The 122708-nt window shown below is 32.3% G+C and overlaps 9 protein-coding genes across 10 annotated transcripts; 4 read left to right on the top strand and 5 right to left on the bottom strand.

The window, feature by feature from the left end:
- Nucleotides 1-10985: 10985 nt before the first annotated feature.
- Nucleotides 10986-20669, bottom strand: LOC131848003 (uncharacterized). The gene is made up of 8 exons (XM_059197739.1): nucleotides 20560-20669; nucleotides 20380-20477; nucleotides 16262-17735; nucleotides 15906-16134; nucleotides 15658-15816; nucleotides 14932-15270; nucleotides 14525-14668; nucleotides 10986-14089 (listed from the first exon to the last, which is right to left on the bottom strand). The coding sequence occupies exons 2-8, from the start codon at nucleotides 20412-20414 to the stop codon at nucleotides 13959-13961; spliced, it is 2511 nt and encodes an 836-aa protein (XP_059053722.1). The 5' UTR covers nucleotides 20415-20477; nucleotides 20560-20669; the 3' UTR covers nucleotides 10986-13958.
- A 678-nt stretch (nucleotides 20670-21347) lies between these two features.
- On the top strand, nucleotides 21348-32588 carry LOC131848243 (integral membrane protein GPR155). The gene is made up of 14 exons (XM_059198036.1): nucleotides 21348-21607; nucleotides 22179-22468; nucleotides 22983-23287; nucleotides 23768-23889; nucleotides 24495-24660; nucleotides 25324-25551; nucleotides 26095-26247; nucleotides 26678-26840; nucleotides 27067-27228; nucleotides 28465-28594; nucleotides 29261-29459; nucleotides 29809-29984; nucleotides 30126-30251; nucleotides 30650-32588. The coding sequence occupies exons 1-14, from the start codon at nucleotides 21531-21533 to the stop codon at nucleotides 30840-30842; spliced, it is 2490 nt and encodes an 829-aa protein (XP_059054019.1). The 5' UTR covers nucleotides 21348-21530; the 3' UTR covers nucleotides 30843-32588.
- Nucleotides 32589-32826: 238 nt separating this feature from the next.
- On the bottom strand, nucleotides 32827-34656 carry LOC131848249 (DNA-directed RNA polymerase III subunit RPC8). Its single transcript, XM_059198043.1, has 4 exons — nucleotides 34367-34656; nucleotides 33670-33853; nucleotides 33342-33479; nucleotides 32827-33043 (listed from the first exon to the last, which is right to left on the bottom strand). Exons 1-4 carry the CDS (start codon nucleotides 34475-34477, stop codon nucleotides 32832-32834), a joined length of 645 nt encoding a protein of 214 aa, XP_059054026.1. The 5' UTR covers nucleotides 34478-34656; the 3' UTR covers nucleotides 32827-32831.
- Nucleotides 34657-34771: 115 nt separating this feature from the next.
- Nucleotides 34772-44205, top strand: LOC131848010 (ecto-NOX disulfide-thiol exchanger 2-like). The gene is made up of 10 exons (XM_059197747.1): nucleotides 34772-35167; nucleotides 35932-36078; nucleotides 36679-37307; nucleotides 39931-40158; nucleotides 40302-40485; nucleotides 41776-41882; nucleotides 42266-42382; nucleotides 42559-42702; nucleotides 43013-43156; nucleotides 43855-44205. The coding sequence occupies exons 1-10, from the start codon at nucleotides 35161-35163 to the stop codon at nucleotides 44053-44055; spliced, it is 1908 nt and encodes a 635-aa protein (XP_059053730.1). The 5' UTR covers nucleotides 34772-35160; the 3' UTR covers nucleotides 44056-44205.
- Nucleotides 44206-44921: 716 nt separating this feature from the next.
- On the bottom strand, nucleotides 44922-49568 carry LOC131848235 (dynein intermediate chain 3, ciliary). Its single transcript, XM_059198027.1, has 11 exons — nucleotides 49354-49568; nucleotides 49116-49263; nucleotides 48532-48787; nucleotides 48329-48438; nucleotides 47923-48074; nucleotides 47708-47842; nucleotides 47380-47461; nucleotides 47015-47193; nucleotides 46491-46623; nucleotides 45837-45941; nucleotides 44922-45122 (listed from the first exon to the last, which is right to left on the bottom strand). Exons 1-11 carry the CDS (start codon nucleotides 49566-49568, stop codon nucleotides 44922-44924), a joined length of 1716 nt encoding a protein of 571 aa, XP_059054010.1.
- Nucleotides 49569-50146: 578 nt separating this feature from the next.
- On the bottom strand, nucleotides 50147-57821 carry LOC131848267 (meiosis-specific with OB domain-containing protein-like). Its single transcript, XM_059198070.1, has 9 exons — nucleotides 57575-57821; nucleotides 57431-57492; nucleotides 57156-57309; nucleotides 55070-55150; nucleotides 54288-54381; nucleotides 53341-53510; nucleotides 51999-52155; nucleotides 51027-51126; nucleotides 50147-50305 (listed from the first exon to the last, which is right to left on the bottom strand). Exons 1-9 carry the CDS (start codon nucleotides 57819-57821, stop codon nucleotides 50147-50149), a joined length of 1224 nt encoding a protein of 407 aa, XP_059054053.1.
- Nucleotides 57822-58497: 676 nt separating this feature from the next.
- LOC131848032 (DNA polymerase delta subunit 2) lies at nucleotides 58498-68465 on the top strand. 2 transcript variants are annotated; one of them, XM_059197784.1, is made up of 9 exons: nucleotides 58498-58964; nucleotides 59818-59939; nucleotides 60140-60233; nucleotides 60691-60842; nucleotides 60933-61109; nucleotides 61206-61277; nucleotides 61362-61598; nucleotides 67499-67614; nucleotides 68159-68465. In XM_059197784.1, exons 1-8 carry the CDS (start codon nucleotides 58603-58605, stop codon nucleotides 67609-67611), a joined length of 1329 nt encoding a protein of 442 aa, XP_059053767.1. In that variant the 5' UTR covers nucleotides 58498-58602; the 3' UTR covers nucleotides 67612-67614; nucleotides 68159-68465. The 2 variants fall into 2 exon arrangements, with proteins under 2 accessions (XP_059053767.1, XP_059053766.1); XM_059197783.1 differs by lacking the exon at nucleotides 68159-68465 and having other exon boundaries at nucleotides 67499-67841.
- A 1302-nt stretch (nucleotides 68466-69767) lies between these two features.
- Nucleotides 69768-90371, top strand: LOC131848149 (activating transcription factor of chaperone). The gene is made up of 5 exons (XM_059197914.1): nucleotides 69768-69913; nucleotides 73518-73623; nucleotides 74216-74343; nucleotides 83621-83791; nucleotides 89103-90371. Exons 3-5 carry the CDS (start codon nucleotides 74238-74240, stop codon nucleotides 89879-89881), a joined length of 1056 nt encoding a protein of 351 aa, XP_059053897.1. The 5' UTR covers nucleotides 69768-69913; nucleotides 73518-73623; nucleotides 74216-74237; the 3' UTR covers nucleotides 89882-90371.
- A 1189-nt stretch (nucleotides 90372-91560) lies between these two features.
- Nucleotides 91561-103480, bottom strand: LOC131848053 (uncharacterized). The gene is made up of 4 exons (XM_059197809.1): nucleotides 103442-103480; nucleotides 100976-101211; nucleotides 92481-93963; nucleotides 91561-91578 (listed from the first exon to the last, which is right to left on the bottom strand). Exons 1-4 carry the CDS (start codon nucleotides 103478-103480, stop codon nucleotides 91561-91563), a joined length of 1776 nt encoding a protein of 591 aa, XP_059053792.1.
- Nucleotides 103481-122708: the final 19228 nt, after the last annotated feature.

Below are 122708 nucleotides of genomic sequence, written 5' to 3'. Positions count from 1 at the left end.
ATATCTATGTTTAATTTACCCAGATACCTAAAATTTATGTTACACTAGTTTTTCAATTCAGCATGTCGCTGTCGTCTGCCTTTTTTAAGATAAATAGTCTGTTTTCGCAATAAAATCTATCCATTTTCCATGTAACATCAATTCAGACCTTTAGTATTGAAAAGGTAACAAACAGGCAGATCCACACTTTCATCTACACATGAATGAAATCGAAAATTTCATTATTACAAAATATTTTTTTTAATTCATGAAACTTGAATTGTTCTGCTCTGCCTATCCCTCTGGGGACCCTCTAAGGTCTCCATAAAAGTTTTGCCGGCGTAATAATTTTATATAAGTCTGATATCCCCACATTTGTAGGTACCGCTGACGTAACTGGTTTGCGCAACATGATGCAGGCGCAGGAATGCACCGCCGCCAAGCGCCGCCAGTGGCGACACCGTTACGCAAAGCTCACCAGAGGTATGCGCGCATTGCCTTGGCGTTCGCGATGCCAGTTAGATCAATACGAGGGACCCAAACAAACAGGCGCTGCGGCCGCGTGGGCAACTGACCTATTTACCGCCAACCTGCCAAACCGATGTTGCACCAAATATGAACTTCATGAATATCCAAGTTTATCACAAACTCTCTGGAATATGCTCTATTTTTATAGACTTGGAATTATATAAATAATACAAGTTAATGTATTGAAAAGATTATAATAATATGCTAATTAAACATTTTATTAGGAGGAGGAGGAAAATTACTCAAACAAGCTTAATGGCAGATTCCTGGAATCCATATCAACCGTGTTAAAATAAGGAAGAACGCATCAAGTACAATAAATTTTATGTACTTACATGGAAAATGCATGCATTTGATTTGTGATACACGATCGATGTCGGTGCGGTAATAAAATTAGAATACGCTTTCAGAGCGAGGTGGGCGGCGCGGGAGGAGTAGCAAGCAAAGGTTGTCGTATTATTAACACACTCTAATTCGGGGGGGACCCAAACAAACCATCACGAGCAGGTGACCTACATTCCGCGTGCGTCTGCGGGCAGCATAAGATACACGGTATGATTCATGCAGGCGCGACGCGACGAGTAAAGCCGTGCGCCGCCGCTCTGTGTGGCGTCGGTGCCACTGCTAGCCGCCCAACTCAAACAGCTTAAGCCCTTTTCATAGAAAATCAATAGTATATTTAGAGATAAGTTTATTACTGATTTACTTTATTTAAATACAGAATATAGTGTGTTATAAAAACTCAAATACTTTTAAGAAAGTCTTATTTCCATCTGTTCAACTATAGTGTTTCATTTTTGCACAATAGATTGCTTTTAGCAATAAGACCGCCTTACTGCAACGATACATATGTCCTTTGATATATTGTTTGTGCCTCTTCTTTACTGTAAGTTGCAAATAAAGTATGTCCTATTTATCTATCAATACTAACATTTGCATTCAAGGGTATCATTGCTTGGATTTGTTTTTAGTGTTTTCCATATTCTGTATATTATGTATGTAATTACAAAAACGCATTTAAGTTTTTCAGCTCTACTTAGTATGCAACTAATTGTACTAGGTTATTGTATTAAAATATAAGCACAATAAAGTTATTGTAACAATATAAGACGCCAGGAAACGGTGCTCATAAAGTCATACTGAATGGTCGCGGTTAAGTTTTACTTCCCTGACCTAGATCCGCAGGGCAGCCGCATTGTATGAAATTGCACAATCTCTCTTGCTTGAACACGTGCTACTATCTTAACTTAGCAATAAAATTAATATGCTAGTTTAATTTGTTCGTATTCCTACATTATTTACAAATAAATATTATTTTTCATATTTTAAATCAAATTTATTAGAGTCTGTAATAATCAGTCTATTATAATAAAAACTTGTAGATCGATAAAAATAAAAGATTCTGTTCTCCGGTGGTACGATTGTACCCTATCCGTAGCGGGTTTTTTAAAGCGATAATGGAATGGTGTCTCTACGCTAACGGATTATGCTGGCGGGGTACCAGTGGGGGATGATAAAATTGACATAAAGTCAGATCATTATGAGAAATACACGAAGAATTATGACGATGGCTTCCAAGAGGAACCGCGTGGAGGTTCAACTTGACATAGTACATTGCTAGCAATGGGGTCATTAGTTTCCATTAATAACAATCCTCAAAGGAAGGCTTCTTTTAGAAACATATTTGGCGTAATCTCCGACATGATGATGGACTAGGTAGAACGGAGTACCATATATGTTAGATATAAAAACATGAGAGGAGTATTTTGTAGGTAGGCGCCTTCCAGCAAACAACTATGGAAATTGTATACCATTCTAGATTTCGTCATCGTCATCAAAAATATATATATCCTTGGAAAGAATCGAAGTTTCCATGTACGATTATAATTTCTGTTACTCTTTCACATAAAGACTGGGCGCATTCGAATGATATTTGACACAGGCCTAGATTAACACATTAAATACTTTTCCCTTAATTGACGCGGATTGCAACATAGAAAACAGTAACGTATAGTAGAAAGTATCTATTTTTCTTAATCGCGAATGGACTAGAAACAGTAGATAAGTAAATGACAATTAGGGCATAGTCGTGGTAAGAATTATAAGATACGTGACGGTACATAATTTGCATGACCTTAGCCCAGTTGTGAGCAGGGCGTGAGTCCGCGACAGCGCCGGCGCCAACGGTGCGCCATTCGTATCCAATACCACAGCTGGTCATTTGAGAACACCGGTGTATAATAAACAGATTATGTCTGCAATTTTATGAATCAAATAAATGGCTTAAGTGAACTTAATCTACCGTAATTATGAACTATGTAACCATTCATGCGATTAGTTTAAGTTTAAGTTTCAAATGCGATCAAAATAAAGATCTAGTATCATTAAATGCAACCTTGACTCTAATTATTTTGTAGAGCTTGATTAGCTTTAGTCAAAATAATGAAAACAGAAAAAGAGCGATATTGAGGGCACCTTATTTGTTTATTGATTTGTCGCTTAAAAATTTCTGAGGTTACGCCCCTAAATTTAAAATTAATAATAATGGTGTAAACAGTAAGACCTGTAATTTTCGACGTAGCAAGTATTTGAACTGTAGCTGCGCTAATCAAGTATGGGAAGTATACTCGTTGTATATATTGTAAATTTTAAACACCTTACTTTACTTAAATTATCAAAATAAACTAGAATTAATTTATAACTCCATATTTAATGTAACATTTTTAAATTGAAAATTAATAAATATGAAAATTAATAAGTAATAAAATATATTATAAATGTGCTTTCTTAGCAAACGCTTACTTAATATAATACTATCTACTCGCCCCGGCATCGCACGGGTGTATGTATTATATTATATAAACCTTCCTCTTGAATCACTCTATCTATTAAAAAAAAGCTGTTCAAAATCCGTTGCGTAGTTTTAAAGATTTAAGCATACATAGGGATGGACAGACAGCAATAGCGACTTTTTTTATACTATGTAATGAAATCCATATTCTATTTTCCAGCTTTTTAAATAGAATAGTTTTACTCAAATATAGATGTACTTTTACAGGAAGTTTTAAAATATTTTTTTATACAAGGACCGTATTGTAAGCTTTTCATCAAGCATCCTATTCAACTCATTGTGATATTTTTTTATAAAGTTGTAAGAAACTTGTTACAATAATTTAATCACCCATAAAATTGTGGCGAAGCGAAAAACGCCTATTTGTAAATGTTTCTCGTTAAAAATAATAATACAAGCAATTACGATGAAATTTTCTTAGTATATGATGTTAAATATAGGTCAAAATAAGATAAATAAAATAATAAATCTTTATTTTTTTAAAGGGGCAATAATTCATTTCGTAAAAATTTTCACTACGCCATCTAGTATTTTATAGATTAATTTATTAATCAAATAATCGACAGCGTCGAAAATATGCTTTATTTATTGATATCATTTTATCAACGAAAATAGATGGCGCTCCACGCGTACGAAGTAGCAGGCACCACTAGTGGGTAATATTTTAAACGAGCGCAATGCAGTTAGTTAATTTAATTACCTATACTGGACATTAAAAGACAATATTTAACATTTCAAATTCTATGACTGTTCCTTTAAAGACATTCACGGTAAACTAAAAACGCTTCGTGCTACCTGCGACCTCGTGCCACAATTGCGCTTACGCATCAGTTGTTACGTTAATTGGTATATATAGTAGAAAACGTTTTGTAATTATTTTGCCATCACAGGTAACATAATGTGGTGACATAATTTCAATATACAATACTAACAGTAGGAAAAAAGCAGGTAGAGCATAGTACCGATCGGGATAGATTTACATCTAAAATAACAAAAAAAAAACAAACACAAAATTATTGCATTTCGAACAAGAAAGATCAACGATGACACTTAATAAAAAAAAAACTATACTACATGCCGACGCTAAACAGTATCGTTCAAATTACATAAATATCTTATAATTACCTTTAATAATGTTTGAAGCATATCAAAGGGCAATAATAAACTATGTTGACCCTTAAGCGAATTAGCCACGTGATTGACAGCGGCGACCTTGCCATGGCCGTTACAGGCGGCAGACGTAAGCGAGACTAAACAAAAACGTGCATTCTATATAATACTAAGTACCGATTGAAATGGACAGTTGAATATAAACAGGAAACCGAAACCGCAAGCCTTCGACAAGGATAAATTTAAAATAAAGTTAGTAGTTGCGACAGCATAAGTACTCGTAAATCACTAGCAGTCCCCCGTGCTAGCTTAGATAAAATTGTAAACGAAAGAAAGTAATTACGTTTACAATTGTAATTTGAACGAAAAATTAATTCAAATTAGCAAATATATTACGCAGGCGGTATTTATATCGAGGTTTCATTAATAATAATATCTTATAGAACATAACTTCATCTCGTGCATGTGCCGATTACGTACACAGTAGGTACATGATCTATTTGGGCACACAATAGATTATTCTTAAAAATATCAAATTTAAAAATAATTTAATCATTTTAGTTTATGAACGTCAAATTTTTTGTATTATAATTTTTTCTTAACGTCCAGTTCAGAATACAGATTTAATTGAGAAGAACTAGCAAGAAATTCAATTAAATTTCTTATTACATATATTTAAAATCCTTCTCTTTCGTAATGTAGACTTTACGTCACTCCCACTTTTGTCACTATTTCCAAAACGTAGTCCAAAACGTATATGCATGCATTAGTGAAATGATTGCTCAATATATACTTTCATTTTTTTTACTGTATGCGGAACCTCATAAATCTTTATTTCATTTGTTTACGACTTATGCAGAATTTACCCGATTTAAACACAAAAGGCAAGGTGAGTGGCGTTCGCAAGAACTGTCTTAAGGTCAAGATTGTTTTTACAGTTGGTGAAGCAATCGCTCAGAAAGGATGTCACAAGCGTTGTTTACCATTACTTTATACGGAAATGTATATTTCCTCATTTTCTGTGACACGAATCATCTTTTTTATTTTTTCTTGTTACTTTTAAGGTATACATGACATTACATGATGCTTACTATTTTTTAATTTGGAATCCATAACATGACAGATAGCTATGTAAACAGCCTAGCTCATAACGTATTGTCTCCAATTCTCGTGGTTATTTCCAAATCAGTTTTTAACAAGACCAAAATCATATATAGGTACAACATAATACAATAACCTATATTATCAACAATAAAATGCCAAGTTTTTAGTTCATTCCGCTTAGTCGTAGTCAGTGCTATTAAAGGTGTTTTTTTAAATATATAGAGTAGTATTACCATAGGCTAAGATTTCGAAGATTAGGTATATGAAATAAAATAGATGCCTATATTTTGATAAAACTATAATATTAAAAACTAAATCTGTAAAAGTAATAATTAAATGTTATTTAGAATTGACAAAGATATCTCTGAACATACAAATATACAGTCAAATAGAGATCCTCCTTCTTGATCATAGTCGAAAATGTGCTTTTATTATTATACTGCTAAATAGTACTTACACACCAATGGGCTTCCATTTACATTAAGTTGTTTTGGCATTAGGAAAGAGAGAGCACAACGTCGAGCGGTGATGTTGCAATGATGTTTGTTTTGCAAAAACATAGCCTCTGGCAAGGCTGTGTATACTACTGAAACTCGTGCCGGATCCTGTTTGCACACTGGTTAATAGCTACGTATCTACCGCTTCATAAATAAAAAAACACTACATACTGTATATGTAGAACCTTGTTTAGCGTTACAAATGTTAATTCTAATATCTTAAAAACATATACCTACATATTATAGATATATAAATTAGGGCATTGTATACGAAAACGTCCCAAAAATGTTTAAGTTATTAATTTGGAAGACCATCACTACCAATGCAGGCCACATTTATTTTTCTCCTTTTATTTTTTAGCATTGTTCAAATACATTTATTAAATTACAGAAATTATTCATTGTGTAGAAGAGATTTCTTGATCGACATTACTGCCTTTTGTACCTTAAATAACCTGTTAAGTATAATTCTTATTTACATATAAGTTAATTATTAAAGAAAGTTACCATCTAACCCTCATTTAACACACATAAGTTAATTTACTACTCAATTTGATATTTAATACGTCAAATTATATAAAACTTATGAAAGTAGATTCGTTATGTATCCAGGTGGCTAGGAAGAAAATTGCGAATTATTCTTATAATAATAAAAGGAGTTACAATTTACAGGTATTCTTCGAAACTGTTTTATTAACGGTACAATAGCTAAGTACACAGTTTAAATTGCTGGTCACGCGAGGCTAAACTCTGGGAATCTGTGTGCGTAAACAAATACTTCAAATGACGCCTTTTGTTTAAAATTGTTTACAGATATATCAATTTTTTTTAATGTGGAATGATTGACCTTCTATATAAACAGATATGTTTGTTTACCTTTCAACGGACTTCCAAAGGTTGTCCAAAACCCAAGAAAAAAATGTATTCTAATGTATGTAATATGTATGTATTCTAAGCAATATTTTCCTTATTTTGCATAAATTTAATGATATAAAATAATAAATAAATTATTTACTTTTTGATAGAGACTCTCATTTCAGTAACACAGTAACTTTGTTAGTTATTTTGAAGTTTTTTAGAAATATATGGTTCCAAAATAAAGTGGCAAAAGCAGTTTCCTTTTAATTTCGTTATTTTGGATACTTGATGAATATGACGTAACAACGTGCTATATTTTTTTATTTTGTTTCAAATACTAGAAAAGTCTAAACTTTTTAAATATTACAGATCTCTGTAGGTTTTTGTTTTTTTTTTAACATAGGTATTGTTCTTTTGTTGTGTAAAAATAAACATTAAATAAATAAAAACAAATTAACCAAGTCAATAAGCTTTAAATGAGTAGTTATTTATATCGTACAAAGGATTTTATATGTTTCATTATTTTAAAATGCTTACGTCAAAAACACAGATAAAACCACTGAAAAACAACAATAAAGCAATCGAATCATCGTCAACATTTGTTTGTATGAAGCACTGAAGCATTGAAGGTTGTATGTAACATTCTGCCTTTTACGTCTCGGTGCTCCGCCAGTCAAAACAAGTCGCGCAATGCCCTCGCATTCCATAGACGCTCCGATGTAACTCTCAACTTAGTTGCCACTACGTACACTTACGTGTACTAAAACATAGTAAATATGTACTATAGTTTTCAGTACCTACTTCAATGTTATACGGATTAATTGATATCAGTATTATAAATACTTAAGTCTATTTGTATGCTTGTTACGTATTCACTGCTGAACAGTCCCTAATGAAATTTAGTATGAAGATAGATTATATCACCAGGACGAACATAGGATATCTATTATTAAAAAAGAGTAGACCAAATTTGGTGTACAATAGGTATAAAAGATAGGTTATGTCCCTCCTAGTGGACCTCCATTTGTCATGAAAAACAAAACAGACAGATGGACACGACATACTTTCGCGTTTATGACATTAGTATGAACTATTGCGACTAGTCAAATAGAAGCATTACAAGATATTATCTATTTCAAAACAAATACCAAACAAATTACATAACAGAGAAAGTAATATATCAGAAAAATTATCTGTACAGACATAACGCATGTATACAAATTACCGCACTAATACACAACGTATTCATAAATCATTACTATTTATGAGGAACGGGAGTGCATAGTAGTACACCAGGCCTATCCAATGGGATAATGCAATGTACATTATTATTAGTACCTGGACTTCCTAGTTTAGCACGGCGCGACGTCTATGAGACAACTACTTGTATATAACGTATAGTATTTGTAATCTTTATTATTTATTGCAGTAAGTAGGTTTTTACGAATATGTTTAATAATGATTTATTACGTTAGACTGCATTATATAATTATTCAATTTTTTTTATTTATGTATATGGAATATGCAAACAATATGACGGAACTGCTGTTCCGTCATATGGTAACCGTCTGCTACTATATATACATGAATAGCAGTACGCCTCATACTCTGCCATTCCGACATCGTAATAAAATGTATTAATAATAATTAGAGCTATGACGTTAACAATATTCTTGACCAAAGAAATTAAAACAGAGTTAGGTACAGGAATGTACCATTAACAATTGAGGAAAGTCAGCTGCACAAATAACGTGATTCATCGCACTGTTTATATGGTACTTTTTAGATCGTTAACAAGTTACCGTAATAGGTGGTGGAGTTGCTCCTTACCTTATTCCGCAATCATGAGCAGGTCATGAGGCTTGGCTATGACGGCGCCGCCTCTAGCTAGTAGCTGTCAACCCTGTTGTGCAACATCGGACCACGTTCTATTGACATCTGTAAAATAAATTGTTCCAAATTGACAAATCATTATTTGGTTCTCACATAGGTCTACACTAATGTTATAAAGAGTGCCAATTTGTATTTATGATTAGTATCCGGAAACAATACAAAATTATTTCACTATTTATCTAGATACATAATACCAAATGTCATGGGCTATGATATTGTGTGTATAGTATATATAGTACTGTTGATGTATATAGATAGGGACGGTTACCACTTACCATCAAGTAGGCTAAGAGCTTGTTTGCCAAATAAATTGAGCACAAAAAAAACACCGCAGTGATGGCGGGAAAGGGATTGTTATAGTTAATCTTGACCCCTTTGCTAGTATCAGGTGAATGGGCCGTAATTGCCGGATGGGCAATGGGGCGTATCAAGTGGACCTCCACACGGACGCCTAAATTTATAATTTCTGGTGAATTCCACACGTTGGACTAACTCAGGAAAGTTATAATGCTATAAGTCAGCTTCATGCTCATTCTATGCCTCGTCGTCATATAGAGTTAGCGCAAGAAGGTGCATCATACATATTCATCAATTAAATATATTTCTGGTAATAAGTAATAAATACTCCACCTTTATAATAGATAGACATCTTACTCTAATCAGGGCGGATGAAATTTATTAGGATTTATTACAGTAATTTTGATATAACGGATTCATGAAAGCCTAGGCTTTATAGGTAGACAGGCATGTATTATAGAAGAATATTAAACGTAATCCAGTTTATTCATTCATAACAATACCCAATTGTGAATGGTAAGAATAGAGTTTCCGAATTAAAAGTATTAACCAGTATTTGTGGTGTACTAGAAATAAAATAAGTATGTAACTACTAGCTGGTCAACCAATCTAGACGAGATTATTGATAAACAAACGACATTGACTTGACAAGATTAGATTCAAGGCCGTCTAGTCTTATTACGCCAGTAAGCGAAAGTTTGGTTATGTGGCATCGCCTAATTTCTAAATATCTTAGTAATTTTAATTCTAATTGAGGTGGTATTTTTGTACACTTTAATTACATACAAGATTAACAGAAAATAGTAAACAGAATTACATACCATCAGACTTTTAGCCTCTCGAAATGACCTCCTTACTATTACCAGCCACACACGTATAAATTTTGTAAAATAAGATACAAATGTAATGTTCACTGAAAATAATCGTTCACTAGAAAATTAATATAATATAATGTTCTTCTCATGAAAAGATTGCACATTAACAAATAATCACAATTTTACAAAAAAAAAGAAATTGTTCATTATTCCACTATCAGCCATTCAACCCAGATGACAAGCGTTCAAACTGACTAGAAGTGACAATACACGCCATCTAACGGCGAATTGAATTACTTCAAGTACATACTTTAGAAGCATCGTGCTCTATGCATGACGCTTCTAAAATTTGTGCGAGTGCAGATGGAGTTACAGGTAACCATTATTACTATATTAAAATTTCCTAACAGATGGAGTTTTTTGTGTTACACTTGAAAAATTATCACAGACTAATAAATAAATGTATTTTAATAATAATCAATCGTCAGTTTTAGGATACGTATACTGTAGTTATACCAATATAAATAGAAATACAAGATGTAGAAATAAGTTGTATGTGATACGATAAATTAGTTACACAAAATTCATTTAAATACATACAATGGAATTTACATGCAAGAATCATACGTCCTAACATACTATCACGTTCATAATATTCATGATGAAGGGGAAAGGGGATTGTTAGTAATTTGCACTAATAACCCCATTGCTAACAATGTACCATGTCAGATTGACCTGCACGCGGTTCCCCCTGGAAACCATCGTGGCAAATTTCCCAATTGCCAATATGGGCTAACTAGGGAGGAAAGGGGATATTAGTAATGGGAAATAGTAATCATCCTGTCATACCCCATGTTGCGCCGTTACCGCAAGAGTATGCATCATTCCATTATCATCTATAAAAAATATTCATATACCAGTGTATCAACGGCATAAGGTTCTTTACTCCTACCACAGATGATATTACTACTCTCCTGTGTGCTGGAAATGTATTTATTATATATTATATTTATTATATTACCACCTAGAATGTAGAAAATAAAACCAAATAAATAATAATTATACATCCATTTATTAATCTGAATTTAATACTGTATTACATAGAAGAAATGCACTTCTCAGAAACATTCAGAAGACTTCCCTTTGGGACAGTTTTATAAGGAGCCTTTCTCCATTTTATGTTATAAATTGAATAAATACAAACTATGTCATTCATAGTAAGAATCAATGAAGATCTGCATTGCCACATACTTAAAATTCTATGTATATTTTTCACGACCATTTTTCATTTTTGAAAATAAACTCTTAAATAGTAAAGCACGAAAGTACGATTGCCTATGAGTTACCTACTGCTTGAATAAATAAAATTTTGCAAATAAACAACAAATTATAATATACTCTTTATAAGGTAGTGTTCAACTGGCGCTGCCACATAATTGTCAACAACATTTTCCATCACAAAGGAAAGTAGAAATTATTGTACAAATTAAACATAAAAGACCCTCATCAATTTGGTGACCGCATAGAAAGGCGTTTTGACACATATCCAACATAGTGAATACTCAATTTTTGAGAACACACAGCGATGAGACAAGAATACTACCAATATACAGACATCTTAATTCATTCAGTCAAAGTGGAACATGTATAAAATATTTATCAATAAGAAATAATCAGTCTTGTTTAGAGAAAACTTTAAGTTAAAACGTAACGACAAGAGGTCACGCCTGATATATTATCACAATACAGTATGTCAGATATGATGTCATCCCTTCTCTTGGACGTAACTAGTATAATAAATCGCCTGCTAAGCTACTTAGTGTTATTATCACAGTTGTTTTAGTAGAGGTGGGTGCAGTACTTTGTACATAATAATACAGGAGCTACCTGCTATCCGCGACCAGACCGGACACAACACACACTGGCCAATCTAATACGCACACAACTACATAGCCTGGTACGTCCTCTGACGTCACACACACATTTTAGACCGCAAACCATCTTCACCACAAACGGCACAGGTCCGCACACAGGCTAGTATATAGGAAATCATCTTCGAGATGAATTTATGCACATATACAAATCCCTTCATGGCAGTCTTTCTCTTATAATGTACATAAATAAAGCAAATCTCGCATTCCAATCAGTTACAAACACGAGATTCACAACACGTTGTTTCACCCCTTTAATCGGTTCGACTCCCGTTTTGACTATACACCATAATATCTTCAAGATGTACCACTTGTACGGGTTACTTATATAGATAATAACGTTTACGTCCCTTTGAACTGGTTCAATTTCGTCACCTATCAGTTAACTGAAAACTAAATTGAATAACAATAAATTATTAAATCTTACATCTATCAATTATTATATATTATATCTGTGAATGACTTGCGAACTTTTGTAGTCACAAACATTCATGAAATTCTTTCATATAGTCAAAAAATATATTTTTGTCTAGTAACACTCCACGGGAAGTGTCCTTATGTATCAACAATTGACCAACGCAACGATAGGTTACAGTAATGAAATATCACAGATTTTTCCAAATCTTTGGACAGTAACGGGAATCTAGATAATATAAAATGTGTTTCAGTAGATATAATTTGTACCTATTCATTCCTATCCTTACCCCTTAGAACCCGTTTACGTACAAAGAAAATAGTTCAAATATCTGAAACGACCATCCTATAAAAAAATAATCAAAAACACAATATGAAGAATACCTTATTTTGCTAAAAATAAAGTAAACGCTGTTAGATTATATTCATCGCATTCAAAATACTAATCGACCTAAGATAAATGCATGTATTTACAATCTTCTACATTTTTGAGTATGGTAAATAAGTTTGAACATGTTAAAGTACAACTGTTGTCCAAGTCCAATAGACATAGACTAATACTCCTAGACATAAATATTCAAGTATATCAAGATCTAATTTTTAATAAAAAAATAACCTCGAAATCAGTGACTTGAAATGTCATTGACATCACTTTACATAAGAAAAATATTCACATATTTATCTGGCAATACAGATTGTTATTATGGTGTATTTATATATATATACATATATATATCAAGAAGCATTTTTATTTAATGCGTTTTAAGTATTAATAATTTCTCTAAGTCTACGTTGTCCCACTCTTACACTGGATAAGATCAATCATTAACAATAAAAAATAATTTATATAAAATATGTCAGATAACATTTCTGTATTTCAAAACCCTCCCCATATAATTTCACTCATCTTCTACATGTTTCGTGCATTTCGTACATCATACAGACATTTAAAAAAAACGAAAGGCACCCAGGATTACACAAGAGGGTACCCACACCAACTACTCTAACAAATATAATGATTAAAAGCTAAAAGCAGAACTACAGTTGTTGTTCCACCATAATATTATTGTAATAATTTTCTTGTATTCTATATTGGTCATTTCGTCTGTATCAATATAGTATTTATCCCAGCAATTCTTAGGTTTACTGTTATTACTAGATACATTATGCTTTTATATATTTTATAATGTATAGAACGGCTAGAAGCGAAATCGACCCAACAAAGAATACATCATCTTATAAATCTAACACACTTATTACATTTGTTAATTTAAAAGGATCTGAAGAGAATTCACAGAGTTATGCATTAAACATTTGTTTATCGGATTCATTGACGATACAAAATCAATTCTGCAAGTAAAAAATAGAATTCGTCAATATACTTTATTATTAACGACAAATTATTTTGAAGTCTTCATTCAGATCTACAATGAAATATTCTAATCAAAATAAAAAAAAGTGCTCATAAGAAAAACAGGCCTCAACATTAATCTTGTTGGTGTAAGGATAATTTTTAAGCATAATGACATTAAAACACCAACTATTGAAGAATTTAAACATAAAAATCAACTTCCTCGTGAGGTACAGAGAGAAAAATTTATCACTAATAATTACGATAAAGCTTAGCGACACGGATTGAGGCCAATTTAGTATCGTACGGAAAATGTGGTCGATGCTGAAATTACTGCTGCACGGGTGCGGCATACAGCAGAGGTCCCGGAGCCATGTGCGCGTACGGAACGCTGGCCCCCATCCCCGCCTGGTAGCCGCACGGACCACCGCCGCCCACGCCGCCACCATAGAACTTGCCGCCTGAACATTCAATATCTTATTGAATTTTGTATTTCCCACGACTATTGAACGAGCGATATCATCTAGTTCTCGTTCCTATGGGAAATTTCGCGAAACTATTTTTAACTAGTTCCTAGACTCAGATAGAGGCAGCATTGATATACATAATCAGTTAATTATAAACTCTATATATCCTTAATTTATGCAACAGGTTGAATTGCATCCGATGAATTGGTTGACCGATTCTGATAAAATATAACAAAATTTTAATTGAGTACCATCTGGACAAGTATCAACCAATGATATTTCTGTATATTTTGCATTATTTGGGATAGATAATAATATAGTCAATAGATTTAGAATGAAGATAGGTAAGAAAAAATGTTAAACTAAAAGATCTAATTTCTGTGTTGGAATATTTCATCTATTAATATTTCTGTTACTTAATATACTGACCAAGCATTTCCTGATGAGTATGCATTGCTGTATAATGTTGTGGAGTGGCGAAATGAGGCGGAGGCGAACCGTAGGTCGACCCTGATCCTGCCGACTTGTTGCTGGTGTTATTATTACGGTATTGCTGGGCACCATTACGGGCATCTATACAAATAATTCACAAATTAATAAAATGTTAAAATTTATGCAATATCTCTGATTATAGAGATTTAGGAACATAAAATTTACAAAAACATTAACAGAATGAAATAATTTTGAGTTCAATAAAAAATTTTCTTATTCCTTAGAAAGGGGAGAACAGCTTCCCACCCACATCTTTTTCTTTCCTAATCTTTCAACATACAATTAAAAAAAGATATACAGCTGATGAAGAGAATTCTTATATAGTACCTCTTAAATATACTCACTGTTGTAGGGGCGCTGGTTATATCCATTCTGGTTATTGTATCCATTCTGATATCCATTGTTGTATCCACCTTGATAATTACCCATAGATTCAAATACATTTGGGCTTGGGAAAGGTACTGGTTTCTGATAGTTATTTTGCCTGAAACCCTGATGAGTCATTTGATTTTGATTAGAGAAACGCGGTGGTTGCTGATTTATATTACGGTTTTGATAAATGTTCTGATTATTGTCTTCATTGGTCGCTGTAGCCATTTTGTTGTTCCACTGATTATTATTTTGCTGACGTGGAGAGCTGGAGCCACTGTTGTTTTCTTTACGTTGTTGCCAGCGATTACGGCCTGTAGAGTTTTAAAGATAAAGTATGAACATTTTAAAATTTTGTTCTATGTAAATATTTAATCATAATGGTAAGTTTAGATAAATTTTGAGACACTGTGGAGTGGAAGGTCAAACTACACATACCCAGTGTTACTTTTCAGAGTCTATCTTTACTCCAGGCTGTATGGCTTATGGCTTAGTATGCGTACCCGCAATGCTGACGTGCCATGCCTTCGTACATTATAATTGCACTGCTATATTTCATCATTTAACAAAAAAATTGCTTACACTCTCTATTGTTATTATTACGTCTTACTTATTTTTGCCTCCAAATGGCTTGCTCGGCCATTTGGAGGCAAAAATAATATTATACATAATATATAATTGTTAAAGAAATAAAAACTTACCAGTGTTGTTGTTATTATTCCTTGCCATCTCATTTAGTCTGTTTGGCGGATTCTGCCCGGTTTCACGTAACACGGCAACAAGAGCACGGGACTGGCGAGAATCGCCACTGGTGAAGAATGTGTATGCTGTACCAGACTGTTGGCAGCGGCCAGTACGACCTAAGTTAAATTGAAATGTATATATTAATTGGAGGGTTACAGCAAAGGAAATATTCTATATTTTCAAGAACAAATACTTAAACACTCACCAATCCTGTGAATATAATCTTCTGAAGAATTTGGATAATCAAAGTTGACAACAAATTTTACGTCTTCTACATCAAGACCACGAGCAGCCACATCAGTAGCAATTAGAATGGTAGTTGCACCATTTCTAAATTCAGTTAATACAGCGTCACGTTCGGGTTGTGACTTATCTCCATGAATAGCCAAAGCCTTATGACCATTGCGACGTACAGCCCGTGCAATATCATCCACCTAAACAAAAATATAAGTTATTATTATTACTTATAGTTGTAAGTATAGATTTTATTTTTAAAAGAAAGATGTTTCTAATACTCATACACACAAATAATAAAATTTTAGATAATAATAAATGTCTGACCTTCTTTTTTGTTTCCACAAAAACAATAACTTTATTATCGCGTTCAGAAGCTATCTCTTTCAGTAAATTGGTAAGCTTCATTTCCTTTTCATGTTCTTCACAAACTTCAACTATTTGTTTGATATTGTTGTTAGCAGACAAATTTAATGACCCAATGTTAACCTTAACATAGTCATTGAGGAAGTCTTCAGCCAATGCCTGGATCTCTTTTGGCCAAGTGGCAGACCACATCAATACCTGTCGGTCTGGGCGTATTTGTTCAATGATCTTACGAATCTGGGGCTCAAATCCCATATCCAACATTCGGTCAGCCTCATCTAAGACCAAATATGTGCAGCGACGTAAGTTAGTGGTACCACGTTCTAAGAAATCAATTAAACGTCCAGGTGTTGCAATCACTATCTCTACACCACGCTCCAAATCTCTGGCCTGGGGACCTTTTGGAGAGCCTCCAAACAGGCATGTATTCCTGATACATCCGCGTGCACTGTATGCCTGAGCTACCGATTGTATTTGCTGAGCCAACTCCCTGGTCGGAGCAAGGATGAGGGCAACAGGGCCATCACCCCTTTGAATGCGCTGTTGATGCATAATATGAACAGCAGCTGGAAGCATGTATGCAAGTGTTTTGCCAGATCCTGTAGAAGCAATTCCAACCATATCTCGGCCAGATAAAGCTATTGGCCATCCCTGAGCCTGAATACCAGTAGGTTCTGACCAACCCTGCTCTTTGATAGTATTCATGACATGATCAGGAAAATTGCCTTCGTCAAACATTTGATTGGGGCGAGGAATATTATTGCCACTCACAGTAATCTCCTTAGCAGCACGGAATAGCTGTACTTCTTCATCAGATCGTGCATCAACATTAGGATGTGGTTTATAGAAATCCTTTTGAATGGGTTCAAGATTTGCCATATCCCATATCGGCTTTACCAAACTGTCCCCAGGGTGCTTAGCTTTCTGACTCTGCAATTTACGGCCTTTGAAATCACCAGATTGTTGTCTTTCATTATTATTAAATTGCTTTTTTGGAACAAAGTTTTGCTGGGTGTTGTTTGCTTGTTGTCCATTTTGGTTACTGAAAGTTTTCCCTCCAAAGTTATTTTTGTTATTATGAAAATTTTGTTGTTTAGGACCTCCAAAATCACCCTTATTAGCATTAAAAAATTGAATGCTGCCTCCCCTTTGCTGTTTGTCACCATCATTATCATTCTTCTTTTGTGAGTGATTGTTGAAGTTGTTTCTAGGCCTGAATTCTTTGGGTCCGCCAAAGTCACCTTGGTTGCCATGGTCATTCCTTTGATTGTTAAAATCGTTTCTTACACCATTAAATTCTGTTCTGGGGCGAAAATTGTTTTTGTTGCCCATATTGTTTCTGGGACCAAAATTCTTTGGTCCTCCAAAATCATGAATCCCATTAATAAATGGGACTTTAGCGAATTGTTCATTCCGGTCTGTTCGAGGTCTGAATCTAGAAAAATAAACACCTTCAAATAAAATTTTTTCCTCAAAATGTTATTGTTAGTAGATTTTTTTGCTAATTAATCAGTAGGCAAGTATCAACGAGGCCCTAATCGCTAGCAAATATACATTCATCAAAGTCAATTTAACATTGGCAAAGAAATTCTTCCATCTTCCTTCACCGATCACCACTGCATACTCATACAGAGTTCCGTAGTTAAACATTATAGTTTTTTTTGCAGCACTTTTATATATATATATAAATAAATAATAAATTATCTCCTTATAAAAATAAGGATTTATTGTATTATAGTACATATTAATACCTTTAAAATTATCCCTAACGAGACAGTTCCTAATAAAACTTATATAAAAGATGAAAAACATTGTATTCTCAAAAGTATACACATTGAATGGAAATAGTAAAACAGAGTGGAGCTGAATAGTTGTAGATACAGAATGACATAAGATTATAATATACATATATTTATAAAGACTTGGTTCTAGTTTTGTTTGTAAATCTAGTTATTTGTTTATAACTATATATACAAATATTACTTTTAGATATTTCCTAGCATATTAATAAAGTTCAAAATGAACAATACACTACATGCTCATCTGTGTAACCACCTGACCTGATATAGGATGACACTTGTAAATTAATAGTAAGTGATGAAATAAAATTTATATACTAGAATCATTGTTTAAATAGATGGTCACATTTATTTCGTTTAATAAGTTTAGCCATGTAATGAAACAAACTTTTTTTATTTCATTTTAAATTTTATCTATGATTTTTTTTTATTAATTGTTAAAACTTATACAGAAATCACTAGCATCTTCAAATCTACCAGAGCATTGTTGTCCATTAGTAAAAAATAAAAAAACAGTTTCTTTTACTTATAAAATTATTGAAAGGTAGGTCTCATCACTCTTGGTAATCTCTTTTATATTGTAATGGTTATTAAAGCACAGTTCTTTGATGTAATTTTGTTCTACATACTATATGTTACTATGTTAGCCAAAAATTAATACATTATTTTTTATGTAATTATAAATACAGGAGTAAATTTTTAAGTAATGTTAATTAAAAATCAAATATGCTCCTTTGCTCCTTCATAAAGGTATATGTATGTACTTTATAGAACAGAGATGTGCAGTTAGGGTAGGACCAGCTTGAATTGTATTTATGATCTTCCACTTATCATATATCATGGGAATGAGAACTGAATGACAGCAGTGATGGAGAATTTGATGTGATAGACATTAAACAAAAATTATAAAGAATATTAGCTACAAATCAATATTATGTAGATGCAGAAAGGTAGATCAAGTTTCATATTGTGACCTATAAACTCTTCAAAAACCCAACCTAATTTCATTATTCAATAGTGATATACATATATGTAAGTATCAGTTAAACTAATATTTACAGTGTGAGCCTCTTCAGATTCCCTGGTTTACTAATGCAAAATTGAATAGATGTAAATTGAAATTATTATTTAAAATCCGATCCGGTCACTATCAGGAAAGTATGGATATTTAATGAAAAAGGAGAATTCACCCGACTGTGTTGTGTGTCAAAGGGTCGAAGATGTCCAGCAGCTCTTGATGGAATGTGATAGGAATAGAGTAGAGAGGGAACTATTTATTAAGGATTTTAAAATCAACAAATTTGATGTGGGTACTATTCAGAGCATACCACATGCCCCTACTACGGATGTTGCTCTGCAGTTGTGTGTGCTGGTAAAGCTTAATAAATGGATCCCTCGCAGTTGGCAATTGTTTGTTATTTTTAAGAATTGTTCCGATTAGTTTGCAATAATGGGGTTGACATGTCAAAAACAAAAGCCCCAAAATAAATCTAGATTAAAAAAAAAACTAATATTTAAAGGAAAAATTTGGTGGTTTTCAGTAAAAAGTTAATATAGGTCTTAAATATTCAAAGTATTACAGTTACTTTCGACACCAGCAATTTATACTAAGCTAACTCGAATTTTCAGTAACTTCGTTATTTTTATATATTTCTTAATATTTTTTAATTATATATTAAAAAAACCATTTTAAGTAGTTTAGTATAAAAAACGAACTTACTGAAAATTCTAGTTAGCTTAGTATAAATTGCTGGTGTCGCTTTGTACTTACCGAGAGCGTTTTGGCCTCGCCCACCCATCTTTTACCATTTAATGTTATTAAATAAAGAATATCCTATATAGCATATTTAATATAAAAAATAAATTGACAAATCAGAAGTACTATTGCATAAAACAATATAATTTCCGAGACTCAGGTTTTTTACCGTGTGCCAGAAGTGTACTATAGGTACATCAGGTCAGGTAGGTGTAATTATGGCGACGGTACGCCGATGCGCAGCTGATCGATCGTTACCTTTGTCCTTGTAATTATTGTGCACATTATGATTTATGTAAATATTAATTTTCAAATTAGTCGTGTGTTATAACTTAATTGGGTTCAGTAAGTTAACAGTTCAAGGTAGTGATATTGTGAACCCCAATCAGCTGAGTAAAATACATTTCACAAAATGGCGGACACGAAGGCTGTTAAGAGTTTGTAAAAAAATAATAAATTGCACTCGAGAAAGCAAATAATTACATAAATTACATATCTACAAAATAAACGAATTTGATACTCACATAGGATGTTGATTATGGAAGCCGTTGTACTGCATCCTTTACTTTCTAGTTCCTATAGGAACTTACGTGGTGGTTGTAACGCTTGAATGGGTATGTATCTAGAACAAAAGAAAAACCAAGTTTAAGTACAATGAATGTTGTAAAGCTCAATTTGGATTTCAAGTAAAAATATATACGCACCTCTCTAAATAGAGAGAATTTGAAAATTAATTAGATTTTTCATTCACTTGAGACCTTTCACAGAACCGGTGAACGAACAAGTAGATATTGAAGATGGCTGCCGAAAACGGAAACGGATGCAAAAGTATACCCCACATCTAGTGTTGCTATCATAAATATTTAGTATTGATTTTATTAACTTTAAAGGTATACACATACTGACTTTACTTTATAGTTGTAATTAGTTCATATAATATAATTGAACTTCTATGGTTTGAATTATAACATAGTAGCACCATATTTTAAGCTTTAATTTGGTTATCTTACAAATTAATTAGTTGTACAATTATGTAAATAAATAATTATTACTCGTAGTTCGTTATCTTATAATATATCGTCCTCTTCGGTGTATGTGTTTAGCGGCGCTGACAATGGTCCTTCCTTCCACCTGAGGGGTTTGACACAACCGGTCGGACGTACCCGTTAAAAAAAAACATTTTAAAGAGTAGTATATATCATTTGAATATAGTATGTAACACAGTTTTAGTTCCTGCCAACGTGTAGCTATTAATCTGGTCCCCAGGGAGATTTTGCCCCCATTCCTTTGCCATGGCGTAAACTACGCCACGGCAAAGGAATTCGCTCCGAGCCCTAATGTAGGGTATGATACACATTTGGGGGGGTTCAAATGACTCGGTGCATTCTAAGAACGTCATTGTCAATGTCAAACGAATTCTGTAAAACGATATCTCGTTTTTATTTATTTCCTCTTACTGTAGAAGTTTAATAACAATTGTTTTAACGAAAACTAAATTATTTCATTAAATAATAATTATAATAAAAATATCTTGTTTGCAATAATGATACTCAATTCTTGTAATTAATATACCACAAATAATATGTATATCTTACAGAAACAAATATTACATTTAAGCACATTGCATTTATAAATATTATATTTAAAAATATACAGTAATAAACAATAATTTAATATGGAGCAGCTAAATGATGCCACTGCAGACAATTTATACCCAGCTCTATTTCAATGTTTCACTATAATTCTGTGCGGGTAAGTACTTTGGATGTGTTACAACTTTTTAATATTTCTGGATACTGTTTGGAACTAAATTCATATTATTCTGTCCTTATAAATACGCATCAAACGCCTTAACTTTGTATTTGGCAGACTTTCAATGCTATTTTAATATCAGTCTTAATGTTTAATGTGAAGGTTTTAGAATTAGTAAATCATAGTTCAGGGGTCTTCATTGAATCTTGTGATATATTTAGCTGTTGGAGATACATATTTTTATGGATTTGAACTACAGTATAAGTGGACCCATTATGGTGCTGTTTTGTTGATTTATTAGAGTACTGCATTGCAGAAAATATTAAAGCTGAAGTGGAGAATTCATAATAAAAACAGTTGATAAAGCAATCCATTGCTTACATGAAATATAGAAAAATTGATAAAAACATTTTTTTGCGATATTTTAAATAAATAATTATACATCTCTTACTACCTTCTCTATGTCAGTAAAAGCCTATTAGGGATATGAATTAAATTTGAAGTTGATGATTCATCAATTATGTGGTTTGCTTACATAATTACTATAATATATATAATATTTTTTTTATAGATATTTAGCAGGTCGTTTCAATGTGGTTTCATCTATTGAATCTAAGGGTATTGCCACATTTGTGGGCACATTTGCATTGCCTTCACTTATTTTTCTATCCTTGGCACGCTTGGACTTTACCACTGTAAACTGGACTTTTTTATTGGCAATACTAGTTGCCAAAGGATTAATCTTCTTTGCTGTTATCACTGTGACACTACTGGTGTCAAAACCTGTACATCTGGGACGAGCTGGAATTTTTGCAATCTTTTGCACACAAAGCAATGATTTTGCATTGGGATACCCAATAAGTATGGTCATTTTACTATATACCTACTTGTAATAGTTTGTAAGTAACATGGCTTTATTATTACTTATGTTTCTGACATTATTATTTAAAGTATATAAGTTTTTATATATGAATGTCTATATTGTAATTCAATCATGTTTAAAGTACATGATGAATTTAGATGGAGTAAATTATACAAATATTTATTTCTTAAGATTGTTTTATGCTTTCATATTAGGTTTTCTTTCTGTACAATACATTATTACAAATATATATATATATATATATCACATTTGTATATATATAGATCTTATATAGATAAGACAAACAGACAGACAAGACTACATTAAGACAGAATACTTTTAAATACTAATGCTATCGTAAGAAAACATAAGTAATATTCTTTATAATGTTAATGTAATTGCTGTATGTAGAATTTTTATATGAAGTTATTAAATAAAGCAACATTTTCCTAAAAAAATATTAATATGTCAGCCATTTATATGTTTGAATATGTTTTGTTTAATAATTTTCAGTTAATGCAATCTATGAGAAATCTCATCCAGAATATGCATTGTACCTGTACTTAATGGCTCCAATATCACTTGCAATTCTCAACCCAGTTGCTTTTGTTTTAATGGAAATCAACAAACAGAGAGAGAATGCTCAGGCCCTTGTCATCGAGAATGAATCTAAGAGTGATGTCTGCAAACTGAAATTATTAAAACAAATTATCAAAGGGATTGCTTTTAATCCAGTATTAGTCATGACTGTGTTGGGTATTATTGGAAATATTATATTCAAACATAAATTGTCTATATACATTGAGGGCCTATTGGAGGTTAGTTATTTAAAATAATATTAATTGTTCTGGTCATGTGCAGTCAGTATGAGTAGTCAAATGAATCACTTACATTTTATTTTTAATTACGATATTGTATTTTTTACAGTGACATATAATGCTTTGTCCTACTTGAATTGTTTCTAATATATAAAATTCGTGTGTCACAGGTTTTGTGTTTATACTCTTCCGAAACGGCTTGACTGATTTTGATGAAATTTTATTCATTCTAAGACTTTAATTATAAATTCTAAGAAGCCCTTAAAATCATGTAATCATGATACAATTAAGTAATAACTTATTTATTACTACCTGACCCCCGCAATTTATATAGCAACAATTTTTTGCCATATAAATTCAAGTATGAATACCACTATTAGAAAATAGAGGTTAAAAACAATCTAAATATTATATTAGTTAATATTTACTACCATTCTCAGTGGGACTGCAAATTATTTTTAATGTACCTTCTTATTTTAGGTATTTGGACAGGCATTCTCGGCATCTGCTCTCTTCTTATTGGGTTTACGTATGGTAGGACAAATTCATCGCCTAAGAGGACCAGCATTAGTGTTGCCTTGTGTCTTGATTGCAGTTAAGTTGTGAGTATATAGTGTTGATAGAATATATTATGATTTTTTTTAAATAATTATTTACCAGAGTTGATATTTATTAAGTATAGTCTTGCTTAATGTTAAAATAATGATTACAAATAATATTAAAGACAAACAACATTTTTTTAATGGATGATGATGGAATGGTGTTCCCGTCTGCATATGATTATGCTGGCAGAGCACCAGTGGAGGATGATAAAATAAGCATGAGGTCTTTTAGCCCATTGTGGCAAATTAAAAGGCACTTACTTTTAGGATGGTTTCCAAGGGTAACCATTATACTAACAATAATCACTAAAAATAACAAGAATCCATATTACTAACAATCCCATTCCCTCCCAACGAACAGAATGTTTTGCATAATTTTTAATTTGCGTACCAAATTTCATTTAAATCGGTTCAGTAGTTCTGGCGGGAAAGCGAGACAGACAGACAGACAGAGTTACTTTCGCATTTATAATATTAGTAAGGATAAGTGTACGAAATTTCATACTCCTCCGTCCCGCAAAATTTTCGTAAAATGGGGTAGGAAGTTTTTGCTTTATGTATTAATGTTAACATTTATTATTTTGATATAATTTTAACCATTTCAGAATAATACTACCCGTCATGATGAGAGAAAGTGTTAGTATATTTGGAGCAGGTGCAAATGAATCTGAAACTTTATCACTGGCCACCTATGCTTTCTTATATGGTACTATACCTACTGCTCCTGCAGTTTTTGTCTTCTCCAATCTATATCAACTAGAAATGGATTTGGTTAGTAGTTTCTTATACGAGGCATATAGACAACGGGAAAGACTTTTTTTTTTATCTTAGTAATAATATCTGTGGACAATTCACACACAGCGTCATCTAGTCCCAAGCTAAACAGAGCTTTTGTTATGAGTACTAGACAAATTATTGTAAATACTTAGATTTTTTTTATAAAACACTTACATAATATACAAAAAAACACCAAGACTGATACAACCAATCATACTCATGAAATGTTTGTGCGAGGAATCGAACCCACGATCATAAGAGGAAAAGCGGTGTGCCAAACTGTTACAGTGTGCCCCTGAGTTTGTCTTTATACAATGTAAAGATACAGTTTTTGTACATTTTTATAATGTATATATATGAGTGTCACAAAATATATTTATGCAATAACTTGTCACAAGATAACGTTTTATCCGTATATTTATTTAACCCTCGCCTATTCATGTATAATAGGCGACGGTTACCACTTACCATCAGGTGGGCCGTCAATTTTTTGATATTCCAATTACTTAAAAAATACTAAATCTTACTGATTGATACTAAATCTTACTGACTGCCATTTAGATAAAAATAAAAGGACAGAAGCTCAATATTGAAATATATGCCCTAGTATTTGAGATATTTGACCTTTTTATAAATAAATTTTCATCATTATTATAGATGGCGTCCTCTATGGTGATATGTACTTTCTTGTCGGCTCCAATGATGTTCATGTCTGCCCAAGTGATTTCAATAAATAAGGACTATGCAGATCAACTCAAGAAATTTGGATTTGATTTATCAATAGTAGCATTAGTTGCTGCTATTTGGATTTTGTTTGTATTTACAGTTACTAAGAAATACAAACGGATGCCGCATAGATTGACTTTATGTTTGATCACATCCCAGGTATTTATCCATTATGTCTGATATTATTTGTTTATTATTTATACTTCATTGCACATTATACATAAGATATATTACTCTATGTTTATAACTGACACAATAAAATGTATGATTCTCTATACACTTTTTCTACCACACCTTTTATATCACAGCTGAACTGTATGATATTTAAAATTGTTGGTATCAGCTATTAACAATATAATAGATGAGAATAGAAATATGTAGAAGCCGATGCCGGGATCTGGTCTTTTAAACAGATTGGGATATCAAACATTAAGTTTAAAAAATCTGCACCCAAGTGGGTTTAATCGTTGAGGTTAGACAAATAGGGAGAAATTATAACTATATTTTTTCAGTTTATATTATGTTGGTAAAGTCAATCAATAGAAGATTTGTTAATTATTATTATATATTAGATATATTAATTTTTAATATATGATAGAATAGTTTTTTTAAGAACATGTATGCCAATTAAATATAATAACAAGTAATAAACTTATATATTAATATATATATATATATACTAACTATTGATTATATTTTCAGTTATTATTAGCAATCAGTGTAATTTGGGGTGGTCCACTTCCCAACATGAAGTCAACATGGTATTCTACATTACAAGAATCACTACGAATATTTAGCATGTATTCATGTTTATTATGGACGTCAATGCTTTCCATCGGACTTCTGATGTTAGAGGTAATACACATTTTATATTTCTGAACCGCGAACTTCATATACAATACAATATATAAAATATTTTATTGTAAATATTGTTTGCGATAACGTATATTAGTATGTCTTCTTAGTGTTTTATTAAGTTTTTTCAAACAAAGCATGACAAAAATATTAACAATGAAATCCTAATTTGCCGAAAGGTAAACAATCTGATTTAACTATGTATGGTATTCAGTGTGAAAAAAATTTATGATTCTTTTATATTAAATTAAATGAATTACTTTCTAATTTTCTGTATTTTAATGTAGTGGTAATAGTATCCCTACATTACATTTAAACAAATGTAAATATCGTTGTCTGTCCTTTTTTGTCGGTCTCTCTCTCTCACACACACCGGTTTTTTATCCTTTTTGCACTTAATAACACATTAATAGAATTTAAAAAATAATAGAGTCGGGGACCATGCTTCGTAGTCACGCTGTGGCCAGTGTTGGGCTTCGTAGCGTGGGGGGCGCCTGGTGTAATGCTGGCCGCACTACTCTTAACCAAAGGCAGTCTGGACTCCAAGGCCACCGATGCCATACGATTATGTCTCCTTGTTTTCTGTCTCACAGGTATATATGTAATAATTATTGTCTTATATTGCCTGAAATAACGGACCCGGCTTTTATATATTTTCTTATAGAAAATAAGTTTAAAAAGTAGTATATTTGACAAATTATTATAATAAATAAATGAATAGAATATTAAATGTATTTAATACTCAAAATTATGCTTATTTGGTCAATATTGAAATTATGAACGATTAAATTATTTATAATTCTATATATGTTATTCTAGTCACCATTGGCTGTTTGATGGTGTACATAAGATTCCGTCGACGCAGTGCTCGTTTTGCGTCCCTTTCTGCTGAGGTATCAGGTTCAAGTCCACCGGACGAGTCTACTAGCCTCGTTGAGAATATTGAACCTACATCACACACGCAATCCCTTTCTGTAAACGGTAAATATATTACGTAATAACCATATGTTTTAGTGATTGCTCCATACAGCTATACCATAACACCCCATGCTCCTTCAGTAGATGGAGCGATAACCTGATGTATTGCCGAATTTTTGGTACATTTCTATACAATAAATAATAAAGTTAGTATACATATTATACTACATACCCGCACCCTGTAATTTGTCTACTTTGCTTGAGATAATTGATATTCACGTGATACAATCTTTTCGTCGCATTCAATTTCTTTAAAGTCCGTTCTTCTGTTCATTTGTAGTAATATAGAGACGGACACACTTTCACATTTATAATAATTTTGTATGGAACTAAGTATGCAATAATTAAATGAGTATAATAACTTGCCATTGTTCCTTGTGTTTTGTTGACTAATTATCCTCGGCTAGAAAGAGATAGTAGTTAAATATGAATACACTTTCGATTATGAAAGCAAATTGAAGCTTATAACCTATTGATAACATTTGTATTTTTTTATGCTTACGTTATAGATGAACCAGGTAAGATTCCATTAATATTACAATACTACTAGCCACCTAACATGACTTTGCACGGATATACAGTGTTATAAATCTTTTTGAATAAATTCTTTAATTAATAATAATCCCATCTATTCCTCAGATTTGCAGAACTTGTGTTATGGGTACTACAGAACTCACTATTTTCTTGTATGTAGATACATAAAATACGCCCAGACCTACACAAACACGAATACTCACGAATAAAAAAAATTGCATCGTGCTAGAAAATCCAACCTGCGGATTTAAAGCGAGGCGGTGTGCTAAACCACTACACCATTGCCCGACATTGCTATTTTAATATACGAAAAAACGTTTATATCCTTTATTTGGAAGATTTAGAAATCTTTATGAGAATCCCGTAGAGACTATAGTATCATTACGCTATCTATACATCTAGATATATAAATAAAATTGGAGTGTCTGTTTGTAATATTGAAATAACTGTTATATGCATATGAATATAAATACGGTACATACACCAAAATAACATTTTTTACAATTTTTGTCTGTCTGTTTGTTCCGCTAAATCTAAGAAATTGGTGGACCGATTTTGACGGGACTTTTTTTGGCAGGTAGCTGATGTAATAAGGAGTAACTTAGGCTACATTAATTTCAGAAAAAATCTTTTATTTTAGAAAAATTATTTAAAGTTGCGAGAACAGCTAGTAACAAATATAAATACAGATTGATTGGTTTGCAGGTTGTTATGGCACCATAACGGCTACGCCATCGCCCAGCAAAAATACAAACGACTGTTGTTCCAATGATCCTAATTGCGAAAACGCTACAACAAATTCCCATGACATTGAAGACATTGCTAATGATCTGAAGTGAGTAAATTTTTATTAGAAAACGTGACCACTATAATTAAATAACTAGCTATTGCACACGGCTTCGCACGCGTGGTACCGTTAAATATCTATCCGAGTCTAGATTGCAAATTTTAATTTCTCGTACGTTGTAGTTTTCGCTGTGAGTTGATAGTAACAATAAACAATTCTGTAAATTAAGTTAAGGTTCTTTCAATTGTGATTAAAACGTGTAATTCATAGTTAAACTGTTTTTTTGTAAGATATATAGATACAAGTACATAGTGCGTATTATATATTACTATATTGTATTGATAATTGTATTTTGGACATTATATATTTTTTTCGTTTTAATTATTTAGGACATTTTAATTAAATTATTACTTGCATATTTTGGCCCACCCAGAACTTCAGATTTCTTTTAGAGATTAGCCCTCCTTTGTTAACATTATTTCTAATGAACATACCTAAAAATGTATTTAATGTGAATATAATTATAATATATATATTAAGAATGTATATTTTCGCGTAGAGACAAGAGACACTTGCTCGTTAAAAAATCAAAGCTTTCCATATTAAGTGCCTAGTATTGGAGTTACAAAGTCGCGTTATGATTAATCTACGATAATTAAACTGAACCTAGTGTAACAAACACTATATATATATTAATTATAGTTCGTTTCACAGGGATTGCGCGTGTCCGTTGTCCCAACGGCACCGGTGTGGTTTGGCGGCGAATGCGAGCGAGCCGTGCTCGTATATGGGTGAGCTTGAACGTGCCGCCAGTCGTCTGGGGCTGCTTCCTCCAGAACAGGCGAGAGGCCGTGGCGGGCAGTTACTCAAGCATACTGTTCTTATCATCGTGTACAGTCTCAGCATGTTTATAGTAATTATTATTAAACTTTCAACATTTTTAAATATACAACATTCTTGTATTTGCAAACTTTATAACTGATATTGATTCTGGTCTTCCTAAAATATGGGGGACTTCTGCAAGTGCAGGTATGATGCAATAGGTCGGTGATATGGCATAAAGCAAGCGCTGAATTAAATGCAGTCCAATAGATGTCACAGTAATTTATTTTGCATAGTAAGATAGCACACAAAGATTGCATAGTAAGATAGCAAAAAAACACAAGTTCTTACAGAATAGTCTACAGAAAGTAGGAGTGAAAGGAGAATGTAACAAATATTGATATGATTAAGTGTGTTCACAGCCCTTTAAATATTTTCAGGGAATTACCTATACGACCTGGAGGATGATGCTAAAAGATGAAAGTGGTGTATTTGTGGAAATTGAGTTTTTGGATATAGCTACCAACTATGGACAAGTACTTATCGTATTTATACTATTTGGTCTTGATCCCGATGAAATATTAATACCCACTGTTCATTATTTCAGGAAGAAATGGTAATATACGTATTTTTATGACAGATCTATGTCTGTGAATTTATATCATGTCATCATACAATTTACAGAAGACTAAAATATACGTTACGTAAAATATAGTCATTACGACTACTATTATTTTAATATTTAAAAATATTTTAGGCATGGTGCAGACACAGTGGTACTGCCAGCTGTAGAAGATCTGAGTTTTGAAACTAAACATGTATGCGACCAATTTATAACGCATCACTTAGACAGATGCAAGGAAGCTATAGCAAAAGATACCAGGTAATTATACAGTCTACTGCATCATGGCTATCATATTGGATTACTACCCGCCTTATAGATTTCAGAGATGGTTAAATTTGGTCGAGTTTTTAATTTTTTTTAAGCGTGACCATTAGTCACGCTTACAGAGACAGTGCAGTCCATTCACGATAGTCATTGCGCATATTGTACGAATACCATAACTGCAACACTGACGTTTCATTGCAACCATAGCTAAAAAACATCAAAATAGGCGTGAATCCAATGTTTGTTATTTTTGTATAAAATCCTTTATTTTCCATTAGTAACCTGCCATCATATGTCATTAGCGTGATGGTGAAATCTCTACTGAAGATACAAAAAAAAATATTAAAAAACTATATCTCTCAGTTTCCCTCAAGATTGGTTGACTGATGCAGGTGGCGCATGCGTACGTACCGTGGCGCGTTTCGCGGTGTGTGCTTAGTGCGCTGGCTGCAGCGATGTGGGCTCGCACACGACGACCGTGATGCCGTATTGTACGGCCGACATTTGCTCGACGGTCGCCTCATCGCGCATGTGAACAACGCGCACCATTTCACCAACTCCGACCTCTTGTACACCTTCAAGTAAATGCACCACCAAATCACTACCATCTAAACTTGTTAGACCAACCCTCCGTCGTTTTTCTCCCATACCTACTCTTCCAATTTTTGTGTAGTAATCATCTATACAGGTATTATTTGATATCGTAACGGAAAACCGTACGCCCACCACGTATTCCTATACATCTATGGGCCACCAATTGTAGGACTATTTCATAATATGCTTAAATATTATGAGGTCATTTCAGTAAAAATAATGCATAACCAGTAACCGCGTAGTTTTGACTAAAGTGAATAATAATAATCTGAATTTGATAAAAGAGAAATGATATAGATTTATAAGAAAGCGCGATCATTTTATGAAATAGACGACGATGTAATAAATTGATTAAATTTATATTTTAATCAGGACAAACTTGCAACATTTTAATAAACTATTGTTACCTTCTACAACTACTTTCTTCAGACGTCAAGTAATAACTAAACTGATATAGAATATCCTAGCATTTGATTAAAATACATGTCAATGTACTATGACATGTAAATTTTTAGTAATATTTTGAATAAATTCCCCTTTAAATTACTGCGCGACTGTAAGAACTTTTTATCATTAAAAGTGAATGTGTACACTACGCTGTTGTAACATAATCACCATAGGTGCCTATGTGAATCAGTACTTTGCTTGAAATCTAAATATTAAAGCAATACAGTTAATATTAGATATGCATTAGGGATTGCGTCTTATAGGTACCTACATAGCTACATACCTTCTGAATGCAATTATGTGTGCGTTGTTTATAAATTATAATTAAATATCTTTGAAACACAACTTACATAGAAATAAATAACAATTAATTAGGGTAGCAAAGAGCACACTAATAGCAGCATACTCCAAAGTATATTATTACTTTAATAAAAATATATTGTACGATAAAGTACTACAGGAAGTAGGGAAAATACGAAACAAAGTATTCTACCAAATTAAAATTTGTGGATAGTAGTTCAGATAACATTGTAACTGAATGGAGGACGATGAGAATTGAAGATTAAAAACTATATGAGGCTCGATGATTAAACAAAATGACAAAATAAGGAAATTTTTCACTGGATAGTGTAATTGCATAACTTTTTATTAACATACCCTGCATAATGGGGATATGCTTACATAGTGATAAATTATAATATCTATCAATATGCCTATGAATGATCTCAGTAATATATTATTATCATATCAATATTAAGGAAAATGGCTGTCATTCAATATTTACCAATGTTGCAGCATATTTTTGCTATTAGGTAATAAGATCTACATATATTATTATTTATATTATAGTATATAGGAGTTATTGTGTTTTAGTTCCAGGTGCTAGTAAGTCGAATTGAACAAATTATATTATTGTGATTAATGTCTATTTCTTTGTACAGTTATTGTAACTCTAGTTAATTCAGTAGTGAGATCATAAATTTATTGTTTTAATTTATTATTATCAATATCAAACTTGGTCAGGTTTATAAATATATGAAATAAAATGATAAAGCCTTTATTATTAACATGAATAATTATATCAGTATAGAAAATGATACATATATGTAATGTATATGACAAAGGCCAAAATGTATGTGTATATGGTATACAAAATTATATTATCTATAATGACTGTATTTTGTGATCGAGCATAAAAAAATGTTAAAAAAAATATTAAACTATATTGTTGCAATGATAATTGTTGTTTTTATGAGTTTGAACTCTAATTGGTTTATTATTTTTAGCATGGTTTAATCTGTGTGTTACCACATGTATCCTCGAAAATTGTAGGAATTCCTTAGTCTAAATAAATATCTTACCCCAGAGCCCCGTCATAAAAAAAACTATATTCCAAATTACAATGTGCTAACACAAGCCAATTTTAAGATATATAATGATAGATCTGTTGACTGTTAGTCAGTAAAGCAATTGAGACAAGTATCTGATATTATTAACAATGAAAATAAAATTACAATGTTAAATTCCAACATTTTATTCATCATTTTCTTGTTCATCATCATTGTCATCACCATCATCCTGTTCCGGTGCTTCCCACCAAGTCAGAAGCCCTAGTCCAGGCTCATTAATTCCACCAATTAATTTATAAGGAGCAACAGTTTGCACTGCATGTTCAGTTCCTGGAGGTCCCATAGGCAAACTTTCCTCAAATGCCTCACTTGTTACTCTAAATCTTATATTTTCTCCTGTAAAACATATATAGACTACTTGTAGATAATCACAACTAGATACTTTGTATTAATAGGTATTTACACAATCCACTTAAGAGAGTTTAAGAGTCCAGTAAACATTTTTTTTTATATAATTGGAATGGCAGTTTCATTAATTAAGATGTAATTGTTTCAATATATAAACAAAACAAATTATAAACTAAACCAACAGATTTCATTTAAAAAGAATGTACTGTGTTAGTACACACACACACATTATTTTTAAATGAAATCTGTTTCTCTTCTCCATCTATTTTAGAAATGTATTAAGTACCTGAATCCATAAATAAGTCATGCTTTTCATCATCTTTAGGGTACTCCCACACCCAAGCCTGGTCATTTTCATCAAATCTAGATGGGTGTTGTAAAGCATTGACTGGTATTAAAATATCATCAAAAAAGCCTAATGTAACTGAAAATAAAAAAAATACATTGAGTTTGATTGTTGAGTAAGTAGCATATTATATAACTTAGAATATACTTGTGATATTAATGTTATTTAACATTATTCTAAGTTAAAGTATAAGTTCTGTACCTTTTGGTTACTAGTAATAATACAGTGAACAGTACAAATAGAATGGAATTAACATTGAATACTATACCATGAACTCCTTCTCTACTACAACTTCTAATTTTGCCTACGAGAATTTCTTCAACCACAGGGCGAAATACAATATATCTAAATTTTACTTCTGTGTGAGATGAACCATCGCCTGGGAATATATAGGAGTGGCCAATATGAGTAATATCAAAAAGAGCTATGCATAGACCAACATTTAATACCACCTGAAAAAAAGTGTGCAGTGTATTAAGAAACACTACAAATTAAAATTTCAAGATATGGATTACAAAAGGAGCATAAACAGAATATATACTTAAGGAATTAAATGAAAATTTTATTTCCGTATTATTCAGTTAGATATTCGGTAATATGTCCATGTAATAATATTATTGGCAACTCTTTAATTGCCCCGATTTACGGGCATGCAAATTTTGAGTATATTAAATTTGAATAATCTATAATATTATAATTTAAAATATCATAAACAATAGGCTTCAATTTCAGGTACTAATGACCATTATAACATCTGCATCTTTGGAGGTTGTCAGTGGTGTTGATACTTAACCATAGTAGAGGATTGCATTTAGAATCAAATATGCTAGTCAGAAGCTCACAAATTCATTAATTAGTTCAAACTGTTCTCTTTGTCAAATTGACTTAATTTAATTTATATTAATTTAATTTAATTTATATTAAAATATAGTTAACAAAATGGCGAATTATTTTGATTGAAATACCTTATTAGCTAATTTTCGGTTAAGTAATATTGTGATAGATTCCGTTAAACTTTGATGAAAATGCTCTGGAGTAACACGAATGACATCTTTCATTTCGGCTAAAACAAACATTTTAAAAAATACATATCACTGGTTGTTTTTGTTTGGCTGAAAGCTCAGAATAATGGCTGAAATTTCTGTGGTTAGCTAAGTGATGCAGAAATCAGTTCGTAATTAATAATTTAGAAAATTTCTTATAATTGAACAATAATTTTAGGTTATATTATTATGGTTAAATGTCCACAATACAATTATGACTTTGACATTGACGTTTATGTATTTTGACAGTCAGTGATGGTGATTACAATCTAGTCATCAAATACAGTTTATTTTATTAAGAGTAAAGTTGTTGGATTATATACTGTGTAACTCCATGCTACATAATTATTTTACCCAATATTGCTACTTACTTAAGGCACAACAGCAATAACCAAAGTTGCATTAAATTAAACAAAGTCTTTGTCTTATCAAGCTTGTAAACACAGTACAAAATGCATAAAATTAAAACGTCTGTGTCACAACACAAATTATATATACATATACACAGAGTACTTGTACTTGTATGGTCTGATCTGTGATTTATCTTGTGAATTTGTTATATTCCAAGTAATTTTAACTTAGCAATTAGCCATAAAACATTCAACGTGTATTAATAAATCCAAAATAATTTGCACCAATAATTCAGTTATTGAATATTTTGTAATTTATATTTTTAGAATTTGTAACAGAAATTGTGAAAAATATCAGAAAATAAAATGTCTGGTAAGTTTAAAATATAACGAAATAGTTCTTTAAAACTATAAGTATTTATCAGTACTTCACAAATCTCTTTAATAACATAAATCACAAATCTTGTTATTAAAAGATGAATAGAAACGAATTTCCTACATTTCATCCGTTTATGAACATGGAATCTTGCATTCTACTACAAATTGGCGACTTCATATAGCAATGTTTCCTAAACGTTTGTGTGCTTTGCGCTACCTTAGCTTTTCCATGTTCTTATGCCCCTTATATGAACTGGACGTGGGCCCCATGAAACACTGCTCTGTAGTCAATTATATACTATAACTTTTTATCATAAAAAATAGTAAACATAGGTAATAGTTATGATTGTTTTGTTGTTGATGGATGTTTGATAACTAATAATGTTAGTCATTGTGATATTAATGTTATTTAAAACAATAAGATCTTAAGTTAAGTTCCCCATTAATATGTATTAAATTTGTTCATTAAAGTTGAAATAAATAAATAAACATTTGTACAATATCTTAATTACATTGACTTTTACTCAAGCTATGGTTACATAGTAAAATTACATCACCACAACATTGTAATACTTATGTTAAATTTCATTATGATCTGTGCAGCCATTTAACTATTAAGAGAGAAGAGAAGCTGCTACAATTTCAGATATATAATATTAGTTGTTATCCACAATTTAGTCTTGTCCTAATGATACTTATATCTTCATATCAAATACTCCAAATTATAATTTATTAATATAGTTGTTTGTTTTTTTGCAGGAAATAGAAGAGATAGGTCTCGTTCACCAATGAGGGTGGATAGTAACAGCCGTAGAAGAGACACAAAGAATCATGATAGTAATAAAACTGGAAATGATATGTCTAATGTTATGAATCAGATGATGATGTCAAACATGTACTCACAAGGTAATGTAGGATGTTTTTGTTCTTAGTGATATTTGTTATTGATTCACTGTACAGTAAAAACTAACTATAGCTGTGAATGATTAAGAAGAATTGTGGAGTGGTGAAAATAATAGTTTATTCATGTTAAAGGAACAATAAGCTCCCCTTATTTTTCTATTATGGAATATAAGGATCTTTTTAATTATGAAACTATATAAACATAACAATGTTTTTTTGGGTTTAATTTAAAGACACTAAGGGGAAACTAATGAAGATAAGTAAATTTTAAAAATATGTTGTGGAAAAGTTTTCTGTTAAACTTTATAGCCATCTAAAGTAAAAAAAGACTTCAAGAAATCCTTGTATTAGGTACATTTTAAGTATTTTGAACTAGACGGTGTTATGTGAATTGTTTGGAGTAATTATGATTACAGTTTTTCCGCTTGTCAAAATAAAAGACAATAATATTGATAATTTGTTATTAAATAGTGTTAAATTCAAAGGTATACAAAGTGTAAATACTCATGTTTTATTTGTAATTACTATTAAGTATTGAGTTATGGTTTTCTGCACCTATATTTTGTGTCAGGATAGATATGATGTAGGACTTTAATATTTCAGGAAATATGATGATGTCTGGTGGGATGTATCCCAATATGATGATGTCTGGAATGATGGCTGGAGGCATGCTACCCTCTACTGTTGACATGATGTCAGGTACTGGAATGGAATTAATGTCTCCTTCAACAGTGGACATATCTTCAATGGCAGGACAAGCCATTCCAGCAACAGGCTCAACTCCCATTGATATAAGTATGATGGGAGGTATGGTGGTAGATCCTTCAATGATGGGAATGTATTCTAACATGGGCAGTGACATATCCGCAGTTCAGGAAAAGAAGGAAATTGTTTTTAAACATTGCAAACTAATTCCGCCAACAGCTGGCACACCACAGTCGCCGCGAAGAGCGAAACCTCCTGGTTGTCGTACTATTTTCGTCGGTGGTTTACCAGAAAAAATTAGAGAGAGTACAGTTAGAGATATTTTTGAACCGTATGGGAGGATTCATACTTTAAGACTCTCAAAAAAAGATTTTTGTCACATACGATTCGATCGTGAAAGCTCTGTACATGCAGCTATGCAGTTATCTGGTTATCGTATCAAATTGATAAGCAAAGATAAAGATGAAAAAGAAGAAGATGATGATTCTCATGCAACTTCAGGCTGGTTGCATGTAGACTATGCTTTGGTAAATATATTTCTTGATTCCTATTTTTACTATCTTTAACTGAAGTTACCTTCCTATATTGAAGTTGGTAATAATTCTCTCCAGACATGAACAATCCCTTGATGATCACAGAATGTAATTTTGTAGGCCTATTTTAGCTTCTACAACAGATCTTATTCTGGAATAAATTATCCCATCAAAAACATAAATGTGAAATGATAGCCGAGTTTAATATTATGATATATGCCTTGATTGTTGACTTCTACGACAAAAGAGATGAGATCTAAATGGGTGCCAAGTTCAATGGTCTGTCCTGAAATGTATTTATAACAATATAAAATATCATTTCTTCTTATAACTTAGGATAATATACTGTAGCCTAAGGTCTAACTTGGCCAGTTCTCATATACCAATTATTACTTTCGATTGCTAGTTACTATTAATATTAAAATAGGAACCGACAAGTAACATGTTTAGAACTTGCGAAGGCTACAGTATATTTCGTATATGAAAACTAGCCAAGTTAGACCTTAGGCTACAGTATATTATCCTAAGTTATAAGAAGAAATGATATTTTCTATTGTTATAAATACATTTCAGGACAGACCATTGAACTTGGCACTCATTTAGATCTCATCTCTTGTCGTAGAAGTCAACAATCAAGGCATATATCATAATATTAAACTCTGCTATCATTTCACATTTATGTTTTTGATGGGATATCATTACTTTTTGTACATAAATTATACTAGGTACATATTTATAACTAAATTAATACCAAATTATTTTTGATAAATTACTGTATTTTCGTATATTTACGGGGTATAATTGTCTTTTTTTTTGTGTTATTTTCTATATTTTCTTGTAACTTTTAAATGTTGAAGTCCAAAGCCAATTCAGTATCAGGAATTTTTGGGCAAATCGGGGCGGTATAACGTCCACAGATGGTTGTACTCTCTCTACAATAGAGCTCTCGTGACTTGGATCTAAATTGTTAAGACGTACCCTATCTAAGGTTTTAACTCTGGAGAGTCCAACGTAAACCTGCCCTTTATTAAATATGGAGGAGCCTATGTTGAGAAGAGGACTGCCAAAACTAAGGCCTTGTGATTTGTGGATAGTAATAGCATATGTTAAGCAAATACGGAATTGTTCTCTTTCAACATATACATTATTTAATATCTGAAACTTCGTATTGACACGTTATAGTTCGTAAAGACGATTATGTAACAAATTGACTGTTATCTATTGAATTCTCAAGAAAACAATTTGTTACCAATGAGTTCTCATTCTCGAGTTAACTATACATTCCTACTTATAACTATACTAAAATTGTTATTAATTTTTGGTTTAAACTATTGTCTATATATACCATACGTATTTACTAAAATAATGTAATAATAATATAACCACAAATATATAAGTATAATTTAAGAAAGCTATAAATTTCGTAGCATAAATCGCAACCTTATAGGTTAGATATCGAGAAACAAAACATTGAGACATATGAGGGCGGCTGCCATTCGCTCGGACAGGTTCGCGTCAACGTTTTATCGCACCGCTCCCACACGGCGCCGCGGCGCCCTATACCGAAATGTCTATTATTTAATAATTATTTATAAAAATAATGATTTTACACTATCGATGTGCGCTAAATATTGAAATAATAATTAATACCAAATCTCAGTTAATAACATAATAAATACGAAATTCGACTATACTCCTAGTTATAAGTACGAGTATATTTTAGACAGAATCTAAATTATAGCAACTAGTGTTTACCGCTCAATGCAATATTTGAAGTTTGCTAGTTATCGACACTGATGTGAAGGGGTCAACGTAAATTGGTAATGATCGACGTTTTCATACAATATTACTTTCCGTCCAGTACAAGATGAAATTTTTCGCCAGGGATCAATGTCAATTGGTGGCTATCGACGTTTTCATAGAATTTTAGTATTCGTCCAGTATAAGTTGAAATATAATCAATTAAAGTGAAAAATTGTAGAAAAATGATAACAATTTACCAGTTTCAGATTTTTTCCTTTATATTCAACTAATTACCTATCTGCATGCCAAATTTGAACTTCCTAGGTCATCTGGAAGTGGGTTATAATTTTGATCTATAGTTGATCAGTGATAAAAATGACGATTTTTGGACATTAATATCTAAATAACCGTTTGAGATATTTTTATGAAATTTGGAACACATATTTATCTCGCAAGTCTCAATATATGAACCAAATTTGACAGGTTTGTGTGAAAGAGTTTTTGAGTTATGAGGGGGTCAAAAGTGGCTCCAAATGGTTCGTGTAAATATACACACGGTGCTGCAAGCCAGTTTACTTGAAACTCGGCTTGACACGCTGCCGCGTGTCTAGATTTATGTCCAAATACACATTTGCAGGGTTTAGCATATCTTTTAGACTGACACTATGTTATGCCGCTTATGATAGTAATAGTTAATACTTTATCATGAAATTTTAGCACTTCTGACCAAAAATATAGTAAATATTTAAAAAATCCATTTCAAGAACCGAAATAGAAGGCTAATTACAGAAAATAGTATGGAGTTTATTTTGTATTTATCTAACTATAATTAATAAACTTAATTATAATTTTCTTAATAATTGACCATATTTAGAGTCGAGATGATCAAAATGAATATGAGCGTCGCCAACGTCAGGCTCTGCGTGCACAGCAAGCACAAATGCAACAGTTGACGGCACAGCAAGAGCTGGCCACTCGCAGTGTAGCTGCACCATATCGGCGATCACCTTCACCAGTCAGAATTCAGCCATTTTCTAATGCAGCTATTGTTCAATTAGTGGAAAAAATAAAAAATGAAGAACATTTTTCAAATACTCTACCTGTAAGTATAGGACAAGATTGAATGAGTTTCATCATCTTATTTGTTTTTTAATATTACCTTTCACATATTTCTTTAGAAGATATTTAAGTCTTATATATAATTCAATTTCTTTTTATAAAATATATCCTTACATTTTTTTTCAGACACTTATTGCTTGGTTGGAACGTGGTGAATGTTCTAAAAAGAATGCAAACCAATTTTATTCTATGATTCGTGCTACTAATTCACACATACGGAGATTATTTAATGAAAAAATGCAAGCTGAAGAGGAACTCCAAGAGTGTAAAGAACGAGTGAAAAATCATATTGAAAAAGTTATTGAACAACGTGAGTACAATATAAACTCTTTGTAGTTATGGATCAGTACATTGATGGACCATTGGTGACCAGGATCATTGGTGGACTTAAATATTTATGGAAATACTGACTTTGTACATAATTACGAAATAATTTGAAGGTAAGGTATTGTCACAATGTTTTCTTAATGAAAACATTATCCAGGCGTTGCTGAAACATAGACAGTATTTGTCAACAGTCAAGGAGACAAAACGACTGCCGATTTTATTTATCTTTAATTTATTTTATGAAATATACTTTTATTTATGTTTGGCAATCAAGCTGAGGGATAACTCCCATGATAAATCTATTATTGTTTCATTGAATTTATGCTTGCGCTAGTAATCTATTTCTAATATTTGATTTGTTTGTCACTAAATACAAATACGAATATAAGATCTCTTTTTATTATTATTAATCTAATAATTGTTTTTGTATATTTTTCAAGAAATCTTTCCATTCCTAAGTTTTTAGAATTTTTATGGTTATGTAATTGAACTGGTGGGAATAGAAGTATATATGCAGCAAGTAAGATTATGATATGAAATTTTATGGGATTTTTTATTTCATGTTCTTAATTGTTCACAAATCATATTCAAAAGTCCACAATACCGCTGGTATTGGTTATGTCGATTTTGAATACAGAACAATAATAAAAATGCTACGAAAATCTACTAAATGCAAAACATAATAGAGAATGAAATTTATAAAAGTACTTATCACATTTTGAAGAACTCATTATATTTTCTTGTGCTAAAATGACATTATTATTTAATTTGGTCACTCTCTGCTCTATCTCATGCCTCAGTAGTGACTCAAACGAAGGATTGCCGTGGTCTGCAGACTACAATTCTTAAGTATAGTGTAAAAATGCCCTTAGCTCCAGAAATTGGGGAGTATTATGTAAGTTGCAAATGTTTTGACGAATATATTTTCTTATCTGCTATATTGTAAACTTTGTGTCCTGTTGGCAAACAATGAAATGTAATGTAAGTTAATTATTTCGGAGTATATTGAAAAAATATTTGTCAGAACGTTTCTGGTTTCTCTGTGTGGCAACACACTGTCATGTGTCTCTAGACACGCCTCGGACACGAGATCCAGCGTGCCAGCCTCTCACTACAGCATAGACACGCGGAGTCCGTCGGTAGACGTAGAGCGCAACACGTGATGTTCCGCCAACCGTATTGAGAGCCTGGGTCGACCGGTCGCGAATGACGACGGTACGTTTGCTCATTGCGGACTTACGACGCTCTTAACATAATTATTTGTGAACCTCAGTCGAGCAGGTGGCGAAAGTGTTTACAGCGGCAGCCCATCAGCGCGTGTGGGATCACTTTACGAAACCACAGCGGAAGAATATTGAAACATGGCAGAAAATGACTCAGGTACATTATGTCACGGTGTTTTGTAAAACATTGACTACATATAAATAACACTAACATGATTATGAGTAACAACCGTTACTAAGGCAAAATCTGTTCATTACAATTTCATTAAAAATAGAAGACTTATTCTAATGAAGTTATGTTTCAGTATCTGTTTGCTACATTTTATAATTATAAAAAAGGTGTATGTATTTCTAGAGAAAATAAACGTTGATGCATGTTATGATAATGATTTTAAGTGAACTTGTAATGAAATGAGTAGGTAAGTTATACTCAATAGAAATGATCCAGTGGCCAGCTGTTGCAGGTAACAGGTGTAATTGTATCACATACCTCGGATGCCTACTATTTGCTATATATTATTAAATAAAGAAATTTTTCAGGAATTTAATTCATTGAAAGAAGAATTTAATGAGAAGTTCTTTAATGAGGAAACTGAATTTAACGGCTTTTCTACAAAAGTTGCGGATAATCCGAGTGAAGAATATCAACTATTATTGGTATTAACTTTATTATAATTGTACTAGATATGGAACCATGACATGATTTAGGAACATGATAATTTAGTAAACTTATTAAAACTCATTACAAATTGCATCTAAGAGATTGCTCATATTTTTTATATATCATTATTTCTGTGATAACGAGTTAAATATATTTGTAAATGTTATTACAGCGTGAAAATGAGAGTTTGCGATTCCAACTGGAAGCTTATAAAAATGAAGTTGATGTTATAAAGACAGATGCACAAAAAGAAATGGAAAAGTTCAAGGCTCAATTTATAGCTCGACAAGCATTGCAAGGTGCTATGGAGAAAAACGTAAGTTATACCGTGTTTTAATGATCAAATGATTATTGTAATTTTAATACACCTTTTTTTAAATTGCCTACTATTAGCTGGGCTTGGATAGTTTCTCTGCTTTAATTATAACAACCAAATGGTATGTCCATGAGACTGCCAAAAAAAAATTATTATTATTGGAATGCAATTTTAACAAGCCTGGTATAGTAGGTATGTTAGTAATTTCTTTCAAGATTTTTGAATGAATCTAACTTTTATTACTCGTTTATTAAAACTGGAATTATTATAGAATAACCTTAATTAATATGTTTGTTATATTTTACTATAGCCACCTCTGCCGTCGCCCATAGAGAAGCCACCACCACCCCCACCATTGCCTGATGACATGGATACAGTCGTACAATTAAAAGAACAGGTTGACGCTGGATGTGGAGAAGCGAAGCTAATCGGTGTCATGTCTGCTTTCCTACAGGTTAATAGTAAAATACTTTGATTAATAATGGTTTAAATGGCTTAGACGGATGGAAAAAACTTGCTTACTTGACACAAAACATTAGACAAACTGATCTTACAACTTATTAATGTCTAAATACAAAGAGTCTACAGGCCTGTTGTAACATTGTTGTCTATAGATAAAAATCAGAACTACATTGTGAAATTTAGACTTAGTGACCTGGTTTTAACATCAGTTAATCCTTCGGAAGTTCTCCGCCAACGTGGTGTGCGCTAGTACGAAGTACGAAGCGTGTGGTGTTTCATCAAAATAAACAATCTGCTTCAAAAATATAACAAATGTCCCATTGTGCCTATACTTGTAGCATTTCTGTCAACACTCATAGTCATCAGTACCTCTCAAGATAACATAGATTTAAGTTCTGTGTAAAGTTAGTCTATGTCCCGACTCCGCGTCGAATGTACGGATTACTGATAAACCAAGTAGTACACTATAATATACAATATATAGTACAATTATTTCACCAGTATACTCACTACCTAGATCTACAATATACAAATATATTAAGCAGCATCTCTTCACATTCATATCTAACGCCATAGTGGTGAAGAGGTAACAACCGCGCTACACCATAGATTAATAATTAAACCTATGTATATTCTGTTTTGTAATTCTAATTCGAGTTTATGATTTTTTTATTAAACTTCTCTCACCAGGTTCATCCACAAGGCGCCAGTCTGGATTACGTCGTATCCTACGTTAGGGCTCTATTTCCGCACGTGTCTCAAGCTACAGTACACCACGTTCTCCAGAAGCACCCAGACGTGTTTGAACGTGCCACAACTGGCGTCGGCGCTAATATAGAGCATCGCTGGTCTTTTGTTGCGTTCAACAAAGAAGACACGTTCCAATCATAGACTTGTGCCAAATGTCTAGTATGTAACGGCAAAGCATATCTACCATTATTAAGAAGTATTTGTAATAGTGTGAAGAAGTGACTGATATTTTTAATATCAAATGTATGTGTAAGTAAGATAATCATGCCATTAAAGTGGTTACATTACATATATAGTTGTTTCGTTTCTGTCATATATATTAACAATTTCTCTTTAGATAATCCAAGTAGCTAGTCGATATCAAGTACCAACATTATTTTTATTTCCAATGTATGTAATTATGTATGTGACTATAACAAGAGTAGTTTATTTCACTTCAAATTTCATTAATATTCCTTCAACTATTTGAAGCTGTGAAAAAGTAACAGGCGTTATCATAAGGCTAATCATATAAATGAGGGGTTAGCAACCTCTTTAATGAACGCCAAATTATTTTCTTTTTAATCAATGTGCGTGTAACGTAATATACTTATTATAATAAACATTAGTATTAAACAATATAAAATTCAAACAAAGTTAAGTTGTCCTATACAAATTTTAATGCGTTAAAACGTTTGTATTGCAAATTTGAATGAGATGCCGACAAGTAAATAACTCGTCACAAAGAAATATTTCTATAATTAATTTTATAACAAAATATTGATGGGAGAAAGATCATTACATAGTTAAAAATAAATTCAATTATAGAAATGCTTGGCGGGCGGCATAAACATGTATGACCGCAAGTGGCCCACAGAACGCGTGTTGTTCATCCCTTATATAAATGATGTGAGGCTTCGTGAAGGCAGATTTTGTTGTCTTTATTTTTTTTTCTAATAATCTTATGTTTAAAGTAGTTAGTTTATAATAGTATGTAGTTTGATATAAATTTAAGTAAGTTACACCATTTATTGAGGCGGTTGTTGCGCCTGCAAAGCGTTTATAGTTTGCATGTACTCTGCAGTGGCTTCTTCTATCTCCCTATCCGAGCTGCTAGGGTCGTTTTCCGTTTGCGGTTGTCCACCGTCACGATCTTGTCGCATTTTCAATCGTAGCTCCCTCATACGAGCTTCAAGAATGCGTTCACGTTTATTTTCACGTTCTAAAATCTGAAAATTACCATACAAAATAATAATTATTTATTTATTTGCAGATTTTTCTATATGTTTGCATTAATATTGATTCCTACACTAAGCTGGGTCTGTCCTGCAGGAACCAGAATATGAATTTTCTTATACAGTAAGGTCTATACTCTTTGCTAAACTAAAATAATAACAGCAATGATACTAAGCATTAGACGTGATAGAAAGACATTTACAATTCAGTACATATATAGTACTTTTATACTTAATAATTTATCAATACAATAAATTATATTATGTTTAATTCAACATGACTATCAGTGTAACTGGCTTATTGGGCAATGATACCGTGACAAGGTAATAAATTGTATTTATTTACTTATATACGTAACTATTGAAAGTGATTGTATAACTTTAAGCCTTCAATAAATCACTGTAGATTTGCGATCTCTTAGACGAGTATAAAGACTACCGACCAATAAAACTCGATAAAAATTGGTGTGGATTATTGAAATATACAATATTATACTATTAATAATATTTACATTACGGTCTTGTGATGTCTATGATTCCCGTAACAACATATCAAAACCTTACATACAAACATTTATACTCATCGGTGCTTATAACAGTTGTTTGGTAACAGTAAAGTACAGTTTCCGCTTAGTTTCAGATATATAAGGCGTTATGCGATGTTCTAGTTAAATTATTTCTTGAGGCATAGCTACTCATGTTACTCACATTCGTCAACAGTAGCTTATCGTTTTTGTCCGCCGTACCCAGATTTTGTGATAATTCTGCCAAATATATAGTTCCTTTACTGCTACCGCAAGCAACCAGTATACCCTGAAATAAATGAAGCGACGGATGAAATATTGCGTCGTATACTAAAAAATGCAATTATAAATAGTATACATAAATAAAATTACTGCAGTTTCTCGGATTATCTTATTGATGGTGAAACTGCGGTAATTTTATTTATTTACACATGGAATAATTAAAATTTCAGTTAATTTATTTCAATAAATTTACTAGCTAAATGAAAACACCAGTATTTTGGTCGGACGCTATTATTCTGACTGACATTCTTATTAACATTCATGGATTGAGGATAAGTTGTGTCTACACAGTAGTAGTTAGTGTTTATGTCTAGTTTATATCTAATGTGGACTAATGATCCCATTGCTAGCAATGTACTATGTCAGTTTGACCTCTACGCCCCTCTCCGGTTCCCCATGGAAACTGTCGTTATAAATTCCTGACGAATTTGCCATGAGGGGCTAACTAACCTGACTTCATGCTCATCTTATCGTCCTCCAGTGGTACCTCTTCAGTGTGTACCGTTAGCGCAGACCGGAGCACTATTAAATTATCCTCAATTAAAAAAAAACTTACTCCTTCGTGTGGACGTAAACGTAACAATGGTTCATCGCACAGTTGGGCAGTGACGATCGGTGCGCTTCGTCTCCTTAATAAATCCCAACAAGAGAGACAACCATCCCATTGTGTGATTAACAGCAATGAGAATCTATAATGTATAAAGCGGAGTTAGACTAAACAGAGTTAAAGTGAGCACAGAACAAGAACTATACAACAGGTTTTGATTCACAGATATCTAATACGCAACGTACGGTAACGTAAAAACATGCATTTTATTTCATCGTGGATAGATATGTAGACGATGTAGAATCTATGGAGGACTAAGGTATCTTATGATGAACTACATATTAATAAGTCTGTAACACTTTTATCTGCCATCTGTTATTTAAACATTGCTCTATTTATACTCTAATCATTGACATAGCTAAAACTTTTGCATTCGCTTTGCTTGGCGGCTAAAATAGGTGTTTAAAGTACCCACGTAAAAGACTCTGTACAAACTGCACCTCGGTAAAATTAAGTAAAATGTAATGTTATACCGAATGGGGTTCCAAGCGCCATCAGTAAGTTTAGTGCGATGTGAATAGGTCCATAAGATAGATGATTCGCGACAATCCTCACTCCACACTCTAGCTGTCCAATCACCAACGGTTAGGAAATTTTTGAGGAATGTGGGATTACGTTGCAGAGCATACACTGGGCCGAGATGGGCGTCGTACTGAAAATATAATGTTTCTGCTGGATTTATTGTCAAAATAGGTAAGTTATACATTAGCAATTCACCTAAATTAAAGCAGCTGTTTGGTAGCAATGAAAATTTTACTACAGGTATATGATGATGGGTAGAATTAGCTAAACGAATTTTAAATAAAATGACTCTTAAACGTATACTAGGATAACATACTCTGGTTGGGAGTTTTTCTACTGCATTTTTTCCTTTTCGATTTCCTCCAATGATAAGGCCAGTTTCAGTTCCAACCATAAATCTGTAAAATGTGAAAAAATATGGATAATGAATAGTCATAAAATGTATATTTATTTTGGCATTATTATTAAGTAATTTTAAAAGATTATTAATAATCGAGCAAGTTATAGCTTGTTCATATATAATATACATAAATACTATTGTATGAAATTCTATGTGGCCCTATGTGTTCTTACTAGTAACACGAACATATCTAGATGCACTGGACAAGTAACAGGTAATTGTATTAAATTGTCCACTTAATTACCTAGTTGGTATTGTTGGCTCGTACTCAAGCGCCGATATTCCGATGGCATTCTCTATACTTTGCGTATCAGTCGGTGCTTTCACCAAATCTATTATCATTGAGTCAGTTGGCTCATTCATGTTTCGTGTGTCCCACCTAAAAATGTATTAGACAGAGTACCTACCTAATTTAATCACACATTTATCTATATGTAAAAATATCTACAATTTTCTTACCATTTTACTACTCCATCTGGAGACGATGAGAAAAATTCGGCTCCAATTTTGGAGTTGATGAAGAGGACGTTGCGTGCAAGATCTCGATGTGCTACATGTGGAGGACAAATTCCAACAGGCTCCCCACCTTTACGCATGTCCCACCAACCGACCTATGTTTTTTACACATAATAATCAGGAGACTGAATAAGAGTGAATATTTTTAGAGTTGTTGTACGGAATCTTGTAATATAGGTAGAAGATATTTAGATACTATGCAGTCAATTATATTAGGTATGTACGGATTTCCCCAAGAAAAAAAAACAGACATGTACTAAGACAAGTAGATATCAAAAGCAGTCTTCTATATTATTAGTAATAAATGGATGTTTCATTTTATCTACATAAAAAAATCTGTGTGTTATACCTGGCCGTTCATCATTCCACCAACCAGAGTGTTTTGATCCCGAGGATTATATTGTAAATCCAATAATGGCTGAGGAGGTTTTATGGTTAACTCTGGCGCATTGGCATTTTCTATAGGCAAAACATAAACAAAAAATGTTATATTATGTTTTGTTTAGAAATATATAAATCTCATATTCTTATCCTTTGACTATACCTACATACCAATATCCCATATGTACGAGTATTGTGGAGTTCTGTTGTTCCTCATAAGGTCCACATCAGCATGCGCGGTAGCAAGACGCGCGCCTCCATCTGTTTGCCAGGAGAGCGAGCGCACCGGCCTCCTGGCCGAGGGTTCTCTGTACACATTCACCGTATGGCAACTACTACGTTCCACCGGAGGTATTGAGGGCAATTCTGAGTAATAAGTCTCGTACATATCTACTGCATTATTTTGAAGAATATTATGTTCCATGCTCTGAAAGTCATATATAAACATGCCATGTGAACTGTTTAGACTTGACATAATTACTCAACATGGAATATAAATTAATGAATGAAATTCTTTATTGTCTGAAAATACAGTGTCATACACAATTTTGTATAAAATGATAAAGAAGACAGTTATAAACAAGACAAAGAGGTAACAACGGGCGGACAAGTGATTAGATTTGCGTCTGGTAGAAGTGTAACGATGGGAATAATATTGGGGGAAATGTTTTAACATAAATATCCATACAAAATAATATTATAAACTAAATATCTGCTTCTTGATTAAATAAGAACCTTTAATTACGATTACACACATGTCCGAGATGCATTACTGCGTGTATGTACGCATCATCTTTTTCTATCTTGCGTCTGTATCTCTGCGTAGCTTCGGGATCAGCCATATTTATGTCTTTTGGCCAACCACCTTCTACATGAGTAATACCCGAACATGTATATTCCGCTCTGGAAGAAGCCACTTATTACATGTATAACATTGATGACCTTTGACACAGCGCCATCTATTCACAAACTAAACTTGCCTCATGCACCTACCTTTCAGAATTAACCCAATGTTCTGACATGGTACCTGTATTCTGTATGCCAACATGTACAGGATTTCGTAGTATGTAATCTTTATACAATAGAGGATTGTTTGGTATGCTGACACACATTTCTGGTCCATGGTCTGTGAATAGAACTTGCTTTCCAAATTCTCGTCTACGTTTTTTGTATTCGTATATAAACTCGGGGATTTCTTGTTTTTCCATATTTAAACACTTACTAAGATGTAATTATTAATATACGAACATTTCTATTATCTTTATTGCTTGCTTCAAAGACCTGTGAAGTTTTCGACGTTGTTTCTTTCATAGTTTGATCAATGGCGTTGGTTGTTAGACATGCGTGATGTACCTACTTTATTATAGACTAATTGTACCTGCCTACGTCCGCGTTTTTACAATAACATAAATGATAGCTTTTATGTTTGTTAACCGTTTGGAATTAAACAAATACTTAAATAAATTAAAACTGAATTTACAATTCTACTAAAGATCTTTTTCGAGATTAGCTCTAAGACAAAATTTTTAAATTACAAATTAATGTTATCATATTGATCTCGGTAACATGAGGTTTTACTGAGTATATGAACAGAAAACAACAGAAAATATTTTTTCTGAAAATAATGAATGTACTGGCGCGGCTCATATACGATTTCATTATAGGCGTATGTATCATTTACCAAACTCTGTTTCAGGTGTGTGAGTAATGTGGCTTGTATGCTTTATATAAATAAAATGTAGTTTTAATGGAAGTTATATTTAATGAATATCTATAAAAATGTAATTCAGTACAAAGGTATAGGATCTGCGGGAGAGGCTCGCCGCAATGTCAGCACAATGAGACGAGGTGGCGATGAGGCAAGTTTTGCGCTGCATTGCTCCAATAAGAAATTCCAATTTAGGGCCGCCCTATCATCTGACGAAATCATCTTCAGCTGTTTTACCTGATAAATACACATGATATTAGTTGGTATTTTTAAGTTTCGTTAACATCTCAATTTTATCATTTACTAAAATGTTTTTTTAGTTTACCAAAATGTTTATGCCTACATTATAACTTAGCCCAATTTTACCGGGATTCTTTGTAAAAAGTTGTGTTTCGGTTGCTATAGCAACGAATGAGGGTACAACGATTATTACATCTATTAGTTTGTAACATCTAGAATAGATACGTGAATACTAATAATAAAATAAGATTATATCTGTTTGCATATTTAAATGATCGTTCCTAAACTTTTTATTTACGGACTATATTTATCTTTAAAACATCATGATGTGTTATGTGTTCGGGTCACGATTCCCTTTTACAATTAGGTGGACCCTCGCTTTAATTGCACTTTCTACTTACATAAAATAATATTTTAGATCCTACTATCATACAAGTCGTACAAAACAGGTTTAAATATATGTAATCTTTAACTATACATATTGAATACAGTACATTAAACAGGTACATGCGTACATATATCTATGTACGCATGTATGTGGATTTTGACAAATGATTTAGAAAGTGGGTTTGGTGGTGTAGATTGCTATCCGCTTTAAACTTTATCAATTAGATAGGGAGTTTCATATCAAATTACCATTTTAAATAGTACCTATACTAGACATCCTGCCTGTGTACCTTAGGCGAAGCATAAGTGAGGAAAGTTACAACATTCTTACAGAATACCCAAAGACTTCAGGAAGCGTAGTCAATGGAAGCCTTGCCGAGAGTTCACCAGTATGATCCGCAAAACTAATTAAAATATCTTCTTTGTTATCACTAAAAGCATACAAAATATATTTTCATGCTAAAAGTCACATGCGAGATTTATATATATAATTAATATTTTCATTAGAAACACGCGTTATAGGTGTAGATATGTCTTAAAACTTTCAGATACCAGGCGGGTATCATTTTGTACATATTATTTTATTTGTAATCTGTGTAGGTTGTAGGACAGATATCCTGATAATACAGACAGACTCCTATAAGTCATTGAAATTACAAGATACAAAGTACAAAGCAGGAGAGGCAACGCACAACATATTCAAAATCATTGATCAATGGGACAATTTAATTTAAAGTATTTTTATGGCATAGGGTGTAAAATAGCTTGCGGCTGTGTAATGTAAGTAATTAGCGCCGCCTATAAGCAACTAGGGATTTTGCAAGTTGCGTGCACACTACGTTTAGTAAGCTAGTTTAAGTAGGTCTTTTTTATTTTATGTATACTTGCCCTAGGGGCTTTGTACTAGCCACCCGGAGGTTGTTGCCCACGGAGTAGATATGCCGGAGCAAAGGTTTCGCCCCCGAGGCCCCAACCCTTACCTCCCTAGGGGGGTGCGTATGACCAGACAGCAGCAAGAGCGTTGCTGGCCTTTTATGAAGGAATAAGCTCTTTTCTTCTAACTTCAATATTGTGTCGGTTGGGAAATACATTGCTGGAAGGTGTTTCCACAATGTCGTTGTGGGTTGGAAAAACTTTCTGGAAAACCGCACGTTGGCGTACCGTTTATCCAGATGATTAGGATGGCATTTTAGTTTCTGGCGGATGAGTGCGATGGTGAAATTCAGCAACGCACTCTCAGAACACTCACTGATATATGTTACAGTATTATATATAAATAATTACATTATATATAAATAGTTACCCGCTGAAAACATCTTCCAAACTGAGTCGAGTCACCGTAGCGTGTAATGAGGCACAAAATGGGGCTCCGGTGGCGAGCCTGTCGCGGATTTGCGCCACCGACGCCGTACAAGGCCGTTCGCCACTCCACGCCGCCCACGCAGCCGCCGCCCCGCCGCCTAATAAAATTTATTCATTCTAAACTGCTAAAAGAAAACAGCTGGAGAACGTTACGGCCTCTCTCGAGTAAACTTCTTTACATCAAAATTAAATTTAAGAAGGAATTAAAATGTAATATATACTAATTATGAAATAAAAATATTTTGACGGCCACGGTAATCTAGCGGTTCACTTCCGATGGTAGCGAGTTTGATTCCCTGCGCAATACTATATAACACTTGTATTCATGAGCATGATTTTTTCTATAAATCCGGATGTTTTGTATGTATATTACCAATTATAAAAATATAAGTAGCTACTGTTTCAATAGAAATTATTTCTATTCTAATCTATGTAATGGGTAAATAGTTCATAAATGTATACGAGTATATAATCGCTTAAAGGAAATAAGTAGATTCCTTCTCCTGTTGATTCCAGTAACAAACCCACGACTCACAAAACGTCTATTAGACCTAAATAGGCAAAATCTTAAAAATAATGATAGGGACAATAACAGGCCATTGTCCTTGAAACAAACACTTGTACAAAATGGGTGCTACAAAAAGTCCCCTTTGTCGGGGCTGCTTTGAAACCGAAGAAACGACCGCTCACGTAATCCTGGAGTGCGTAACAGTAGCCACACAATGAACACAAATCCTCGGAACGAAGAGGCGCTCCGTGAAGCCTGTGAAGACACCAGAAGGATTCTGCACTTTGGGAGGAGATTGGCTGGCTACTTTAGTAGTCTCGGCTCTACACGCACAACGGCCAAATGAGAGACTAATTGCGGAGATTAGAGTTCACATTACATTACATTTTACGATTCCTTACTATCATGTCTTTATTTACTTATACACCTATCAATCACAAAGTACAAATATATATAATTATTTATTTATTTAACATATTTTTTACAAATAATATATGAAATCCCTGACTCTTTATTTCGGACTATATTTATTTTAAAAACATCATGATGTGTTATGTGTTCGGGTCACGATTCCCTTTTACAATTAGGTGGACCCTCGGTTTAATTGCACTTTCTACTTACATAAAATAATATTTTAGATCCTACTATCATACAAGTCGTACAAAACAGGTTTAAATATATGTAATCTTTAACTATACATATTGAATACAGTACATTAAACAGGTACATGCGTACATATATCTGTCAGGACTTCTGAGGTAGGTATAGAAAATACCTGTGTTATTCTGGTTGCGGATATACAGTTTCAATGCTTCAGCGTCGGCAGTGTACGGTTGGTGAGTGATGACGGTCTTAGAGCACACCTGCACCTTCACTGCTCGACTACGCCAGGTAACACGGGCATCAGCTATGAATAACACGTTCTCAGCCTGCCATTCGTCGGCTCTGTTAAGTTTTTTATAATGATGAAGTAGTGCTCTGTATGTGTGTAAAGTAATTGTGTGGCTGAAAGAGAATTTCCAAGGCCGTAAAATTACTTTAAAAAAGTGGTGCTCTCACCTGCGTTAATGGAATACGATGGCGCGTCACCAATTCTTTTATTTTAATGGACGAGAATGAAAGTTATGTCATTTAGCTCAGGTAAATTCACCACAAATTAACCATTATTCATTCAATAAGAATTGACGTGACGGTTAACAACAATACCTACCTATATAAACTATACTGGTTTCCATATTTTTTTTTATGGATGGTAATGGAATGGTGGACAATGGGCTGACGAGGTACTAGTGGAGGATGACAAGATGAGCATGAGGTCAGGTCAGTTAGGGGGAAGTTAGGGGGATATCTCATGGAGGTCAACCTGACATGGTACATTGCTAGCAATAAGATCATCAGTCCACATTACTAACAATCTCCTTTCTCCCTACTGGTCTCCATATTAGCATTCCTTCCTTCTTAAGATGCATAATAATTATAGCTCCTTATATATTACCACGTAATATAATAATATTATCTTGTCTATGATTTTACTAAGATCATAAAAAAATTACAAATTAACGCTTGTATGTAAATTGTGTTTATTTCGTCATTTTTACATCGGCCTAAAATGAAACATCTATTTAATAAAAACGTGGATTTCATAGTAGGTATATAATAGATCTGTTACGTTGATTACAATTATTGAAGGATGTTGAAATTACTTAAATATCGGTTATCTACCTTTGTATAGTGTCAATATCAAACATGTCCAAGAAAAGAGAAGCTGGCGATGTATTATCTATAATCTCTACGCTGCGAATTGTCATATCTGAACCTGAGAATAACAAATAAACATAGTTCTTAATTTGTATTAAGCTGAGAGCATTTTAGTTAAGATTTAGTTTTGTTACCCTGGGCCGTCTAGCTGTTTAGCACACCGCTTTACCTCCGATGATCGCGGGTTCGATTCTTCTCATGGTACAAGCATTTGTATTCATGAGTATGATTGTTATTATCAGTCTGCGTGTTTTATATGGACAATATGTATATATTTAGAAAAAATGTATCTATGTTTTTATCAGTTGTCTAGTACGCATAACACAAGATTTGCTTAACTTGGAACTAGATGGCGCTGTGAGAATTGTCGTGAGATATTATTAATATTATTTATGAAATTACAGAGGAATGTACAGTTGTATTAGAGACCGTGGTGGCCGGCTGATTCACAGCCACGCAATAGACCCAATAGTTTGTGAGTTGGAAAAAATACTACACATTTTTCTTTTAACAAATAACAAACCAAATTTCTTCGACAGATGGTGGTAGATTTTCCCCCTGCCACGTTCTATTAAAATATCTATCTACATTTATAGCGACATCTAGGTATATCATCAAGTGTTACGTTCACCATTACGGCACACCGAAAATTTACAACGATTGTGACTACCCCCTAGCAAGAATAGTTGTGAAGATATGTTTTTTAAACTGCATTTAAAATTACAGGAGTTGTAAAAAAAACTTGCCTGTTTTTGTTCTAATGGTTTTAGTAGGACTTACTGATTTAACAACAACCAATAGGTCCACATAGACATTGTCAGTTTGCTCTGAAAATATTATGTTATATTAAAACATTTCAGAGACAATAAAATATATAGTTATCGAAGAAATGTTACGCAGATAACCTATAATATTTTTAAATAAAACTGCTCAGATGAGCGGAAAATAGTGTCCGATTTACATTACATAATTTATTTGAAATTGTTTCAAATAAATTATGTTGATAACAATAATATTTGTTCAGTTTCTCTATTAAATAAAACTTGTGGGTATGTAAAATATAAGTCATATTCTGATTCTGAACATACTGCCAAAATAGGGATAGTGAATTTATGATAATGAAGAGTAGCCAAATCTGTTGAAAGTTTGGTATAGTAAAGCTTGTATGTATACAAATATATTAGTTTTTGTTTTAGTTAAAAATACCTATCAGTCTTGATTTTATAGGCATTTAAACTTACGATAAATTTCGAATCCCGCTAACAGTCACGTGACATGTGACGTCATTTTACAACGCTCCACTCCGCTTAGTAGCGAGTCGCCGGCGGTAGGTCAGAGGCTAAGGAGTTTGTGCATTATTTTGTTTTGGTTTCATCCGTACATTATATTAATATTCTATTAATGAAATGGATGAAGGAATCGAAAAAGGTCAATCGGATGATCTGCCTAAAATAGATGCACTAATGGTTGCCCATCATTTATCAACAAATAGTGATTTCGTTGCCGCCGAAATGCGAGGAATAAAAATGCAAAAGTAAGTTAACTTTTCTTGCTATTTAGAAAATAATTTATCTATTTTAAAGTGTTTTGTTAAAAAAAATACCCAACTGATGTCGTATTGCAATTATTGCAATTCAAAGAGGCAGAAGTACCAAAACTTTTAAGTTTTACGTTATAGACAACAATTGTTTTAGAGTTTTATGTCTATAGGTACGTTACATACGTACCTATAGACATAAATGTGAATATATGTACCTCGTAAATTAACTAAATATATTGATTTGTTGCAAATAGGCCGTTTTATTCTTTTTTATTTGTAACTTATTCCAGGTCGGCATGAGACAGCTTTAATGATGATGCTATCGGTTACATACAAGTAAAAAGAGCAAGTGATGTTTGTACGGTCAAATGTAGAATCACGCGCGAACACCGCGTACGTTACAGTTTAGAATGTAATGAAAAGGACCAAGAAGTTTTAAACGTAACTTGCGAAGATTGTGCCGCCAATAGAGGCTGTAAACGTACTATAGCATTTTTAATGTGGCTGCATCGTCGAAGAGAGGACTCAACGACTGTTATCAAATTTGTTGGATTTTTTTGTGGTTATAATAAAAATAACTATTACTTTGGTGGTTGTATTTGTAAATTTCTGCACAACACATGATTTACTAGTATTTGGTTTGGTTATTTTTGAAGGTATTTATAATTTCTAATGAAACGTAAGATGACTCCGTGCTGAGAGCGCGAGTGGACAGAGCGAGTGTTGTACTATGACGTCACACCGTCACACGAGTCCGCATCGCACGTTTACTTCTATAAATCAGAAACTAATTGACGTATAGAAGTAATTCTTTCACTTATATTTTTTATTTTTGACAGAGAATATGGAGAGCTAATATTCAAAATTGTTATTCTTCATTATGCGTCATATTCTTCACATGCTATAGATATAGATATTACCCAAGAACAGTTTCCCTAAATTTCATCAAAGAAATTAAGGAGATGTGGGACATTAAATTAATAAGGGAGTGGAGAAGATGTAGTAAGATATAAGTAATAAAATAAGAAATACCGTCATCGTTTGTTTTATTTTTAGTTTCCATAAATGCGATCTGGATGGACATAAAATTCTGTCTTATTACAAATTACAATACAGGCTTTGCAAATAGACTACGATATCAGATATATACATACACGTATCATTGAACCACGTAAAAAAATTAGGGCCTCAGTGCTCTAGCAGTTTTAATACAATGAATTAATGATGTTGGTCACGAGTTAGATTCTCGCATGATAATTAACATTTATATAAATAGTATGATTGTAAAATACCTGATAATTTTACCACCTCGGCTATACCACAATAACCGGAAGAAGATTTCGTAGGCACGTGCAAGAGAGGTAGGTATGTGGTGTAGGTGTCTCCGTTGTGAGTTGTCATATCAGAAATGCCTTCGTTGAGAGAAAGATAAAATGGAGAGGACACCTGAAATGCAGAATTGTTGTGGGGTGGCCATTGTATATTTTTTATTTCAAGAATTTTAATAATAAGGTAAAATCACTTAACTTAAATAAATGTGCTAGGAAATGAAACAGATATTACTTACATGAGGCCTATACATTTCATTATCGCCTCCCTTGACACATATTTTTGGTGAGGATATTTCAACTAAAACAAAATAGTATTTAATAAGTATCTTAAATTTAATGTAACAAGACTTCATATATTTTTACTAAATATTTTTATTTACCGATATCACCCACAAGGAATCTTTCGTAGAACGTAATTACAAAATATTCTGAACCCCACACATCAACATTAATAGTATCCACTTCTGAGTCCCTTAACGTGAAAGATGTAATGCCCCGTGACTCTCCATTTTTCTTTTTGGGACCTATTGTACGTGGACTATTTTTTGCAATAATAATACCAATTATAAGAGCATTTTTTAAGTTTATATTTAAATTATTTAGTCGCACTTTTTGAATTCCCGCCATTTTTATTACAGAAGTTTCTTTTTTTTATTATGGTTTTGCATAATATGCTATCGCCAAAAATAAGTTTGGGAAGCTTGGGAAGGCGGAATGTTGGATAGAAAATCATATATAAGAATAAAATTATAGTTGTAAAAACCGGTGAATTACCGTTATTTAAAAGAAACATTTATAGTTCGCTACTGATAAAATGTGGTGAATAAAATTTGATTATCCGATTGCGACAAAGAAAAAGGGTAAAAATCAAATTTTTATTGTGTGTTCAACTCCTAGGTGAAATGACAATTTGATATCCGAAGATGAAGATTCCATTTACGATATTATAAATTATATTTAAAGGGAGAAATAGACATAATCCAGCTTTAAATATAAGTAATTTAACGCAATCGTAGATATTTGATATTCCTTTGAGAGTAATGTTACAAGTATCAATATTTTGTAAAATATGATAATATACAAAGATGAAGGTTATTTGTTTGTTTTATAGAGAAGGAAGTTAGTCTATAGAAAAACTATATTCATATATTTATTAATACCTATACTTTATTAATTTTGTGTTAATTCGTTACAATTAAACACTCACTCATTATTTCTAGTGACCCTACAAAAATAGGTAATTTATATTAATTTCCGATAGTGAAGACCTATTTAAAAGTTCCAAAAAGCTGGCAACATAGGTAATGTCAGACAAACTACGGTCCGTTTTTGTTTCCTTGTTGTTTTCTAAGTTTATTTTCTAATAAGGATTCTTCATAGTAATATTATTGCAATAACATTAAATATAATGTTATTTACAGTACCGTCTAACTTGCCAGTTAAAGTTGAAAATGAGTTTCTACCAGCTGAATTGGAAAGACAAGCAGTGGACTATGTAGATACATCTTATAGATTTTACCAAGTTTCCCGCGATTTTTCTAAGCAATATGCTCATATTTACTCTGCCAGGTTAAATGCATACAGAACTTTAATTACTACAATAATTAGAAAGAAGTGGCCAAGTCATTATAAGATTTTAAAATTATGTGAACTTCGAGAAAAACATGAAAAATGTATAGTGATTGGAACAATATTTAAACTGCAAGAATTAAAGCCAAGTATATTGAAAGATTTATCAGAACAGCTGGAAATCATACCCCAACCGCCAAGGTAACTGTTTTCAGTTTCTTTTGCATTATAGTAAAAATGTATTTTTTTATTAGGATTTTTATAATTGTCTTTATTATCTTATTTTTCTCATATGGTGTACATTAGGTATGTCATATGATATATGGTATAACATACAGGTAGATGTTATCCGCCTTATGTTAGCTAACAAGTGCTCTATTGGTCGCTAAGTAACTAATTGGTCGTTTTCATATATCTATGGAGGTGTAAAATGATGAGTTCGCAAGTGGTTAATTGAATTCAGCGGTGGTCAGCAATCTTGGCTTCCTTATAATTTCTGTGAGAGAGTGCAAGTGACCCTATACTATGATAATGAACATTACACTATCATAAATATAGGATCATAATATATACCTTGCAATTTTCCATTGCTCTCTAATATATAATGTCATATCTGGATAATACAAGCAAAGCAGAACTTGTGTTAGAGGTACTTGATTACAATTAAATGATTATGGATAGAAATCATGGTTTAGTGTGAATAACAAACCACATTTAATACATACACTGACAAACTATGTTTTACCATACATATTATTAACTTTTCTGTTAAAAACTACACCACACAACACACACAACTACAACACACTAAACAATCATATAAGTATGATTGTTTGTACTGGTGTTATATCCTACACATAAGTGTGTAGGGTATCAAACCCATAACCATTAGAAGGGAAGCAATGTACTAAACTGCAACATCTCTGAGGCTGTCTGAAAAATTTGCATCACTATGGTATTCCTAAATTAATTTGGTTCAGATTGTTATCTGTATCTTGCCTCTCTGTATTTTCAAAAGAAACATAATTATAATGATATCTGATTTCTCTTTCAGGACACATTTTGTACATGATAGTGATAGTCTGGTGTTGGAGGATGAGCTTCAAAGGATCAGACTGATTGGTGATTCAATTGATGTTCACCAAGTTGTAACTGGTGTAGTTTGTGCTGTTTTAGGTATATACTATAATCTATTGTTTGATAGTTGCTGTTCATCTCATATGTCAAATTTCATGAGGATTGAAGCCTTTAAGTATCAAAAGGAATTCACTCATATAATAATATTAAATATAAATGATATTAAATAATATTCACTCATATAAAATATGTTAAGGTTAGGTATATACATCCTAATTGTTTTAAATTAATTATTGCAGGTTCAGAAGATGAGGATGGAGTTTTCACAATAGAAGATGTTTGTTGGGCAGGTTGCAGCATACAAAAACCTTTCCCCAAACTGGCTAATGATAGGTATGTTTATGACAATCATAAATGCCAATGCATAAATGATTATTTATAAATATACTTTTATTCTTACTGTCCATGAACAAAACCATATGAATACAAAGTATTCTATATTGAAATCTAGTTTTTTTTTTATTTGTAATGTAAATTTTATCAATAAGCATATTATATTGTCAACATTTAGAAAATATTAAAACATTAATATAAAATCTTTAATTGGATATTTCTAAAAATAGAAAGTGGTATGAATTTTTATTTATTACAATTTAAGAGAACCCTAAAAATTTCTAAGCTAGTCTCTTATATTACAACATATTTAGATTAATATTATATTTATATTATTATTAGTTACAAGGATCAAATTGTTTCATTTAAAATTATATTTTAGTTCTTAATTAAATTTTGTATTTAAATTTCACATTGTATGTCTTAAATGGATGAATGCATATCTTTAATTTTGTAGGTACATAGTCCTTTTATCGGGTTTGAATATGGCATCAAAGAAACCCGATCATTTGTTTTCACTGCATCTATTATTGGAGTGGTTGTCAGGTATTTCTGGCACTTCCCAATATCAAGAAGAATTATCAAAAGTTGTGAGAGTAATTGTTGCAGGTAAATTATTTATTCAATTGAAAAAAAAATTCAATTTTTTATATATTCCAGATCAATTATATCTTATTGCCTATTATAATTTTATTATAGGTGGTGTGTTTGCAAGTTATTCTGATGAGTGCATCCTCAATGAATCAGATGTGATAGCATCAGCTGAATCTGTTGATGCATTTGCTGCTGCTGTCAGTGCAGTAGCACCATTAGATCTGATGCCGGGTTGCAAAGATCCCTCTGGGATTATGCTGCCCCAGAAACCATTTCATTACTGTTAGTATTGATTGTTATAAATACGTTAAAGCAACAAATTAATTATTATTAATATTTTCTTCGAGATCTTTTTTATAAATTTACTTTTTGTTTAAGGTTTATTCCCCAAAGCTGTAGAATATAAATCCTTTCACCGAGTTCCAAATCCATATGAATGTGATATTGCAGGTAATGTATAATTATGAGGATTTTATATTCTACTTTTATTTTTATCACTTTTTATGGTACTACATTAATAACAAAACTTTGCAGGATTTACTTGTCTGGGGACTTCAGGCGAGCCTCTTAAAAATATAATGAAATACAGTAACTTAAATAATCGGTTAGAAATTATGAAAAACACTCTCAAATGGCGGCATATGGCTCCTACATGTCCCGACACAGTTCCATGTACTCCATGCGTAGTTACTGATCCCTTCATCATACAAAATTGTCCAGCTATATATTTTAGTGGAAATTCTGAGGAATTTGCTACCGATGTTTACAAAGGTATACAAATATTTGATATTGTTGTAATTTAATGCTTCATTCTTCCTTTGAACAAATAAAAAGAAAATTTTAACATATAACATGTATTAAGCCTGAGGAATATCCGTGAGATATTATGAAGATTATCAAAGTAATCTATTTCATTTAGCAAGTCCTTAATAGCATCTTATTAATGTTTAAACTTATAATTTAAATTAATTATGGTCGGATTTCGACCACTGAGAAACCATTAGTTAATTTATAGTTGTTTTTTTCCTTTTCTATTTAGAAAAGGAAAAAAACATAGTAAATGTATATTGGGAACAAAGCACTGAATCTATGTATTAAAATTCACACACCCAATAACAAACTCAGGGGAGTTTGTTATTGGGTGTGTGAATTTTGTGTACCTAAATTAATTGATGAAACACTAACATTTTTTATTTTTCATAACAGTAAAAAAAACCCTTTGTTTTCTAATACCAACAAAACTGTTTCTTTACATTTGTAGTGTTCACTTATTTGTTATTTATGTCTTCTTGTATGTAAGTTGTTATCGACGTAATATCGGCTCGTTAGCCATAGCTCCACGTCTTTACTCCGCGGCGCTTGCGCAGGGAATCCCTTCCCTCTTGCGCACGGCGGTACGTGTACGCTCGGCTCGAGACGATAGATAATAAACTGCTAGTGTTTCCACATACACTACATCTCTCTCCTTTTTAAGTTTATTTTCTTTTCAAGCATGAATCAATCCACTCTATTAGGTATTTGTTCCTTGGAGGCATGTGTGCTACGTTACACCGATAGTGGACTCATTTTGACACTATACTGCCACACATAAGCCGAATGCCTCTAGTGCGATTGGCCTTTCCAGCGTAACCAGCACCGTGATTTTTCCTCCTCTTTTGAATATAAATTACATTTATATATTAACTCCAATTTACTCTCTGTTTCACATACTTCACCTTTCTTCTTTTATATTTGTTTTCATATAATCGTTATTCCACTTTGTTATTGTATAATATTATGTAAGATTAGTATAAAGCACTTCTGAAAAATGTTGTAAGTTTATGACCAGAATATCTCTATCACAGTAGTCACTACTTTATATTTTGTAGGTTTAAGGTAAATACTTATATTTTTTTTCCATTATATCTGTCTCATACAATGTGTTATTTACATGTAGTATTTTTCTTTATCATGTACATTTGAAAACTGATTATCTAAAACATAATCTGGAATTTCTTCAAAACTCCCCACTATTTATACCAGAATATTATTATTATATCAAGAGTTGCATCAACAATTGCAAACGACTTTCCACTATATTCTGTCTACACATCTGATATCAGTCCATGTAGTATTAATTGGGTATAACTATAACCATTCTTCATCGTACAAAATTATCTCCCTGATCACCTGCATTAATTCAGTGCTAAAATATTAGGAAAGGTTGTCAGACCAGTCTTTGAGCGATCGACATATACCACATATATCACCACAGCGACTCTACGTACTCCAGCAATCGTCAATTATATTAGTTATAGAAATTATATTTTCGACCAAAATTAATTTGTGTCCTTATGACTTTTGATTTATTATATTTTACTGAATCCGCTCCATTTCACTCCGATAATTAATATGCATTAAAACTGGCAATTTTTTATTACTTATATTCAACCGCAATTTAATGCAACATTCTATCAATTTACACTTTAATGAATAGGACACCATTCATCAATACACAATACAATGCTTGATGACCCCGCCAAAGACAATTTAACAAAACTGGACGTTAATACGCAATTTAATGCTTAACGACCCAGCCAACGCAATTTAATGCAACCTGTCCGCCAATACGCAATTTAATGCTTGACGGCCCAGTTCAACGCAATTTAATGCAATCTGTCCATCAGTTCGCAATTTAATGCCTGATGGCCCAGCCAACGCAATTTAATGCAACCTGTCCGCCAATACGCAATTTAATGCTTGACGGCCCAGTCCAACGCAATTTAATGCAATCTGTCCATCAGTTCGCAATTTAATGCCTGATGGCCCAGCCAACGCAATTTAATGCAATCTGTCCATCAGTTCGCAATTTAATGCCTGATGGCCCAGCCAACGCAATTTAATGCAATCTGTCCATCAGTTCGCAATTTAATGCCTGATGGCCCAGCCAACGCAATTTAATGCAACCTGTCCGTCAATACGCAATTTAATGCTTGACGGCCCAGTCTACCTTACCTCTGTAGCTCCTTTTTTAGAATATCAATGCCATTGTCACCGTCATTATAACTCCATTGAACTTCTTAATTCATCCTCTTTAAGTATTGGTTATTAGTATTATGCTCATTGTTTTTCTTCCTTTGCTAATTTCTTTAAGGTCATCCGAGCCAATAGTCAATTTATAAGCAAATCATGGACTCCTGCAAAACACCAAATTTTATAATTATAAGACAATTAAACGCCACTCTTATCCATTTAATTTTCACAATATATACATTTATGACTACTAATATTAAACATATTTCAGATTTATTTACTCCACAAGAATGTCCAGTAAATAATTCTAATCTAAAGTATAGGAATACTAATAGTATCCTCAGAACCATATATATCCATAACCAATAATGTATCGTTAGTAATTGTTACTGTCATGCATCATGGTTTACATTATTATCTAGTAATAATAATAATAATTGTGCAGCCATAATATAACGCACCTCATTCACAATAATATACCTCGTATATAACGACTTCCTTGATTTAACTAATTCTTTGTAATCCCTTGGATTTTCCATAAGAATCGATGTAAAATATACCTTTACATTGCGACATTATTATTATTTTTCTTTTTAATTTGGAAAAACACCTCTTTCTAAGGAATTTTCTTAACCCAAAACCTTTATATAATGTTCCCACCAATGGTATGACTCTAACTCTACTTATCTCTCATCTCATAAAATGTGATTCATGTCAGGACATGTTTCGACGTACTTATGTTCGTAGAACAATAATTGTTGTTCGATGGAAAGTAATGTAAAGTTTTGTAAACACTGCTGCTCGTCACTATTATTAAAGATTCAAGTTGAAATAACTTACGACAGTTTTTTTTTTACCTTTTTATAACGAAGTTTAGACCAACGTACCTTCAACATAATAAATCTCAGTTCAACGAATTACTTGATATACTATATATATATATTTTTTTTTCGATTTGTTTTATCGAGGTTGCACTGTAGTACGTATGTAAAAGTTAAAACACGCTAATTTGTCTAAGCTACCCTGCAATGCGGCCAAAGTATTTAGAGAGCGACCAACACCAGTACTATGACGATAAACAAATACATGTATATATTTTACAACTACTACAATGAAGTAGGTATCATTTCCTATTAGCTATCTCAAAACTCAAAACCACATTAATACACTTATTTCGCGTATCGCAACACTACACAACTCCAGCCGCAACTGGATTAACTGTCAATTAAAAATGACTCCCCATCGCTCCAACATCCCCGTCACATTCATATAAAACAGCTGTCAGCGCTGTCTGCATGTGATCACAAAACAAATTCTAACTCCATTCCACAGCTACTAAATGCGGTACATTAATGCAATTATGGCTATTATTCCTATTATTTATTCAAGCTTCTTTAAATAAAGAATATTCATAATCTATTCCATGTTCCCGAAACTTCAAAGAATATAAAAAACATTTTTTTTTCCACTCTAATAACCCCTTCACTCATCCGCATAATGCATTAGGCGAGTAGGTACAATAATTCAGAACTTAATAGTAGTTCTATTTCATGTAACCATTATTGTGCAATTTCTAATTTACTGGTATTTTTAAATTAGAGAGAATCTTAAATATGTTTCCATAAAGACATACTCACCACCACTGTACTATACTATAGCTTATTATTAAAAGTTAATCACTGTCATTGCTGTAAAAATAATAGAATAATTCTATATACATACATAATTCGGTATCCTTTTTCTCGTTCCAGTGTTACTGACTATAGAAACCACATACCGCATACAGAAACAGCACTCCTGTACCTTACATCCGACCATAACTAGCGACACACTTCCTCGCAATATAATAGTCGGCATCTCAACCTCTTGAATACGTGGTTTTTTGTTTTTCTTCAACAAATTCATTAGACACTAAATTCACCAAACCAAAAGATTGCCTTCTAGGTCGCAAGTGTAGATGCGCGCTTCATTTTAACACAAAGCACAAATTGTTAAAAATATGCCAGACAAGTAGATAGGCACCTTGCACTATACAACATGTATAGTAGACCCCAACATAATGTATCAAACTAATAATTAATCTACATTTAAAACCTTCCTATGCAAAACAATTGCAATTCCCACCGGCATCCATTGGAAAGCTCACTAATAATTATTATTTATAAATTATATAATCCAAAAGCCAAATCCAATCCAAATAAAAACATTTTAACCACACTACTTCGCGGCTCTGCTCGAATACCAGAATAAAATAGTCTGCAGGTATTCCGAACAACTCATCCGCATCGAAATGTATGGGACACTGTTACCCAGATACTTCAACACTTGCAATCAATTAAGGCAAATATAAATATTGTCCACCAAGCACTGCTCAAACCGTGTGTGTCACCCCACCTTAGATTTTACTATTGTTGTTTTGTATATAATACCCAACATCAGTACTATAATGCAGGTACAATTGTCAGCTCACCATCATTTGTAATAATATCGTATCACCCGACAACATCGTAATATTATCCCGTACCAAATGTAATATTAGGTTATCATGTGATCATTACAGTTAGAAAGAGGAACTTTAGACCACTTCCATTTGCAGCAATACTCTAAAAGAAAATAGTGACATTTGAACACTAGTCACCACCTCTGTATAAATACAATAAGGCGGCCCTATTGCCAAAAGTAATTAAAGTGCATCGACACCTAGAAAAGATAAAGCAAAACAAACGTGTCGTCCGCACAGTGCTCTATTATACTTCATACCCACAGGTCTATTGCATCACGTAATATGATGTCCCACTAAACATCTCACCGTCACCGTCCCCTCATGAAACGAACATGCAGCGGCAACTACAATCATTACCGATTTTTTATTTCAACACGGAAATACGGAAGGGGGAATGGGATTGTTAAAATAATCCCACTGCTAACATTGTATCACGCCAGAGGGACCTCCACGCGGCTCCCCCCAGAAACCATCGTGACAAATTAACACGAACCCACCACGACGGGCCAACCGATCCTATCCCCCCCCGCTCATTCTACCATACTTCATCAGTGCCACGCCAGCGCAGGCAGTACACCATTATCATACATTAAAAATAATAAATCACGGATATACGTAAACATATCACTACAATGATTATTAATACGACTATTCCTACCAGCTAGAGACACTATAGGTATAGCAAGTACAATTTATAATTAGGTACCTACTTACTTGGCGCAAATCGATCGTAAACCGATGTTACCCAGCTATTGTTTTTTCTGTATAGGTCTATATAATTCGCTCCCCGTGCGGCCCCACCATAATCCTTCTAAATTTGTAATTACTCCGTACCCGTAGGTATATGTATATCTTATTAAATGATTTTGTACTTATCTTTATTTATATCCATTTTGCCTCGTCGCCACATGTAGTGTTCACTTATTTGTTATTTATGTCTTCTTGTATGTAAGTTGTTATCGACGTAATATCGGCTCGTTAGCCATAGCTCCACGTCTTTACTCCGCGGCGCTTGCGCAGGGAATCCCTTCCCTCTTGCGCACGGCGGTACGTGTACGCTCGGCTCGAGACGATAGATAATAAACTGCTAGTGTTTCCACATACACTACAACATTCAATGTGACTTCTTATCCCATGTTTTATTTTTTAATTTTAGGAGAAGATGGCCAACATGTAAGACTAGTATGCCTACCAGATTTTTCTACCTCAAAGACTATGGCAATTGTAAACCTCCAGAATTTGGAATGTTTCAGCATGACATTTTCCTAAAAGGTGTTCAATTTCACAACACGACAACAAACAAGAACTTAATAAATTTTTTTTTAGATTTATGTGGAATTCCTTTATTTATTTGAAATTAAAGAACGGAATATTATTTATATAACAATATTGGCTTTAATTATATATACCTTACGGAGTAGCATATGTATAAAATAGTTATACTATATATACCTTAAGGACTAACATATATAGAAAATATAAATTATAAAATCAAACGGGCGCAATTGATAACTATTTTTTGTGATGACTCTTTCTCGCGTATGTTTCAAGTTATATTATATGCCCGCCATTTTGAAATAATAATTGATTAAACAAAAAGGCTTTAAATGTAGGACTCGGGAATGCGCGAGTAGCGGCGCACGAAAATTACTCGTTCTGTTTGTCACATTGTGCATGCACATTCTTTCTCGCGTGAAAGAGCGTACTCGTAAAGCAAGCTATATTACATATAATATTAATTATATATGTATAAATTCATGTCAATCGTATTTTCCTTCCATTTGTAATATAAATTATGTAATAAATTTAATTTCAGTGTAAAAACGTTCCACACTATGTCGTCGCATTAATAATAAACCCATGAAATAGCAAAAATAAACAGAATAATAGAAAAGTTTATAAATAGCCACATTAACTATAAAGATACTAAATATAGAGAAAGACAGGAAACAAAATAAGTAGCGACACATCACATTGTACGTAACGCTATATCACTCAATATTACCTTAGATTATTCGGTGATAAAGGTTTTATAAAAGGTAAGACTATAATCCTTAATCTTATCTAACATTGCTTTACATCTGTTTATGCAGTTTCATTAGAGGGGTATTTTACATATTTTTATTCAATTTTAATGTCTATGGTAAAATAGTATTAAATGGATTTATTATTATTATTATTATTAATAGTTCTATAAAGAAAGTGGATTTATAGCTTCAAAAAATTTAATTGTTCACTTAAGAAACTTAAATAATAGGTTTTAGAAAGAAATCACTAGAAAATTGTTAATGAAATAGTACGTTTGTCTATTTTCAAATAGCCCCCCAAAATTCAAATGTGCCCTCTGTGGGACGTGGGCCCCACGTAGGGAACCACTGGTTTAGTGGCTTTCTCAAATTCCTGTCTTTCCTCAAATTAGAAACAGAGTACTATTTTATCTCGGAGACAAATTAGACTTCTCATAATAAGCAGCTTTAGACAAAAATGCCATTATACCTATGTTGTTAGCTTTTTGAAATTCGAGAACAGAGGCGTGTGACTATCGGAAATCAATGTTAATATGAGTAGGTAACCGTTTATAGGTTACATACAGAAATAATGTATTGACATAAAATTAATAAAGTATAGTTAGTAATAAATATAGGGTTGTTGATTCAAAATATATATATTTAACTTTTATTTCATACTAAAACTAGGAATAAATGCCTCTCATGTAATAAACGACATTCATATATTATCATATTTCATGAAACATTCATATAATTACAATATTTAACTGTTTGATAGAAAAAGATCGTTTGTAATTTAATGCCGGCAATTAAAATATATGCTAAAAACAAAAAATGTATTTTTGTATTGTTTCATTCAAAGACAGGCATGTCAATACCAATGTACCTATGTAAATTTTTGTGGAAACTTGGCGAAAATTGTAAAACTAACCGTCAAAATAAATAATAATAACGCAGGACAATATTCACTGCGCCAAGTAGGACCAACCTAAGCAGAGCTTGTTTTATATATTGGTGTTAGACAACTGTCTTTTATTTGTAAATGCTTATATATTATACTTAAAAAACACCCACACCAATAAAAACAACCATATTCATGAATACACATGTTTATGCCGTGCAAGGATTCGATCCCGCGAATTTCGGAAGTAATGGGTGTCCTAAACAGCTAGACCACTCTTAAAATAAAAAAATAGTGTTTAGTAAATCAAATCGGTATCGCAGGTTTTACACCTGTCAGTGTAGTTTCCAAGATTAAAAAATAAACTAGGTACCTACCTAGTAAATTTTTTAAGTGGCATATTGCGCTTTATCAAGCATTTAAGTCGCTTGACCGTCTGATGCAATAATTTTTAAGCTACGCGCCGAGTTTCCCTGCTGTCTATGGTTGACATTATGTCCTCCCCCCTCTTTCTTTCCCTCCTCGCCCTATTACTCATCAATGTCTCTAAGTTAATAGTCGTGTATTTTGTTTCTTTCATGATATATTTGCTGTGAAGATGGGGAACTAGTTCCAAAAATTTGCACACCCACGTGTGCCTACTACGCACGTAAAATATGATGTAAGTACAATAAAATGTATTAAAATTTCTGTTTGTTTTGGCCTACGTTAATTACACGTTCAGCGTCACATTCCATTGAGACACAGCTTTCACTATGGTACTGTTGTATAGCGCGGGAGAACTATTACGACAGATATTTATTTATTAAATTTGGTCTATAGAACTGGTCGCTACTTTGTATACTTACCTTAAATTGAATTTCATAATTCTGAGCAACATGGATTTCAACGTCCAATTATGTACTGCGTTTCAAGACTAGCCACATAATAAAGGATAAAATTTCCACTTTTGTCAATATAAGTTTATTCTGTGCTATTGTTTCCATTCATATTGCTCCATAGTATACAGAAGTATGTATTGATAAACCCACAAATTTGCCAAATACTCATACTCATACATATACATAACTATCACTAACAATGATTTGATTATAATAAACTAGTACTAAGATGGCTAAATCTACTATTATTAATGTCGAAATATGTACCTACTACACAGATATTTATATGTATTAACAAAAATTAGGATTTTATAAATGTTCAGGCATGGCATTGTACCTATATTTTATCTAGTGTAATAATGGAGAGTAATTTTAGTTTATTGCTTTTTCTAACAATTTTTTTTAATAGTTTAAATAAATTTGCTGTACACACTTTACTTTTTCTAGTAGTTGTATCAGTTAGTGCTTCATTAAACTCAATTTGGGGAATGTATTCACACAGTCACTTATGAATTTATCTACTGTCGTAAAATTTGTTCTGGCTCATTCCCAGTTTAGCTAGATGCACTTTTTGCCTACATTATTGTCAATTTTGGTATATGAATTCAACTTAAAATACTAAATAATTATTTCGGTAGTGTGTTGTGGAGCAGTATGCATGTTCAATTTGTTTAGATTTTATACCTAGTATATAGTAGCTAGGAATGAAGATCATATCTTAAAGATGGTGTTACATTTTAATGTGGATAGTTATAAGGACTGAGTAAGACTGAAAATGAGATGAATGGACTGTGTGAAAGATGATATGGTAAGAGAGTAAATAACGAGATGACTTCAAACAGGGAATGCTGGTAGGTAGCTAGTTATTCTAGGTTTTAAAACTTCAATATATCAGATTTTCACAAAATTTTGGACCCCTTGTCAGACAATGTTAGACTTTGTTGACCCGTCTCATTCTAACCTCACCTGTGATATAACTTATGGTAGACAGGTATTGTAAGGAAAATAAGGTTGGTTAATTAAAAGGTAAATTAATTCTGTAGTATACTGTATTACTAGTAGTTTAGTTTAAATTGCTAAATAACAAATAAAAAAAAACATTTTAGCTTTATTATCTTTAAGATCTATGTTTTCTGCAATGATACTAAGTAATGTTAAAATAAATTTTACTACTATCTATAGTCAATACTGTGATATATTTAAGTATTATCTAGTATTGATCTATTACATTAATCACAATGTACTAATTTTATAAGTGTAGAGATGGCAACATATTTTGTAAGCATTGTCTATTCTTATTTCACAACACATTTAGGGGGGAATAAATAATAACACTCAAATTGTGCTGACTTTTCTCACATGATGGTTACATAAAATTGTTGTGAATCAAATTATTTATTTATTTATTTATATGTGCTCCTGATACAAAAAGTGTTATTAGATTATTATTCAAATTCCTAAAATATAGCCTGTGTTATTACCATGATGCATATGTGGGTTTGTATAGGTTTTTTTTATCTTGATTTTTCCTTTGCTTACATTGTTATTTTATTCCCTTAGTTGGTCGTTATAGCTTCGAGTGGGCAGATTTATTTAATGCTTATATTGAATTTCCACAAAACAATATCTATATTTATTCTCAGACTTGAAATAATTGTACTGAATTATATCTACCTTTACTACTTGAAAGCAAACTATTGATGGATTTGGTAGCCAGTATTATTGATAGTTGATTTAGTTAGTAGTAGCATATTTCTATACCTAAATAGAAATAAAATGTGCTGCAAATTATTTAAGAGACTCATATTTCCTATAATCGGCAAGATATCATGTAAGTATTCAAGTTGTGTATATGCAGTTAAAACCTAACACATACTTACTTTATGTCATGAACACGTGGGTATTATCAAAATTATCTGTTCTCGGTAAATGCACAGTGAAACCATTATTCACTATGTCAATAAATTTCGCGACGTTATATGTTATATGGTGACGTAAATATGTTGTTACTTGATTTTAGTATTTTTTTGTGGTGTTGAACCGTGGTTTCTTTTATATATATATATGTATAATAAACGAAAGTTTATTACATATAGTAGCATTAACTTTATGCAGCTGAGAATGTAAACTGACCGTAGCGAATATGCGTTGCTACTTCGCTGTAAGCTTGTGATAGGTTTTTACATACAATTGTATAATATTTCAGACATGATGACGTATTGTTGATGATGTCATGTTTCTATTCATATTATGATCATGAAATTTCAGCTAATTTATTTCCGTTTAATGATGTTCATTTCGACTGTTTTTATAACAAAAAAATGTATTATAAAACAGCATTATAACAGCAGTAAAAAAATATTCTTTAATATTTTGTAGCCATGACTACGTCGTTTTGTAAACAATATTAACTTGTGTTAATCTTTTCTTTTACTGTAAAAAGTACTTTAAGTTGTCTCGCCTCAGTGTCGGAGAAGTTGAAGAGTAATTGTTTGTTTTGGTATGGGTAGGCAATGCATAGGAATGAAAAGAATATTATAAAGTGTTGTATACGAATTTGAATGGTTAGAAAATCAAAGAAAGTCCGAAAAAGTGATGGATGGATCTTGTGAAAGATGATATGGCAAGAATGGAAGAAAAAACATGTTACACCGACCTCAAGTGAATTGGGTTAAGAAATAAACCGATGATGATGCATGGACAGATACCTAGATTTTACAGGTAATCTATACATAGAAATAAAATTGGAGTGTCAGTGACTGAAGTGCATATGATTATAAATACGGTACATACACCAAAATAACATTTTTTACAATTTTTATCTGTCTGTCTGTTTATTCCGGCTAATCTCTGAAATGGCTGGACCGATTTTGACGGGACTTTTTGTTGCCAGGCTACTTTTATTTTAGGGAATAATCTTTTTTTTTCAGTATAAATAAAGTTAAATTCCACGCGGACGAAGTCGCGGACAGCTAGTATCGCGACTTCGTCCGCGTATATTTATTCACATCATTACTTGTCTGACTACAATCTTTAAGTGTCAATTATTATAAAAGTGGGCCAGTAAATATCACATCTAAGCAGTTTGGGAACTGATTTGAAGGATAATATGGTGTCAGTTGCGTGGTTGTCCTAAATATTATGCCGAATTGCGATAATGTTCGAGACATTATTGCAATTCGGTTTGTCGATTATAATAAATGCTGTAATGTATGATCAAATGTTATATTAAATCATATTTGGTTGGATCACGTTTTTTTTGTGCAACAAACGATTATTTTACTGTTATGATTTTTTATTTGGACCAATACACCTTGTATTTGAACAGGTACTCGTATATCATGCCAATTAGTGTTAATTTAAATATGTATTTTGTATTTTCAGTGCCAACATGGCGCCCTCACCGGACACTTTCGTCCCTCGACCACCTTTATCATCATCATTGGATACCGATCGCTACCGACTCGTACCATTACTCATTACATCTGTGGTATGTATAAAAGATATTATTACACAATTATATATAAATGACATAATTATTCCGTAATTGGTAAAAACAAAAACTCTGTACAAACCTATTTTAAAAAATACAAAATTGTACATTACAGTACAATTTACTTTATAATGCACAAAATAAAATTACTCAACGGAAAAATTACCGAACCAGATAATTAAGTAGATTAAAAAAAGACGTTTTATGAACTCGCGAACGTAAGAGTGTAAGACATATTCTTACAACCTAAAAGGTCGTGAGTTCATATCTGGCCAACCTAAAAAAACTGAGTATCAATGTACATTTCTGACTTATTTCGGTGATGGAAACACCGATAACAGAGGCAAACATTAATACGAGAGACGGCGGTAGGCTCGCCCCTATCATGTAGGATTAAAAATACCCAATCATATATGGACTATATTCTAAAATACCCAGCGAAATATGGTCAAGTGACGTGTGGATCACGACATCGACAATTGATAATAGCTCTGATTACCCCTTCAAGATAAGTCATGTCGATATATATGTTTTATGTCGATATTATATAGTTGTCTTATTTTCATGATACGTTTTCTATTAATTTCAGAACATTTTCAACAACTACAATAATGAGTGCGAGCCTTTGGGATCAGTCAGTGGCTTCGGCCACTGGCCTGCTTACTAATGAAGAGTGCTCTTTGCTGCTCGATTTCGACATTTTCAGTGCCGAACATGGTTTGTAATTGGGTTTATTTTAAATATGGAATTAAATAATTTGAAAATAATATTTAAACCAAATATTAAACACGTTTTTCAGAATAGTCTTATAATACCAGTTGTTTCCATGTATATAATACTATTATTGTATTATATAATACTATGTATCTAAGTTATGCGAATAATAATTACTATTAATTATTATTCGAATAACTTAGATACATTTGTGTTAAGTCTGTATTGCTAAATCAATTATGAAATTTTTATAAATACGCAGAATTTGTAATAAAAATAGTAAACAGCATTCTGAAAATGCTGAACAGCGGAATGCTAAGAAGTCTGTGCAACAAAGAGACTATTCGTTTACACTAGTGGGCTAATTATCTAACTTAGATCGCAAATATTTTCGTATGTAACGTAGTGAAAATGACGTCACCTGTCAATAATGCGATTCTATTGACGTCATTTGACGTTGTCAAATAGCATTGCAACGTAAACGCAAATTTACATATCATTCGTGCGTCCATCAAATTGGTTACGAATATTTTCACGTTTTAATATTATATATTTTCTGCTCTTTAGGTCCTTTTACGGTTTTAAAAATAAAACGCCAATACTATTTATTATCTTTACTTAATAAGCGTTCTTAATTAATAATTTATTCTATATTTCTTAATCAATACTTGTCTATTCTTCTGCATTCTTCCATTAATATTGGCTAGTAATGTGAAAAGAATCGTATAATTTACAACAATTATAGTATAAGTAATTTATTTTATTTAATAACGAATCTGATTAAAATATTTTAGGCGAAAGTAGTAAAGTAAATATGCAAATTAGGTTACCTGAAGTCGCCTGAACGGCAAAATTTATACATATAAATGTAATAAAATTTGGTATGTGTCATACATATTTTTATCCTTTAATTAAACCAACGAATAATAATCTTATGTTTAGCTGACCTTCGAGTATATTTTTCATTTTTAAACATACTATAAAACAGTACAAGTACAAGTTAATATGAATTTGTGGGACGTTTAAAGGTTTATATATATATATAAAGGAATGCCACGCTCATGTGAGACTCGTGGTGCTTCAGGCGTCCATAGACTACGGTAACTATTTACCATCTGATAGGTCGTATATTAGATTGCTATTTTAGTGGTATAAAATGAATAGTATTTGGTATGCGGAAGAGCTTAGATGAAATACTGTTTATTACTGTATCGATTATATCAACGGGTTTTATCTTGACCAATGTATTGTGGCCAGCGTGTGCGGTATCAGATATAGCTTTATGTTATCTTCTACGCAAATTTATTGTAGAATTATACATTGCCAACAACGCAAGAAATAGTATTACCGAAAAATAAGCTATACTTACCCTGCTCTATTAATATATTATATGTAATACTCATGTTATGCCATTATGCATATTTTATACGGCTATGCATATAAAACGCCAATGACACAAATCGACAAATAAAACAATTCATGTAATGATAAATGAATATTATTTCATATTGATACTAGCTGTCCTTCCTACTTTATTTGCAATAAAAGTAGCATATGTTCTTCTCGATACTAAATAGGTTTGTGATGTTACAAATACGTACCTATTTAAAATCTCATGACGAGTACCAAGAAGTATTTTTTTAAATTTTAATCAAACTCATAAATCAATAAAATATGTAATATAATTAAACGTACATAAACTAAGCCTAGACAAAAGTAATATAATATTATATAATAATAACATTTATTGTTTCGAAAAGGAGTAGAAATATTTTAGCCTGTACATATAATGTATTGTAGGTGACGTTACATTATATGTATACGCTGAAACATTTCTACCGTATCATTACAATAGTACGCGAGCCAGAACGTTTTTTCAATAATATTTCTTCGCGGTCGAAAACATTTAATAAAGTTAAGAAAGTTGTGTTATTAAGCTTAGTGAAAGCCAGCTGCTGTTTCAAGGGTGGATTGAGCAGTAGCACCTTCACAAACATCTAAAAAAGGCAGAGAGGCCTTTATTTGCCTTTATTTGCCACAAAATTATTCGTTTTAAGACCCGGTTAATAATTTAAATAATGTAAAAAAAGGCATTTCCTCCCGGTTGAAATTGCTATCAAATCATAGTTAAAACTATATATTGAAGATATAAAATAGTCTGTAGCGTGGTGTATTATATATTAACCGATAGATAGATCCCCTACTCCAAAATTTGTCGACTGTTATTTTGTTTGTTACTTCGAATAAATAAAGTTGTGAGCTGGCACAATGTATATTTATCCATATTTGTCCATATTCCATTTCTGGTACGCATAAGCAAGCTTCAATTTTAATTTTTTTTTTAATTAAATTTTTAATGTCTATAAGTTACCTTCTAAATTCTTGACACTATAAATGGTAAATCAGGATTTTGCGAAATCATAAAATTTTTATATGGTAATTTAATTGAAACTGTTTTGATTATAATCTTTATAGAATGTACTTTATTTACCTATGTATGTACCTACAATAATAAATATCGCTTTATTCATAATTAAATCTTGTACTATTGCAGATATTTTACGTTAAAAAGTCAAAGCTATCGAATACTTCGTTTGGTTACGCCTTGTTAGCCTATAGACCTGTAAGTAACTAAAATAGGTAATTCTTTGAAGTCTCCAGTAATTTCTCTAAATGATGTCTGCAATAATAGGGATTATAATAATTGGCCAGCAATAATTATTTATAATTCTTTTGTAATAGGAGGCTTATGAATTATTTATGATTAAAATTATATTCATTATACATGTTGATTGTATAGGTGTTATGAATTACAATTATACAATTTGACCGATTTTACAACGATCAAACTGAATACTACTGATGTAATTCAAAGGTAAACTAAGACATTATTGAGTAAGCTAAGACATTATTAACTCTACCGTATCATTACTTAGTATAAAATGAAGTCACTTCCGCATTCTGTTCACTTAGATCTTTTAAACTATGCAACAGATTTTAATGTAGTTTTTAGATAGTGATTCAAGAGGATGGTTTATATGTATAATACAGGTACATCTGCGTGAAGCCGGGGCGGGCAGGTGGTACTACGTAATTTATTGACGTCTTCCTAAAAATATATTCAAAGGATATTATTATTTATTTATATTTTCTTTGGTGTTAATATTAATCTTTAAAAGCTTACCTAATTCATTGTTTTCTTGATTTGTATAGTTATTTATATGTATATACGTGAAGTAAATTTTGTACCCTTTTTACGTAAATTGGTCGCACGGAGGAGTTAGAAACTTCGCACATTTATAGTTTATATAGAGATGTACAGAATACTAATATTTTTTTAAACTATGCATCAAAAATACATTAGATCAATAAAAACACAACCTACCATGTATTCGACACACACGCATATATATTCTTTTGTTTATTATTAAAGTTTGTGGTCAAATTGAGAATAGATTAAACATTAAATTAATTAATTAGACTAATCTCAGTCTAACAACAGTCTAATTATGTCCACTGCACGACTATTGGTATTATTAAGTTGATCATGGACGAGTTTTTCATTTTTAATATCCTTATCATACATTTTGTATTTATGGTTTAAAACTTATTGAAGATATACTTCCAAATAGTTCCACAGTGTATTGGCCCCAGGATCGTCGTATTTATAAAAAGTATCATCATCATCGATACTTTATTGTATAGCTACGATATTATATGTGTTTTAGTACTTTTAGTGTTGTATCTATATGCCAAAATGAAGAGACTGTGTTATTTTCTTTAACAATAATATAAAGAAAATAACACAATCTCTTCATTGGTTGATCAACTGCTCTGTATCACTACGTACTCCTCTGTTTTTCTATTGAGTTCAGTCTGTCTAAAGTTCGCTACTATGTATTATCTATTACTGTTAAGTATATAATGATAATAGATGTTATATTATTTTAGAAATTGGTTAATTAGGTTATAGATCATCATTGCTGTCTTGTCCATTATCGTTGGCGTTATAGGGAAATTATAAAACATGTAGAACCTTAAATTACGTTTCATAATGATATTATGTGTTGCACTGCTGACCAGTGTTCGGAACAGGCGTATGGCTTAGAAGTTACGAAAGAGAACTAACCAAAATTTCTTTGCCAACCGGTAATCCAAAAAAATATTTTTCTAGAAAGGACAAGACACTTGTAAATATATATGGGTACATCAATTTCAAACACCATATGCCAGGCGGCACTGCTTAGCTAGTGCAAATATCTAATTTTTTGAACGGAATTTGATACAATTTTAAATGGTTATTTGATCTGTTGGCTTGTTATCTTATAACGCTGATATATTATGACTAAAATAGTACATACATTTTATTATCATCAGTCAACTCTTGGCACCGACGCGTTAACAATTATATTAATTAGAGACATCTAAAGGCAGCACCCCCACGAATTCACCTCATGTACGATAATGCTGTATAATAGGTCAACTCAAGGCGTATCTTATCCCGCTTATGTGTGTATATTTCCATTCTCTCAACGTTCCATCTTTACATATCTACCTACATACTTTATATACGTACGAGAATAGTTATGTCGAATACATTTTATTATTTTAATAATTAATATACTTCAAGGTAAATCTCCATGATAATCATATCCGTGCCAATATTTATACAAGGGTCTATTTTTTATTTATTATTCATCCATCCATAAATGTTAATATGTTATTATAAAAAAGAATAATTACCTTATAATATATTAACATTGATGGATTTATCTGTTGAATTTTGTCAATGTCGAGTTTGTATGGAGTAACACGGCAGGGAAAGGGTGAAACTAAATGCCATTTGAGTAAACATTCTTATAAAGACAAATGTAAACTGTGGCTTACGATTTAATACTATTATTACTTATAAAAATATATATAGTGAAAATGTAGTTACTATATGCATAGCTGTCACGTACTGTGTCTTTACTTACTTTTTTTTATTGTACGTGTGATAAAGTTAAGTAATATTTAGAAGAAACTACAGTTATCGTGATTACATATTTTATTACTGGCACAAAAAAGAACATTAATGTATATAAATAAGCATAGGCGTAAAAGGAATAAAAAATTAATAAAAATATAACGTGTGACTTGCAAATATTTTTGATTTAAATATAGAATAAATTTGTTTCATATCGGTTATTATATTGTATCTTCTTAAAATTCGGAACAGTACGCGCTTTTGGGCAATTTTATGATTTATGAGCTAGTATTATCGGATGTTCTTCCCAAGGACGAGGACGCCTATAAATCAAAGTTGACTTAACTAGAAATTCCTATTTAGTTTCAACTCTTTCCTACTTGCGTATTTCGCCCTCACTCCGTATATAAATGTTATAATTTGGCTGAATTGTGAAAAGAGTTGCAATCTCTAAAATATTGTATAAAAATGTATAGTTTAGTTACAATTCTATTCTACAGATCTTTTAGTCGCTATGCCGAAAACGAGGGTGTGTCTTGATAATCACACATCCAGCGTGTGACTGACTATACATGAGAGATAATAATTATATGACGTGTGGCGGTTTCTGAAAACATATTTGTTTTTAGTTAGCAGTCCTCTGACCATGTTTTCAATTGCATATCACCAGCTTGGCTATTTTCCATTATTTATCTTGTATCCAATGAAAATATGTTTTGACATTAAATTTTATAACATCGTTGTTTACCATAGAGTGATCGATTTATTACTTATATCGGGATTTTAATAAACTATAACTACTTTGTTAGGGTTGAAAAATAAAAACATTTAGTTTGAGATTATTATATTAGATAAGAATTATTTCTATTTAGTTTATAGTTAGTTTTTTTATGTAAAGTGTGTTAATAACTGTCTTATTTATATAAACAACACCACACACATCACCATATCATGTGTTATACCTCATGCGTGACTTCCTTGTAAGTCATCGTGCTTCTGTACCATGTAATTCAGTACTACTTGGCGGCTGCACTAGATGAAACAGTTGCCAATACACTTTGTACAAAGTCTACCACGTTAAATGTTTTAATCATAGTTCAACTTCGGTACTATTCACCATATAAGTATAGATAGATAATATTTATCTAACATTTTATTAATAGCATTAAATTTAGTGAGTATCATATTGCCTATATATGTATATATAATATATTTTATTATTACGTCGTCGAATGAAAACTACATGTTAAGATGACGTTAATCCGATCTAATGAAACTAGAACGTGGCTATAAGAATTGTGTACTAAACCAAATGTGTAATAAAATGTAAAAACCATCGATGGTTAGGCAGTTATATTAAACTAATTGATATTAGTCAAGTTCTAATTATTCTGTAGTAGAGAAAAGTCACTTTTAATTGAATTATTCACTATCACACTTTTATAGGACTTTTTATAATGGCTGTGCGTAATGGGCACCACAGAACACATATTAAGTACTACTACAAACACACTATTAGTAGTTATGAAATTATATCATTTTTCCCATGAATACTTATAGTCGACAAGAAGAAGTATAAACTAAACAATTAAAAAATCTATTTATCTCTTTTCTTAATTATTGCAATACGACAACTACTAATAACTGTATATTGTATACAATGTATAAAAAGAAAACACAATATTGTTTTGCAGTAATCCATATATAAATATTGACTACTTTCTAAACACAATCTCAAACAAAAAACACGGTAAAAAAGCGGCAATATTTTTGTCACTGTCAATTCATTATTCGGATTAATTTCATGGTTCTTTCCAAGGGACTCTTCTCAATGAGCATGCATACGCCATGAGGTGAAGCAAATGTTCCAACGCTGGATTCTGTGGTCTATAATATGTCATTACAATATCGTTGAAATAAATTTGACCACTACATGATGTAAATGAATACTCTAAAAAAAATTTGTGTTTCTGTTGTACTCCTCATTCGAAATGAGAATCTCAGCTTTTTTATTTAATTAGAAAATAGAGAAAGATTAATGTTCAAGAATACTGATGATGTTTCATCATTTATTAATAAAACTTCTTGTAAGAATCTCTAAAATTACATCATATTAAGATTTTTGTTATTATCGCTATGATTATTTTTAACAAAGTGTAAATATGACTTCAATTAGTAAATTGTCTTATTATCATAATCTCACGTAGGCAGAGGGCAGAAAAATACCAGAAAACGCCATTATTGGCCAGTACCAGAATATATATACCTGCAAAGAAAAATATTTGTAACTATATAATGATATTTTACTCTCTACACCACGTTTTTTGAAGTTTTTATCTTATTTTGAGACAAAAATGTATACAATTCATTATTCTTAATCTGGTATAGTTACTATAATAACTATAAGAAAAGTAAATTATAGCTTGTTTTTGTAAGCTGTGGTTCGGTTGTCGAGTGAGATTAGGTAATAAAATTACAGGGATATAACAGGAACGATATTTTAGGCCTTCGGGATGGCCACGCATGAGTAGTGTTAAGGGCGTCACATAATAACTTAATGTCCCTGGATATATTTATCTATAAAGGCGACAGTTATGACTTAGCATCAGCTTCGACGTCAGCTTGCTTACTATTTAAATTATATAAATATGTAAATACTACTCCGTATGAATTTCACTTCCTAAATTTAAACTGACAATTATTAACAGGTAACTAACTTATATCCTTTTTTAATATTTTTTTTACATAATTATGATCTATATATTTTACCTTTTAGTATCAGGGCCATTTTAGCCTAACTTAATATTTGTAGATCGAGATAAATAACAAATAATGTTTTAGTTTAGTATTTATTAAAGCCATAAATACGATAGCAAAAGAAATACATTCGAATTCATGCTTCCATAAAAATACAACTATGTGAAAGCTGACCATACAAGTTTGATAAAGCAACATCAAGTGTCTGGACCGCCCTCATATTGCAGGGGTACCTAGTGAATGAATCGAGAAGTTATTGTCCATAAGTTATTTACTAGGTACTATGTATCGGACAAATAAATGAATAATTTAAATATTTGTTCCATAGAAAACACATTACAATTGCATTAAAGTTGTATTTAATTTCTTCTGATTTACAATAATATCCGGCCAGAATTAATTTATATACATATCGCGTGAGTACATAATGAAATGAAATTGTATCCATAACTTCCAAACGTTTTAAATTTCGATGAAATTACAAATTTACAATATTTCGATTAGCTCACCTTGACACATATTAGCGCTCACTAAGCTAAAAACCAAAGCGGGTATTAAAAGTTAGAGAGGGTTTGGCATCACTCATATTAGACATGTTTTTATAAGAGGAGTAACTACAGTGATATTATCGTGTCAGATTTAAAGCATCACGACATCTGGGCGTTGCTTTGACGTAATATCATGCCACAGTTATCTTTCATATATATAATAACGACTTCAGTCTCCTCGTTGTATTTTGTCCATTACTTATCTAAGCTCTTTACCTTGAAGCTTCTCCGATATATTCCAGTTAACTGCGCTAATTATTGTAATAATTAAATTAGTGTCGATTCGGATAACACTACACGTATAGATAAACAGTACTAGTGTCAAAATGTGTTGCTATAAAAGTAATGGAATGTGTGAAATGTGTAGAGAATTCCAGATATCTTTGTTACAAAGTAAGAATTGATGTTACAAATTTATAATATAAATATATTTATTTTCTAGCGAATTAATTTATATGTATATAAAATTATAATTATATGAGTAATTTAACATAACTATTTAAATACAATTTTTTATATTGGTATAAGTTAATTTTTAAACAAGATGTTGAGAACAGGACAGTTGAATTTATATGATGATTTTTAGATGTATTTCTAAAGCCCTTCGATTTACTTTATTAGATTGAATTCTAAAGAGCTTGTATAATTAAGAGAATTAGACTAACTATGTCTATTCTAGAGAAACATCTTTGTCTCTTTAATAAATATAAAATTTGTGATATTATTTTATAAAATTGCATTTCACGCTTATATAGAATATAGACTTCCACCCAAAAATATTTGTATAAGACTTGATAACGATTCCAATAAATTTATCGAAATTCGTTTAATGTTACATACACCAGTGCCATCGATTAAGGACATCTTAGACAAATATCCATTTCTATTAATTCGTAGTTTTATTTCATTATAAGTAAGCCTTATAATAATGGAATAATTCTCGCTTGTTAATTTTCCTCTTTTTTTCGTTTTTTATTATTTGAGTAAACATGTGTTGCCTTATTTACAGATCTGCTCAAATCTCTCCCAACAGTTGCGCCGAAGATCGAACTTGGCAATTTCCAGCTGCACGATGATCCAACTGTCAGCCTTTACCCTCCGTCACCGCCGGAGTCCAAGCCAAGTCGCGCTGAACTTGCCAATGATCTTCTGCAACAGCTCGACAACCAATTTAAACAAGGTTTGTACTTTTAAAATATTGTTTATATAATTGCATTGATAAAGAAGCTGTCGGCCTATCTGTAGCTATGTGCTCACCGTTGCCTAGGTACATACCTAGGCCTCATAATACGTAATGTTCGGCGACGTAATGTTCGTGGTGCTGTTTCTGTAAACAGCACCACGGACATCAGTCATTATGAGACGCCTATAACCATGCATTGTCATTCTGGAGGACGAAGGTAACATGTCTCCGTATCCTGTAATTTCACTGGTTTATTAAGGTCTTCACCGAAACACATCTTAATAGAGCAAGATGCTTGATGACAGATATAGGTGACAGAGATTTATTTATTTATAACAAAACCAACAGCTAACAATCCAATACTACATAATAGATTTACTGGGTGACTGACTGATGACTTTGTACAAAGTCTACTTCGGCAAAAGTTATAAATATCTAGAACTACCAATCAAAAGGTAGTATTACTATAATAGATATACTATATTACTACAATAAATTACTATAACTTACTACTCAAAATAGTATATAAATTTACAAATTTGGTGAATTTTAGCTAGTTAGATTTTTCGTAGAATTGGCATTTAGAATACATTTATTTATACTTTCATTTTCTTTCTTGCAAAAATATGAAACAATGCAAGCTGCATTGGAGACATTGAGCGGTTTATATGTTTTCTTTTCATTTCTTTCTGAAGTCCTTTGCTGTATCTCACTGGTTAATTATGCTAAGCTGCTTCATTACTTCTGCCTCTGATTTCAAAGTAGAGATCTCTCTACTTTGAAATCAGAGTAGAGAGATCTCTACTTTGTTTTTTTTGTTTTGTTCATTGTAATATATCTATATTACAATGAAATTTATATGTTAAAAATTCTTTAAGTTCTTTCTAATTTCTTTTGATATTTATAGTATAAACTGCTTAGTTGGGAACTAGATGGCGCTGTTTGTATGATGTCCATATTTATTAATTAATGTATTATCATATTAATAGAAATTCACACATTGAAAGTAAAACGCAACTTATTAACCTACATAGTTTGCATTTTGAAAGAAATTTACGAACACGTAAGGATAGAGTTAGTTTCTATTTAATAATATTAATTAATAAAACTATATATAATTTACTATGTACACAACTCAATTATGTATACAAAAATACCCTAGTATAATAATATATAAACATATACAACTTCTGACATATAATGGCTTAGTCACATATACCTGAATAAAATGGAGGGATAAAAAATCGGAAATAAAATCTTTATACAAGGTGGAAATCAGTTAACCTCAAGTAACCACAATTAAACAAATTTTACTAGTTCCTGTAATTATAAATGATATTACTGTTTTTAAATGCTAATTCGGTAGGTACTGTCCACAGCAAACGGCCACATGTACTAACTAAATAAATTACAATTCTGAATATATAAATTATAATGAAGTTTACTAACTACTACTTACAATATTGTAGATCTGGAGAGCATAAAAGTGGTGACATTATTTATTACTTAATTCTGCCAATTCATAATAATTCAGTATTTAAACTATAAATTTACTTCAACACTTGACTTTTTCTGTTGTAAGTTCAATATAGGCATATAAATTGTAATAATTTGTTGAGTATTTAGATTAATAGGTACTAAGTCTCATATAATTTTCTGAACAGGAGGCACACAATTAGTTTCGTGTACTCATGTACAAACTCATTGTATATTTTTGTATAATAAAAAAAAATAACGATACAGATTCCTAAATATAAACTCAATGTATTTAAAACTTATTTTTAAGCTTTGGAATATATAACAGATTCTGAAAGCTTACATATACTTATATTTTAAAGTAAACTGTAACAATGTCAATGTATAAGTTGTATAGGTACATAATGATATTTGGTACATTGATGTGAAAGTAGAATTATTTCGAGGTCGAAAGAGCGGAAGTAAATTATACAACTGGTTGGACCAAATATTTACAATCACAGATTGAACGCAGCTTATAATTATTAACGAATTATGTAAAAATAAAAATCGTGTTACATAATATTTGTAAAAAAAATACTAGCATCGCAGTCATTGCATATGCTATTGTATTTTATTGTATATAAAAATTAACTCTAAAAATAAAGAATATTTATATTTTTATAGTTAATTTTTTATTAGTTACGAGAAAATAAAAATAATGAAACTTTGCCCTTATATAAATGAATATAAATGTTTATTGACGCCCTAAACACTATAAACTCTTTGATTCTTTTGACCACGACTTCCACATTATCGGGCTATATCAATTGACTCGGATAAAGTCGCCTTTGTTTTCCATCTTAAATACATATGTAAAATTTCGTCACTGTTAGTACATAGACAGCCTGTTTATATACCAATAGTAACATATTTTTTTTTTTCGCATTTGATCTAGGATTATTGTCTATTTGCATAATTATACTGTTATTTGAGCGAAGCCAAGTACATTTTTATATCATCAATATAAAAATGAAATTTGATCTGTAGGCTGAGTAAGCTTCAAATAAGATACTCGTATATTTTATTATTCGTACATTCGATACTGGGATACACCCCTAAATTAATATAAGACCACGCTAGCATTCACTGGAACACTTTAAAATAAAAATGAGCATATTGGTTTATATGATAGGTAACCAGTGATATGGAGGAGGGGCTAGGGGGCTAGCGACGCGGTTAAGTTGGTCCGCTGCGCGTGCGCATTTAGCCGCGTGGCCAGTAGCATTTTGCGTCGCGCCGCGTTTGCAGGTGATCGCTCGTGATTCTTTATTCGTGACAATAAATTCGATTCGAGAAGCGCATTTTGGGCGTTTGCCCTCTGCCCGCAACATATGTCTGCCGCGATCCATGCGCCGCTTGGACGCCGTTAGAATGAAGTGCCACTATAGTTGTATTTGGAACAAAGAGATAATTTTCAACTCACAGAAGCTGGTCAAGAGACGTTAGATACTATATTTATCCCAGGATTATTGACGACGACCACAGCTCGCACCACGAGGATTTTAGTTTCCAGAACTGCACTGCCCTTATAATAATCGTATTCTAGTTTATCGTTATAAATATAGTAGCAATAAGGACAGCATAAAAGAACATTGTTTTATGAGCTTGGATTTGAGGAGCTGATTTCATAGCATTATCTGACATCGCGATGGCAATGGCAAATCTTTATATTGGTATGTGGTAAACAACTGCAACGAATGTTTTTTTATTAATTGAAAGTCACTCTAGCATAAAGGCCTGCTCAAGGTCTGAATGCTCTAATTCCTTCTAGTTGTATAAGTAATTATGACTTAGTTTTTATGATTGAGAAGTAACTGCTTGTATTTGTTGTTATATTATTGTAGACACATTTGTTTTGATTGAAATGTAGTACAAACGAATTGTGTAGATTGAAAGTGGAGCAACTATATTACTGCGCAACAAACTTGATAATTTGTTGTGACGGCTGCCACGTTCCAAAACTTGAATGGCTGGTTGCAAGTGAATCGATATTAAATATTACTTTAATATTTTACATAATATGTTAGTCTATGTCTAACGTCATAAACGTGATATCTTTAATTAGTTTTATATCTATTGTATATAGGTAAATGTATAAGATTTAATGACTATGTTCATTATGTAGTGGAATTCATTTCATTAAACGGGGTTCTTATATTAGTAAAACATCCTGAATAGTTAGATATGGTATGCTTTTATTACGCATATTTAGTGCACGTGGACAACTTACGATACTATATATATATAGTATTATATATATATACGATAATACTTGTTACCTCCAGGTAACAAGTATTGAACTGACATAGTCATATGTACGTTTTTTAGTTAAGTAGACGGTCTACTACGACGTTTTAGACGCCTACACGTGTTAGATACGCGACCGCTTAATAATTGTACCATCGCCTAATGACAAACCAGTTCGCGCACAGGCCGACCTCGCTAGTTCCTCGACCAATAATTAAAGCGACTTATTGGTCACTTTTCTATATGTATAAATTGATACAAATACAATTCCAGTACCTTTCCACAGAGGACGAATAGTTATCACGCCACGAGGTCTATACGTGACAAGCTCAATGTTTTTGTTTTATTTTAATCTTGTTATGTTGGTCAGTAAACTGTTTAATTTACATTAATCGTATCTACATATATAATTATGAGCAAATCATATCCTGCTCTCTCTTATGTCGAAACGTTACAACATACATAAATAAAACGTATACATAGAGTCATTGACATCAAAGCGAGAGATACAACTGTCGAAAAATACTTATGACGATGTTTGATTTTTAAATTATCTAAGTGGTTTGTTATTGAGGGCGGTGATGCCACCGAACCCTAAAGATCGCAAGTTTATCGGATCAGAGGTCAGGGCGATGCAGCTATCGCTGCTGCTCATTAGTTGTCAACTGATTACTGCGTCTACTACAAAGTTCATATAAATCAATGCTTTTGTACCATCAAAAGAAATTGACTACATACCTAATATATAAGAATTTCTCTGCTACCATCCGAGACACCAATCTTGTCAATTAGTTTCAATTGATTGTTGAATGTCGGAATGGTCGGTCAGCTATATTAATTTGATACTTGCAATCCATACAAATCAAACGAGATCTTAGTTCCAATTGTTATAATATTTTCGAGTTCTAAAATATGAAGATATATTCACAGTAGTACTAGGCACGCACATTGTACAAAGAAAATCAGTAATAATAAATAGTACAGTTTTTAGGATACTAACATTCATAATGTTATTAGATATTTCACTTATTTATTTTCTAATGTAAATAAGAAAAATATATTAAAACAGGTGTTATTATATATCAATAACTTGTTAATTATATCAAGTAAGAAGGGAATGAGAAGACATAATGAATGAAAAGACGAATGTACCTTAAAGATATTTTTTTGTTTATAATTCAACTTTGGCTTCAGTTAAAGATTATTATCATAGTATCAAGAACAATAGATTGTAAGGTGTCAGGTTGCTGGCGCGTGCAGCATGAGATGTTGTTTATTTAGTTCATGGAATCTAGTTAGCAACTTTTGCGTCAATCAGTTGTAATTAGTAGATACTCCATCAATTGAATATGCAATGACATAATTTACACAGATTGATTATAATATTTATACGAAGGAAATATCTTACCAATTGGATTTATGAATAGGTAAATAATCTGTAGACTTGTTATTCTTGTTTCATATATATGGTTGCTCTTACTAATTATATTAAATAGGCTTTTTCCAATAGTTTATTTAAACAATTCCTTATCTTTTTCTACAGAAAACATCTTCCCCAACTGGCTGGAGGAGAAAGTAGAACTACCAATATTTGAGAACATTCCTCAATATACAGAACGCGTGGAGGTGCCGCCTCCGCAACAGCAGGCGCCAGTAGCGGTTCCTGTTTCTGCGGGTTATCCTACGCAGCAACCTACTGAAGAATTACTTCGAGAATTCGAGACCGTCTACGGAGTAGTCGAGTTAACCCATTTGACACCACCTCAAAGCCCACCCGGCCCCGCTAGCCAACTTCTATTGAGCTACGCCCAACAAGCTCAATGTACACCGCTAGCACCTATTTTACACATCACTCAGCCGAATGAACCATGGCAAATAAGCCCTGCAGCTGCCGTTCCACCTTTGCCTGCTGACTATGATTCAGATCTGCAGGCTGTAGAAGAACTGGTTCGTCACCGCGCCGCTCAGCTTCCCTCTCCGTTGCCGTTCGACGACAGTACTTCAAACTCGCCCCGTTCATCTCCCCCGTCTTCTCCACGCTCTTCTTCAACTGATGAAGAATGGTCTGCGCCTTCTCGGCCTAAACCGTACTCGCGTCCTTCTGACGACCGTCGATCTCGTAAGAAGGAACAAAACAAAAACGCAGCAACTCGCTATAGGCAGAAAAAGAAGGCAGAAATCGAAGTACTGCTTAGTGAAGAGCACAGTTTGCGCCAACGCCACACTAACTTAGGCGAAAAGTGCTCTGACTTGCAACGTGAGATACGCTACCTCAAAGGACTAATGCGCGATCTCTTTAAAGCTAAAGGTCTTATCAAGTAAAATCATCTTCTCCGCCGCCTCCAGGAATAATTTGTCAGTACTATATGTACCAGAAGAGCTATTATCGTGAACAGTTCAAAAAGAAGTTTCAGGAGTTTTGTATTTCGTATCGTGTGTTATTATAAAGATTTATTATGTAATCTTAAATTAAGTCGCTAGTATATTTTGGATGAGCAGATCCGATCACCCATTGAGCAGCACATAGCACTTACATTATTTTGTCAAGAGCCCCAAAATGTGTATTAATAACCATCACGTATATCATAGGTGGCGCCATTACATTAATCATTTTTCATTAATTAGAGGATAGGTCGCATTTGTTGTTATGAAAATGTACGTTTGAAAAATTATTTTCCTGTAATGTTATGCTCTTAGCATTTGTTATACATTTATTTCCAATTTCGTATTGTTTTATGTTATTATTGACATTTATATTGAATTGTATTAACAGTGTTATATTTTCATGCAATATAAGAAATGCGACGGCGGATTTTATGGTTTTATTTTACTAGATATACCTAATTTATACCATATTATATTACCTACATTTAGAAATATATCATTAAATTATTTTAAACATATTTAGGCCGACGTTTATGTATTTAAAAGACTAATTGTATTAAATCAGTTAACCTCGATTAATTCACAGTAATTAGCAGAATATTTATGGCGGATTAGAAATTCGCTTATTACTTCGTGATTGTATTCTTATGTAATATTTAGTATTCTATACAGTCATTTTACAGCACTCAATTACCATAATACACCAGAAATTTGCATTATACATATCTTTATTAAACTGGTTTTATAAACTGAATTCTAACGATGCATTAATAAAAATGATCAATACGTTCATGTCGAGCTCGATGATAATTATTTATATGTGCTATGAATTCTCGATATAAGGAAAACTCGAGAATTTAGATAAATTCCTATTTATGTTGTAGGTAGGTACCAATCTCTGTACTGATAATTATGTGTCAGATACGTAAGTCAAAGTGCATCTCGTATCGTTTAGCCTCGTAAAGGTTAAGAAAGCCAAATTTAAACTCGACTGGATATGCAACGAAAGAGTAATAACGAGAGTTAGTACAGTATATATAACATGTAAATCATAATCCCTCTGAGACGTCTAATAAAAAAAACTGAGGACCAGGGCCGGAATAACTTAAGCTGAGTAAGCAACAGCCTAGAGGCACTGTGTACATTAGAAATTGTAATTGTTATACATACAGTAATAATTAATTGGAAAATTTAATCCTTGAATCCATTGATGTTGATAAAATAATTCAAATTCACATATCAGAATAATATAATATGGAAGGGTTACATACCACATTTTAGGATGAACAAAACATTTCTTCATTAGTTTAAAAAGAGCTAATAATCTTCAAACGGCTGATTATAATATAGATATAAAATAACCCACCAGATACCTTATTTTAATAAATTTTTGAACAGGTAGAAACTGAGATTTGGATTGCCTGGGGGTATTTATGAGTAATCTGGCCTTGCTGTGGACCGTGACTGAATGAGTGCATATTATGTACCAATTACGGTTTGATCAATTTATGTTAAAAGATTGTGTGAGTGTGGACATGTATTTTTATGCAAAGGTCAATTGGAGATGGTAAGTGGTAACCATAGCACCATATACATAAACAGCAACAGGGACAATTTTACTGCGTTATCTCACCCTATATGGTGAAATAGGTTAAATAAAGGTATCTACACAGACTACTTTGTACAAAATCTATCTCAATGGGATTGTTAGTAACATGGACTAATAACTCCATTGCTAGCAATGTACCATGTCAGGTAGACCTCCACGTGGTTCCCCCTATAAACCATAGTATACCTATAAGCCACGATGGGCTAACTCATCTGAGCTCATGCTGGTATTATAATTCTCTACTGGTGCCCCGCAAAAAGCGAAAACCATTAGCGCACCATTTATTTACCATTACCATTCAAAAGGAAAAAGTCCACCTCAGTATGATTATTATTATTTTTTATACAACTTAGGTGGCAAACAAGCATACGGCCCATCTGATGGTAAACGGTTACCGTAGCCTATGGACGCCTGAAACACCAGGGGTGGCACATACGCGTTGCCGACCCTTAAGAAACCTTAATATACACTTCTTGAAAAACCCCATGCTGTAGTCTCTCGAGAAAACCTCGGCGGGTAGTTCATTCCACAATCTAAGTATACGCGGGAGGAAGTTGCTCTGAAACCGCACTGTCCGAGACCACTTAGGTTCCAATTCCCTGTCGATGGCGAGCGGTGCGATGGTAAAAGGTAGCCGTAAGCATCATGTCAAACAATTCATCAGATTACAGTCCGTTGTATGTTCGGTAGAATACACAAAGCGATGCGAAGTCTCACCTCAAGCTAAGTGGTTCGATACCGTTTGAGAGATTGGGATCATCGACAATTCTTCGATCTTCGAAAATTCAATTCTGAACCGAGTCAAAAGGACCGAGCTGGTATCCAGGTGCCCCTGGCCAAAGATGAGAGCACCATGTGCGGCCGAACTTGCGACTTATACAAGAGAAGTCTCTGGTTCGCAGTGAAGTACCTCCTCGCTCTATTCACCTTGACGCAAGCTTGACCTTTAGTACTGTCATCCGCATAGCAATGAATGTTAACCGTAGTTAACAAATCATTAATATGCAGCAAAAATAGCGTCGGGGAGAGAACAGAGCCCTGCGGGACGCCAGCGTTAATGTCCATGCTATCGGAGCAACTACCGTCGACCACGGCTTTGATGCATCTGCCAGACAAAAAACTAGCGACCCATTTGCATAATCCCTCTGGTATTCCGTATGAGGGCAATTTCGATAGAAGACCTTGATGCCAAACCCCTTTGCTCTCGATGGCAAGAGCCCAGCGGTGTGTGAGATACATTAAAAGGTCACCAGTTGAGCGATTATGGCGAAAGCCATATTGACGATCGCTAAATAAATCGTGATCTTCTAGGTATCTGAGGAGCTGTGTATTAATTACACGCTCCATCACCTTGGAGATCAAAGACGCGATAGCGATAGGCCTGTGGTTCGATGGGTTTGGCCTGTCACCCTTTTTTGGCACAGGGTGCACAAGGGTGATCTTCCATGACGACGGGAATTGCCCAGAGGAGTATGAAAGCGCGAAGAGGCGCGTGAGTACGGGACACAACTCAGGAGCACACTTCTTTAGCACCAAAGCCGGTATGCCGTCTGGCCCGTTCGACTTGTTGACGTCGAGAGACAACAACTTTCGCTGGATACTCCGTTGTGTTACGGATATTTCCGGCATAGAGTTACCACACCATGGGATGGTAGTAGGTATGGTGTCCCCAGCGTTTAAAGTCGAATTTGAGGCAAAAAGAGCGCACGACAAATCGGCCTTCTCTTTTGCACTATGTGCCAAGTTATCATCCGGCTTCCGTAGTGGTGGTAAGGACGACTGACTAATGTTACCTTCGGCAGCCTTAGCCAAGCCAAGGGACCAAAAGGCTCGACTTCCAGAAGGATGACGGGCTAGTCGCTCCCCAATTTTGCTGACGAAGTCGAATTTGGCTATAGCAGTTACTCTCTTACTAAACCTGGATGCAGCATTTAAATTCCGCCTCGCATCAGATACACCAACATCCCTGTTGGAACGAGCCGTGGTCCAAGCCTGATAAGCAGTTTCTTTAGCCCGTCTGGCTTCTCTGCATGACCTATTAAACCACGGTCGCTTTTTCGCCCCTGAAGCAACAAGCAGATTTGGAATGAAACATTCCATACCTGCAAGTATGACTTCAGTAACGGCGGCTGTACAGGTATCGACGTCTTCTGATGCAAAGCAGTGCTGCCTCCATGGGTACGACGCGTAAAATTCTCGCAATCTGTCCCAATCTGCTGACTTATAATGCCACATGCGATGTCGACCAGGTGTTCGGTGTGTGGCAGGATGTGTGCACTGTACTTGGGATCGAATAAGACAGTGATCCGAAGAACCAAGAGGCGCTTCCACGGTGACTGAATATTCGTCCGGACCTGTAGTTAGCAGAAGGTCCAGTAAGGAGCTCGTATGGGTCTCGATATCTGGTATTCTCGTTGAAGAAACCAGTTGTGAGAATCCATGGGCTAGGGCAAACTCGTGAGCAGTTCTCCCCGCATGGTCAGTGATTCGAGAACGAAGCCACTCGGTGTGATGGGCATGTATTTTGATTTGTACCTATTTGATAATGAATTATTCTCTTTGTCGCCACTCCGTCGGCCTGTAATGACCCTAAATGTCAAATTAATATATTACCGAATATGTGGCGTGACATATTAGATAGGTAAATGCAACATCAAAAGAGCCAATCATATCAGAGGCTATGCTCACGTGGTAATGATTCACATGTGAATTTACTTGTGGATTTATTAGCTATTTGATTTTAGTAGATTTCGTATTAAATCGTACTAATAGTGCGAATTAATATAATCAAAATATTTTGGTACACTTTTTTAGTCTTGATTATGCAAGTTTGGTAAAAATAATTTATGCAAAATTATTTACCTATAGGTACATAGGTACTAATCTTCATTATTCAATGTACTGTGCCTATACTATATTATGTAGGTACCTACCTATATTTTTTATTAAACTACATAATGAAACAGACTTCTATGATTACAAAATTAGGATGCCCATGACTATTACCTACGCCAGTAAAAATAATTTTAATTGATTTAGATATACACTATTAAAGCAATTACACGTTCCCATGCAGTTCGATAGTGCCTACTGATCGGTGATATTGTTAATAATATTGCAAACTTTGTTAATTCCATTTCAATCTATAAAATTATTACTTCTTAGCAGCTCCGTCAAAGCTGTAATTTGTCTTACACAAATAAAAATTTTAAGTTATGTTTGTAACCCTGTCAGGGCAGAAGACAAGAAAAGCGTCTCCATACAAGAATTTGGCCTCGTAAGTTATGAATGTATTATGGCTCAGGGTCGGCCCTCTGGCATAATTATGAATGTTTTGAAGGGTTACTTGACCTTCCATTTGCCATAATATAGTATATCAGAGGATGTTTTTATAAGCTACTAGTGGTCGACTAAATTCGCCCATAATGAATTAAATTAAGTAAAAGTATAAAAGTACACTATTAAGGTTCTATTGTCAAAGACTACAAAAGATCGACGCGCAATAACACATTGCATATGCACAATTAAAAAAACAGTATTCTGCACTCCTTCTCTGTCTATAAGTGTGCAAAATTTTATACTCCTCCGGCCGTGCAATTTTCGTAAAAAGAAGTAAGTACAATGTTTTTGCTCACGTATTGATATATATAGATATTATTAACAGAAATATGTTGTATTCCGATACTATAGTATTATTATATTCTTATCTACAGCATATATCAATATCTTAAACAACATAGGTTCAATTCAACGTTAAATGTAAGAGTTTGTAATTAAATAAGTACGAATATATAAAAACGAACTTATCACGAAAAGATGACTAAAGTATGTATACATATATATCTTTTATATAACTATAAACAAATATTACAACTGATAAGTAGCCTTTTTGGAAGGCGGGCTGGAACTTTGTACACATCGAAATATTATCAGTCCTCATTCTTCACCATTCTACAAAAAATATTTTATCAGCAAAATGAGAACTTCAATAATAAATGTAGCAGCATAAACTGCTACGTTTATTATTGAAGTTCTCATCAAAATATCAGTTTCTATTAAAATATCTCATTATAAGCTAAATTCAGTGATCGTAGCAATTTTCGTGAGATGCGCTCAGATGGAAGTATTCCGCTATAGGGGTGGACTCTACGAGACCCAAGAGGGCGGTCAGGCGACCCGTGCGCGTTGCCTTATGCTATCGTTTTCTGCAAATTGTTTTATGCTCTATACATGAGACCGTTTGAGTACAAAGGATTGTGTTTGTTTGGTGTATCTATATAGAGATATTTCATGAAATCGAAATAATAGGTATGTAGTAGTAAGAGTACGCATATAAACGTTCTAAAAATGGTCAGTTACTGAAAAAAATTAGTTTAAACAATTTAAAATTGCATGGTTATATTAATAAGTGTAATAATAAGTTAGTGGAATGCCAAAAGTTATATAACATTGATACAAGTTACCTAACTTCAAAAATAAAGAGTTTGGAATCATCGCTTCATGACTTAAATAACAAGTATATTATCTCTTGACCTTCCCTACATGATAGAGAAAGTTGCAGATATAGTGTTATTTGCGGAGGATACTTCATTAGTGTTTAAAATTGGTCGAAAAAGTAATCAATTAGACGATGTAAATTTTGCTATCTCTGCTATATTAAACTGGTTCACATGTAATAATCTATTATTAAATTCCAACAAAACTAAGTGTATTAAATTCAAGCTTCCTAATACAAGACAAATAAATACGCAGCTATTGCTTAATGATGAAATAATAAATTTCGTTAATGATACAGTTTTTTTAGGAATAACAGTGGACTCGAAGTTACAATGGGGGCCTCATATTTCAAAATTACCCAGTAGACTCAGTTTTGCTCCTTATGCAATTAGAAGAATAAGACAATTAACAGACGTGGCGACGGCAAAACTTGTATATTTTAGTTATTTCCATAGCATTATGTCATATGGCATACTGTTGTGGGGTAAAGCTGCCGATGTAAATACTATATTTATTTTACAAAAGAGAGCCATACCTTCTATTTATGATATGGGTTCGAGAGAGTCATTACGTCACTGCTTTAAAGAATCAAATATCCTCACTGTTGCCTCACAGTATATTTATGAAAATATTATGTATACAAGGAAAAACTTAGATAGTTTCAAAAAATTTAAAGACTGTACAAGTAGAAACTTATGCAATAAAAATAAGCTAATTTTACCTAAATGCCGTCTACACAAAGTTAGTAATTCATTCTATGGTAACTGCGTAAGATTTTACAATAAACTGCCAGAATCTACGCAAAGTCTGACAAAGAGGCAAATCAAAATTTATATTAAACAAATATTATGTAAAAAAGCCTATTATAGGATAGATGGATTCATAGATGACAGCAATATCTAGTAAGAATATTTTTTTAGCGGACAACGTTATAATTTCTTTTTCATACTCCTTTCTTGAAATATGATAGCGTAGCGGCTTTTGTAGTGATTGTCGCATGCATCCTTATGTAAAATGCGAATACTGTAACTACCATATAAGAAATTTAAATAAGTAGCTATGACGAGGTCGAGTGGAATGAGTAGTCATGCTCACTAAAATGTCCAGACATGTGGCGGCTTGGTGGGCCGGGTCATTGGGCTCTCTATAATATGGTCGAGCGCAGTGATGGCTGGCTCATCTGTCATACTCGTGAACGAGTGCTGCTTGTAGGGACTGGTCTGCTCTTATCACTACGAGTGATTTAATCTTATTGTGTTTTTATATTTGAATATTTGAAGTAGTGCTGGTATTCATACGTTTCTACTTGTAAAATGTGAACTTACAAGGATTGTTTAAAAGAGCAACAAACAAGTTTCTTGCTTATTCTTCTTGTGATGAGACAGCTTTCCGAATAAGCGGTAGATAAAAAAAAATTTTTGACTATTCAAAAGTGCTTAAATTAAGTTTATTTGAATAAATTATTTTCTATTCTATTCTATTCTATACTAATGTTATATACGCCATTTACTACTAGCTGTCATTAGATGCTGTACACGCGTGCAAATGCGGTGGTATCATTAGTTTGGAAATATTTTGTCTCACAATACTAAGTAACATCCCTTGAGTTACAAATGTAGTTATTACATAGTATAGTATAATAGTTGTAAGTATCTAATAATACAGGCAATGGTGTTATAATAAAATGTGTGTAATATATGAAACACTTTCTTTCCACGTACAGCACGGTACTATCTATAATAGACAGATTATCTATTTATTATAGACAGGTCGAGGGTAAGCGTGCTTGATGCCTAATTATAAGGATTAACTGTAAATCTGTTTTCGATGAATTTCCGTGGCAGCAATATATTGTTTTGATACCACCTTTATTGTTTAGAACAGAACTTGATACTAATATTATAGTTATTATTTGTGCAAGATAATATAGAATGGTGATCTTTGGAAAATAAAAAGATAATAGACAAAATTAACTAATAATATTATGCCAAATTTAGTGGAATGAACTACGATGTATGATTTCTGATGAATTCGTCATGAGGAAGACCGCTTTGGGGTTGATCTAATAGGGTATTCTGCTAAAGGCCGATTAATTCTTATTAATAAATTATCTCCGTTTTAGGTAAAAAAAGTGTTACATTCTATATAAGAGGTATTTTAGATTAAGATATTTTATATAGGCTTCTGCTTTGTGCTATTGTGGCAATAGCGCGCAGAAGTGTAGAAGTTGATAAAAGCTAAATTCGTCTAGCTATATTAGAAACAAATATAATAAAAAGTAAACTTAATTTTAAAATAGAGTTTACATGAAAATAAAGAAAAAAAATACTCATTAGATATAGTTTTACTATTAGTTATGTTATAACTACGTTACGAAAGTTACCCACTTACGCAGAGTAACGGTGTAGTGCAGGGAATAAATTGCGGTGTCGGACGCCCGGCGCGTGCTTACGTAGGTACTCTTACATAAACCCAACACCAAATTGGATATTCTTTTAAATATTAAATTTTAAAGTTTGATTAAGAAATTTTTTGCTCACTACAGTAAAATCACGAAATAATTATCATATTTTATAACTAGTGGTGCCCGTGCATTGCGTGCACCTTTGCACTCGACTTTCTATTTATGATTATCTAACGACACCACTAAATAAAATATCTATTTAAGACTATCCGTTATTTTATTATAAACTATTTAAAATTATTTAACGGTCGCGTGGTTTAGCACACTGTTTTACTTCCGGTGGTCGTGGGTTTGATTTTTCGCACGGTGTAAACACTTACATAAGTAAAAGACGTATATCAGTGCAGAAATAATGAATGATTCAAGCTTATATGTTCAACATATTATACAAAAGATGATTATGTACCTAAGTATATCTGATTAATCATGAAACGTAGACTTATATTTCTGAAGTACGAAGAACGTCGTGTAATCTAATGTATGTTATATGGTATCGCCACAATAATCGTGCAGTTGCAGGGCTGCCTAATACAAGTCGTAATGAAACCATCCGAGCAGACGAGATAAATGTCCTGGTATCCTGTTCCTACGTACCCCAAACTGAATTACTAGTAACATAATATTATTCAGAACGGAGTTGCATGGAATGTCCAACACAGAATAATTTATAACTTTAATTACTGTAATTCAAGGTCGGGAAAGAATTATTTTGTGTATTGCAGCACAGAATGTAAAACATGTTGTTTAAATGGAATGTTTTGAAAGTAGAGAATGTCAATGGAAATAAATTAATGAAAATAACCGTGTACGTGATATATGGGAGAATCTTATGTTGTTGTGTTGGTCGGTTATGTTTAAGATAAAATTACAACAAAATGGAACTGACCTGCATCATCAACGTAATATTGTCACTAGTCAAGGAACGAATAATAAAAGCCAAGTAAAAACAAGTCAGTATTAATGTTTACATGTGTTTTTTATTGGACACGTGTGTGTTTTCATTAATTTATTAGTTCAAGTTTGCTTTGCAATGATATTAATTGTGTTTGTGTAATGTACTTACATCTGATAAGCATAATATATTAATTAATAGTAGGTAACATTTCAGTGTCGTAATGGTTATATTGATTACTTACGACCTTCTGGATTGTCGATATAATTGAACGTAAAATTTGTCATGTAATTACAAAACACACTACATAAATAGTTAAACTTATCTATAATAATTTTAATTGATCATTTTTAGTTTGAAATTAGTATACACTATCTGCAAACATATATAAAACGATAGGGGACAGCCCAGATTCCCAGTGACTCTATCTAAACAATTATTGAAGTAAACTCAAACCTTTGATTAAGCACACATTTTATCATTCATGACTCATCGGAAATTTTAGGTTATGTGACTTGGTATCAATATAGGTCGAAGTATGAAAATATTTTTGAAACGTCAACCATGGAACTGTATGGTATATAAATATTTTTGTAAGCCTACATCTAAGTGCTCCGGAATGGCGACGTATGAGTAGTGTCACATGTCAACACGATGTCCATAGTCTTTAATGTGTAGGTATATATAGCAGCATACTATATAGTATATATAATAGGTATACATAAGTAATTGAAAAAAGGAAATAGGGAAATATGTAGGGAAGTTTCAAAGCCGTAATTTCCGTAATTTATTGACAGAACAAAAATCAAAACTATTACGTGATACAAAACTTCCAATAATATTGAAACTAAAGAATTGGTTCAAAGATATTTTCGAAAATGCATGGCAAACAGAGTTAAAAGGAGATAAGAAATAAAAATTCTTTTTGAAATATTAGTAAATTAAATTAATAAATAAAAAATACCGTTCTTACAAAACTTGAACCCAATTATACCTTGTCTCTCTGAGCGAGTTTTCAATTACGTTAATATACAGGCAATTTTTACTTGACATAGTCGAAAATGTCTCCTAATAATAAGTTTAATAATATGCTTCACAAAAATCGAAGTGGTACAGTGAGTGTATTTTGTCTTGACTGTTAAATGTTTTCCAGTAGTAGTGGTGATGGTGTACGGATAAAAAAACTAAGAAAAAGGGTAGACAGATTTGTCTGCTGGTAATAATTGTTTGCATCCGCGGCCACATACAGTCCAACCGTGACCAATACGTTTGTAACACTGTCGTTTATAAAATCTGGAACACTTACATAATATTATAATGGTAAATATCCCCTTTATGTGTACTATTGTAAACTACTGTGAAAAAAAAATTAAAACAGTGTTATTATAAATAAATTACGCATCCGCGATTATCATTACTGCGTGTTTTGTAGTTACAGCAATTCTTCCTTGAATCATTATAAATATCTTGAATAAAATTACAGCATTATCCTTCAAATTGCTAGGCAGTGAGTGCTTGCTTGGGGGTGACACCTGAGAAAACCGATTTCGGCTGGACGATCTCACCTACCTAGGTGAGTAAGAAGGATGCTGCGAAGTGAAGGACCCATAATATTGGTGAGTAGATGCGGGGCGGGGTTGCGAGGGCGGGCGCGGGGTGCGGTGCGAGGGCGGCAGCGCCAGGGCGCGCAGGGCGGCGGGTGGCACGTAACAAGTGAAGCGGCCCCGGGAGCAACAGTCTGCCGCAGCCCGGCCACGCGGCCTCACACACACCACAACAAGTGTTGCGACCCGGTCCGGACCGTGCTACCCGCGTAAGTAATGTCTAGTGGACTTATTTGCTTATGTATAGTCCAGCTACGAAGTTGCGAGTTGTGGGTACCCCGCGCGGTCCAGCGTCGACCTCGCTTCGCCGTCGGCACCGCCACCCTCGTTGGCCGCGCGCCATCGAGCGACCCTTACTAAGCGACCTTCGTAATCGCGTCTTCACATTTTGATAGATGCTGCTCTTCATATAACGGTGTACCTGTTGAATGCATGACGGGTTACTACAGCTGAAATATCTTTATAACCATTATTCGCATTACATTATTTTATATTTATACGATGTCGTTGCGTGTCTTACGTGTACATATAGTATTGTTGATGTACTTAATATTTATGATTATGTCCGATGAATTTCAACAGTAATTGAAAAGTGGATGGAAGTTTTCTGTGGACTAAACACTTTACGAACTACGTTTTGGATAAAATATATAGTATTAAATTAATGGGAAATTAGAAAATATACTACTGTAGCTATCTTATTCGTCTTGATTGGTGAGGAACAAAGGACAAGGCACCTTTGTTCATATGGGGGTAAAGAGTTACATTAAAAATATATTGCTGTCCCTTTTTTATAAATATGTATCCATAGAATATATACTCGTGTCTATGTGTGGCTTCATATTGAAGAGACTGTCTATATGTATCTACATCACATACACATCAATAGGAAGGTAGAGTTTCGTATTCATACAGTAGTAATACCTATTATTACACTTGCCCGTAATTATGATAATCTAATATCTCGTATATTTCTCGTTAACATCCTTAGAACTATTAGAACCATTTGGCAATAAAAATATTTTTTTCTTATGATTTTGGTACACAAGCAATAAATAAGGTTTTATTTTTAACATCCTAACGAATGAAACTTAACGACGACTAAGAGATGAAAGAAATAAAATGAATGCAACGTCATTTGGTAAGGTCTATAAAATATTCAAGTTGCTGCTCTTGATATGACAGTTATGCAATGAAAATACTATAACGAAATCGGTTGAGTAGTATTTGTTGAGAAAAATATAAACGAATACATAAAAATGAAAGTCCACATTCAAATACATTAGAAGTATCAATTAAAAATATACTATTTTGTATATTACTTTGATTATGAAAAAGAATAAATAAATATAAAAGAGTAAAAGAGTAGAGTAGGTAAACCTTTTACTTAAAATCTTATTAGCTTGACCGATAAATAACTTAGTAGGAAACACATAACATTTAATGACGTATTTACAGAAATATGTGATACAGAGTAAGTGCACTGCATAACTGAGCTATAATTTTTAAATTAGCAATCATAATGTAGTATTAAGGTCATTTGATGAAAACAGTTTTCGATGACATAGCGCCTGATAGGCCATATTATTGAATCCACCGTGATGACCGTGGTACCCTAAAATTTCACTATCGTATGTAAATAAATTTATCTTATGTTGTAAGTTGGTTTCTCTATGGATTCAATATTTTGCGCAATGTAGCCGAGTGGTACGCGTTTCACATTATTTTAGAGTAATATTAAAGTCACATTATTTTAAATTGTTTTCATTGTATTAGCATAATATTCATTTAGATCAAGTAATTTTTTTATATTGGAATTTATAGTATTTTTTATTATATTGCCATTTCGGTTCTTCCCTAACTTCTTGATTTTACCCCATGCCTACATACATATATCTCTTCGTGCATTGTTGGCGGTTTCGGACTTTTGGGTACTCTTAATTTGACCTCTCTTCAGAAAATCACCAATTTAGTCGATGTACGTCAAGGGCGCCCTCGACCGATGTGCCCATTAATTTCGCCTTATAGCTCTGCTTAAACTGTTGATTTATATTTGTAAAACCTTATGTCGTAACTGACTATCAACTAGTATAGTTAGAAAGCTAAAATTACATTAGTTTATTTTATAACGGAAGTATCTACTAAAAGATATTTATGTAAATTCATTCACGTGTGCAAAAGTCGTCCAAGTCATTAAAATAAAAAATAGAATTTGATTTTACTCTTAAAGATGTTATCGGAGAATACTTTAAACTTGAAGTCGTGCTGTATAACGATAATTTCAATCATAAAAGTAATTGTGCTCTTCCAGTGTTCCTTTAGATTATAACTTGGCTAATGCCGGTCGGACTCCCATCGCCAATAAAAAGATAAAGCAGATGTTCGGTCAAAACAATAAAGAATCTTATCGTTATAAAAACGCTATGCTTACGTAAAATTCTTTAACATAAGGCCTTAATTGCATAGCCATTTTACTTGTTTTAATATAGTCTTACAAATAGACATATATTGTTTCTATCAACAAGGATTATTTAAATATAGTATGTTCAATTGTAGTAGGATAGTAAATTATATTATTTGTATTAGTAGTAATGCTATTACGAGCAGTATCCTATACGTTTATTACGTTAAAAAAATCTGATTTTGTCTGTTTATTCTTGCTGATCTCTAAAATGGCTGCTTCGATTTTGACGGGACATACACTTGCACATAGCTGATGTTATAAGAAGTAATTTAATATGCTATTATTTTAAATATTAAAGATTGCGAAAGTGATCTTCGAAATCGAGGTAGTAGAGGAGTATAAATTAACTTGTTATGGTCATGTACTAGTGAAAGCAAAACGCAATAAGCCTGTTAACTACATAAATTCAGTAAGATCAAATTGAATATTGTACTAGAAAATAATGCAGTGGTCGTGGGTTCGAACTTACCAAAACTTTTTGTCAAATCAACCCTTCCCAATACTGTTATTAACGCAATTAATTCGAGAAATGGGGATTTCATAGATACTCTGCTACTTCGTTGGACACCAAATAATTTCTATATGCTCGGCTATGGTAGTTAATTGGTTTTGTCTGTCACCACAAAAAACAGTCGATGAAATGCTGTTTCTATCTATTTGAGCTGCTTCTACTCTTTATATACCTATATTATAATCTTTATATCTATTTAAAGATACAATAGTATATTTGCTTTTTATTAAATTTAAGAACTATGTCACACTAAAACTAGTAATCATTAGTAATTATATATTTATTATTTAAAAATTGTGAAAAAGATAGTTTCAAACTTATTTAATTGATAAGTTTTAATACGAAACATTCTTAGTTTTTATAGCAGGTAAGGAAATCCACGTACAACTGAATACCTGCCCTAATTGCTTAATTAAAATCACATGACTGTGCACTTATGTCGGCCGAGATGAGTTGCCCCTTCCAGTCTACATAGTCATTACTTTCAATACCCACTCATTTTGAGGGACTCGCTCCAGAAATGATGTTTTGGGATGAGGAATGAGATTTTAACGATTCATTTGCTACCAGCTTTCATGTTCTTTTATGGTCACGAGGGATGGATTTTTTATCGCCGTAAAGAAGTCGTTTAGTATTAAACGTTTTATTATATGGACAAGAGAATATATTTCTTGTTGTTACCTTTCAGGATACAGTGACGGCTAATGTTGTCATTGCATTTGAAGTGCTTTACTAAATTATTACGTAAGAAAAAATCATGATGAGATCTTTAAAGAAAGTAAATTTTGTAGAACTTAAATACAAAGGAATATTGCACTACGGGCCAAAACTTAACAAACTCAACGATTCTCTAACTGTTGGATCTCATTTGTTGTTATCTTTTGCAACTACTACGTGGGTATAGGGGTTGTAAAATACATTGTGTTTGTTTTAGAATTCACAATGGAAATTTAGGTAGTCTTAATTAAAATTTAGATTTTAATTAATTTAATTTAGCTAGCAACGTTGGCACTTCTTATCTAATTTGTTCTTTACTATTCTCAACGTCGCACAAACTTAGACAGCCTAGATACGTTAGAATTAATTTATTTAACTCTTACATTAAGATTAATATACAATCACTTTTTACATGCTCTTTCACAAATTAGGTATTATTAAATATTTATGTATCTCTGACCACCACGTGGGATTGCATGGAGGTAAACGGAAATACACATTACTGTACCTTTGATAATATATTAAAAGGGCGAATCCGACTAGGGATTAAGTATTTAATAATGATTTGCGGAAAAATGTTTTCATTATGAATTCAAACGTTATATAACTAACAACAATTTGTATCTATTATATACATATAATAAATGTAATATAAATACTTTAAGATGTTGGGGTACATGTGGTCGTGACATTAACGAAGTACCAGAAGGGGCAACCAGTTAGAATTTTTTATATAAATGCTACCATAAATAAATACCAAACGAACAATGTAATAGTAGTTGGAGAGGAGATACTGGAAAAATCGAGAACAAATTGTTAGATAGACACGCCTCTTCGCTTATACGGCTCGAAGCGAAATCCAAATGATCAGCGAATTTTTATCGCTCTACCCGAATAGAAAACTGTGCATTTACTACATCAACTAAGCTTTTACATTCACTGAACATTGCCAACGTTTTGTTTATAGCGATACTTACGGTTCATGCGAGACGAGATCTTCATATTAAAATCAGTCAAGTAACAAAATTCACGAAGCGTGTGCACATTTAAGTGGCCCAGTAATAAAAGTAATGCTTTGTTAATTTGTTGGATATGTAATTGGACACAATAATGTAATATATATAAGAGTAACATGTAGCTTAATCATTGGGTTTGCCAGATAAATTAAACTATCCAATGGTCATTAATTTGATTTCTCCAGAAAATAAAGTTCATTTCAATTTGAAATCTTCAAAACATAAACGACTGTTATCTTGGATAATTCTTAATTACCGACATGATGGTCATCGCAACAATTGACATGGTCATATTTAAATCTGACAGACGATGAGTCTTCCAAATTAATTTTTTTTTTGTTATCGATGTTTCCTTCAACGGAGTATTAGTTAGATATTTCAATTGACACACGCAGTTTTTTTGGTATCAGCCAGATCAGAACCACTTTCCGGGCGTACGTCGAGGTAGTAAACTTTATATTAATAGGAAACGTGGTAGTGATAAAACAAGGAAATACCTACCTTGTTAGTTGTACCTGATATTATACCGATATCATTGGACCTACAGACCTAACCAGCGACGGACCTATAATTTTCTACTAAAATCATCAAGCCATGAATGCTTTTTAATCTCTATCCTTTGATATTTGATATATTTTGCTCAGATGATCTTTCCGACCTTTATATTATACGGGTAAATAGTAATTGGGGTCTCTTACCACTATTATATTCCAATACATGTTAACGAGAAGGTCAATATCTGTTCAATTTTAGCTTTAAATTGTGTTTCTGACGTGTCGAAATTGTATCTCGATTACATGCTATAAAATTTTGCAAAATATTCCAATGTGATTTCCATTACGTAGATTTCTATCTTCATACATAGGTACATATATAGGTATATTACCAAGATTGAACTGGAAATTATTACAGACCTCGACCAACCGACCTAAACATCTGTAATATTCACAGAGATAAGTTGTAACCGCTCTTGGCATGACAGGCAATTTTAATATCACTAAAACTTTGTGTTGTAAACTGTACTCACGTGATAATTAATGAGTAGGTATGATAAACATGTATACTGACGTAAATTATATTATCTTGTTTCTATATGCAACTTAAATACCTACACAAACTTTATATATGACCTTATTGTTTAAAATTTCGAATAATATTAATGTTAATAATATTTATTTTACAATCTTCCAATATTTCGATGTGTTTCCGGGTTATTTCATAATTTTATATTAATACTTCTACTTTCTTTTATTTTTCATAAATATAAAAGAAACTTTACATGGTGGAAGGACATACACATATAAAATATTATATTATAAATGTGGTATTGGTTGATCTTAATGTAAATATGTATCGAGATTGTGTTAGTACAATACTATTTGTTTTTACCTATGGTGTAGTTATCTTTATTAGCATTGCATTTATCTCGTAGAAACAGTGTTCTTCATCTCCACCTTTTCCCGTCACGCGGGTTGCCTTTCCTAATATTAGACGCCATATACTTGACTGGTAAGCATCGTCATTTGATAGGCTTAACTCCTTCATGTCGTGATGGAAACATGGTAATAGAATAAAATTAAAATTATTAGTCCTAGGAGTACATTAGTAACTAGTTTGAAGATTCATAGTAATTACTACTATGGCACATATTACCACCACAAAGTTGTTATTAAATTAAAATCGAACGACATGATTTGGCACTTAATAGGTCGAGTCAGTACCTATATATTATTCTGATAAGCTGGTTGATAGGTCCATGAATATGTTGTCTTAAGTACAAATCTTAATAATAATAAATATTTATTTATTTATTATTCTGACAGTATCTGCATATGACTTGTTACAGCGCACCTGTAGGTATACCTACCTAATTTTACATTTGTATTCTATGGCATCTCACATCCAGCCATTTTGCATTCAAATCAGTAGCCGAACTTCCAGTTCTAAAGCCTATTTTCGCATTTTTTCTTGCTGCGAATAAGTTTTTTAACAAGGGACTTTCAGCTTCCAAATTTTGTTATATCTATCCCAATCTCCATTCATACAACTCTCTACGTATTAGTATGTGTATTTTATTGTTTTATTACATACCTCCATAACGATACATTTATATTATTATTTATATAATAGTCAAGCATATAATATAAGACTATATGTATAATATAATATCTCTAAGAAACTCGTAACATGTACAGCAAAATAATTAGGAACTAATTAGTGTTGCTCTGATTGTAGCTTGTAACCATGCAATGAATAAGTTTATTCCATATCAGCTGCCTTTCTCGCGACTTTGTCCACATTAAATTTAACTACTTTTTATTAAAATGAATGAAATATCAAAAATATAAGTACCCTAAACTACTCCTTATAACATTATCTATCTGTGAGTAAAAGAGTGGCCAAAAGCGGTCCATTTTTGGCCATTCTTTTATTTGAAGATTTCATGCGGGTGAAACCGCGGGCGCAGCTAGTATACTTATACATCTTTATAATATATATACATATATATATATATATATATATATATATATATTATGTGTACAAATTTTATACCGACTTACAGTTATATATAACTGTATCTGATTTATGTCATGAAGTAGATATACTGTATATTTTTGAGATAAAACACAAAATCAATTTAAAGTAATGATAGCTACTGCAATAGGTATATAAATCCAAAAAATACTTTGTGGAACGTCAAAAATCTTTTTACACTGCGATAAAAAGGGTTTTATCGGTGTTGGGTCAGCAAAGTGTATGTAAATGAGAGCGCGGTGGATTTTCATGATAGAAATAAAGGGAAATTGGCGTCTTGGGTAATATAATTCATAAGTTTAGAACACCAATCGTACCGGTACCCGACACAACACATTAGTCTAGCTGTAATTAGGAAGTACGTCTTAAAGATAGCTGGGATGGGAATACCAACATAAACATTATTCATACCCCATTAGGAAAATATATGGGTATTACCAAGAAGAATTGAGGTAGAATAATTATTACGTTTGTCATATCGATGCCTGATTGAACTGTATAAGTGAAAGTATATATATATATATATATATATATATATATATATAGAAAGTATATCTATATATCCCTATAATAATACTCATAGCGCCATCTAGTACCAATCTTAACAGAGATTATGTTATGAGTACTAGACTAGAATACATAGTTATTTTTATTGTAAATATATACATAATATATAGAAAAGATCATTTTCATTATAATTGTACCGACTTATTTTTATTTCATGTTATTATTTACTTAAATGCACCGCCCACTAATCTCTGTTTGCCCTATGGTCGACTGGAAGAAAATGCCTTATGCGTTGTGTTAAGTCCGAGATATGCACCTTTTTTGTATTTGTGATAAATAAAAGACATTAAGACCTATAAACCCGAACTCGCGACCATCGGAAGTAAGGCGATATACTAAAACAACCACCACCACCACCGAGGCCACGCCAAACTGCCAAATATATAATTTTAATCTTGTTTTGTTTTGTCACAACTATTACTACAGTCTAACTACAATAAACCGGTTATGTACTGGAAAAATATAGAACGTCCAACACAAAACCAGTTTACTTATTTTGCGACAAATTATTTCTAGTTAACCTTGTCGAACTTGGTTTAAATGTTCGTAGTTTGATTATTTTGTTATTTAATATGTTGTTCCATAAAAATGGACCGACGGATTAATAGACTTTAATTTTGATAAAATTAGTACATGTAACATAATTACAACGTTGGGAATCCTCTCCTCTATATCCGCAACATATGCTGTATTCTTTCAAAACTCTGTTAAGTAAACCACAGACATATCTTAATATCTAATCGACAAATTAAAATTTGTGTAGAAAATTATGTGTATATTCAATGTGTAAACAATTCTCAGATCATGAATATGATCATAGCCACTATAGATTTCAATATGAATGGTAAAAGCGGCTATAATACTATAATATGTAACAGCTCTATGATACTAACGGCGCTGGGTATCGATTTGTAGGAGGTATTTGTAAGCATTGGACGTATCGGTTGCGTCGCACCAATATTGGCAGAGCAGATGCTTTTCACCCTAACCTGGATCATTTATTTATATACTTTTTTCGTTATTATCATAGATGAATATAACCGACATTAGAAAAAAAATTATCAATTCAACTGTGTTTCGATTGGGTGCAACCCCTATATTTCTAACTAGTATATATGTTCTTGTTGTATACTTATTTAAAAAAAATTATATACATATATACCATACACTATAAATTATAAAAGAAATAATTACGATTAAAGTACATTATCTTTCTCTTTGTTCAACAAAATGTTTAAAATTCTAAACCTAAATGTTTTATAAGATTATAAGGCTTCGTATGGATTTAAGTTTATTTACACAGGTTTCTTTTTCTATTTGCTCTGAAGGTCCGGGACCGGTCCTGAATAACTTTCTTTACAATATTCACCTCCCCTTTTCATCCTCTTGGTTGGCGGATTTCTGAAGTTTTATTTAGCTTTTGTGGCAATCATCTCTATATTAGCTGACTATAATTAACTTGTAGTTAAAGCAGAATTGTTCTAGAATATTATTATTTACGCAATATAGATTATCATTATATATATTATCTTCTACAAATGTGACACTAATTAAAATATTATTATTAGCTTTCTACGATTAAAACGATAATAAAACAATACGCATTCACATAGGGTCAAGAGACATATTATGTCATGGAAAATATATTTATAATTAATAATAAATGTCACCTCGGCACCAGAACAAGCCACCACCAAACCTCAAACAGGTTTAGTGATTATTTTGAGTTCGAATCTGTGCGAAACATTCATGATGTACTTAAAGTAGAGCCTTTATTTTAAAATTAACTGCAGTTGTGTAAACTAACAAAATGCTCAATAGATGAAGTGGTCAAAGAGGACATCGCAGCTGTCAAAAATCGACAACCACTTAAGTCTGCAATTGTCGATCATCTGCTGAATGATGAAACTAATCACTGGATAGAATTGCATGCGCATAAAGTCCTTTATTCCGATCGCTACTATTATCCACGAAAGGTAGGCGAGTCCGCAGAAATAAATGTCACTAAATACGCCACTTTCATACTTCCTCTAATACATTAATTCTTTATCCTGTCGATTCTTGTCACACTACACATCTATATTGATACTCGCATTTCAGTTACATACAATCGTCATTCATCTGTCGCCTTTATGGACCAGCATTCTGATCCATACAAGACAGCAGGCCGGATCATGGTCCTGTAAAGGTTTCCCTTAAGTTTAGGGGGAAAACGTGAGTCACACGTCGTCGCTGTGACCTGCCCCCATTTCACTCATCCTGCTTTAATTCTATGCTTTATGGTTCGGTCTAATTCGCCAACGCTTTGGAGGAGTGAACCTTGATACCGGAAATCGTGTACATGTACATTGTACATGTGTGTGTGTTCTGAGTACCTTTTAAAACATCTATTATAGATTTTGTATGTCATTAATAAGTAGAGGTTAGTGATTTCTTGTGCAACGAATCGTCATAATGATCCAGTAAGAAAACGGGGTCAACCTGCTTGATATCACTGCAACTGGATAGGAGCACTTTAACTTTGAAAAGAATCTACATAAAAAATAAAAGTGGATTACCTAAGTTTTGTGACAATCTTTATATAATAAAATTAAAGAAAGGTGTCTAAAACTATATTTTAATTAGACTAAATGTAAAATTATTTAACGATGATTGTGTAAGTCAAAAAGTAATATGCCTACCTGTATATATTCGTTCGTAGAAAGAAAATTATTGAAATGAATTACTAGTAGATAATTGGTTGTTTTAAAGTAAAGGATACTTTTATGCCATTACTTACTTACTTACTTAATACTTTAAGCTTAAAAGATGATTAAAACTTCATAACTTGTTTCTTTTAACTTCAGTAAAATCAAATCCACAAGAGAATTCGAGAGCTCAAAGTGATTATAAAACGATTATCTGTGGCGTTAAGAGTAAAGGTAGATTATCCAATTCATATTTGACTTGGGACGTCGCGTCTTTACTATTAGATTCGAACTTTACTGCCATGAGTCTTTCGGGACAACTACTTATCTAGAAGTTAAGATTGACAGGCCGCCAGGCCGGCTAGGAGCCGATGGTTTCATAGTGATTTTTATTCTCTACGTATTGACTCGATACAATATTTGGCTTAATTTGAAATCTTTTATATGTTATTTCATAACTTTTCTATTAAGAGGGAATATTTTTGATATCAAAATAGATATTTTATATATTTCTTATGAATACTTATTCTTTTGGTATTTTTTGCCAACCAATTAATTTTCTATTGCTTGCCAATTTCGATTTCGATACTGTAGCTACGTACTAGTTTGGTCACAGATTACATCTATTATTATATTACATTCCAGTATATTAATATTTTTTAAAGAAATCCTTTCCATATTACACCCATATTAAGCTAGCTAAAAATATACAAAATATATTAGGTACATATTTACAATTATTGGGAGCTCGAAAGGTTCCTGTTATTGAAGTGTTAGTGAATCGTGAGTCCATTGCTGTCTATTAGTATGTATATAACTTACTTCATATTGTATTGTAATTGTCATTGACATAACAAAAACTACACAAGCTACAAAATTTCCACGATTTTACGGTCATTTGTTTTGCAGTCAACAACATTGCGTGCCATATTCGTTCCTACAATGATGACACTATATAGACAGCGATACGACTGAAATACGTAATTTACAGCTTTTCACTTCAACGCAGAAATTCGAAAAGGAAAACCTATTGTTTTACTTTATTACTCAATTTTATTACTGTGTCTCGATGTGACAAGTTGCAATCTTTCATTCACATTGGCAACAGTCGAGATTACATTTAATTCTTGTTCTTCGTAAGTAATTCTTTTATTTGTAACAGTTTTTTTGTTTTACTAATATGTGTTATAGACGCGAAAGTTTGTGAGTATGGATGTATAGAGGGATGAATATTTGTTATTCTTTCACACAAAAACTACTGAATGATGATAAATTTTGATGGGTCTTTACAGTAATATAGCTTATACATCAGAATAAAATATAGACTATAATTTAGAACAATATTATGTTAATTGGACAAAATACAATAATAAATGTCATTTAAGTGTGATGCAGTCGAAATTGCGCGTGCTAGCAAGTCAGAATATTTTTTCCTTTATCTTCTAAAGGTTTTCTGGATAATATAACTGTACTTATAATTTGATTATCATATCATTATGTATAATATTTATTTATATATAATATTTATGTATGTATATTTTTTTTTATTGCCATTTCTATTTAAAATATTTTGCTTTATATTTATATATCTTTTTTTGACGTTTCTCATTTATATTAGTGCACCGCCAACAATTTTTCTCTGCACCACTCATGGTTGACTGGTAGATAACGCCGCAAGGTATTAAGTCCGCCGTATGTACACATTGTTTTTGTGCTTTTTACAAAGTCGTTCGTTAGAAAGAAATATATATAAATAGCACCAGGTGCATTACGTGACGTCACTATGTCCGCGTTGCTACTACGAAAGTAATATTTGTCACTTTCCATTAGGTAAGTCGATAGCATTTATCCCATTATCTTTTAAAAAATACTTCATTATAGTCTTATTAAAATTAAAAAGTGGAAACTTTTTCTTTTCCGAATGGAAGTGGTATCTAAAAGATCGACTGTAATGCTTGTACTATTTTCTGTGTATTAAAGTATTAGACCTACTTCTGGATCCTGTAATGTAATTCTAATATGTGATCTGGAAACATAGTTACCACACAAAATTTTACTATCAAATTTGAACTACTGTTTTGAATGTCTATAATTGACACATTTTTTAAAATCAGTATTACGAATATTACATAGTAGCTGTTCCGCGCATTTTAGTCTGCGTTTAATTTCTCCACCTTTTGCTATATTTTCATTGCAGGTCCGCTCCTATTATTCGTAGCGTAATATTATATAGTTTATAACCTTCCTCGCCAAATGGACTATCCAACACAAACATATTTTTTCAATTCGAACTTGTAATACCTGAGATATACCGCGTTCAAATAAAACAAACTCTTCAGCTTTTTACTATTAGTGTAAATACATACATAAACGTAGTTGAATTATTAGATTATTTTAAAGGATGAAACAATTTAATTGCCTTAAATTTTAAGGAATGAAGAATTGTAACACTACGAAATGTTCATCAGTTTTTGTTGTTTTCGAATGGAATCTATTTCAAATTTTATTATTACGAATCAAAAAGGCCGGTACGGCTGACGTGGCCGCCGCCCCGTGACCGCGGCGAGTCAAGCGGAATCTTCAAGTGGCTACCAAGGAAAATGAAATTTCATTTCCCTCTGCTTTCCTTCTTTATGAGATTTGAAATGCTTTGAACCTAAGTGCAATTTTTACTTACGTATTTCGTTCTTTGATAGTAATTTTTACATTTTTTTTTACATTATCGACACAGATGTTACAGCAACGCTAAGTTAAAATGGAAAAAATCTTTAACTTAAATGAAAGTCCATAAAAGTCTCACAAAAACTTTTTCAGCTCCGTTTACCATGAAATCGAGAAAAAATGGGCCAGATTTACTTAATTAAACTCATGTAGATTACGAAAGTTTAAAAGTTTCCGGCTCGCCTTTATAGGTAGGTATAAATACTCGTATCTAACATAGAATGTTTTTGAATTATCGAGACCAGTCTTTAATATGTTATCCTTAATGGACAATTTAACTGTCTTGTAGTTAAAACTTTGTTTGATTCATCTGTACTTCTCGCCTGCATTGTACTTAATTCATATATTCATTATCTATATGTAATTCGGTCAAAAAATGATTGTTTTTAATTTTAAAAAGAGTAAAAGTTTATAGAAAAATGTGTAGGGAACAAAAACAACAAAAAGTACAGTAAATGTGATTTATTGTGTTTTTGTTGTTTGAGTTACCTTTTGACTAGTTCTTACTCTTACGTATTCAATTGAAATCGTTTTTGTAGAATAAGGTCTGTTAAGATCAAAATCAGTCTGAATCCATGAGACAACATTCACCATAAGTTATTGTATAAAAATATAACAAACAACGTTTTCTGTTATTTATGAGAATTATTTCAATACAATCGGGGCCCTTAACAAATGTGAAAGCAATAACAAGTATGACTGATAATATTTGATTGGAGTTAATCTCTGGTACGTACATCATCATACAAATACAATTACATGGTAGGTCGTGCACAATTAAAATAATGTATCATTGGTACATTTTTTTCTTTGATTCTTACACAACAACTTCTAATGACTATATACCAGAATTAGTACTGGGTCATTTCAGTCCATTTTTTATGCGATTGTTTTCCATACTTATGTATGGAGAAGTAAACCCTTATTATAATCAATAAAATATAGATCGAAATATATAATGCAGATTTATTTTAATTCGGCTGGTTATTGCCAATATTCTAACTATTTCTATCAATCTTCAATTCAGATAATATAGGCAAAACAACATTATGTAATAATGTATTTATAGATTTTTAAATACCAAGCTAATAATTATATCCGCTGTAGATTCTCAAACTTGTTGTATATAACAGACCGCGAAAATTAATTAAAACAAGCCAGCTACAAATAAATTTGATCAAACTCAACACATCGGGTTCCGTGTTATAGTTGTTATCTGTGCTAATAAAAAGAGTAGAATTTTTATTCATTAATATATAGGACGCGGAACTATTGTAAATTTGAGTAGGTGTAATTTAATAATATCTTCAAAAGGAAAGTTCACTGTTTAAGATATTTTGGAGCTATAATAAATCATTGTTCGAACTGGAGCTGTACTGTACTAATGTGTGGTAGCTTACTTAGTAACAATATTTTTAGATTAAATGGTCTAAGGGCAAAAAGGGAGCTATAACTTTTAACGTACATATATTAAAATCGTACTCATTGTTTACCTACTTCTAGCGTTTTTATTCAAGAATGTAATCAGAAATGTTTCACGAGTTTTTTGATTAGGTACCACCTTTGCGAGGTGTAGGCCTCTAGCCAAGTGTCGTAAAATTGGAAAAGTTTGCCCCCTCCTGGCTCCCCTCTTTTCTTTTCAGTATAAATATACGTGAAATATCTGTATAACAATATTTGACGTTTTCTTCCTAATGTTTATTGAAATATTTCGTTTAAGGCTTCATTAAACGTCAAAATAAGTTTTATAGTTTTCAAGATTTCCCTTATTGGTATTTCCTTAATATCAAACAAAACCCATATAGGTTTTATTTGTAATCCCAGATCCACCGTAGTCCATAAGTACAACTTATTCTGTTGCAATACACAATCTAGAACTGATTTTTAGTGAGACACTGTGACATACAATTTTTACCCTAAGCCCTGTCTGTAAGCTACGTTACGTAATTTTAAATGCTTACGATGGCATCTGCTAAAATTATAAATGTCTATTTTTAAGTGTATATCAAATAGAATCGAAAGATTGAACTACTTTTTGTAACAACTATCTAGGCGGATATTTTTATGTTAAAAAGAAGTATTTTTTTAACAAATTTTACTATGCAACTATAATTGTATACCTTTATTATTACATATATAGTATTTAAAGGTATATTTTATAAAATTCTAAAACTCTTTATGCATGTAGGTCCATTACAGACTCTTATGATATGTCATATCTACCGTCAGTTCGGAATGATTTCGAGATGAGAAGAACTGACAAGAAACTCAGCTCGTATTTTTTTTAAATGTTGTACATATTTACAATAATACAAATTGATTTAAATTCAAATTCGGGAGATATAAAACATATCGAAGGTCGATAACATTTTTTATATATCCGAGTGCTAATGGCAACACTAACGATAATTCAAATTAAACTGAAAGATGGTGATGGGTAAGCCGCCTACCAAGATAGATTCAAATGTACTCGGCGAAATATGGCCGTGATAAGTGTTTCGTTATTTTTAAGACACGATTTTCTGCAAATTTTTCCTAATGATGAAAATTATAAAAAATCCCGTACCCGAACTAGGATCTCCGCCTGGTAGGCAGCCCTGCAACCTTATCTGTGATTTCAGTCCAGAAACTATATTGAATTGTATATAGCTATTCAACCATAAAAATAATATGACACCATTACAATATGTAAGCTAATATGTCGCAATGGTGTTCAAGTTGTCGTGACAGTTTTGTGCTCCGTTCACTTCAGGGGATTTATTTCACACAATTTTATACCAAACAATTTTAATCTAACATCTCGAAACTGCTTACGATTTGTAATGATTTTGTTAAATCACACTGGTTCACTTAGGCAATTTATATACCAAATTGCGTTAGATCTTTTTAAATATCAATGCCTCCATATCTTCTTATGCATATATACATTTAAATAGACTGTATATTTTAGAATTTTAATATGAAAACAATACGAGGGTGTTTTTATTGACAAATTGATTTAATTCCAAAATTGATAATTATTATCATTTCTTACTAATACAATCACAACAAATTGAATTATAGGAATTTGGATACTGAATAGTGCAACCACTATTCTATAGTAGGAAATAGATGATGTGCCTAATATCAAGGAAGTTTAGAGTTGTTTAACTTGTTTACTATATTCTTATATGTATGTATTATTTCGATTTCGTGCATGGTATATATATGAAACAAATAAAATTATCTTTATTAGACTGCTTCATATTGACCTCCGCTCGATAGTTCAACCTATATATCGTTACGTAAATAAGCGTGGGTGAAGGGGATTATTATTTAATTACTCACAGTTTAATTTTAAACTTTCATAAATATTCTTTGAAGCTGCAAAGCATAAGGCAGCAAGCTACAATGTTATGGAAATTTGCGGTTCGCCTTCGAATTGTCTGAGATAGTCAAGGATATTTTATAATAGATCTCGGAAATTTAATAACAAAACTTCTTAAGTTATGTCCGATTGATGTAACATTTAATTCTTTTACATTAGAATTTTTAACTAGTTTAAGGTTAGTAGTATTAATTAAAGTCTAGATTTATCACTAAATTTTGTGTTTATGTTTACAGATATAAAACGTCAACGAAACGTGGTAAGTTAAAAATATTATTTATTCTAACTTTAAAAATTTTACTATTTACATATAATAATATATTTTCATGTCGAAATGTTTAAGAACGCTTAAATATTTGGACATGTGGACTAAAGTAATAGTAATATTAATATTATAAGATTTATTACATGACATATAGGTAACCAATACTTACATACTTTCAGTGAGTTTTCATTTCAATCGTTGGAGTCATTGGTTTGTCAAATTCTATGGTTATTACAGACAATATTGAATTCTGTTGTGACTCTGAATTTTATGCTCAGTTGTAGTTCTATTACTCGCTTATAAATTATGCTTCACCTTCAAGAAACACGTGCCAGTATCAGATGTATAATTACATCAGACTATTCGTAAACTATAGGCAACATTATAATAAATTGTTGTTAATGTTGTATTACAAATGGAAGGCGTTCATTAGTAAGCTGGCAGCTTGTCTGCTATTTGATATTCTTTTTTATGTAATAGAAATAAGCTGTTAGGCTACCTGAAGGTATTGGCAACCATCACCACCACAACACCACATCACTATATATGAACAATAAATACTACGGACATCACGTTATCATATAAAATCATATGTGATACCACTCATAAATAAATAAATAAATAATATATAACACTAGACAGGTAACACTGCGCCATCTAGTCCCACGGTAAGCAAAGCTTGTGTTATTGGTTAGTACCAGTAAGTATTTATATCAGTTCTTTAGTGAGAACTGATATAAATACTTAGATTTTTTTTTGTAAATATAGACATTATTTCTTTAACTTCAATGTACACAATACAAAATATAGTACAGTATATTTGGCGGACTTAACACCATGCGGCATAATATACATAAAAACACCAAGACCGATACAAACAATCATACTCATGAATACAAATGTTTGTACCGTGCTATATAATCGACGCTGTCAATGCCTTGCCATTCCAGAGGACTAAAATAGCATGCCTTTACGCTGTACCCTACAACAGAAACAATGCTTACAGATCCAGCTGTTTGGCGCCTGAAATAGGTGATGACTGTTGTTGGACAAAATAGTGACAGTAGTCGATAAATTTTCCTTACAGCTCACACCGATCATTATACTTCAGTCAGCTCCTAACCACGGCTAGTGCACCCTAGTCCTAGGACCCTTCGGACCTGAGATATAGCCAGAGCCTTATTTACCTTAAAATTATTCGTCTTAATATCCGACTTCATACAGTAATGATGTGCTAATACGAAAGTTTAAAAGTAATAACGTAATAAAAATGGAAAAATATATGTTTGATATTTTGTCCAATTCAAGGAAATTCTTTCAGATAAAATGTCTAAAGTTTTGTTTTATCAATATTCCAATACATTTTTATTTTTAAATACGTTAAATATTTTTTATTCAAATGAATATTTATTTTAAGTTAATTATATATTATATACATTATTAGTAATTATTTGTACGGAACCCTCGATGTGAAACTTGAATTCGCACTTGAGGTTATTGAATATTAAAGCTAGTTTTCGATTTCAGAAGATTGCTCTTGCTGTATTGACACATAGCAGGAGCATTCGTCAATTGCGCTCCATAACTGGGAAAATTGCTTTTAGGAAATTTGTATTAAGAACGTTTCGTTCATCAAATCCCATTAAAACTTTTTCCATTAAACATTCTACTTTAGTAAAAATGTTTTCATCTAACATTAAAGTTATTAACTTGGTATACGTTTCTACTTATTTGTAAAAATGCTGAATATTGTATGAAGTGATTTCTCGAGTGACAAATATAAACCACGAGCAACATTATGATATGTATATTGTATAGCTATTATAGTCTTAATTATGCATATATTTTTCGTATTTTCCGCAGCTAAAAATTAGAAGTCGCGTCACTAAAGTCTAGATATAATAATGTATATTACATTAAAAATCACGATGGCGTGAGAGGTCTAGCGGTTTAACACACCGCTTTACTGCCGATGGTCGTGGCTTCGATTCCTCGCACGGTGACAAAATTCGTATTCATGAAAATGAATATATAATATTATTTGTATTGGTCTCTGTGTTCTCCATGTATATTATGGATGTAAGTATTTACAAAATCAATGTATCTAAGTATTTATATCAATTGTCTAGTACCCATAATACAAACTCTACTTGACTTGGCACTAGATGGCGCTGTTTGAATTGTCCAGGATTATTATTATAATAACCCTACAAAATTTTAAACATAGGTACTTTGTTCTATAAATTTATATCCATAATATTAAATACGTATGTTATTCTTGTATCCTGTCGGGTAAACTATTTTATATAATTTTACCGAATTATTTTTTTACTATGCCAATCTCAAACTATACCTATATTCTTCTTCGCTATCTATAGCATAGCATTCCCTTTATTTGACTTTTGGATTATCTTTGAATTATACAGCTTATCACAACTATAGAACTACAACTTATACTTGTTTCCAAGCACTTCTTGAGTTTCAGCGAACTTAATCTAAAATGCGCTTTGTTATTAGAACTATGACAAACTGTGGAATTGGACAACTTTTTGTTTTGTAGCTACGGAAGTATTTTCTTGACTTGTACGACCTGCTTTTATTTCAGTTTTTTGTCAACATAGATACCTAAATATGACTTAATCTCATAATATGAAAATAGTTGTTTGCTTAGTTATTTTATATCGTCAAACAGTCTCCATTCATTTATTATGTTAATCCGAAACAAAATATGTAATCACACAATGAAAATTTCATTAATATAAATATTATTCAATATACTTCTATTAATAAAGTAATATCTAAGATATAATTTTTTTACAAACCATTGAATCCTGGATGGATTGAATGGCTTGTAAAAAATTTACAACATAATCACCAATCAATTAAATAAAAAAAAAAATCTATCTATGTATTACAAACACATAGTTACCTATTATTTAAACCACGTAAGTAGCAAACAATCATACGGCCCATCTGATGGTAAACGGTAACTACTATTGTAGAAACGTATTGTACTTACTACCTTTAATCTTTTTACATTAGTTTTTATTTTTTTGTGTATAATGCTTTATTTTCAGAGTTCTTGGTATAAAATCATGTTTACAAGAGCCATTGAAAATATTTTGATAGAAATCTATTAGTTCTATTCAGCTCCTATTTAATCAGCTTACGTGTTGAATTTGATTGAGATTGCTGAAAATAACTTTGACAGAGTTAACAAGGAGATTTATCTTGTTTTGCTAAGACTACATAATGCCAAGTCTCTGCAGAGATAACTGACAGGTAGTCAACTAATAGTAAAATATGGTATGGTAAGGTAGTTTTTAAGGTAGTTTGCTAAGCTCATCTTACTTTCATCACAGATAACATAATATTATATACTTCATATACCTTAAGGTGGCAGATAATTAATTGAAAAATCAGTGTTGACTTTTTTAAAAGTAGGTATCTGCAATGATTAATGGAATGGATATTCTAAGTACCAGTAGATATCTTCTTCTACTGGTACTTAGAATATTATTACCTATTTATCTTCTTCTTATTACTCTTTTATTCTATTTCTTATAGGTAATGTTTTAATTTCTTTAACCTTTTTCAAAACACGTTGAAGCTCGTTTTTGTGCCAATTTTGGAATTTCATATATCCACAGCGTTGTAGCTTAATACCCGCTTATTAGGTGTAATGTTTAGAATATGTTTGTCATTATTGTAAAGACGTTATATAACGGCATTATACAAAGTAATATATATATAACGGCAAATACTATTATCTGTTAACTAGATATAAGACAATAATTTCATCAATAATATATAATCCCAAATTAGGCAGTAGGTGACATTTGTCTATTAGTGTTAATTGATGGGTAGTAATTACTGACTATATGGCAGTCATGAACGTAACACTTGGTTAAGTCTCTTTAGAAGAGCAAATTTAAATGAAATGTTGCGCATTAAGTGAATCAACTGCTTTCCCATAACGTTAATTTATTAATTTTATCTCATAACGCTACTTTGACCAAAAGTCTCTGGAACCAGCAGTGAATTATTTGAATAATTATAAATACAATATATTACAATACATAACATACAGCCAGACGAATGGATATACACCTTCAGATACAATAAAAATTAGACTATATTTCTAGGGACATTTCCTAGAATGACTATGAATATGAAAGGTTTATATTTATTACATTATTTATATTAATTTATATTTATTACATTATATCTAATATTTTATATCATCCTAATTAATTACACAGATAAATACATATTTATTCAGTAAAATTTGAGTTTGGGGAAATCCTTGATTCAAGTTAGATACATAGTAAATATACATTTCAACTTCAGTCAAATAAGATTTAAACTTTACTTCAAAGTACAAAACAGGAAAGATCTGTGAAACAAGATAGATAGCTAAAATGTTCAACTTATCAATTTAAAATAAACACGAATTAAAAAAACAATAACCGCTAGAGCACCAAGGCCGTTAATTATGTTATATGTTTTAATGTATTATATACAATATTGTCCTAAATTTTCAAATTCTAGAAATACAAATTCTTATAAAAATATATTGGTTTCGGTCTTCATTATGTCCTTGCCTTATTCATTCAATATTGTGAACGGTCATCGCACTACCTCTGTCACTTATCATTATCACTTATTGAAGGCAGGAAGTTGCTCTGATAAATGGAAAAGGTCCCAGATAATATCAAAGTGATTGATATAAAAAGTATATGTCCGCTAGGCATTTCACAATTACTTTGAAAAACTGACTTATCTGACTTTCAGCGGTACCTATATATGTAGAATCAGTCATCGGTCATGTATAAATGTGACATAATC

This window comes from Achroia grisella, unplaced genomic scaffold (genome assembly GCF_030625045.1).
Source record: "Achroia grisella isolate CSIRO2021 unplaced genomic scaffold, CSIRO_AGI_Agris_v1 utg546, whole genome shotgun sequence".
In the NCBI taxonomy this organism is placed as follows: Eukaryota; Metazoa; Arthropoda; class Insecta; order Lepidoptera; family Pyralidae; genus Achroia; species Achroia grisella.
The sequence above is the reverse complement of the archived record's forward strand: the minus strand, read 5'-3'. Positions and strand labels throughout refer to the sequence as shown.

What these genes read in the sequence shown, in the direction of transcription:
- LOC131848010 (XM_059197747.1), top strand. An exon ending in ATTTTTCAAATACTCTACCT is followed by an intron (nt 40,159 to 40,301) that starts GTAAGTATAGGA and finishes ATTTTTTTTCAG; the next exon opens with ACACTTATTGCTTGGTTGGA. An exon ending in TGAAAAAGTTATTGAACAAC is followed by an intron (nt 40,486 to 41,775) that starts GTGAGTACAATA and finishes TGTGAACCTCAG; the next exon opens with TCGAGCAGGTGGCGAAAGTG.
- LOC131848053 (XM_059197809.1), bottom strand. Translation starts at nt 103,480, where the DNA reads ATGGCTATGCAATTAAGGCCTTATGTTAAAGAATTTTAC. An exon ending in CTTATGTTAAAGAATTTTAC is followed by an intron (nt 101,212 to 103,441) that starts GTAAGCATAGCG and finishes TTACGCGGGTAG; the next exon opens with CACGGTCCGGACCGGGTCGC. An exon ending in CATCCTTCTTACTCACCTAG is followed by an intron (nt 93,964 to 100,975) that starts GTAGGTGAGATC and finishes TTCTTCAACGAG; the next exon opens with AATACCAGATATCGAGACCC.
- LOC131848243 (XM_059198036.1), top strand. Translation starts at nt 21,531, where the DNA reads ATGGAGCAGCTAAATGATGCCACTGCAGACAATTTATACCCAGCTCTA. An exon ending in TCGGACTTCTGATGTTAGAG is followed by an intron (nt 26,248 to 26,677) that starts GTAATACACATT and finishes AAAAAATAATAG; the next exon opens with AGTCGGGGACCATGCTTCGT. An exon ending in GCTATAGCAAAAGATACCAG is followed by an intron (nt 30,252 to 30,649) that starts GTAATTATACAG and finishes TGACTGATGCAG; the next exon opens with GTGGCGCATGCGTACGTACC.
- LOC131848267 (XM_059198070.1), bottom strand. Translation starts at nt 57,821, where the DNA reads ATGGCGGGAATTCAAAAAGTGCGACTAAATAATTTAAATATAAACTTA. An exon ending in ATGAAATGTATAGGCCTCAT is followed by an intron (nt 57,310 to 57,430) that starts GTAAGTAATATC and finishes TCTGCATTTCAG; the next exon opens with GTGTCCTCTCCATTTTATCT. An exon ending in CTGAAGTCTTTGGGTATTCT is followed by an intron (nt 50,306 to 51,026) that starts GTAAGAATGTTG and finishes TGTATTTATCAG; the next exon opens with GTAAAACAGCTGAAGATGAT.
- LOC131848003 (XM_059197739.1), bottom strand. Translation starts at nt 20,414, where the DNA reads ATGCAGTACAACGGCTTCCATAATCAACATCCTAT. An exon ending in TTGTGGAAACAAAAAAGAAG is followed by an intron (nt 16,135 to 16,261) that starts GTCAGACATTTA and finishes ATTTTTGTTTAG; the next exon opens with GTGGATGATATTGCACGGGC. An exon ending in AGATTATATTCACAGGATTG is followed by an intron (nt 15,817 to 15,905) that starts GTGAGTGTTTAA and finishes AATTTAACTTAG; the next exon opens with GTCGTACTGGCCGCTGCCAA.
- LOC131848249 (XM_059198043.1), bottom strand. Translation starts at nt 34,477, where the DNA reads ATGTTTGTTTTAGCCGAAATGAAAGATGTCATTCGTGTTACTCCAGAG. An exon ending in ACCGAAAATTAGCTAATAAG is followed by an intron (nt 33,854 to 34,366) that starts GTATTTCAATCA and finishes ACTTTTTTTCAG; the next exon opens with GTGGTATTAAATGTTGGTCT. An exon ending in TAGTAGAGAAGGAGTTCATG is followed by an intron (nt 33,480 to 33,669) that starts GTATAGTATTCA and finishes TTTTATTTTCAG; the next exon opens with TTACATTAGGCTTTTTTGAT.
- LOC131848235 (XM_059198027.1), bottom strand. Translation starts at nt 49,568, where the DNA reads ATGGAAAAACAAGAAATCCCCGAGTTTATATACGAATACAAAAAACGT. An exon ending in GTGGAATGATGAACGGCCAG is followed by an intron (nt 48,075 to 48,328) that starts GTATAACACACA and finishes TAAAAAACATAG; the next exon opens with GTCGGTTGGTGGGACATGCG. An exon ending in GAGCCAACAATACCAACTAG is followed by an intron (nt 47,462 to 47,707) that starts GTAATTAAGTGG and finishes CACATTTTACAG; the next exon opens with ATTTATGGTTGGAACTGAAA.
- LOC131848032 (XM_059197784.1), top strand. Translation starts at nt 58,603, where the DNA reads ATGTTATTTACAGTACCGTCTAACTTGCCAGTTAAAGTTGAAAATGAG. An exon ending in TGTAGTTTGTGCTGTTTTAG is followed by an intron (nt 59,940 to 60,139) that starts GTATATACTATA and finishes TAATTATTGCAG; the next exon opens with GTTCAGAAGATGAGGATGGA. An exon ending in CCCAAACTGGCTAATGATAG is followed by an intron (nt 60,234 to 60,690) that starts GTATGTTTATGA and finishes TTAATTTTGTAG; the next exon opens with GTACATAGTCCTTTTATCGG.
- LOC131848149 (XM_059197914.1), top strand. Translation starts at nt 74,238, where the DNA reads ATGAGTGCGAGCCTTTGGGATCAGTCAGTGGCTTCGGCCACTGGCCTG. An exon ending in CATTTTCAGTGCCGAACATG is followed by an intron (nt 74,344 to 83,620) that starts GTTTGTAATTGG and finishes CCTTATTTACAG; the next exon opens with ATCTGCTCAAATCTCTCCCA. An exon ending in CGACAACCAATTTAAACAAG is followed by an intron (nt 83,792 to 89,102) that starts GTTTGTACTTTT and finishes CTTTTTCTACAG; the next exon opens with AAAACATCTTCCCCAACTGG.